The sequence below is a fragment of the Nomascus leucogenys genome, chromosome 5 (genome assembly GCF_006542625.1).
Source record: "Nomascus leucogenys isolate Asia chromosome 5, Asia_NLE_v1, whole genome shotgun sequence".
In the NCBI taxonomy this organism is placed as follows: Eukaryota; Metazoa; Chordata; class Mammalia; order Primates; family Hylobatidae; genus Nomascus; species Nomascus leucogenys.
Genome location: NC_044385.1, coordinates 103349311 through 103493489, shown reverse-complemented (window position 1 = coordinate 103493489; position 144179 = coordinate 103349311). Strand labels below are relative to the sequence as shown.

The following is a 144179-nucleotide window of genomic DNA, read 5'->3' as shown; positions in this document are numbered from 1 at the left end:
ATGTGTCCTAGGAGGATGCTGTCACAATACTGGCAGCACATCACTAACTTCATGTGAAGAACACTGGCACCAAATTGTTTCTAGATTTCAGATGTTGAGCTCTGTTTTTAAGTCTCACCCTCACCACACACATTTGGGTGCATAGCCAGCTGGTCAGCTGGTCAATTCCTATGGATCAAGATGAGAGCAAGTAGTTATTCTTCTGAGAGCTTCCGATGCCTAAAAAAGTAGGAAAATAAAGCCAAAATGAGGAAACCAATGTGTAATAAACCTAAAGAGATTGTCAAATTGCAGGAGCCAGAAGTAGATATTAAATGAAATCTGCAGCATAGCACCTGGGCCCCTGACTGATCTCCCCTTCACTCCAGGCACATCATATGCTTCTGTACCTAAAACCTCCAGGGCTGCAAATGTGGAACTCTACCCAGCCAGTGGATCTGAGCATGTGCCGTCATCCTCTCACTGGTACATCCTCTCCCACTTCCCTTCTTCTCATCACCTGCTGTGCCTAAATGATTTCAACAAATCCATCAGGTGCAAACTCAAGTGTCAGTTTCTCAGAGATTTTCCCAAACTTTACATGTGCTCATTGCACCCTCCGCATATCTCAGGGTGTGATTTCCACCTGCTTTTTCTCCGAGACTGTAAGTTCCATGTGGCCATGAACCACATCGGTTTACTCAATAGTATATGCCCATCCACTAACTCAGCATGTGGCACTTAGTAAATGTTAATAAATATTTACTGAATGAATGAAACGTGTAAGGACTCAGTGAAGTTATATATGTCGAGTACTTCATATAAAACTTGGCATGAAAGTTTCTCAGTTCCTTTTTGATATATTCAGTATTAACAATTATGAGCACTTGGCAGCAGGCCTGGAAAGAAACCAGTCCAGATTGCTTCAGAATCTTCAGGAAGAATTTATTCAGAAGAGAAGCAAAGCGACTCTTTGATAGTTTTGACTATGTGCAAAATTGAATTGAGAGGCATTGCACAGAGTTATCGGAGTATAGAAGGCTTAGGCTTAGATTAAAAAATTAAGAAAACAAATTTAAAAAGCAAACTTAGGCTACAGTAATAGTTGAAAAGACATAAAATGAAGGAAATATAATTTATATATATTACATGCCTTAAAAATGAACATGATCACTTTTAAAAAAAACTGCTAGGTAAAAAGTTAACCTAAGATTGTAATATAACTATATTTTGAGAAGTAAAAGAGGATTAGGAAAAAGAAACTGGGAGATTAAAATCCTAATTCATCATAATTGAAGTCAGTTGATCAATTAAGTCTAAAATTAAATAGTGGGCTGCGCGTTATGGCTCATGCCTATATCCCAACACTTTGGGAGGTCAAGGCAGGAGGATCACTTGAGGTCAGCAGTTCAAAACTAGCCTGGACAACATACAGAGACTCTGTCTCTACAAACAACAACAACAAAACAGATCAGCTGAATATTGTGATACAAACCTATAGTGTCAGCTACTTGGGTGGCTTATTTGAGGCCAGGAGATTGAGGTTACAGTGAACTGTGATCCCACCACTGCACTCCTGTCTGGGTGGTGGAATGAGACCTTGTCTCTAACAAAAAAAAAAAGCAAGTAAAAAATAAAGTAAAACAGAAGAATCAAATCAGTACATGCACATTATTTTGAAAATGGATACAAATAGCAGAATACATTGCTAAAAGGTGAGCACAGCAGTAGGTGGGGAGCATAAAGCTCCTTTGCACTGTCTTTTAGTACTAATACAATTAGTATGTTTTATTTTGACTAAAATAAAAATGAATTTAATATAGACTTTAAAATATTTAAAATTACTTTATTGGAACATTTAAGTAGAAAGTCATAACATCTATTTACCATGTTTTAAAATATTTCAATATGCATAAAGATTTAAAGAAATAGCACATAAAGTAGGATTTGTATTTCATTCACTAATCCCACTCTATTTCAATTATGGCTGAATTTAACCACAGTTCTGTATGACTGACAGAAATCCAGCTTTCATCAAACTAACATCAGTCTAGAAGCCATGGTGTTGTTAGTGATCATACATTTCTAATTAACTTTTCTTAAAATAAAAACTTCTGGAATAGACATTTGTGACATTTTGTGGTTATCCAGTGTTTTGAATACCTTCCTATGTTGGGGAACTTCCCACACTAGGAGGACTTTCTCCCCATGGGAGCAGCCACATATTCACTTTCCTGGCCTTCCTATAGCTGAGGTCGAGGAACGTGACTTGGGCTTTGCCAACCCTCTCAAGATGGAGACTTAGGAAAGAGCACCGTGAGGGTGCAGACACTGCAATGTACAGAGGCTGTTTCTGGACAGGCAGTAGCGAGCAAGGTGAGGTCTGAACTCTAATACTAGAACCAGGTACCATTGTCACCTTTACTCAGTGGTGGGAACAGTGAGGTCTTGCCAGGATCACCACAAAGGTATTTTCTTCTTTAAACAGGACCCAAATGTAGTTCATCCATTGTGATTGGTTCATGTATATCACGTATATCTCATCTAATCCACAGGGTCATTCTTTGTCCATTTTTATTTCTTTGCAACTTAAGTTGAAAAACAATGTTTACCACATAGAGTTTCTCAAAGTTTGGATTTTACTGAATGCATCCCCGTGGTGTAGTTTAAATGCGTCTCTATCTTCTTCAATAATTACAAATAAGTAGATGCTTTAAAGATTAAGTAGCTTCATGCTAAAAATTTTTAATGGCAAAACTGCTTCATGGATGCTATTGTATTCCTCCACCAGGAGGTTCATAATTTCTGATTGTCTTATTTTTGTTTTGTTAGCAGCTATTGATGACCAATGCATAGATCTGTTATTTCCTTAGTGCTTACAAAATAAGGATCTTCTAATTATCATTCCTTCTTTATGTATTAGTTGGAATTCTTCCATAAAGAGAAACTTCCTCTTACATACTATTTGGTTACAATTCACATGAGAAAGGCAGAATAAATGCCTGATTATTTCCCTTTATTTGCCAGTTTGCCAGTAATTAATTGGTTCTCTAGTATCCTTTAATACTAGATGGTGACCAATTAGGAATTTAAATTTTAAATGTAAGTGGTGACCAGTTAGGAATATTAAATTTTAGCATTATTGTGACCTCATGGATTTAAACACATTTCGTGGGTTTCAGTCAGTTATGCTCATTATTCTTACTGATATTTAAACTGTCCCATTTTTGGCCAGTGAGAGTCTATTCAACTGGCTCTTGAGAATGTTGAACATGGATTTTGTTTTTATTTATGATTGCTAGTATCTTCTGTAGTAGTTTTTCCTCCATGCCATGTCACCAACAAATATAAGTGGTTTTGTCTCTTTCTTTCACTTCTAATTACTTTAATTTTTCTAATTTTCTTGGCTGATACTATCAACACAATGTGAACTAATAGTGAAAATAATGGGCAATCTTATTCTATTCCCAACCTTAATGGGAAAGCCTCTAATGTTTCCCCATTAAGTAAGATGCTGGCTTTTGGTCTAAAGTGTATGTTTTATCATTGTAAAGAAATAGAGATACATTCCTATTTTACTGAGTGTTTTCAACACACACACACACACACACACACAAATGGATTTTGCCAATTTTGCTGCCTATTTTCAGTCACTGATAGCTCTGATGAGAATCCTGAATTGTCTATTCCAACTGTATCAGGGAAATGCCATTGGTTTGCCTTTTCTGCATGCTGAATTAATTCTGTGTATTAAAAAACTCTTTTCTCTACACTACCTAACACATTGTATAAAAAGACTACTTCTATGATGTCATTTCTTTATTCTAAAAACCCTATGATCATTTTTAACTGATCAACAATTCAGGGCCAGCTAGCTTCTATGATTCTAACCCTGCCATTCATCAAGTATCTAGTTGATCTTTTTTTTTTTTTTTTTTTAATACAGAGTCCCGCTTTTGTTGCCCAGGCTGGAGTGGAGTGCAATGGTGCGATCTCGGCTCACTGCAACCTCCGCCTCCAGGATTCCAGAGATTCTCCTGCCTCAGCCTGCCGAGTAGCTGGGATTACAGGCATGCGCCATCACACTCGGCTAATTTTTGTATTTTTAGTGGATACAGGGTTTCACCATGTTGGCCAGGCTGGCCTCAAACTCCTGACCTCAGATGATCCACTCGCCTCAGCCTCCCAAAGTGCTGGGATTACAAGCATGAGCCACTGTGCCCAGCCAAGCTGATCTTGACTGATTATTTTGTATCCATAAGCAATTATCACACAGAATCAAATACCTCTCTTCTTTGATAAAGACCGAGTTTTGAAGAAATATATTGGACTTGACCAGAAGTTATCTCTTAAAATTCCAAGTAAAATATTATAAAGGATTTAAAAATGTAATTCTTTATATACATACTGAAAGTTAGAAACTTACAGAAACAAACTACTTTGGTAAAAGGTCCTCTAAAGAAGAAATTAAGAAATAATGTCAAGGGAAAAATGTGTGAACAAAGAAAAGATACAGTAGTTTCAGTGAGATGTATTTGAATACAGAATAATCATTTCCTGTGTTTCAAATAGTCTCCTTTTACATTGCTGTGCACAGTAAAAGTTTATTATTCCTAAAGAAAATTATTATTTGTAAATTATGATCAGGAGTAAAGCGTCATAAAGTCACCACCAAATTCTCTATTCAGGTTAGTGTCATGTTAATGTAACTATACCTGGGCCTGTTGGCTACATACAGAAATGGCTAGTCCATTTTTTCTTAGAATTAACATTCAGCAAATATTGATAGATCAATCAGGCTCTCCAGATTTCACTTTCTTAATCCAACTCACAGAAAATGTCAATGCCATTCATTCTCAGAACTCAAACTTACAGTTAACAAGGCTAAAAAGAGCTGCTAAACAAATTCTCAATAAAATTGGGAGGTTTTAGGTAATTATACAAGAGTTGTTCTTTGCCTTGTACATCATAAACCATTGTTATACATTTCTAAAAACACTTTCTGCCTTTTGGCACATTTAATCAAAATATTGAGGTGTCTTTAGATACAGCTAGAGCCAGAGGCTTCTCTGATTTAGAAAATTGCCACTTGATTATGCATGTTCATTTAAATATTGGATTTATCTCTACTGATTCATTGGATTTATCTCTACTCACATTCCTGAAGCACTACATGTTGGGTAGGTGATTTTTAAAATTTTTAGTAAAATAAGAGAATAGGCTTGCCACACATCTCCTCTTGTTTTCATTTATGAGATGTGCTTGCTTAATAAAGTAGAAACGCTGGAGGAGATGGTAAGTGCAAATTGTGTGGCAATTTGGCCAAATCCGAACTGCAGGGGGAAGGTGTGAAAAGGTGGAGGAATGAATAAACTGGACAGGCAATTTGGGGTGAGTGCATTGGGGACACCACCTGCTAAACACTGAAGCTTATAGAAACATTGCTCGTGTGGAGAATGAAGAAGGGTAACCATGTTGCAGAATTAAGAATTGTAGATGAGTCCACTGGTTGGAGATAGTTAACACAGGGAATACACTGAAGTTACCAAAGTGAGGACAACTGTCTTGTTAGCACTTAATTAGGATGATAGGTATATCCCTGGTACCCTATCAGGCCTGTTTCTTACTTTTAAATTGTAAGAGTTGGGTTATTAGGCATGGTCTCTTTAATTACCTTTATATTCACTTGTCCAATAAAACTGATAACAGTCATAGCGTCCTTCAGACTCAAAACATTAACTCTACCAGCGGTGCAAATGAGTAGGAGGGAGAGGACCCTGTTCACCTCTAATAGGGCTTTTCAACCAGCCTCCTCATCAACTCCACAGCCTGCTTATTGCTATGAGCCCTGAAGATCGGTAACAATTACATGAATACTGGGAAGGAAGACTTTACTTTTTGCCTCTTGTGCCCATTGAAAAGACCAGTCTCACCCAAAACACATGTAAATGACTCAGGAGACATTTGAGAAAAGAATGCCTGTTCATACCATGAGGCACTATCCAACATAAGGTCTACTCCTTAGCATATACCTTAAGTCAAAGTAATCAATTCTTTTGCCAATCAGCATTATGAGGCTTCATTAATTGGCACTTAATTCTGGAATCCTAGAACCAGAATGAATCCTATTGAATAATCTAATTTAAACCTCATCTCAAAGCAAATACTCTCTTCTTCAATCACATGAAATGGAAGATGAGTTATGCTCAAAAAAATAAGAAAGGATTTCATTCATTTCTGTCAGCATTAGTGCTTGCAGGTTAACCTTGACTTGACTATAAGTCAATGATGAATAATATAGGCGCCAAGCTCCCTATGAGATGCTGTGGGGAATTAAAATGAAGACATAATTCCTGGCCTCCAGAAATTTACTACGGAATGACAGAGACAGGGCAAACATAGGACATTAGGCATAACTAGTTGTAAAAAGAACTTGCTACCCTCAGCACTGAACCCTCTGGCTCTAATGAGCTATTCCAGCACCTATCCTGTGGCCAGGTTGCTGGATGTAGCTTCTTTGCTCAGCCACTATTGATTGATGTCTTAGTTGAATAATCTGTCATGTTTATCCTTCAAGATGAGTTTTGTCACGCCATGTAGTTAAGCCTGGCCCAGAAGAATTGTTGAGACAAAGGTAAAAAAGACACCTCAGATATGAGAAATTCCAACCAAGGGATCAGAGAGGAGCTGAAAGAACAAGGGTTTTTAACCTTATGTTATTTCCCCAGTGGGGATGAATAAGCAGTACCCATCACTCCATAAAGTACTTATTAATTGATCCTTCAATCTTTTATTTTTATTTAACACTATCCTATTTTTAAGGGCCCCAGAAAGTTCTCCTACTTATTTTAGTCATTTTTGTATATTTCTTTAATACTTTTAAAAGTCCTCCTCACAACTCTAAATATGAAACAATACATTTTAATAGCAGGAAAATAAAGTCCCAGTTCTTGTGTGTGCAATAATTATGATTCTCATTGTAATTATGTAATTATGATTACTCATTGAGTTAGATAAGCCCAATGTAAGTACCTACCTGCAAATGAAGGAAATAGCACATTCATCAATGAGGCTCCTTCGTTGTAATTATGTGGGGGTGGAAGAGTATCATTTTGTCACATCAAATAAGATGAAAAACCTTGTTTCCAATAACTATTATGAAAAAAAAGGTTGGGTACGCCTATGCTTAGTTGAAAACCTGAAACTTTAGTTCAAACAAAGTGTTAGCACATCATTAAAAGTAAAATATATTAATAATTTGTTCCTGTTCAAGTCCCTAAACAGTATGTCACTGAAAAGATCTTTCAGATCCTTAACTATCCTTTCTGATATCTGTAGAGTGGCTGTTTTATCTACTAAACCTCATCTTGTTATAATCATGAGTGGTATAATTAACATTTATCTTGGAACACAAAGAATATTTAGGGATCCTTTTAGTCTACAAGTAGGAAATATAATAGGAGATCCTGGTATGCTAAATGACCTAAATTATCAAATTGTGGAACCCCTAGTGGCAGGGGGTGGCCTTGCTTTGAATTCCTGGTCTCCTCTAGGCTATAGGATCTCACTTGGAGCTAAGGATGTACTGGGACCTGTGTCCCTCTTCAGAACTCATAAATCAGGATCCCAAGAAGAAATAGAAGTCACCACACCTCCTCCAAAATTATTCAAACGAAGAGACTTTAATAAAGGGAACAATTACAGAGCGGGGGGAAAGGTTAAAGGAACCAACAAGGTATGTTGAGGCACTGACAAGCAACAGAAGGAAGTCATTACTATGTATTTGGTTAAAGAAGAAAAGGGAGGAAATAGTGTTATCAAGATACAATGAAAACTGGAGCCACAAAGAAGGGTCTGACAGGCAAGGGCTGTATTTCAGCAACTGCCAAAGATGTGGTACCAAAGAGGGAAGGAGGTGGAGATGAAATACCCTGATTATCTCTCCTTCTGTCCTTTGATCTCCTGCCAGTGTTTCTCATTGGCTGAACCCAATCAGAATCTAGAAAGGGAGCAGTTTTCAGGGATCAGTCTCCTGGGTAAAAAGCAGTAAAAGTATAGATTGGGAGAAAAACAAACACAGAAGAACCAGCATGACCACTGAAGAGCAGGAAAACCAAGAGAAGGCAAAAACTGCATGGTCTTCCAGGCTGCTTTCTCCAAACTCCTAGACACTTCTGAGTAAATTATTGAAAGAATTATATACTCATACAGTTTTCTCTAGAAAACTGATGAAGCCATTCCAAATAATTCTGGCCTACACACGCAGGGAGTACTTGGAGATTTTAATCAGGACTTACAGAAACAGAAAGAGCCTACAAATATAGTCCACTGGAGGCTGAATCAGGAGCCCAGAGTTTTGGGGAACACTGATCAACCAAGGACCTGGATGAAGGTGTATCTGACAGCACATTTCAGTGACCTACTGAAACTCAGAACAACTTTATATCTTTCCCTGGCTTCCAGACACCTCCATGGAATAAAGTACTAGCATTTCAAACTAAATATGTACCAAAAGCAAACTTACCATTTCTCTTTCTGCCTAGACCCTCCCATAACATCCCCAACCTGAGCCTTGCCCTAAACTGACACATACACACTCCCCAACAACCAAGAGTCTATTCTTCTTTCAGTCTTCCTTATTTGTAATAAAGGACATTACAATACTATCACCTATGGAATTTATTGTCATGTCATTATTTTTTATTCCTCCCTGTCTACTGACATCTGGAGTCTGATGCCCGGAAGAGCCAACCTCCCCCATAATGGCACCTGCCAAGAGTGACCACCAGTCACTGTGCTTAGCTCACCCCATTGTCTTGAAGCATTTTGGCCCTTCTCATTTTAAAATTTCCTTTTTCACTTCTGGATCCCAAGGACTGTGTTATATCTGTTAATTCAAGACCTGGCTTCAAGACACCTTGATTCAACTGAGGGCATCATTTACACCTGCCATCTGTACTATTCTTTGTTTTCAGTGTCTCCGTGGTAATAAATACCCTGTCTGGACTGACCCAGAAACTTCCCTCATATATCTGATTTTTCCTTCCAAGTTTGCTCCAGCCTAGATAAGCAGAACTGAACAATTGCCTCCCAAAACCAATCAGCTCCCAAATCCCATAGATTCTACATAAGCAAATTTCTAATTTAAAATAGTTTTTTAAAAAAATGTTGTGAGTTCTTTTTCCCTTCTATTATCATGCTAATGGTAGCATCTACACAAAGTTGCCATTTAAATCAAACTAACGAGTTTGCTCTCAAACTTCCCTGCGCGAGGCCACTATAGCCGGGATAAGAGACTTTCTTGGTCAGTAGTTCTCGACTTGGGCTGAACTTTGGCACCACAAGAGGATTATGGGAAAAAAATATCAAAGCTTGGATCACACCACCCTGGTTTCTAATTCCACTGTGCTGAGTATGGTCTAGGTAAAGGGATTTTTAAAAGCTCTTCCCACCATTTGATTCTAATGGAACAGTCAAGGTTAAGAACTACTACTATAGGCTCAGCAAGTGTCTCCATCCCTTCTGCAATGGGTGTGATTAATTACATAAACGCATGGGGTTATTATGACATCAAATAAATCACATGTATAAAACTGACTTTCACAGTGCCTGGCATATGGTAGGTGCTCAATGAATGTGTTTTCCTATTCTTCTGCATCCTTCCAGACTCCTCCCTAAAAATGCCTCTGCAGTTTTAAGCCTCTCTGGAAGAGCCCACATTCTTTTTAGGTGACAGCTATATTATCAAATAATGTTCAGGTGGAAACAAACCACTGAAAAGGAAAATTATTTACAGATTAGAGAAGAGTGACAGCAAGAATGAGAAAAGTGTTGTTCTCAGGAAAAATGGATGAATACCAAAAATTAGGTTTACCTTATTCAAACTCCTGATTGTCAATCTCATCAAAAAAAAAAGCCAAAACTGTTTGTGGTGCATGGAGATTTTTCCTTGGCAGTCAGTTTGTTTCTCAAAAGTTCTACCATCACGGACTCAGAATTGTCAATTAACAGAAGCATCTTTAAAGTGCCACTTCATGATGAGAACACATGGACATATAGAGGGGAACAACACACACTGGGGCCTGTCAGAGGGTGGGAAGAGGGAGAGAAACAGAAAAAAAAAATAGCTACAATAAAGTGCCATTTAAGATGCATCAGAAAACCCTTCTTTCTATCTCATTCCCTCATACCTACTAAAGGCACCTCTCATTCCTCAGTGTGCTGGTCAAACCCTATGTCTTCCAGGAAACTCTCCTAGATCCTCTGGGGTAGAATTATTCTCTCCTCCACCTTACCATTGTAACTCTTCATTTATGAGCACATTATAATTTATCATTAGAGATATTTATGTGTGTGACAATCTCTGACAAACTATGATGCTAGAAGGCAGGGACCAGAACTGTTCATCTTAGTATCCCCTGCCATGTACAGAATAGTGTCTGAAACATAACAAGTGCTAGATCATTGTGGAGTTTAGGAGTGTGATGATCTATATTACACATACAGTTTTCTATAATGTGGTATACACATTCCTAAAAATCACTGCCCTATGCAATATCTTGTAATATAAACCACAGGGCATCTGAGAAAATATGGGATTAGGTGCCACACATGTCAGTGACACATAAAAACAAGACAAGAACCTGGAAAAAAGAGTAGCACACATTAAGTGGTTAAGAAATACACAAATACTGCAATAACTATTGCACTTTACTTGAACAAAATCCGAAGTTTGCTTGCAGAAGTGGGTGTCTGGAAGGGTTGTAGCTTGTGAGTCATTGTAAAGTGTTGAAAGAGGATCTTCCGAAATCAGAAAAACAAAAATGTTGTTAACAGTAGATGTGAAGGGGAGTGAGGGCAGTGGATCATAATAGACCCAAAGACTTTAGTTAACCGGGAGACATTTGAGGTGCATGTGGTGGGCTTTGTGTATTCCTTTGCTGTAAGGGCCAGCTGCAAGGGCTGTAGTTTTCTGTGTTTACCTAGTGCTTCTGAGGATGAAATTGTACATTTATGAACATGAACTTCTTATAATGTTCAAATTCTTCCTTTATATATTAATCGTGTTGAAGCCAATTCACATTTTCAAAGTGTAGCAGAATCAACTTACCATATTTTATATACAGTGTGAAATGTTATTGATTTTGAATTGAAATCGTCAGAAAGCTTTACATCAAAACACATTCTCAAGGTTACAAATCAAAAATGAGGGCTATGATCTCTTTTCAGGATGTAATTAATGTAGGTAAGTCACTTAGACTCACCCAATTCTTCTTTTTCATTCTCTAAAATGGAGATAATATGTTGTCTTCTTACCAGACAGGCGCAGTGTGAAGACTGGGTAATATTCCACAGACCACTGAAGATGAAAGTCATTCAGATAAACTCTGAGGAATAAGCTTTTATAAGCTTCATAACAAAGTCATATTCTTTGCATATCAAAGACTGAGCTTTGTCAACAGATATGTTTGTAATGTCTATAAAAAGTTTAGTAGTTGAATGAAAGTCAACATTTTCATATAAAGTATACAGGTCCAGTGGTGCATTGCTTAAAGAGAAATCACTTCCAATTACTTCGTTCATGTCTAGCAATAGCCAGCTGTTCATGCAAAATAATCCCCAACTTGTTCCTATGGCCCTAATAAAACAAACGAGTGAGAAAGTTACATCATACTGCAGGTCCTCATTTACAAGTGAGAGCTAAATGATGTGTACACATGGACATAGAGTGTGAAATAATAGACATTGGATACTTGGAAGAGTGGGAGAATGGGAGGGGAGTAAGAAATCAGACAGTACTTAATGGGTACAGTGTATATTTTTTGTATGACAGTTGCACTAAAAGCCCAGACTTCACTGCTATGCGATGTATCCATGTAACAGAGCTAAACTTACACCCCTTACATTTATACAAATAAGAAGATGGGAAGAAAAGGAAATGGCATTATATGTTGCTGGCAATATGGTTATGCAACAGCTTCTTCTGCCTTAAGTTTCTACTCCATTTAACACTTTTTTTAAAGGATATTTTAAATGATCACGCTTGACAGAAAAAGACATAATAAAGGTGTTTTAAAGTGGAGATATCAAGTAGGTGATTTGAGGAGAAATATAAAACCTAACTCTGAAAACATCTATCTCTGAGAAAACTAATAAGCAAATGAACTGAAATGTACATCAGGTAAGACATCCACTCTCCACCTTCTTCTCTGAACTGAAATCTGGCTTACTGCCTGCAACTTCACTTTTCCTGCAGCCCCTGACCATGAGACTGATTTTTCTCCTGGTGCCCCATTCTGCACTATCTGTATGTCCAAGAGGCATTTCCACTCCCCACGCAGTAGAAGGTATTCCTTCCACCTCACGTAACTATCCCTCTTCTTTGACATTAATGAAACTTGGTTCCAGCCTCTTTTACTCCACATCCCTTGTCTTCCACTGAACCTTCTGACACTAATTCCACATTGAATTCAAGACTTTGGTGCCCAAGCCCAAAATATATCTCTGTACTCCTGCTTTTGTGTTGTCCCAGGGAACCTGAACAAGCAAGTGGACAATCCGTTTATACCTTTGCCTCAGAGCCCTAACCTCTGATTTCAATGAAATTGAGCTGAACTTCTATACTCAATTCCAAACCCGAATGGCATTTTCTAACCCAGAACCACACCACTTCCACAAGATTCAACTCCTCAGTAGTTTCCCGTGGCTGCTGTAACAAATTAATACACATGAACTTGGTGGCTTAAAACAGCAAAACTGTTTTTGTCTTGCAGTTCTGGAGGCTAGAAGTCAAAATCAGTTTCACTTGTCTTTTTCAGCATCTTGCTGCCTATGTAGATGTGTATATACATGTACATATCCATATACAGGCTTACTTCAGAGATATGGTGGGTTTTGTTCTAGATCACTGCAATAAGGCAAGTATTGCAATAAAGTGAGTCACTTGAATATTTTGGTTTCCTGGTACATATGAAAGTTATGTTTACACTATACTGTAGTCTATTAATTGTGCAATAGTATTATATCTGAAACACAATGTACATACCTTCATTTTAAAATACTTTATTGCTAAAAATTGCCAACGGTCATCCAGGCCTTCAGTGACTCATAATCTTTTTGCTGCTGGAGGGTCTTGTCTCAATGCTGATGGCTGCTGATTGATCAGGGTGGTGGTTGCTGAAGGTTGGGGTGACTGTGGCCATTTTTTTTTTTTTTTTGAGACGGAATCTCGCTCTGTCGCCCAGGCTGGAGTGCAGTGGCGCTATCTCGGCTCACTGCAAACTCCGCCTCCCAGGTTCACGCCATTCTCCCGCCTCAGCCTCCCGAGTAGCTGGGACTATAGGTGCCCACCACCACGCCTGGCTAATTTTTTGTATTTTTGGTAGAGATGGGGTTTCACCATGTTAGCCAGGATGGTCTCGATCTCCTGACCTCATGATCCACCTGCCTTGGCCTCCCAAAGTGCTGGGATTACAGGCGTGAGCCACCGTGCCTGACCAGTTTCTTAAGATAACACAACAATGAATAACACCCAATGCCTCTTCCTTTCATGAAAGATTTCTCTGTAGCATGAGATGTTGGTGGATAGCATTTACCCACCGTAGGGCTTCCTTCCAAATCGGAGTCAGTTCTCTCAAACCCTGTTGCTGCTTTATCAACTAAGCTTATGTAATCTTCTAATCCTTCGTTGTCATTTCAGCAATGTTCACAGCACCTTCACCAGGAGTAGATTTCTTCTCAAGAAACAATGTTCTTTCTTCACCCATAAGAAGCAACTCCTTATCCATTAGTTTTATCATGAGATTGCAGGAATTCAGTCACATCTTCAGGCTCCACTTCTAATTCTAGTTCTCTTGCTATTTCTACAATATCTGCAGGTACTTCCTCCACTGAAGTCTCAAACCCCTCAAAGTCATCCAGGAGAGTTGAAATAAACCTCTTCCAAATTCCTTTTAATGTTGACATTTTGACCTCCTCCAACGAATCATGAATTTTCGTAGTGACATCTAGAATGGTGAATACTTTCCAGAAGGTTTTCAATTTTCCTTTCCCAGACCCATCAAGGGAATCACTGTCTATGGCATTTAAGAAATGTGTTTCATATATATATGTATATGCGTGTGTGTGTATATGTATATATATGTGTGTGTATATATATATGTAATACATACATATAAGAAATGTATTTCTTATATTTCGTAAGGCTATAGTATTTCTTACCGTTTCATAATCCCTTGATCCGTGGACTGCAATATGAATGTTGTGTTAGCAGGCATGAAAACAATATTAATATCCTTGCAAATCTCCATCAGAGCTATTGGGTGACCAAGAGCCTAATCAGTGAGCATTGTCAGTGAGCACTAATATTTTAAAAGGAATCTTTTTTTTTGAGCAGTAAATCTCAACAGTGGGTTTATGATATTCAGTAATCCATGCTATAAACAGATGTGTTGTCATCCAGGCTTTGTTGCTCCATTTATAAAAGTACAGGCAGAGTAGATTAAGCATAATTCCTAAGGGCCCTATGATTTTTTAAGTGGTAAATGAGTATTGATTGGCTTCAACTTTAAAGTCACCAGGTACATTAACCCCTGGAAACGTTGTGGCTGGTTTCATCTTCTATCCAGGCCACTGAAACTTCTTCTCATCTGTCAAGTCTCCATATACTGCTTAATTTCTCCAGAAACCTCACCCCACCCGCAGAATGCACCTGCACACATACATCCATTTCTAGATCTTAGGCCAAGCTACATGGGGCATGTGTTTATCTTGGTTCTTGTTAACATTCATTGCCTTTTTTAGTTTTTAAAAAAATTTCGATACATGTTTCTGTTCAAGCAAATACAAAGAGAAAGAGAATAAATTTTTTAAAATCTCCCAAATTTTCATAAGTAGAAATTATCGTAGCAATCCAAATTATGGAAGGAGTAAGTGGAGGGTGACTGTGGGTGAGATTGGAGTATGCACTGACCAGACAACTTCTGAGGTCCTGCCCATAAAATATTCTGTAATTCTAAAATAAATACTACATTTTAGTCTACTTGATGGTTTATAATTCGGTTCTTTTGAAAACTATTTCCTTAAAAACAAAAGTCTTGGCACACACCAGAACCATTGTCTCACCTCCTTGTGAAATTTTTTCACAGTGATTGGAAAAGCCCAATCCTGTATGCTACATCTATGAGGATATTTGCTTTGAATATCTATCAAGCTATTCTGAGACATTGCTCAGGATAAGCTAAGACATGCTCAAGTATACACAAGCAGACCTTGAGATCTTGGTGAGTTAATATACAACCCAATGCAAGTCCAGAGGCTTTCTTGAGCAGCTCCCCTCAGAGCCATGACTCCAGGACTCTTAGATTGTTTTTTTTGTTTTTTTTTTTTCATGGATTCTCACTCTGTCGCCCAGGCTGGTTCCCAGGCTGGAGTACAGTGGCACGATCTCAGCTCACTGCAACCTCTACCTCCTGGGTTCAAGTGATTCTTCTGCCTCAGCCTCCCACGTAGCTGGGACTACAGGCGTGCAGCACCACAGCCAGCCAATTTTTGTATTTTTTATAGTAGAGACAGGGTTTCACCATGTTGGTCAGGCTGGTCTCCAACTCCTGACCTCGTAATGCGCCTGCCTCGGCCTCCCAAAGAGCTGGGATTACAGGCTTGAGCCACTGCGCCTGGCCGACTCTTACATTCTTAACACATGGTCTCCGTAGTCAGCACAAGAAGAGGAAATGAGAACACGGAGGATATGGAGGGAGGTTTATGAAAAGGCCCAGAGCGAAGACGTGTCACATGTGATCACCAAGTGACCATAATACAGTCACACGGTCCAGCCTAGCTACCACAGGGGCTGGGAAATGTAGTCTTCCTACCAGCCCAAGAAGAGGGAATGAGATTGGGAAACATCTAACCATCTGTCGTATATTTTTAGTCCATTTAATTTCCCCTATACATTGTAGCATCATCAAAATCAATTCCTGATTTCTCATTTTATAAGAAGCATTGGTGAAGTTCATGGGGCCACTGAGACCAAAATGACCCAAAGCTCAAGCTTAATAAACATCAGTTATTCATTGGTTCACTCTTTATTCAATGTATAATTTTGTAGGGCTTGGTAACAAGTACCAAAATAACTATAACAGCTTAGTAAAATAAGAAAGTATTCAAATTTTTAATTATAATTGTATTAATAGTCTCCTTCAATTAATTGTTTTAATGGCTACCTTGAAGTTATGTGTAAATAACAAAATGGAAAGCATTTTTTGAGATAATGACACTTCACACAATGTACCTCTTTGGTGTGTCTGTTATACATTTCCTCTTATTATAACTTTGTAACATCAATTACTTCATGCCAATAGCCAAGCATTTAGAAGTCAGTGTTGCTAGTGTTATCCATACGGGTCAATGAAGTGCACTAAAGCAACTTACTTCTTCAGCAAGAAAAAACTTAAAGATTTGGACTACAATTCAATATTAGGTTTGCCTTTTAAGATAAATGTCAAGGAGCCAACTTCATTTTCTTTTCCTATACTGAGGAAATGAACTTATTCTCCTCAAAAATGACTTGAGGCAAAAGACATTAATGGTTCTTCTATTCTCAGATTAGAAGAAAGTAGAAGACCACATGAGTACCACATGAGATCAGCTAGTCATTTCCTGAGACTCTGGTTTGGCTTCACGAATAATAAAATGGGAAATAACTGTATTTTTTCATTTATTGGTTATGATAAAGATATTTGCATAATAAGATATTTTATATGTATGTACCATCTACTAGGAAGTTATTTCTTAGGGGAAGATATGAAGGTTATCATTGTCCTGCATTTCACTCATTGAACATTGACTGTTTCATTTGCCATTATGTTCATTCATTCCATATTTCTGAGATACACATTCTGTGCTTCCTAAACAAAATTGAAAATTTTATATTAGTTCTTAAAGTGTTATATTGATATTCCTTCCAAAAGTTATTAATTCTGATACTTTACTATATAGAATCAATCTGTTTATACTCCATTTTTCAGGTGATCCCTTACTGATTTTATAGAGTACTACAATAACAATAATATATAATGTACATATAATTATATAATGCTTTCTAAGTGTTATATATCTACTCTTCTCAACAGCCCTATGGGTTATGTAATTATTCCTGTTTTACAGATGAGGAGATGGAGGAACAAAGCAGTGAAGTAATTTGTCCAAAGCCCAAAAGTTAAATTGTTGAAACTGGCATCTGAAAATAAGTAGCCTGGCTTCAGAGTATATGCTTTTAATCTCTGTGTTATATACTGCCTCTTTATATGTGATAATATAGTATATTTATTAAGTTATTAAAAGAAACATAAGTTTCTTTGTTGCCAATTCAAAGTCCCAAACATAGTTCCAAATGAGCTCGAATTGCTTTTGTGTCAAAACCTACCTACCCTCACCCTGTCTTGCAAACGCTCTAATTTTACAGCTCTTGTTTTCCCCACACTTTAGTTGATTTTGGTGATTAAAGAGAACTGTTCATCTGCAACAAAAGCAAAAACATTTCTGCTGATAGCAAGAAGTGACAGCTGAAACAGCATTTAAAGTACATCTTGAATAAATGTTCAAAAGCGTAGCCTTAGGGCAATTTCCTGTTTTACTGGAAAATCTACTTTGCTAGTGTCTGATAAAATTGTATGAACAGTAGAGGCTTAATTCTCCAAGGCATGTTCTACGAAGCATTTGACAGCTTATCTGATGAAATCTACTCTACTACCAGTTCAGAGAGATCATGTGCCCCTCACAGAGGAAGCCCCATTGGAATGGCTCTTGTAGCCTTGGGGCTGATGTTATTAGTTCCTAAATGAAGTGATTAGTGTTTCATTGACTTATTTTCCAGCAACTGTACATATGCTTGACAAGCCAAAGGTTTTCCATCTTGTACAATCAATCCACTGTTGAAAATGACTTGCTTGTGTGTGGAAATATTATTAGGGCCATTTAATACTTTAAGCCATCCAGGTGATTCAATAAATTTAGACAAAATTAAGTCATTACTTACATGAGATTGGATGAAGTGTTACAATTAAATGTCTCACTTTCTATAAACTATGGCAGGAATAAGCCACCATTCATAAATGGAAAGCCAAGAGGACAGCTCAGTGCCTCAAGTCTGCCACGAGGTGGTAGAAGAGAGTATGATTTTAAAAAAATGTGTCCTATCTAAAATATGATCTATACCAAGTATACTAGCTTATTCTGAGCTTCACTGTCAACGCTTATGGTGACATATATAACAACTATTGGAGTCTTTGCACTCCAGGTAGTTGCTCCAGGTTCTCTCTCTCTCTCTCTCTCTGTGTGTGTGTGTGTGTGTGTGTGTGTACTTTTTTACATCAAATGCTGATCACTACTGGTCAGCCTGGTTAAAGAAAATATTTTTGACCTGATATAAATGTGATCCTTCAAAAAATGATTTGAAATATAGCCTTTGGGATAAGGCATCCCGGCACCAAGCTAGACAACCAAACTGGGGTCCTTATAGAATTGTTCTTGGTGGTTCCCATGACATCATTTTCAGGGTCCCCGTAAGTTTACGTTTTACCCACTCTGGCTTATATGTGCTATAACATTATAAGGGAAAACATGAAAATTTTGATGATATTTACCATATAGATGCTGTAGAGGATATTATTCCTCACATCACACAGTGTCCTCCTTCTGAGAAAAGCCAAGAATACTTCTCTGGGGTCCCAACATTATTCTGCTTTTGAATCTCTGGTTAGTTCTTGCCTTGTGAATACTGTGATGGTTGTAATTATTCTTCCTCTTCTATACAATGGAATGCCAAAATTGCAGCTCATCCCTCGAAAATGCAACAAAGATTCTGATGGGCATTTTGTATAATCTGATCTCCTGCCTGGCTTCATACAACATTTTTAATCTGATCTACTCTTAGGATGTTTCTATTCTTCCACTTACTCGACCAAGAATAGTATCCGTGAAATTTCTATAGAGCATGTCAGGGTATAAATAAATGAATGGCTAAATGTCCTAGGGTTAAGCCTATCTGTCAGTCACACTCCAAGGTGATTCTCATGAAGGTATGACAAAGATGAGGATGAAAATGAAGATATAGATTCTGAGCCTTATGAAGACCTGATAAAGCCAATGACACAAAATTCCTTCATTTATTGGCTCTGCAATGACAAGGAAATTACTTAACTTTCCTGAGTTCTCCCATTTCCCCATTTTTAAGTGAGAAAAAATATATTTTTTGTAAATATTAGATGAGATAATTCATTCATTTATCCTACTAGTAGAGTAGCTACTACACTATGTATAACAAACTATTCAACATGCTGAACATAGGACAGAAGACAAGACAGGAAAGGTCCCTACTCCTCTCAATGTATATTCTTATGAGGGGAGACAGAAAATAAAGAAGTAACCAATAAACAAACAAGATAATTTCAAATAGTAGTAAATGCTATGAAGGTTGTGATAGATAAATTGGTTGCATGAGTCTTGTTGAGAAGGTAACATTGAGCTAAGACCGAAGTGATGAGTAGCATCAGTTATATGAAAGAGAGGGAAGAGTGGTTTAGGTAAAGGCATTAGCAAATAAATGGTTATGAGATGGAAACACACTTGTTACCAGCAAACAACAGAAAGAAGGCCACTGAAGCTGATTATGTTGAGTGAGGACAGAAGGCTTGAGAAAGAGAGAAGATATATATGTCACTTGCTCTGTATTCAGCATATAGTCAGTTGTCATATGTGGTAAATGTCAATCACTGTGTTGTACTATTTTTAAGTAAAGATTGGAAAAGAGATTGCATACAGTTACGTTTACCACTCTTACGAGGGAAAAAAAAAACCTTAAAATTCCTAAGTTCTGCCATGAACCAATATATAAAGCAGAAAGCAAGAAAGTGGGCAATGTTAACTCCCTAAAGAGGCAGCCAGGATTTGTTCTCTGAGCATGAGCGTAAAGCAGGGGCTGTGATCAAAGTACCTAAAGGTTCATCAATACACCTCCAGAGCCCACTCCAAAGCCCTGATATTCCAAAGAGCCAGACTCTTAATCGGGATACAAAACTAGGACTGAAGTGGGTTCATCCTCAGTCCACTCGTTCAGTAGAAGCTGCTTCATCAACATAGAGTCAACTGAACTCAATTTCCCCTTCTCGAAAAAGCAATAGAAAAGAACTATAATACAGCCTCTCCTTTTCAGGTATTTGATAACTACTAAGGAGACAAGAACATATGCACAAGAAAAAATGAAAAATTACTACTGTGCAATGGGAAAGCTCACCATCCTCTGCAAAGGCTGAACATATTATTATATATTGCATCATGCCATGGTATACTACCCCCTCACTAACTCTGTATATAATCATCCTTTAGAAAGGCAATAGCTATTTATTACATTAATTACCACAATCATAAGGGAACTTCTAGAGAATATGTAGTCTTTTGGTCATTTCTAACCATTTCAGCTATAGCCATCATCCTAAATAGCCTCAAATTCTCAAGCAGCATTTGTTTGCTCAATGAGAAAAGTACAGTGACCAAATCTATGTGGCTGAACTGTCAGCAACAACTAGAATTAGGTCAGATTCTTTCTTTCTGATATCTAGAGGGTGGGTTTTCCCAACGATGAATATGCTCTGTGCTGGAAGACTTCTGATCTCAACCCAGAAAAACAAAGCAACAATTAAAGTTTCACTGCTCACGTATGGTTACACTTCAGGCTACAGAAGCTTGTAGCTCTCAGGTAGCCCCAGGAACTTCAGAGCAGAGTGCTTTCCCAACATTCTTCCCTCAACAGTGTTTCAAGAGCCCCAAAAGCATGTCTTGCTGATGTTTAGTGGAATCTGATGCTCTGCAGCTGAGTTCTTTTTACCAGCCATTATGCTTCACAAGCTCATCAGAAAAGACAGCAGGATTCCCCTCAATTCCTCGAGTAGACACAAATGTGGAAAAAAGAATTTTATTTATTTTCCACTCTAAGGAAAATTTAGAGAAAAGATAAGTAGTAGAGACAGGACAAAAAAACAAAACCAACAGGCCTCTCTGCTTATGTGACTTCCTGATATCTATGTGACTTTTTATGTGATAAGAACCATCTGGCATTTGTCAGACAGTTGAGCTTGGCATTTGGGTCTTGTTTCTCTGTTGTTGTTATTGTTGTTTATTTTATGTAGAATAAATGCAGTTAGAGTGGCCCTTGATATCTTGCTTGTAACATTCTCCTCTAAAACCTTAGAACTTTCACATGGAGGACATAAAACTGATTTATTGTGAGGTTCTGAAAACAAACTTTTGTTGATTATCATTCTGTAGAGAGTTTGGTGAATTTGCTTTGGTCATTTAAAGCTGAAGAGCAAATGAAATGAAGACCAAAACTAGACTTTAAAAATTTCATATGATTCATTGATTCACCTACAACAACAAATACATTTAGTTGACTCTTATAAGAAATGTCAAGAAGCTAACACCAGCACATTAGTATTTGTAAAAGCCTGCAAATTTTTAGAAATTCCAAATATTTCCTTTAGTTATAATTTGCCATGGGAATAAAAAAAAGTTTTTCTTCCAAACACGCAATATGTGATTTTCTTCCAAACACACAATATGCTTTGTAAAGATGAGTCCTTTGAATAGGACTTGATTGATATCAAGACTTAGTATTTGCCACTGGATTTGCCCCTGCAACTCAGTGTGATCTGAGCTTCAGGATTTAGTAACATGATGGACTTGCATAGTTTATATGATGAATAACTTCTTTTCAAAGCACAGACAAAAAATGAAAAGTGGGTAGACAGGCTTTTTCAGAGTTCACAAGTTTTTTCCATCCCTCTCTGCTCCTTAGCCAAGAACGTCAATACAGGCTCTGAACATGTGTTTCTAGAACTTCATATTTTCTTCATGTAAAAACAACTTAGAGCAATCGCATATGAATTTACATGACTTGGTTTTCAAGTAGTCTTCTCATCATAAGCTCAAAATCTTCCCCACAGACTAAACCAAAACTTTGCTTCACAAACTTGGGCAAGATTCAAAATATAAATCACAGGTGCCTGTCAAGTTCATGTAAGCAGTTGAAGGCTCCCCCAGGAGGTCATGCACAGAAAACCTGCCTAATTCCAGGAGCAGAAAGAGAGCCCAGTGTGTAGGTCTGGTTTCCTTCTGCACAACTCAGACAATCCTAAGCAAAGCCTGCCTCCTCCCTCTTCACAGAGAGTCAGCTGAATGTAACAAACACAATTTAGGCAAAAATGGGTTGTAACCTTGTTCAAGGGATGCCTTGGAGCACATCTTGTGTCTACAGATTCATGTACCTCCATGAAACAATAAGCAAAAGAAGCAGCCCAACCAACAACTCTCTCAGGAGAGAAATTACTTCCACAAGAGCTCAGGGAAATAGCTTCCTAAAAGGTCATTGTTTGTCACTGGGCACAGAAGTCCTCCTGAGCAATGGCCCTGGAGGAACAGTGCTCCACAACAGGACAGGCTGCTGGAAAGAGTCTCAGAGCTGGTTGTGGAGAACAGCGAGGGCTCAATCACATCCTGGTCAATCAGGCAAAAGGGGTAGGAGCTCACCCACTCCAAAAGTTGTCGAGGACTTGAATTCCCCAGCTAAAAAGATACTATGCAGAAAGAAAAGAGCAATGGGGAAAACGGAGAAGCTCAAAAGAGATCTCAAAGTTAAGATCCATAGCAGTCTCCACAGAGGTCTCTCACTTTGTTTACACACTGGTAAATGAGAATAGGAATGAGTTCTCCCTTCCCTCAACCAGATGGAGGCTATAGCACCCAGAAGTGAGTCAAGAAGTTACCTAGTCGGAAATTCTCTTTGAGAATTAAAAGTGTCCTCCTTCTCCTTTCCCTCTAAAATAAAGAAGTATTATTTGTAAAATCAGAAAATAAAAGGAAACAGGAAGAAGAAAGAAGAAAATAGAGATCTACAGAAGGATTAAGAGAAAGATGAATATCATTCTTCACAGAACTAGGAAAAACAGTCCTAAAATTTATATGGAACCAAAAATGAGCCCACATAGCCAAAGCAAGACTAAGCAAAAAGAACAAACCTGGAGGCATCACATTATTAGACTTCAAACTATACTACAGGGTTATAGTTACCAAAATAGCATAGTACTGGTATAAAAATAGGCACATAGACTGATGGAATAGAATAAAGAACCCAGAAATAAAGCCAAATACTTATGGCCAACTGATCTTTGACAAAGCAAACAAAAACATAAAGTGAAGAAAGGACACCCTATTCAACAAATGGTGCTGGAATAATTGGCAAGCCACATGTAGGAGAATGCAACTAGATCCTGATTCTTCACCTTATACAAAAGTAACTCAAGATAGATCAAAGACTTAAATCTAAGATCTGAAACCACAAAAATTGTAGAAGATAACATTGAAAAAACTTTTCTAGACATTGGCTTAAGCAAGGAGTTCATGACCAAGAACCCGAAGGCAAATGTAACAAAAACGAAGATAAATAGATGGGACTTAAACTAAAAAATAGTCAGCAGAGTAAACAGACAACCCACAGCATGAGAGAAAATATTCGCAAACCATGCATCTGACATTAGGACTAATTTCCAGAATCTACAAGGAACTCACACAAATCAGCAAGAAAAAAAATCAAAGAATCCCATCAAAAAATAGGCAAAGAACATGAATAGACAATTCTCAAAAGAAGATATACAAATGGCCAACAGACATATGAAAAAAATGGTCAACATCACTAATCATTGGGAAAATGCAAATTAAAACCACAATGAGATACCACCTTACTCCTGCAAGAATGGCCATCATTTTAAAAAATAAAATGAATAAATAAATAAATGCTGGCATGGATATGGTAAAAAGGGAACACTTTTATACTGCTAGTAGGAATGTAAACTAGTATAACCACTATGGAAAACAATACAGAGATTCCTTAAAGAACTAAAAGCAGAACTACAATTTGATGCAGCAATCCCACTACTGGGTATCTACCCAAAGGAAAAGAAGTCTTTATATGAAAAAGACACTTGCACACATATGTTTGTAGCAGCACAATTCGTAATTGCAAAAAATGGAACCAGTCTGAATGCCCACCAACCAACGAGTGGATAAATAAAATGTGGTATATATACACCATGGAATACTACTCAGCCTGGAAAAGGAATGAAATAATGGCATTTGCAGCAACCTAGATGGAGTTGGATACTATTATTATAAGTGAAGTAACTCAGGAATAGAAAACCAAATATCATATGTCTCACTTGTAAGTGGGAGCTAAGCAATGAGGATGCAAAGGCATAAGAATGAGATAATGGACTTTGGGGACCCAAGAGTAGGGTGGGAGGGGGATGAGGGATAAAAGACTACACATTGGGTACTGTGTACATGCTTCAGTTTATGGGTACACCAAAATCTCAGAAATCACAACTAAGGAACTTATCCATGTAACCAAAACCACCTCTTCCTCAAAAACTATTAAAATAAAATTCAAAAATAGAAAGATGAACAGAGTAAAAGAGAGGGAGAGAGAGAGAAACACAGAAACAGAGAGAGAGAGAGAGAGAGAGAGCAACTCTTTAAAAAGAAAAGAATCAAATAATTTCTTCCAGGAAAAGAATTCTGAGCACAGTGGCTGTTAACCTCACTCAACTTGGATAAAGCAGAAGCCAACATTTTAAAATTGAGCTACTTTTTATTTCTCCAGGATAAAAGAAATCCAAGGAGATAGAAGTCCATCCCTTTGGCATGAGCTTCGGTGTTCAATGACATATGTGTCCACACAACTTTCTGATAACACTTTAGGGAAGGAAGACAAGTGACAATACCATTTATCAGTCCCTTTGCATATGCAATTTCAGTAAATTCTAGCAGTAATTTCTTGACACAGTCATTAATATTTCTACTTCATATACAAAGAAACCAAAATTCAAGAGGTTGATTTAGTGAAGGTAGCACAGCTGGAAGAGCAAGGATTTGGACTCAGACCATATAGACTTGGAAACTGGGTAATCTCTTTATCCCCTTCCTACCTGTGGGCCTGACCATCTTATTCAAGAACCATCTCCAGGATTCATTTATTTTATGAATTCAAGCTTCATGCAACCTAACCAAGACCTTAAATTCTGGCAACTCAGCTATTTTAATATTAACATTAGTACATTGTTAAGCTTAGGAAGAATATTATTGGGTTTTTGTTTTTGTGATTTTTTGAATCAATGCATTTTTTAACTTTTGTTTGAAGTTCAGCAGTACAAGTGCAGGTTTGTTACATAGGTAAACTTGTGTCATGGGGTTTGGCATCAGCGTATTTGTTAGCCAGCTGCTAAGCTGCTAAATAATATGTTTGCTCAATTCATCCCCACCACTATACTTCAGTCATCCTTGCCCAGGTGGCCAGTGGTTCCATCTTGCCAAATCCAGTTATGAAGGGAGTCCTTATCTCATTTAACATGCTTGATAACATTTGATAAACTGTTGGTTATTTCTTCCATTTTGAAAGTCTTTATTCACTTGGTTTCCAGAACACTATATGGCATGGTTTTCTTTCTGCCTTAGCAAATATTCCTCTACAGTCTCCTATGTGGGCAATTTCTCTTCCTGACCTCTAAACATTGTAGCACTCCAGGGCTCGGCTCCCTGCCTGTTTCTTTATCCATATCAACTCCCTAATTGATTTTATCTGCTGCCTCAGCATCAAATATCATCCATATGCACCAGTTGCTAGCTCTCCCATGAGCTCCAGATTTACATTTTGAACTTCCTAGACATCTTCCAATAGATATCTAATCGGCAGCTCAAAGTCCACATATCCAAAACAAAACCTTTGATCGCCCCTCAATTTCTAATCCTTCTTCAATCTTTACGATTTTTGTCAATGGGACCACAATTTATTCAGGTGCATCACCTAAAATTTCAGGAGTCATTTTTAAGTTCTTTTTTTTCTGACACACCATATTGAATTCAATTATATTACTTCAGCTCAACCTTAAAAAATATTTCTGGAATCCAAATGTATCTCCAGCCTCTACTGCCATTGTCTTAATCTCAGATACCATCATCTCTCACATATTTGACTGCAGCAATGCCCATGCTCACCTCCAGCTTCCTCTCTTACAGTTTTAGAGTCTATTCCAAGTACACGATGAATAAAATCCAACCCCTTGCCATGGCCTACAAGTTCCTACATGATCTTGCCTGGCCCATCTCTATAATCTCGTGAACCTCCTCCCATTCTTCCCTCCCTCAAATCCTTCCAGTAACAACCTCTTCCCGTTTTCTATCAAACTCACAAACTCATTTCTACCTCAGGGCCTTTGCACTTGCTATTCTCTCTGCCTTGACATCTCTTCCACGAAATTTCATAAATTTATTCTCTCTGTTTCTGTGTGTGAGAAATAGACTCTCGCTCTGTTGCCCAGGCTGGAGCACACTGGCACAATCTCTGCTCACCACAACCTCCACCTCCCAGGTTCAAGCAATTCTCCTGCCTCAGCCTCCCAAGTAGCTGGGATTACAGGCGTGAGCCACTACATGGCTAATTTTTGTATATTTTAAGTAGAGACAGAGTTTCACCATGTTGGCCAGACTGGTCTCAAACTCCTGACCTCAAGTGATCCACCCGCCTCTGTCTCCCAAAGTGCTGGGATTACAGGTGTGAGCCACCATGCCTGGTCAATCCTCTCATTTCATCCACACCTTTCAAAGATATTTCCCTTCATCTTTCCCCTGCACTGCATGCTATATGAGGGTTCACTGCATGTATCACTAATGTATTACATATTGTTTAGTTTATTACCTGTGCTCCAGTAGGATGTAAGCTCCACAAGGTCAAGGACTTTGCTGCCTTTGCTTCTAGTGGTATTTACAGTGTATAGAACAGTGTCTGACACATATTAAGTCCCCAAAAACTATTTGTCAAGGGAATAGATGAATCAATGAGTTAGTGTAGGAGAATATAGATAGCAAAAGGAAACTGGTGAGAGAGAACATCACAGAAGTGGCCCAGACCAAATGACATTGGCCCTTATATGTTATGATAAGTGGTTTGGATTCTACTCCTAAGCATAAGACAGCTACACAGAGTCTTAAGAAAAGATGACTATCTGCTTTGTGGAGAATGATATGTATGATTTCAGGTAATTTCTTGAAAGCCTATGTGCAAATCAGATTTTTGGTAAATCAAATAATATTCTTAAGGCATTATAGTGATCTTCAATTTTATAAAATTAAGAAATCATAGCTTTCTATTTTATGAAGACAGATTTTCCTCTTAAGGTGGAATAATAGCTGATAGCTATGAACTAAATAGATTTGTTTTTATTTTTAAGAAACATCCTTTAATAGCATGTTTCTAACACTTGTTTATAGAGTTCTCTCTTTGTTAAACAGTTCCATTCACTTAAAGAAAATAGCACATAATACATCTCTAAAGAAGTATACTTAGAATTAGCTCTTAAACATGTATATGTAAACCTGTTATAATAAGGTTTTGTGAAAAAAGACAAGAAACATCACTAAGTAGATTTAAAAGAAAAAAAATCTAAATGTAGAAGAATAAACGTTGCCCCTTATTTTCATCTCCTGTAAATTTCTAGAACTTGATCTTTTTTATTGTTGGTTTGAACAAGCAGAAAAACTTAACCTTACTGTCAGGCTTTTAAAAGTTACTTTCCCCTTTAGCAGATAGAAAATAATATACAGATATAGGAGCAAGGCATAGTGTGAAAAGGCCACAAAAGGGAGTTATAAGCCAAAGGAAGTTACCTTCACAAGTTGAATTCATTTAAGTCTTGTTATCTCATCAGAACAATATAACCTTCCCCTTTCCAGAGTAAAAATGAAATCGTGTAAATGACTAATAAATCCAAAACAGACAATGAAGTTCACTAAAGAAATATAAAACATTGCTTGTTTTTGTCAGTATCATGGCAATGGGAAGTCATATTTTGTGATATTCCACAATCTTAAAGTGTTTTAAGCAATAATGGTAACATTACATGCCCTTTTTATGTGGCTGTTTTCTTATTTACAACATCTATAAAATAAACAGAGCCAATGTTCTAGAGGAATTCCCAGGATTGGGAAACTGAGGCAAAAACATGCCTGAGTATCATGGGCTGTCCAGCCAATTAATAATCAAAAGAGGTCTCAAACCCAAGGTCTTTGCCTATGCTTGCACAATTCACATTTCCTTTAACAACATTCACATGTAGAAGATGGATTCAATTAAGGTAATAGAAGAAACCAACTCTAACTCCATGAATCATGTATATAGAAACACAAAACAGATGAGTTCATTTGCAGTCAGTCGTATTTCAAGGGAAAGGTTGTGTGGGTTTATGCAGACTTCCTAATTAAGGGCTAACAAACCCAAACTAAAGATGACACATCCCTCTGTGGGAAAAAAAACAAAAAAGGGAGTTTAGCAGTGTGGGTGGCATGTGAGTTATACAAAATGATGAATTTGGATGATGATAATGTTTCTGCTCAAAGACAAAGCAGACTAGACAATAGAGAATGAGATTTTAAATAAACAGGAAAATGAAAAATGAAAATTATGTTCTTTTTGAAATGTCCCTCCTCTTCTTAACTGAACAACAATCTCGATGTTAAAAGTTATTGCATTGACTATGAGTCTTGAAGATGAAGATGAGAACTGTCTTATCACCTTTAAAAGAAGTTCTAATACCAGAAATTCAATGGATATTACATAATACAGAGGAGAAGCATGGAAGGAGGCAGAAACAAAAAGAGAGGGAAGAAAAACCGCAAGTGTTATTACACAAGGCCTTATTTTTGATCTTGCAAAAGGAGTAAATGGGCAAAAATGAGGGTCCGCAGAACTTGGGGACTCTCTTTAAGTATTTGACTTTAATCCTAAGTCAAAATCACTTCCTCTGTAGTGAAGACAGCTGTCTAAATCAGAGCAGAAGTTTTAAAGTATACATTTTGAGTGCAGCTTTGCACATTGGCACAGAGTCACAGTTCCTACTCAAGATAATTTGCATTGTGTTTATAGCTTGCAGACCTAAGTAAAGGTAGGAGGTTGAAGTCCTATTCCCCTGGACCCTGCTAAACTTCCCAAAGTCCCTACCAATGCCCTGACTCCCACTTTTCCTGGCCTTCTCTGTCCACCAAATTTCTGTAAAGTGAACAGAAGGGCTGTGATCATCACCTCTGGAAGCCTTTCATTCTTCCAAATATGCTTTGCTCACTACTTACAAAACGATCCGAAGGAACTTTTGACCTCTGTAAGAAGAAGAAAATCCTCTTTCTCTGGATCCGCGAATGAACACAAGTGAAATCACTATTGCTGATCTGTTGTTTAAAGAGGATTTGGCATTGTAACCTTCCAGAAAGTAGGCACAGTTTGGGTTCTGTTTTTAAATACAGATAAGTGCACTCTTCCCCAGTGTGTTTGGGTGCTTTTGATGGTAATAATTATTCTGAGTGACTTGGTTAAGCTAGGATAATAATTATATTCAATAAAGCATTACCTGTGTCAGGAGACACAGGGCTGATCAAAAGATTCTAAAAGTAGGAATCTGTTTCAGCAGAAGAGCTTGACAGATCTTGCAAGTCCAGGGGGGCATGGATTGAGATATATTGCCAGTTAATATATGAGGAAGAAAGGAAACATCATAGATCCATGTAAGACACCTGAAATGAGTTCTAAGAAAACAAGGGGATAAATAAACTGGGTTGACACACTCAAGCAGGGATTTCAAGCTAAAGGGGCTGGATTAAGCAAATGCATTTATCTCTAGCACTCCTCAAGCTCTAAAATTTAGAATGAAGGATAAAAATGATACCAATTAATAAGAACAAAAAGAATTGTAGATGAGACTAAAGGAAACAGCATATGTCAGTAGCATTTTGGAAGATGGAAATTCCAATCAAAGAGGAGTTACAACTGATTTAATGGAGTCCATAAAACAGTGTCCTACCTGCCTGACATCAGTTCCTACCTCAGCTCAGATGTGGACTGGGGCTGATACAACAGAACTCATTCAAGTCTTTATAAGAAGCAGACTTCCAAAGCCACTCATCTGCATTTACAGCTGGGTGACTATCCCCTCCAACACAGACACAAAACAGGAGGTTTTTTCTCTGGTGAAGGTGGACCAGAAAGTATCTGCTGGGGGCAACAGTAAACTTCTCTAGAAACAGGGGGATTGAATTGTATTTTGCATATTGAATGTTTTGGTGTTTTAGTTTTATTAAACTCATGGACTCTATGGCTCAGGAATTCAGACAGAGCACATGGGGATGACATGTCTCCCCTCCACAATATCTGGTCTTCAGCTGGGTAGGCTGCAACAGCTGAGGTAACCCAATGACTGATTGGAATTGTTGAGTGGCATCTTCACTGACACATTTGGCACCTGGGCTTAGATAACCACAGGCTTTGTTCATCGGGATCATTGAAAAGAACATCTACACATGGCTTCTCCATGTAGCCAGAGATTTCTCATAGTACAGAGGCTTCAAGGTAGATAAACTTTTCCATGGTATCTCTGGGCTACAAACGTGAATGTCCCCTCTAAATACTGGTAAAGATGTGAACTGAATGAAGTTCATTGTTGATGGAACAACTGCTGTGTAAAACTGTCCAGTAGTTTCTAATAAAATACATATATAGAGCAATATGGATAAATTTCAAAAACATATTAAATGAAAGAAGACAAAGACATAATTTATATACACATAATTTCATTTATATGAGTAGACAAAAACTAATCTACAGTAATGGAAATCAAAACACCAGTACCTACGTTATGCCTCAAAGGGGGCACAAGAGAACTTTCAGTATTATTAAGTAAATAGAAATTATTGTAGGGGTGATGATAGTATTGTGCTTATGTTGTCAAATCTCTGATGGTAGAAATATGCATACAGCAAGTGTCATGATATCTGTACATTACTTTCCAATTGCTCAGCAAACAATCAAATCACTCTATATAAAGAGAGAAAGAGAGGCAGAGAGTGAGATCCAGCTAAAGAGAGAATGAAAGATAAGAGATGCATAGATAGATATAGAGAACAAGGGACAGCAAGCACAGCAAAACGTTAATAATTAGTCTTGCCAAAGTATATATGGTTTTTTTATAACTTAAACTTTCATTTTAGATTCAGAGGGGAAAGATGCAGGTTTGTTTACTGGGTATATTGGGTGATGCTGAGATTTGGGGTATGACTGATCCCATCACCCAGGTATGGGGCATAGTACCCAATAGTTAATTTTTCAGCCCTTATTCTCCTCCCTCCTTCCAACCTCTAGTAGTCCCCAGTATCTATTGTTGCCATATTTATGTTCATGATTACCCGATGTTTAGCTCCCACTTATATGTGAGAACATGCAGTATTTGGTTTCTGTTCTTGCATTAATTCACGTAGTATGATGGCCTTCATCTGCATTCATGTTGCTGCAAGAGACATGATTTTATTCATTTCAGTGGCTGTGTAGTATTCCATGGTTTATATGTACCAGATTTTCTTTATCCAGTCCATCATTGATGGGCACCTAGGATGATTGCATGTCTTTGCTATTGTGAATAGTGCTGCAATGAACACAATTCATGCATGTGTCTTTTTGGTAAGATGATTAATTTTCTTTTGGATATATACCCAGTAATGAGATTGCTACTATCGAATGGTAGTTCTAAGTTCTTTGAAATATCTCCAAACTGCTTTTCACAGTGGCTGAACTAATTTACATTCTCACCAACAATATATATGCATTCCTTTTTCTTCACAGCCTAGCCTGTATCTGTTATTTTTGACATTTTAATAATAGCCATTCTGACTGGTGTGAGATTGTATCTCATTGTAGTTTTGATTTGCATTTCTCTAATGATTAGTAATGTTGAGCATTTTTCTTGTTTGTTGGCTGTTTATATGTCTTCTTTTGAGAAGTGTCTGTTCATGTATTTGGCCCATTTTTTCATGGGGTTGTGTTTTCTTTGAGGAGTTGTTTAAGTTCGTTATAGATTCTGGATATCAGACCTTTCTCAAATATATAGGTGTTCAAGTATTTTCTCCCATTCTGTAGGTTGTCTATTTACTCTCTTGATATAATAGTTTCTTTCGCTATGCAGAAGCTCTTTAGTTTAATTAGGTCCCATCTGCCAATCTTTTTTGTTGTTGTTGCAATTTCATTTGAGGACCTAGTCATAAATTCTTTCCCAAGACTTATGTCCCAAATACTGTTTCTGAGGTTTTATTCTAGGATTTATATAATTTGAGGACTTACATTTAAGTCTTTAATTCATTTTGAGTTAATTTTTGTATATGGTGAAATGTAGGGGTCCAGTTTCATTCTTCTGCATACCCAGCTATCCCAGCACTATTTATTAAATAGAGAGTCCTTTCCCATTGCTTATTTTTGTCACCTCTGTCAAAGATCAGATGGGTAGATGTGTGACTTTATTTGTGGGTTCTCTAGTCTGTTTTATTTGTCTGTGTGCCTGTTTTTATACCAGTACCAAGCTGTTTTGGTTACTGCAGCCCTACAGTATAGTTTGAAGTTGTGTAATGTGATGCCTCTGGCTTTGTTCTTTTTGCTTAGAATTGCTTTGGCTATTCAGGCTCTCTTCACTCTCTCTCTCTGTCTCTCTCTTTATATATATATAATACAGATATATACATTATATATGTAAACTTTAGAAGAGTTTTTTTCGTTTTTTTTTTTTTTTAGTTTTTCATTGGTGAAAAATGAAGTTTGTAGCTTGATAGGAATAGCACTGAATCTGTAGATTGCTTTGGGAAGTATGGCCATTTTAACAATATTAATTCTTCCAATCCATGAGCATGGAATGTTTCTCCATTTGCTTGTGTCATCTATGATTTCTTTCAGCAGTGTTTTATAATTCTTGTAGAGATCTTTCACCTACTTGATTAGATATATTTCTAGGTTGTTTTTTCTTTTTGCAGCCATTGTAAATTGGATTATGTTCCTGATTTGCATCTCAGCTTGAACATTATTGGTGTACAGAAATGCTGCTAATTTTGTATCCTGAAACTTTACTGAAGTTATTTGTCAGTTCTAGGAGTCTTTCGGTGGAGTCTTTAGGGTTTTCTAGGTATAGAATCAAATTGCTAGTGAAGAAGAGACACTTTAACTTCTTCTTTTCCTATCTGGATGCTTTTTATTTCTTCCTCTTGCCCTGATTACTTTGGCTAGGACTTCCAATACTATATTGAATAGGAGTGGTGAGAGTGAACATCCTTGTCTTGTTCCAGTTCTCAAGGTGAATTCTTTCAGTTATTGCCCATTCAGTATGATGTTGGCTGTGGGTCTGTCATAGATAACTCTTACTACTTTGAACCATGTTCCTTCTATGCCTAGTTTCTTGAGGGTTTTTCTTAATCATGGAGACATGTTGGATTTTATCAAAAGCTTTTTTTCTGCATCTATTGAGATGATCATATGGCTTTTGTTGTTAACTTTGTTTATGTGGTGAATCACCTTTATTGATTTGCCTATATTGAGCCAACCTTGAATCCCAGGAATGAAGCCTGATTCATCATGGTGAATTAACTCGGTGATGCGCTGCTGGACTTGTTTTTCTAGTATTTTGTTGAGGATTTTTGCCTCTAAGTTCACCAGGGATATTGACCTGTAGTTTCCTTTTTTTGTTTTGTCTTTGCCAGGTTTTAGTATCAAGGCAATACTGGCTTCATAGAATGAGTTAGGGAGGAGTCCCTCCTCCTTGATATTTTGGAAAATCACAGTAGAATTTATACTAGTTCTTCTTTGTATGTCTGGTAGAACCTGACCATGAATCCATCTAGTCTGGGGTTTTATTGTTTGGGTTTTGGTTGGTAGGTTTTTTGTTACTAATTCAATTTCAGAACTCAGTACTGGTCTGTTCAGGGTTTCCATTTCTTCCTGATTCAATCTTAAGAGATTGTGTGCTTTCAGGAATTTATCCATTTCCTCGAGATTTTCTAGTTTGTGTGCATCAAAGTTCTTCATAAGGGTCTCTAAGGATCTTTTGTATTTCTGTGGGATTATTTGTAATATCATCTTTATCATTTCTGATTGTGCTTATTTGTATCTTCTATCTTTGTTAATCTAGTGAGTAGTCTATCAATTTTCTTTATCCTTTCAGTAAAAAAAAAACAACTTTTGGTTTGGTTGATTTCTTATATAGATATTTTGGTCTCAATTTCATTCAGTCCTTCTCTCATTTTAATGATTTCTTTTCTTCTGCTAGCTTTGGAGTCAGTTTGTTCATGTTTTCCAAGTTCCTCTAGGTGTGATGTTGATTATTGATTTGAGATCTTTCTAACATTTTGAGGTAAGTGTTAGCACCATAAACACCACTCTTAACACTGTTTTTGCCACTTTCCAGAGATTTGGGCATATTATTTCTCTGTTTTCATTTATTTCAAGTAATTTTTTGTTTCTCCCTCAATTTGTTGTTTACCCAAAAGTCATGCAGCAGCAAGTTGTTCAATTTTCCATGTAATCACGTGGTTTTGAGGGATCTTGGTATTGATTTCTATTTTTAGTCCACTGCAGTCAGAGTATAGTTGGTATGATTTCAATTATTTTGAATTTATTGAGACTTACTTTATGACCAAGTATGTGATTAATCTTGGAGTATGTTCCATGTACAGATGAGAAGAATGTATATTCTATAGTTGATAAGTGGAATATTCTGTAGATGTCTATTGGATCCAGTTGGTCAAGTGTTAAACTTAAGTCTATAATGTTTTTGTTTATTTTCTGCCTCAATGATCTGTCTAATGCCGGTGCGGGGCGGGGGTGTTGAAGTCCCCCACTATTACTGCTTGGCTATCTAAGTCTTTTCATAGGCCTAGAGTACCTGTTTATGAATCTGTGTGCTCAAATGTTGGAGACATATATATTTAGGATAGTTAAGTCTTCTTGTTGAATTAAATGCTTTATCATTACGTTATCCCCTTCTTTGTACTTTTTCACTGCTGTTGGTTTAAAGTCTATTTGATCCGATATAAGAATAGTAACCTCTGCTCTTTTTTGTTTTCTGTTTGCATGATCTTTCTCCAACCCTTTTCTTTAAGCCTATAGGTGTCATTATATGTGAGATAGGGTTTCTTGAAGACAACAGACAAATAGGTCTTGTTTTATTTTCTTAATTTTTTTAAATCAAACTTGCCACTCTGCCTTTTAAATCTAAATGGCATTTAGACCATTTGCTTTTAATATTAATATTGATATAATATGAGGTTTTGATCCTCTTATGAAGTTATTAGCTGGTTGCTTTGTAGTTACTATTGTGTGGTTGCTTTACGGAGTCTACAAGCTATGTATTTAAGTGGTTTTTTTGTTTGTTTGTCTTTTTTTGTAGCAGCAGGTATTGTTCTTTCATTTCCATGTTTAGAGTTCTCCTAAGGATCTCTTGAAAAGCCAGTCTAGTGGTAATGAATTCCCTTAGCATTTGTTTGTCTGGAAAAGATTTTATTTATTCTTAGCTCATTAAGCTTAGTTTAGCAGGATATAAAACTCTTGGGTGGAATTTCGTTTCTTTAAGAATACTAAAAATAAACCCCCACTCTATCCTGGATTATTACCTTTCTGCCAAGAAGTCTGCTGATAGCCTGATGGGGTTCTCTTTGTATGTGATCTGACCGCTTTCTTGATACTACCTTTAAGATTTTTTCTTTAGCATTGATCTTGGGCAGTCTGGTGATTGTATGCCATGGTGATGTTCATTTTGTATAGTATCTCGCAGTTGTTCTCTGGATTTCTTGTATCTAGGTGTCTATGTCTCCAGATCAGACATGGTGCTAGGTCTAACCTTGTCTAGCAGAATTAGGAAAATTTTCTGGAATTATTCTCTCAAATTTATTTTGCGGGTTGTTTACTTTTTCTCTTTCTTTCTCTTTCAGGACTGCCCATAATTCATAGTTTTGGTCACTTAACATAACCCTATATTTCTCATAGACTTTGTTCATTTTTTATAATTCTCTTTTCTTAATTTTTGTCTGACAGGGTTAATTTGAAAGACCAATCATCAAGCTCTAAAATTCTTTCTTCTGCTTACTCTGATCTATAGATAAAGCTTTCAATTGTATTTTGAAATTCTTTTTTGTTTTTCTTCAGTCAGAGTTTCACTCTGTCGCTCAGGCTAGAGTGCAGTGGCACAATCTCAGCTCACTGCAACCTCCGCAGGTTCAAATGATTCTCCTGCCTCAGCCTGCCAAGTAGCTGGGACTACAGGCATATGCCACCATGCTCAGCTAATTTTTGTATTTTTAGTAGAGACAGGGTTGCACCATGTTGGCCAGGCTGGTCTTGAACTCCTGACCTCAAGTGATCCACCCACCTCGGCCTCCCAAAGTGCTGTGACTATAGGCGTGAGCCACCACACCTGGCCTTGAAATTCGTTAAGTGAGTTTTTCAGTTCAAGAAGCTCTGATTTACTCATTTTTAAAATGCTTCTCTCTTCCTCTTTTCCTGGATTGCTTTAGAAGTTTCTTTGTGTTAATTTTCAACCTTCTCTTGAATCTCATTGAGCTTCTTTTCAATCCATGTTTTGAATTCTTTATCTGTCATTTCTGAGTTTCCAATTTGGTTAGGGACCATTGCTGAAGAGCTAGTATGATCCTTTGGTGGTGTCACTACATTCAGATTTTTCATGGTGCCAGAATTCTTGCACTGGTTCCTTCTCATCTGAAGGTGCTGGCACTTATAATTTTTGTAATTATTTTCATGTAAGTGGATTGTTTTTCTTTTTATTTGTTTCCCTATAATATTATTAGGGTTTTTTATTTCCCTTTCCGTGTCTCCCCCATCTAGGAAAAATGACAGTAGAGAATCCTGGGTAGGGTCTTTTGGCTTTGCTTCTATAGCCCTATGCACTTTTGTCAGCAGGCTTTCATATTGGGCTGTCCAGTTCAACCTACAAGCCAATTGATGGTGCTTATGGGTAAGAAAGAGCCAGCTGCAGCCAGTGTGGCTGGGTATATTACTTGATCTTTGTTTACTGGCAGAAGCTCTCTGTTGCCTCAGGCAATGGGCTGATTCACGGAGTGCACAGTGCTCTGAGCTCCCTGCTCAGCCCCAGACTGGCAGTGAATCAGATGGTCAGGGTCACACTGGGCAGGTCTGCCTACAGGTCCTCCAATGGCAGGCACAAGCACCAGTGCCAAAGGAGAATCCAGTGGGCAGCCACCAAGCACTAGCGGTTTGTCTAGGTGTGGAGATGGGAAACTTATTTGGCCCCAGTGCCCCCCATCTAGACTGGGATGGAGGGCAGCCTAAATTCTTAATCCAAGAGATTGAGTGTTCCAGATGCCTGGAGATCTGCCTGGGTTTGGAGTAAAGAGGGCCCCCTTGCTGCAAGATGTCTGCACAGAAAGGGTGTGACAGCTCAGGCTGTTGTTTCAAGCAAGCTGGAACTCAGAATGCCTGGACATCTGCCTGGTCATGTAGCAGAGAGTTCTTCCTTGCACCACAGTCTCTGCCCAGGGAAGGTGTGATGGCTCAGAGTGCCACAGGAGAGTGAATGCTTGAGATGTCTGGAGATCTGCCAGAGCATACAACAGAGAGGTCACACCTGTACCAGGATCTCTGTACAGGAAGGACACGGTGTCTCAGGCTGCTGATCCAGGTAAAGGAGTGCTTGAATACCTTTAGATCTGCCTGGGCATGGAGTGGAGAGGGCCCTACTGCACCATGATCTATATCCATGAAGGGTGAAGTGGCTCAGGCTGCTGATTCAGGCAAGTTGTTGCTCGAAATACCTGAATTTCTGCTTGGGGGTGGTGCAGAGAGGGCCCTACTGCACCATGATCTCAGGATAGCAGGCTGGGGCACCCAGCAATGACACACATAGATCAGTTCCAGGTCATCAAGCTGGCCCCAGCTGTAAGTCTCATCATCCAGGAGAAACTGCAGCTGTGGCAGCTCTCCTCCCACCCCAAGCTTGCAACAAGGGAAAGCACAACTCTAGCACCTACTGCTAAGGAGCTTTCCACAGTTCTGGCTGTGGAGGCTCCTACTACACTCCAGAGAAAGCGCTCCAACCCCTGAACTGAGACTAAAATGCCCACATGGCTACCCTGCTGGGTTGCCAAAGAATGGCTGACTTTGTATGCACCCGGTTTAAAAGTGGCATCCTACTCTTGGTCCCAGGGCTGGAAAAATGCCTGCAGCTTTTTCCTGTGTCTTTCCCCTACAGCAGCTCCAAGCCTCTCCCCAAGCTAGATCCAGGGATTGGGAGAAACAAAGTGCTCTCCCTCAGCCTGAGTTCCTTAAATCTCCAGTGGAAAGGCGAGTTACAGAGGGAGGCTCTCTGCCTCTCTCATGTACTGAGGCTTCACTCACTTTTATCAACCAGGCACTGTCACAGAGGCTGTTTTCCTGCATTCTCCTCCCTGAGATCTGGGGTGTCCTTCACAATTTCAGTAGATTCTCATTTTCCTTCTTGAATTAAAGCTCACAGAATTGATCTTTATGCACTATCTTGTTGTTTCCAAGTGGCTGAGTCATGCTAAAAGCCTTGAATCCACTATCTTGGGGGTGGGGGGAATTTTTATTTTGAAGCAAACCTCCACACATTGCATCATTTTATCTACAGAGTTCAGTGTATATCTCTAAAATAAGTATTTCCAAACTGAGATTTAGGACCAACGTATAGATTTATGTATTTATCAAAGATCATGCTAATAGGTTGAGTTTGAGTTTTCTTTACACTTTTTGTTTAAATATTTTTAAAAATGAGAGGATAAATATTGCAGCCAGGACCTGATGGCATTGAAAAGCCACTTAAAGATACCATCTAAATGCCTTTAGTTAATCAATGTAATGTCTTAAAGTCAGGGTATTTAAGAGACTTTCTAAAGGTAGAGTTCTGGTTGGAGATAGTTTAGACTAGTACTCAGGTCTACTGACTCCTAGAATCAATTAGTTTCAAAGAAATTTATATATTTATGGCTGTATAAACTGTAAACTGTAGTAGTATACGCCATCTACTTTGATGACTTAGTATTGTGTAAAGTCAGCCAAAGTGGAACTATACTTCCGAAAATATCCTTCCCTGCATGGTTTAAGTTAGAATTAACCACAAGAGGAACTTGTGTGAGATTTATATGGTAGAAGAAAAGCAGCAGTCATGCTCACACTGGGAAGATCAGTTGAGAGTCAGGTACTGTTGTAGTTCACATCATGCAGATTGTCCCAGATCAGCTGAGTCACCTTGTTGGCATGGGGCAGTATCCAGGCCTCAGTGTCCAGCTCCTCCTAGATCTTCTTTAGCTTCTCAGAGGCGCAGGTACCAGCTCTTTTGCAGTCACTCACATCATCCAAGCAGGAAACTTAGAAGCAGTCAGAGATCACCATGAGTCCCAGTGAGAGATAAACACAGGCTCTAGTTTATCCTTATGGGTTGCAGTTTGTTCTTGATCTCCTGTGCTTCATGCCCTTCTTCGCTTTACAACTTCTCACCCAGCTGACTTAGACCAGCACTAGGAGTAACAAATTTACATAATAACCTATCCAGTTCCTGGAATTGCAGAAAGTAAGTCCCTATAATAAATCCCCTTTATTACTCAATGTGGTTCTGCTTCTATGATTGAATCCTTGCTGATAAACCTGCATGACAAATTGTACTGAAATCAGTTACAAACATGGCTTAGAAACATTTCAAAATATTGGCTGCCATTTTCTATCGAAATAGTTTCTGTTAAGAGCATGAATTTCTGAAAATCCATAAGTGATGTCACTGAAATGCACATGTAACCTCAATTTGTACATTTTAAGCTTTTCATAGCCTGCTCATCTCCATTATTTAATTTGATAAACTTGTAGAAATATATAAGCATTTAGCAGAGAATGTTGTCAGGAACAAATTTTTTAGCATTCTACAATAGTAGAGATGTTCAATTGAGTTTCCTATTTGTCCATCAAGACATGGCAGGCCCTTTTCAATATTAATTTAGGGGTTTTCTGGAAAGTACATATGAAATATGAGTCCTGATGGACCGTGTGTGCAAGATCTAATAGAGATGAGACACTTTCTGAAAGATGAATGAGCGATGAAAGCAGAAGTAGAGAAAACTAGGCACCGCTTCATTAATTCATTCAATCTTTTGTCCAAAAATATTTATAGAGAGCATACTACTATTCTCTGAAAATGAAGTGGTGAACAAGACAAACGAAATTCTGCCTCCACTGGAAGTATTCTCATTGGGATGTAGACATAAATAAATGAATAAATGGATGAACAGATAAAATAAAATAAATAATATAAACACACGTAAATCTATGGAGTCATAAGTACTAATGAAGAAAATAAACAGAGTAATGGAGTAGAGAGTGAGTGGGCCTTGGGGTGCCTAGTTTAGCTAGAATGGTCAGAAAGATTTCTCTGAGGAGGTAACATTTGTGCTAAGACATGGATGATAAGATTGAGCTTGGCCACACAAAGATCTTGGGGAAGAGAATTCCAGGCAGAGGGACGAGCAAATGCAAAATGCACACCAATGTGGCAAAAACATGGGGAGAGTGAAGAGTGTGGAGAGGCAGGCACAGGCCAGATTGTATGGGGCCTCATGAGCCTTAATAATTGCTATGGTTACAAGACATTTTAATCAGGGAAGAGGCCAGGCACAGTGGCTCAAGGCTGTGATCCAGCAAGTTGGGAGGTCAAGGCAGGAGATTGCCTGAGGCCAGGAGTTGGAGACCAGCCTGGGTAACATAGTAAGACTCCATCTGTACACCCCCCAGCCCCCAAAAACAGAAAGAAAGAAAATTAGCCAGGCATGGTGATAAGTGCCTATAGTCCAGCTGCTAGGGAGGCTGAGGCATGAGGATTACTTGAGCCCAGGAGTTAGAGGCTACAGTGAGCTGTAGCAGTGTCACTGTACTCCAGCCTGGGTGACAAAGCAAGATCCTCTTTAAAAAAAAAAAAAAAAGGAAAATTTAAAAATTAATTAATCAGGGAAGAAATATAATCTGACTTATGTGTTGAAGGATCAGTCTGGGTTAGAGGGTCAAGACTGGGAAGAGTAAGACCAGCCACAAAATTAGCCTTCTTGAAGGCATCTTCCTTGAAGGATGAATCTTTACAGGCATTATAAATTACTAGGTCTCGGAGGACTTTGGGGAATGGTTACCTTTCTCTTGGGGTTGTCTAAACAAAAAGGTAACTATATGCAGACATCTGACTAAGTAGTGGCTGATAGGTTGGCCCTACCCTCATATAATGCTGGGTAATAATGGGGCATCAATGCTGGTTTTTGATAAATGAATTGGGCAGTGTAAGTGGGCATTCCCTGTGACAGGTGCTTACCTGAGTCAAAGACAGTGTCACAGGACTCTGGTGAGCACCTGTGAGGTCTGGAATGGTATTGCAAGGCCACAGGCTCCAGTGAATACAGGAGTCACTGCTGGAGGGAATTATTAGTCCCCCCATTACTCCATGATAGTAGGATTCAGACCTCTTACCAATTCCTGTTCCCTGAAGGGAGCTGAGAAAGCTGTCTGAAACGCACATGAGGAACTGAGCTCACAGGCAAGATGCTTAATCATTAGATAAATATCTTAGTTTGACTGGTTTATCTCTTAACAGACTTGTTCAGTTACACTGTTTATTTCAAATATTTGAAGCTCATATTTCATAGCTTAGGAAGACTGTGGACAAAATCCTTATGTTTTTATTTGAAAGGCTTCCCCGGCCTTCAACAATAAGCTGTCAGAGAAAGAGAAGCAAGCATGGAATTTTAGAGAATGAGCCAGAGAGGCTAACTCGGCTGCAAGGTAGGGTTTTGCTGGAATGGCCAGCAGCTTAAAGCACAGTATCTGACAACAGATCCAGGATGGTTTAACTGCTGATGAGTTTGTCTGAGAGCAAGTGTAAATCCAGCTATGATCCAGGCTGCTCTAACTGCTAAGAGGTCTGAGTTGTCTCAAATCCTTACATGGTAGAATCATGGTCCTGGAGAGCTTTCACTAAGGAAGGGAGGAAAAGTATACAATTGGGACAGGGTATTAGCAGGTATAAGAGCAGGTAGGGAATAAAAAGTGGTCACAGTCCTAGGTATGTAGATTGTGCTTGAGGCTTTACCCCCATAGGGGGAGTAGAGAACAATCTGGACCTCAGGCCAACCAAATTCTAGCATCACTTCAGGAACCACCTGTTAAAGGGAATGAAGCCGAGTTGGTCAGGATTGACTAAGGAGCCAAGTAAGACTCAGCTGACAGCTGAAATTCTGAAATCCCTGAAGCTGAATAACATATGCCCAAGAGCAACATCTCCAGCAGGTAGATCGACACTGGTTTTTATAGAAAGTATCTGTTTATTCATTATTGCATATTTCCCTTTAGCTTTTCTATGCAAACTCTTGCCTGCTCATCATGACCTATTTGACAGAATAGGCTGACAAGATGCAAGACTTTAGGTAATGAGATATCAAGTACTGACTAAAAAGTTGACATGACCATTGAGATGAGTCTTTGGGTTCTATCCATTTCTATTAGGCTCCACTTAGCTTCCAGACAGAATAGCGATTAAATATCAATTTATGTTTATAGTCAAAGCATTTGTTTCAAAACTTATATTGTGTACTTCAGGGTTTGGCAAACTTTTTCTATAAAAAGCTACATGGAAAATATTTTAGGCTTTGTGGTCCATATGGTCTCTGTTGCAACTACTCTTCTCAACTGTAGACAACATGTGAATGGATGAGTGTGGCTATGTTGCCTTAAAACTTTATTTACAAAGTCAGGTAATGGGCTGGATTTGGTCCATGGGCTGTAATTTGCTGATAATTCCTCACATCATAATTTACTACCTACAATCAACAAAGAGGTCGATTGATGTCTTTAATTTCTCTGCATTCTTTTTTTTCTACTTACAATGTTATTTTGTATTTTTCCTAATTATAAGATCCATTTTCTGTTATCTAAATTTTTAATTGATATATAATAGATATACATATTTGGGGGAATGTGATAATTCGATACATTCATATAATGTGGAATTGAGGTAATTAGATCAAATTGAGGTAATTAGGCTATTCATCCCCTTAAATATTTATATTTTCTTTATGCTAAGAACATTTGAATTATTCTCTTCTAGCTTTTTTGAAATGTACAAAAGATTATTTTTAACTATAGCCACCCTACTGATCTGTCCAACACTAGTTCTTACTTTTTCTAACTGTATATTTGTATCCATTATTCAACCTCTCTTCTCTGCATTCTTTAGAATTGTTTTTTTTTTGTTAAGATAGCTAGGCCTAGCATGAAACATCCACTTGACCACCACTCAGCAACCTGAGAAAGCTGTAAAATTTGTTATATCCGGGGCTTTTTCTTTATGTTTTGGAAACAATCAAACTATTTGCTGTGAATCAAAAGATGATAGTTATTTACTATCTTATCCTAATTTACTAATAGAAGGTGAATGGCAGAAAGATCTCTGCAGAGTGAAAAAACAAACAGCACATTCAAGTGCTCTCTGGCTCTCTACTTTAGGAGCTAACCTGTGGTATGAATGATCAACCCTTTTGGAACAGAGCTTAGCATGTGTACTTGTCTTCTCTCGCCTAGAGAGGATGACTAACTTGGACCCACGAGCACAGATATAGAAGAATGAAAGCAAAACTTCCAGTGTTCCTGAATCACCTTGGCACAACTCTTACTACATCTTTCCCACAGAGAACCCTCAAAACACTAGTTTATAGACAGAAACTGTGTAAACCCTCAGAAATGTTATGGGAGGCACTGAGAGAAAATGTGCTCAGGCTCTTGTCACAGTCGGGAGTATTGAATGCAAGTTCCTTTCAATAAAATCCCGCAGATAACACATTGTCATTGTTCTCGACATTTATCAATCCAGTAATGAGCCTGACGCAATCCAGACTCATCTATCTCAGCAGGATTTCCCAGCCATCTTTCTTAGAACAAAGCACTTCTGCTTCCACACTGAAAAAGATGAGACCATTGCGATTAGGCAGAGTGGCGCTGGTAACATGATCTGAATGGGATTCCCAGGACCCCAGTGAGGCAACAGGAGGGAATCCATGTGAGCCTGCTTTGAGCTGTTCATAAGAACAGCTCAACGTTTTGTTATTGATATTTTTAGCTATCTTTGTGTTCCTAGGACTTGGCTGGATTCACTAGATTGGTACAAGAAGATCAAACACAATCCTTTCCTTCAAAGAGCTCCCATTTGGGAGAAAATAAAAACCTCCTGGTAGCCAAAGACTTGTATTTGTTTGCGTTTCTTCTCCGTCCCGCAGCCTCTCCTTTCCTCTAATGATTTCACAGAGGAATGGCTTTGGTTGGCACAATTTAATAAAATAGGGTTTCTGTTTGAAAAGGCTAAGAATGGATGAGCTGAGTCTTTTGACAACCACTCTTATGTGACACATAATTTTTAGATGCTTACATTTATGTCTCCTTCATTTTATTTTTATGTTTCAAAACCATCAAAAACACAAAATATAATAAAACAGACATCTGTGTAGTATTGCAAAATTCAATACACTCTAATAACATCTTTCCCTATTGACTTCAGAATTTTTTTAAAAAAAGATAATATTATAGTTGCAACTACAAGCCCAATCCCTCATCTTCCCCCCCCCCACTCTCTGAAAAATCATTATTCGAAATTTGAGGTTTAGTTTTCTTGGACTTTTCAGTTGTATTATAATTGCATACAGTTTATATGATTTTTTATTTTGTTTCAATATTAACATTTGCATAAGTGCTATCATTTTGAACATATCCTTTTTCACTTGTTTTCTTCATTTAGAACTATGTTTTCAAGATTTTTCTATGCTGTTCCACATAATTTAGCTCATTCAGTTTAATTACCACATGGTCTTCCACTAGGTACCATGGTTTCTTTACCCGTATTCCTTTTGATTCTCATTTGATTTATTTTGATAATTTTGAGAATCATTTTGATTCTCATCTGGTTTATTTCCTACTTTTTGCTATTATGAAAAATATCTCTTGTATCTTTTCATATATCATACATATGTTTTGTGTTTTAGGTACTTATTTTGATACTCTCTTCTTTTGGGGAATATTAGTGAAAAACAAATTTTTAAAATTATTTTTATTGTTTTATTTTTCAACTTTTGTTTTAGGATCAGGGAGTATATGTGCAGGTTTATAACATGGGCATATTGAATGAAGGTAAGTTTTGGGGTATGAATGAACCCATCACCCTGGTAATGAGCACAGTATGCAAGAGGTAGATTTTTCAGCCCTTGCCCTCCTCCCTCCTTCCCGTCTAATACTCCTCAGTGTCCTTTGCTGCCATCTTTATGTCCATGAGTACCCATTGTTAAACTCCCACTTTTAAGCAAGACCATGCGATATTTTATTTTCTGTTTCTGCATTAGTTCACTTAGAATAATGGCATCTAGCTGCAACCACGTTTCACAAAAGATATGATTTTATTGTTTTTTATGGCTGAATAGTATTCTACGGTGTATATGTTTTCTTTCGTCAGTCCCCCATTGATGGGCACTTGGGTTGATTCCATGTTTTCACTATTGTGAATAGCACTGTGATGAACATACGGGTGTATGTGTCCTTTTGGTAGAGCAATCTATTTTCCTTTGGATATATAACCAGTAATGGGATTGCTGAGTCAAATGGTAGTTCAACTTTTATTTGAGAAATCCCTAGATCACTGTCCACAGCAGCTAAACTAATTTACATTCCCACCAGCAGTGTTATAAGCATTCCCTTTTCTCTGCAGTCTCATCAGCCAGCGTCTATTATTTTGTGACTTTTAAATAACAGCTATTCTTATTGGTATGAGATGTATCTCGTGGTTTCGATTTGCCTTTCTCTGAGGGCTAGTGATGATGAGCACTTTTTCATGTTTGTTGAACACTTACACATCTTTTTTTGAGAAGTGTCTGTTCATGTTCTTCGCCCACTTTTTAATGGGATTACTTGATTTTTGCTTCCTGATTTGTTTAAGTTCCTTATAGATTCTGGATATTAGACCTTAGTTGGATGCATAGTTTGTGAATATTTTCTCCCAATCTTTAGGTTGTCTGTTTACAACTTTGATAGCTCTCTTTCTCTGTAGAAGCTCTTTAGCTTGATTAGGGTCCACTTATCAATTTAAAAAAAATGTTTAAAGGAGAAACGCTCAACTCACCCCTTGTGCTCATGTGTACCTATGCACCCAAAATGAACAACCTTCCTCAAACACTTGTTCTAAATTACAAAAACTTTGTATTTTCATCAACTGCAGTATCCTCTATAACATCAGGAAAGCAACTCAGCTTTCATCTGTTAGCTATCTGAGGTTTCTTATTCTCTAAGGCTTTGCTATTCCATAACCAAAGGGAGAATGTCTGCATTCACGGGAGAGAAGCTATCCAAGTTCTAAAATGTGCTCATTTCTGGTATTTAGAAATATGAGAGGTTTTGAAGTTATCTCCAAACTGTGATTTAAAATGGTTGATTCTGGGATTTTAAAATATAGAAACTTGCCATGCTATGTTTCTGGTCTGTGAAATCCTAAACTGCTTTTCTCTACACATAGGCCTATTTCCTTTTCAAGCACTGAAATGACAGTCTTGCTTCTGGAGTTGCTCAGGCACTCAAGCACAGCAACCCTGTCAGCAGGGGTCACTTCCAGGAAAGAAGTGATAATGAGCTTGGTCCAGCTGGGCTGCTGGAAGCCAGTCCCTGAGCAGCGGGGGAGATGAGTGTTTGGGGTTGCCTCTTAAGGCTAAGGGACCTGAGAGCATGTGTGAGAAGGGAGGGATGTGGTGCTGAATAGTTATAACTTTCTAAGAGGATTTGGGGTTTTTATAATGAGTTTTTTTTTTTTTTTTTTTTTTTTTTTTTAAAGAAGAAGGAAAAAAGGAGCATGCATTTTGGAGTAAAGCTCAAACCAGGAGTAAAGAGCTCTAGCAAACTCATATATGGGGCTTAACACACCAGGCAGGGTGTTAATCCTCCTTTCCCTCAGAATATGAGGCTCCTTCTCTTCAAATTTCACTCAGGGTTCAAGTCAAGCCCATGCTACAGAGTGCATGTTCTCTCTTGTTTTCAAATGCCATTCTACTGAGCCCACACTTCCTCCCATACTTAAGTAGCCAACAGGCCTATTATCCCTTCCTGGTAGTCCCAGAAACCAGAAAAAAATCATGCCAAGCTGAAGGCCTGTCACCTGTCCCTCCCGGAACCAAAGCATTGGGCTGTATTTGCAACCCACACCCCTCTAGACCTCTTCAGATTCTGCATGTGTCTATCATCACCACCATACTGGCCTCTTTCTACCTATATTGGTCCTATATTAGACCTATATTGTTGACTGACAGCTTATCTATTATATCAAGTACCTTGTCGATCAACTCAAGGTCAAAAACAGCCTCAGCAGTTACTTGTGATTTAATTCATACTCAAAGTTTTGTTGCATGTCAGCTAGGGGTCAGTTACCATGACAGATTCTAGAAAGAGGACATAGCCCTGGTCTTGAAGGGGCACAGTCTGTTGAGGGAGACAGACAAATCTATAGGCATCTTCTATGTCAAGGTGCTATAAGACATAGCAGTCACAGCCAAGACATCCCAGAAGAGGTATCAGATGACTCTGGAAGTAGGGAATGGGGACAAGAAAAGGGATGTGGGAAGAGCATTTTGAGCAGAGCAAGCAACAAATGCAAAGGACCAAAGGCAAGAGGAGGCAGATCAAGTGTCAACACTCTGTAAGTAGCACATGGGTAAAAAGAAAAAATATGAAATTCACATAGGCAGCTCTACTCAACAGACTTCAGGCCCTTAAAAAATGGAGAAACATGGCTGGGCGCAATGGCTCATGCCTGTAACCCTAGCATTTTGGGAGGCCAAGGCAGGTGGATCACCTGAGGTCAGGAGTTTGAGACCAGCCTGGCCAACATGATGAAACCCTGTCTCTACTAAAAATACAAAAATTGGCCAGGCGTGATGGTGGGCGCCTATAATCCCAGCTACTCGGGAGGCTGAGGCATGAGAATCGCCTGAATCTTGGGGGGCAGAGGTTGCAGTGAGCTGAGATAGTGGCACTGCACTCCAGCCTGGGCAAAAGAGTGAAACTCCATTTCAAAAAAAAAAAAAAAATGTGTAGAAACATGATACAGTCAACCCAATGTTTCCCAAAATATAATTATTTGAAGCAAATACACACTTAGGGCCAGTATTATAACCTGTGACAATAGGGACGTAAGTAAAACAAAGGGCAGGAAATTTGCTCTATGTCTAACTAGAGTATGTAGGACCCTCCTGACTATTTTCTGTTGATTAGTGACAGAGTGGTGTCAACCCAGACCATGATTTTAGGGTGAGACTATGGTGGGTCCAGAACAGAGGTGGGAAGAACAGATTCAATATACTCTATTTCCCTCTATAGTCACACTTAGAGTTAAGCCTAGAAAGGCTTAACTGTCTAAGAACATCAGGTTAGACAGCTTGATTTTGTTGTGTTTGTGGGTCAGCAAAAGCCTCTCTCAAGCACCTGAGAGTTTGAAGATAAGAGAACATGCTGAGTCATCTGCAGGGCAGCACTTCCTCTTGCGCACTGGTTAAGAGAGTCCTGTCTGTTCACAAAAGAGGCACTGAGGGAGCCACCAGTTGGCATATGCAGCAGGAGGTCAGGAAGTCAACACAGTGCGGAAATTAGGAGAGGGACTTTACAACAACGCTGAATTAGCAGAAAATATTTATGATTGCCATGTCCTCAGCCGCCATGGTTATTGGGCCTTACTTGGACCACCTATGCAAGACTATAAGCCAGAGAGGGACAGACAGGACAAAGGAAAAATGCAAGCAAAAAGAAGCAAAGGATAAAAGAATTCAACTAATCCTCTTGGGTCAGACAAAAAAAATTAATCATAGCACTTATGGTTTTGACAGGACTGATTCTCAATTGCCAAGCATAAACCAATGTTTGCTTAGATTAATACACTCTAAGTAATTTACTTACCGGAATTCCTAGTCACTAGAAAACTTCTGAGCACACTTAAGTTTCAAACATACCTAGAGCAGATGCTGCCCTCCTGAGGACTGTAGTGATATTGCTGATTGTCTTGTAATAATTTTAAATAAACTGAAGATTACCCAGGTGTGTACCCATTTGTATCTATAAGTTAGTCCATATTGATTTATTCAGAAAAAACTTTTTTGCATAAATATATTTTAGTGTTTTTTCTGTAAAGAAAAATATTTCCAGATTACTAATTGAAACATGTGTCCATTAAGACTGTTTTTCCTGTCATGAATCATAAAATCCATTTTGTGAAATCTTATTTCATGAGTCATAATCAGATTTTTTTAAAAAAAAGATATAAAATAAAACAGAAAAGAATAAGTAGAAAACATTAGAAGGGGTCCCACAGACCGTTAACATGACCTGTGTGCACCAGGATATGGTCATCATGAAGTATAAGGAATGTAAGACTTGACTGATGGGATCACGTGAATGCATGCCTTAGCTAAGAAGTGGCATGTGATCCTTTCCTCACTAGTATCTCGTTTGATTTGCTGGCCTGTGATAGTTAATTCAACCATCAACATAATGGAACAGTGTGGTAGGCAGGATTCTAAGGTGGCTCCCAGGATCACTGCCTCTTAGTGTGCACGCTTTGTAACTCCCTCCTAAGTGCAGGCTGAACGGGGGCATATGATAGAATTTGACTCCCTTGATTGGGTTACTAATCTGTTGATTTTTTGATCAACCAAAATGGAGAGTATCCCTGTGGGCCAAATCTAAACAAGTCAGATTTATTTTATTTTATTATTATTATTATTATTATTATTATTATTATTTTGAGACGGCGTCTCACTCTGTCGCCCAGGCTGGAGTGCAGTGGGACGATCTCACTCACTGCACCCTCCACCTCCTGGGTTCAAGCGATTCTCCTGCCTCAGCCTCCTGAGTAGATGGGACTACAGGTGCACGCCACTACGCCCGGCTAATTTTTGTATTTTTTGGTAGAGACGGAGTTTCACCACGTAGGCCAGGATGGTCTCAGTCTCTTGATCTCGTGATCCATCCGCCTCAGCCTCCCAAAGTGCTGAGATTACAGGCGTGAGCCACCGAGCCTGGCCACAAGTCAGATTTTAAAAGGGCCTGGGTCTCTCCAGAAAGTTGTGAAGCATAAGAGGGCATTAGGGCCCAGCACGGTGGCTCACGCCTGTAATCCCAGCACTTTGGGAGGCCGAGGAAGGCGGATCACGAGGTCAGGAGATCGAGACCACGGTGAAACCCCGTCTCTACTAAAAATACAAAAAATTAGCCGGGCGTGGTGGCGGGAGCCTGTAGTCCCAGCTACTCGGGAGGCTGAGGCAGGAGAATGGCGTGAACCTGGGAGGCGGAGCTTGCAGTGAGCCGAGATTGTGCCACTACACTCCAGCCTGGGGGATAGAGTGAGACTCCATCTCAAAAAAAAAAAAAAAAAAAAAAAAAAAAAAGAAGGCATTAGGAGAGGCCACGGGAAAAAGTACTGTTGGAGATTGTTAGGACCTGAACTGACCCCCCACAGAACAAGGGCCTCAGTCCTACAGCTCAAGGAACTGAATTCTGCCAACAATAGGAATGAACTTGGAAGACGACCCCCAGCTTCAAAAACGAAGGCAGTTCATCTGACATTTTGATTTCAGCCTTGTGACCCAAAGTAGAAAACCCTGTCCAGCCAAAACTGGACTTTTGGCCCACAGACACTATGAAATCATAAATTTGTTGTTCTAAGCCCCTAAATTTGTGGTAACTTGTTATGCAGCCATAGAAAACTAATGCAATTAATGTTCCACAACGTAATTTTGTATTTCACAATTAACCGTGAAACAAAATGCAGCATAACTTTATCCTCTGCAAAAACGTTGAGACTTTCCACTAGTTTGAATGATGAACTTTCAATATTACTGCAGGATGCCTCTTTCAACATTTCCTAAGTTCTTGACAATTGTTACTTTTTCATTATAACAGTTCAATTATCTTTCAAAATGACTTTGTTATTAGAAGGAAAAAGAAAAATGACATGCAAAATACAAAGGCATGATCAAGTTCAAGTTTAACTGCTGGATCTAAAAGTGCAAATAGTGTATTAAGAAAAGTGTTGACTCTACTTATGAAACTTTTAATTTATTTGAGCACCATCCTTAAAAAGGGCAAGATTTTATAATATTATATAATATTTGTTTTACTGATTATGCAATGTAATGACAGACCTAGGCATATACTTTTTAAACTGTTCTTCAAATTAAAGCTTACACGCTTCAAAATTGAGATATCTGAAAGTACAAAATATTGAATTTATTAATAAGTCCCTTGAATATTATTTAAAAAGAAAAATAGTGAAGCTTGGCACTATTTCGTAGCTATTCTACAACTATTAGAAAGCCTCATATTAAAATAGGACTGACAGATTGATTATCTGATAAGCTTGACTACGTGGAAAAGAAGTGTTTTACAGAGTCAGACGGAATGTAAAAACCATACCTGCAAGCTCAAAGAAATCTAAGACTCTTTTGTTAAATGAAGCAGTTATTAACTCCAGGAAAATATATGAAATCAATGAATGATGTTTTGAACAAAATCTTGTTTATATTGGGAAAGCAAAGGGAACTTCATACAAGAGAGCTATAGTAGACATGAGTACTGGCCACCAGTATTTCCAGGTCTCTCCTCCTTGCTGGACATAGGAGATTATGTTTCCCTGCTTCCTTTGCAGTCATGTGACTGGTGGTGGTAATAGACAGTTATAGGAGATGACACGTGTCCCTTTTAGTCTGAAGCACGAGGGACCTAGTTGGTGCTCTATTTTACATATTCTCTCTCCCTGCTGTTATAAACCCTGGCACCTTATGTTGCTACCAGAAGGATTTACTATAGGGAAGAGTTATAAGGTAGAGTGACTACATAAAGCAAGCCCACTTCTGCCCTCTATCAGACGTAGACCACAATGGAGAAATAGTTGTTTTTAACCTGAGATTTGGGGATTATTTCTTACTGCAAGACCATGTACACCAGGAATTGGCAAACTCTTTCTGAAAACCATAAGTGAGTATTTTAGGCTTTGCAGGCCACAGTCTCTGTTAAATATGATTTTTTTTCAACAACTCTATAAAAATATAAAAATCACCCTTAGTTTGTAACAAAAGAGTAGGCTGTGGGTGGAATCTGGCCCATGGACCATAGTTTGTGACCAAGTTCTAGATAACTGTGGGGAGGATTATCAGGGGACTGCCAGCTTTCTCAAAAGCTGAGATGGCAGCTTCAACACAGGAGGACTGGGAATTCACACCCCTCAGGAACATCCTCAACCTTGACTGATGGGAGGAGGTGTATACATACCTCAGCTCCTGAGCAGGCTAGCCCTGAGGTGTGCATTTATGTCTCAGAATTTTCTTGTAGAATTTTCCAGTTGCCCACAGTGCTAACTTGCTTAATAAGTCTTCTTTATTGCCAGTTTTCCCAGTTCTTCCTCAATTCCCCACCCACCTATGATATTTCCTGCACCTTCCAATTAAGCTACTTACCCTTGTCTCAGGATCCACTTTGGAGCAAACCAAACTAACATACCTATACTTAGGAATATAATCATTAATGCAGGAAATTGAACGTTTCTATGACTAAAATGTAAAATGTGTGCTACTTAACAGTTGAGCAGGGGGGCATTAGGAAAATGGTATCAGAAGCAGAAAGCAGTGACTCACGTTCTGCCACGGTAAGCATCTGGTAAAGTCGTTGCCTGTAACATCTTAGTCTGTGAGACTGTGGGAGAGCAGACCACAGCCCTCACTCACACTAACCCTTGGATGTGATGTGCACTAAAAAGAATCTGCCAAGCACAAACCACCAAATTGGCTTAGCTCTGTTAAAACCAAGTCTTTCATCTATACTCCTGTCTTCATGCCCCTCCTGTATTTTCCTTTCAGTCTATCCACTGTTTACAGGGTAAATACAATCATCTCCATGGTGGATATGGTGCTTCTCTGAGCATGTCTCTCTGCATAGCACAGGGAAAAAAAAAAAGCTAAAAATCACATCTATCAAACTTCCTTTCTGCAAGGATTCCAGATGTGACTTAGGGCGCACCCATCACTATTGCAGGAAAGGTGGCATTTCCTCAGTTTATGATGTTTCTGTTGGCAAGCACAGCCATGAAGACATTGCCTTTACTGTGTGGCAGCCTTGGCAGAGGTCCCCACATATGGTCCATGACTTTCCTGGGTGGGACAGGTGGGACATGTGACCTATCCACTTTCTGTTGGTGCAAATGTGGCAGACATGATGATGCAGCCATGATGCTGCTTCCTGATCCCTGGACCACAGTTAGTGCAGTGTGTTAGTGGAGCCAATGGTTCCCATGGCAGCTTCAGATTCCCCACGTCCCTGTCTCTGGCCACGTTAGCAGATCCCCTGGCAGGCCAGATCTGTGCTGCTATGCTACCAGCTGTTCTCAGAGGCCACCCTAATTGGGCCCGCCAGTCCTCCCAGTGATCTTGTAGACACTGAATTCCTCTACCAAATTCTACTTATGTTAAAGGATACAAAATTATAGCTAGATAGAAGGAATCAGTTCTGGTGTTCTGTAACACTGTAGGATAACTATAGTTAACAATAATATATTTTTATATAGTTTCAAATAGTTAGCAGGAGGATAGTGAATGTTTTGCAACATAAAGAAATGATAAATGTTTGAGATTATGGATATGCTAATTACCCTGATCTGATAGGTACTGAAACACCACCAGGTACCCCCTGAATACGTACATTTATTTATCACTTATAAAAATAAAAATAGAGCAGGCAAGGTCACTTATGCCTGTAATCTCAGCACTTTGGGAGGTGGAGGTGGTAGGATCACTTGAGGTCAGGAGTTCAAGACCAACCTGGATAACACAGCCAGACATTGTCTCTACAAAAAAAAAGGTTAAAATTAAATGGGTATGGTGGAGTGTGCCTTTAGTCCCAGCCACTCAAAAGGCTGAGGTGGGAGGATCACTTGAGCCCAGGAGGTTGAGGTTGCAGTGAGCCACAGTTGTATCACTGCACTCCAGCCTGGGGTGACAGAGCAAGATCCTCTCTCTCAAAAATAATAATATAAATGAAAAAAAATTAATTAAAAAAATTCTGCCTTAAAAAAGCTAATTAGTGCTACCTGCACTGAGCCTGGCTAACATAGAATTAGGTATCACTCTTGCCTTCACATCTTCCCTCAGAGAGATCTAGCTCCCCACTCCTACTTTGCATGAGCTACAAGGCCCTCCCCACATTGGCTCCTGCTCAGCCTTCGGCTTTGTTTCTTACAGCACTTCCTTATACCCTACAATGCAGCTAAATTAAACCAATCCTTGATTGACCTAGAATGGCAACAAAAGCCAAAATTGACAAATGGGATCTAATTAAACTAAAGAGCTTCTGCACAGCAAAAGAAACTACCAGCAGAGTGAACAGGCAACCTACAGAATGCGAGAAAATTTTTGCAACTTACTCATCTGACAAAGGGCTAATATCCAGAATCTACAATGAACTCAAACAAATTTACAAGAAAAAAACAAACAACCCCATCAAAAAGTGGGCGAAGGACATGAACAGACACTTCTCTAAAGAAGACATTTATGCAGCCAAAAAACACATGAAAAAATGCTCATCATCACTGGCCATCAGAGAAATGCAAATCAAAACCACAGTGAGATACCATCTCACACCAGTTAGAATGGCCATCATTAAAAAGTCAGGAAACAACAGGTGCTGGAGAGGATGTGGAGAAAAAGGAACACTTTTATACTGTTGGTGGGACTGTAAACTAGTTCAACCATTGTGGAAGTCAGTGTGGCGATTCCTCAGGGATCTAGAACTAGAAATACCATTTGACCCAGCCATCCCATTACTGGGTATATGCCCAAAGGACTATAAATCATGCTGTTATAAAGACACATGCACACGTATGTTTGCTGTGGCACGCTTCACAATAGCAAAGACTTGGAACCAACCCAAATGTCCAACAATGATAGACTGGATTAAGAAAATGTGGCACATATACACCATGGAATACTATGCAGCCATAAAGAATGATGAGTTCATGTCCTTTGTAGGGACATGGATGAAACTGGAAAACATCATTCTCAGTAAACTATCGCAAGGACAAAAAACCAAACACCGCATGTTGTCACTCACAGGTGGGAATCGAACAATGAGAACTCATGGACACAGGAAGGGGAACATCACACTCCGGGGACTGTTGTGGGTTGGGGGGAGGGGGGAGGGACAGCATTAGGAGATATACCTAATGCTAAATGACGAGTTAATGGGTGCAGCAAACCAACACGGCACATGGATACATATGTAACAAACCTGCACATTGTGCACATGTACCCTAAAACCTAAAGTATAATAATACAAAAAAAAAAAAAAAGAAATGTAACTTCAATTCCTTGCACACACCATTCCTTTGTACATACTGCTCTCTCCGCAAGGAGTGTCCACTGGCCTTGTGCCTGCTTCCACTCTTGGCTCTCTTTAATTTATTCTCATATAAAGGTAGAGTAAGTTTTTAATTTGCTGGACTCATTCCTTTTGAACTGCGTTCAAATCCAACTTCTGCCACTTAAGAGCTCTGCGTCCTGGCATAAGTTAACCTTTCTGCACCTGGGTCTCCCCATCTTTGAAATGGAGATAATAATAGTATTTATTTCCATAAGGCTGTGTGAGGATCACATAAGTAAAATATTCTAAAGGGCTACACAGAGTATCTGGCACACAGGAAAAGCATTATGAGTGCTGGTATTATTAAGAAATCATTTCCCATTGAATTTGAAATAAAGCTCAAAGTGCTTCATGTAGCCTTTAGGTTCCACAGGATTTTCCCTCTGCTTCTTCCTCCAACTCAGCTCTTACCTTTTTCCCCTTAGCCAGGGCTGGCTTCACTGGTGTGCCACCTACACAGTATGCAGGGACCCATGCTTAGGAGAGTCCCAGGCTTGGTTTAATACTCCACTGTCACCATCCTGAAATTCTTCATATGTTTTCAACAAGGGGCCCTGCCTTTTCATTTTGTGCTAGGTCCCACAAACGATGTAGCCAGTCCTGACACCAGCACACTGAGGTCCCGCCATCCCAGTCTTCCGTTGATCCTTCAAACACCCCAAAATATTCCCCTCCTATGCCTGGAAAAATCTTTCTCCTTCTCTTCACTTGATTAACTCCTGTACATTTTCAGTTTAAATATCCGTTTCTCAGAAGAGGAGGTCCCAAGGATGATTATTTGAATGGGGTACCTTCAGAGAACCCCAAATGAAATAATCCTTTTTCTCTTCCTCTCATTCCCTACCATTCTATATCTCAGCTCCTACTTTTTCCTTTGTAGAAAGGAAATAGTATTTTGCTTATTTGACTTGAACCTTTCTCACTAGAATCAGGAATGTAATTTCCATGATAGGAATCATGCCTGACTAATTGGCTATTACATCCTCTGCGTCTAGCACAAAACCTAACAAATAGTAGACCCTCAATAAATATTTGTTGAATGGATAAACTCAGAGCCTAGTTTAAAATAAAATAATAACACTTAAGTTACCTGGAAAACCTTCTGATCCCATCAAAGTTGATCATTCCCTCTGTCCCAAAACTACTCTGTGTATCTTTTTCTATCTTTTGTCGACACAGTGCTGCATTGTTTATATGACTGTTTTCTCTGAATTTCAGAGAGCCTAAAAGTCTGTATATGATCTCTTCTCCCCAGTCTCAGGCTGCCACTTCAATTGCACATACATAGATTAGGTATACCACTAAGGGTCCTTATACTGCCTAGAAGAATGGTAAAGATAAAGATAAATGCAGATGCAAATTGTAATTTCTTGGGTGACTACTAAAAGAATAGCAAAAGACAATCAAGGCATAATTTTCAAACTAGTAGGAAATTAAAACAGAATGATAAAGCAAACTAAAGTAAGACTAAAATGGAAACCAAAGGAACAGACACAACAAACAGAAAGCTCATAAAAAGGTGATAGATTGAAATCTAAATATGTCAGTGATTATTTTAAATACTAATGGTTTAAATGCTGAAGTTGAGTCAACAATGTTCATACTAGATTTTAAAAAAAATCAACAAACTATATGATGCTTAACATAAGAATTCTAAAAGTTTGAAAGTAAAAGATTTAAAAATATACATTATACATTATATAAGCACTAAAAGAAAGCTGATGTGTTTAAAATTGAAAGTATTAACATAGCCTTGATATCAGAAAAGTAGATTTCAAGACATTAAAAAAAGATAAAGAATAGTTCCACTGATAATAGGTCTACTTTGCCAGGAAGATAAAACATGTTAAATATGTATACAACAAAGTTATATGGTGTATGTCAAAAAACATAAAGCAAATTTGACAGAACTGTAAGGGGGAACAGTTACATTCACCATTATAGAGGGAGGTTTTATCACAACTCTTGGAAATAGAGTAAGTATATACAACATCAGATTGTAAAGCATGACTTGATCTGAACTCTAATTCCTGAAGGCTTCACCAGAGATTTATCACATATTTAAGGGAAAAATAATTACAATATTACACAAATTCTTCCAGATAGAAAAAGACAAAATATCCCCAACTCACTCTGTGAGATTAACGCTATTATCATTCCAAAGCTTAATAGAGACAGTTTTTTAAAAAATTATGGGCTAATTTTATTCATAAAATTGGACAAAAATCCTAAGCATTAGAAAGTCAAATACATCTGTCTTTAAAAGAAAAACACGATCATGACTAAACTGGATTTATCTCAATAATTCAAAGTTGATTCAACATTCAAAAAATCTGTGTTAAAGTCAGCATATTACCAGATTAAATGAGATAATCATTTTAATCTATTAATAATAATAGATTATTAATAGGATCATATTTTATAGATGCAGAAAAAATCTGTTAAAATTCACATTCTTTCACAATAAAATAATACTATTAGCAAATTTAAAACTAAGGGTAAAATAGAAAGCCTTTTTTCTGAAAATAGCAAAGAGAGAAAGATACCTATTATTTTATATTTAATATTGCATCAAAGACCATAGGCAAGAAAGAAAAAAATATACAAATAGGAAAGGAAGAAATAATCTAATATCCATATGTTTGACTGTATGTACAGATACAGTTTCTATGTATTCTAAAGATAAGTTAATATAAACCAACATACATTTAAGGTTGTTGAATAAAACATTAAAAAGAAACCACTAGAGATAAAATTTTTTAAAATATCATTTACAATAGCATAAAAAATCAAATACTTAGAAATTAATCTGGCAAGATTTATCCATAGAAAACCTATACAATTTTAATAAGAGATTTAAGGATATTTGAATTAGTAAGAGGTAGACCATATTCACGAATTATAAGACTTGAAATTGTAAAGATTCAATTTCCCCCAAATTGAATGCAATCCCAATCAAAATTCCAATAGGATATTTTTCTTGAACTTGACCCGCTTGCTCAAAAATGTATACGGAAATGCAAAGAGACAAGAATAGTCAAAACACTCTTAAGAGAAAACAAGGGAGTAGGATTGCTCTGCTATTTAGAAAATCTTATATAAGGCTACAGTGATTAAAACAATATGGCTCTGGTGCAAAAATAGACAATTCCAAAACAGACAAATATAAAGCTATGACAAAGAGCAGTGGGGGTAAGGATGAAGTTTTCAGTGTTACTAGGCCAATTAAATATGCACATGGAAAATATAAAATAAATTGTAACCCTACCTTGTACAATATACAAAGATCAAATCCAGGTAGATTATGAATTTATAGGAGAAAAGTAAAATAACAAAACTTCTAGAATAAAGGAGAATGTATTCACGATCCTAGGGTAAGGAAATACTCCTTAAACACAACACAAAAGAGTAACCTTAAAAAATGGCAAATTGTACTATATTAAAACAATTCTATTCATCAAAACACTCTATTAAGGGAATTAAAAGTCATGCTACATAGTGGGAAGATATTTTTATAACACATATAACTGAAAAAAGGACTATAGCAGAATATATGAAGAACTACTGCAATTAGCAATAAAACCCCAAAAGAAAAATAAGCAAAAGATCTGAACAGGAATCCATCTAATAAATGAATGAAAAGGAAAAGGTATTGGTCTTACTGGCAACCAGGGAAATGCAAATTAAAACCACAAGGAGACATTGCTATACACCTACAGATTAAAAAGTTAAAGACTAACAATATCAAGGATGTACAGCAAGGATATACTGGAATTCTCATACGCTGCTGGCAAAAACGTAATATTATACAGTTATTTTGGAAATTGGTTGGGATTATCTGGTAAAGTTAATGGCAATGTTTTACAGGCAGCTTCTATAATTAAGATGGTCCCAATAATCCTTACCTCCAGCATTCACATTTTTATGTCATTCTCTCCCCACGAATAAGGGCTGGACCCAGTGGCTGGCTTCTAATGAAGAGAGTACGGCAGAAGTGATGAGACCTCACTTTCAGGATTACGTTTAAAAGGCCTTAATTTCCATCTTGTTGGATCATTCTGATGAAGCAAGATGCTACTTTTTGACCTGCCCAAGGAGAGGTCCACACAACAAGAGACCGTGAGCGCAGTTTCTGTTGACAGCACACAAGGAAATGGGTTCCGCCAACAACCACAAAAGTGAACTTGAAGCAGATTCTTCCACAAGCAAGCTTGAGATGACTGTATCCTTGTAAGAAACACTAAGCCAGAGAACCCAGCTAAGCCATAGCCAGATGCCAGACCCACAGAAACTGAGATAATATTGTTTTAAACCACTAAGTCTTGTGCTAACTTGTTACACAGCATTAGCTTACTATGCTAGATTGTCTGTATTAACCCAACACTACAACTCCCTTCCACATCGGAGAACAGAGCATCCTCTTTCCTGTATGAGTTCCAGATTGTTATCTGTGCTATCTCCTTTGAGCAACTCACATGAGATAAAGGGCCTAAGTGCCCTAGATCTCAGTCCTGAGTCCTCTCCTATCTACCTGAACTCATTTTGGTGATCTCCGCAAGAACCATGGCTTTTTGAACCTTCTCCCAGCCATAGCCTTCCCCATATCTGTTGTAGGAGCTCTGTCCTCCTAGTTGATCAGCCCCAAACCCTTGGAGTTTTTCCTCAATTGCTAACACAGCTCATCTAATCCAATGGTTCATCCAAACCAAATAAATCTTACGGTTTTATTTCTAGAATATATCTAAAAATCTGACCGCTTTACCATCTCAAATGCTACCACACTGGTTACCACACTGGTTCAATTCTTCATCATCTCATTTGAAAGACCGAAATACTTGAATTCATCCTGGTGGCATCTACACTTGACCTCCTACAATCCATCCTCACCAAGTGCCAGGTTAATGCTTTTTAAAATAAGTCAAATCCCATACTCTGCTGCCCAAACTCATGCAACAGCTTCCTGTTTCAAAGTAAAGTCAAAGTCCATTTGTAGCCCACCATATCCTACCCGGCCTTGCCCCATCACCTTTCTGAACTCATCTCTACGGCTTTCCTCTTTGTTCCCTGTTTGCAGACACACTGGCCTCCTTGCTCTTCCTCAAACACACAGGCATGCTCCCCCTTACAGCCTTCACACAGGCTATTCCCTCTTTTTTTAGCAGCTTTTCTCAAAGGGAATTCTGCAAATCATCCAGAGGGCTCATTCAATAGATCTGGGATGATGCTTGAGAATATGAGCTTCTAACGAATTCTCAAAAGATGCTGCTGGTGTTAGAACTACACTTTGAAACCACTGCCCTGGGACATCCGCTATCTATAATGTATTAAATTCTTTCCTGTGCATTTAGAATAGTAATAGTTATAAAGCCTCCTGGGAAGAACTGTGAAAATAGTCACTACAACTATTTCATGTTCTGTAGAACTCCAGATGAAAAAGGTTGTGAAACATCCTCAGGACTAACTCTCCATCGTCAAGCCTTTGCTCGCACTAGCTCCTTAATGATATTGAAACGGCATCGTTTGTCTGGGGAAACACCCTAGGTTCGTTGTCTCCCACTAAGAAAAATGAAGACCACAAGGTGTGGGTTTAAGAGCGGAAAGTTTAATAGGTGAAAGAAACAAAAGAAAAGCTCCCCCATGTAGAGGCAGCGGGATTCCGAATGGATCTCCCTGTTAGCAGCGGGATGCAGTTGGTTTTATAGAGGGGCTCGAGGAGGCGGTATCTGATTTACATAAGGCCCAGGGGATTGGTTGGACCAGGTGTGACATTTACATAGCCCTCGAAGACGCTGGCCATCCCACTCTAATCTTTTATTATACAGATGGGGTTTCTACCTGGCCAGCACCATGACACCTGCACGTATGGTGACAAGGAAAAGGGAAAAGAAAACCTCTATGTTGGATGCTTCTGGCATGGCTGCCGGCATTCACGTATGCAAACTTCCAGTTTGCTTATCTATGCTTGCAGCTTGATTTTTCAGGCTGCTTTTTTTTGTTAGAAAAGAAATGATTTGGGGGCTGCCTTTTCATTAAAGGAAAACCTTACCAAAGACTCCTGTACCCTAACTGCCTAAATAATTTAACTCCTATATTAATATCTCCTGAGGTGATCCTTTTAATAGTATGATCTCTCCCCACCCCTATTTTCTCTTAACTCCTCTTGCCTTGATCTCCTCTTTTCCCCCACAGAACTTATGACCTAACCTGCAGTGATTTTCTTACCTGTTTATGGTTTATGTTCTCTCCCCAACAAGAATGTAAAAGCCAAGATGAAGGGATCTTTGTTATTTTATTGCAAGGGCTAAGCAGACTTTTTTGAATATAAATCAAACATTTGAATGGAGAATGAACAAATCCTTTAATTTTCTCTGCAGAATAAAAAGTGATTTTTTTTAAAAAATACCAGCTACATGTGTTCATTGGAAGAGAGCATAGTTGTGGGGAAAAATACGACTTTTGAGCCAGATAAACCTGGATTCAAAGGTTAGCTTCACTATTTACTAGCTAAATGTTTACCCAAGACTAATGTCACTAATATGGTTTGGATATTTTGTCCCTTCCAAATCTCATGTTGAAATGTAATCCCCAGAGTTGAAAGTGGGCTAGTGGGAGGTTTTTGGCTCATGGGGCAGATTCCCTCTTGAATGGCTTGGTGTCCTCCCCAGGGTAATATGTTCACACAAGAGCTCTAAAGAGCCTGGCACCTCTGCCCTCTCTCTCTTGTTTCCTCCCACCATCAGATACACTGACTTCCCCATTTGCCTTCTGCCATTATTGTAAACTTCCTGACACTTCTTGGGAAGCTGTGCAAATGTTGGCACCATGCTTCCTGTACACTCTGCAGAACAGTGGGCCAGTTAAACCTCTTTTCTTTATAAATCACCCAGCCTCAGGTATTTCTTTATAGCAATGCAAAAAATAAATACAGAAAATTAGCACTGAGGAGTAGGGCATTGCTATAAATATACTTGAAGATGTGGAAGTGGCTTTAGAACAGGGTAACAGAGGTTAGAAGAGTTTGGAAGGCTAAAGACAGGAAGATGAGAAAAAGTTTGGGACTTCTTAGAAACTGATTGGAATGGTTATGACCAAAATGCCGATAGAGATAGGAAAGTGAAGGCCAGGCTGAAGAGGCCTTAAATGCAAATGAGGAACTTATTCGGAATTGGAGTAAAGGTTCCCCCTTGTTGCTCCTTAGCAAAGAGCTTGCTGCATTGTGCCAATGTCCTAGGAATCTGTGGAAGGTTGAACTTAAGATGACTTAGGGTATCTGGCAGAAGTTTCTAAGCAGCACAACATTCAAGAAGTGCTGTGGCTGCTTCTAACAGCCTATAATCAGATACAGAAGCAAAGAGATGACTTAAAAGTCAGAATATATATTTAAAAGGGAAGCAGAGTATAAAATTTGGAAGAGTCAGCCAGATGCAGCGGCTCACGCCTTGTAATCCCAGCACTTTGGGAGGCTGAGGCGGGCAGATCAACCTGAGGTCAGGAGTTCAAGAATAGCCTGGCCAACATGGCAAAACCCTGTCTCTGCTAAAAATACAAAAATTACCCAGTGTGGTGGTGCATGTGTATAGTCCCAGCTACTCTACTCTGGAGGCTAAGGCAGGAGAATCACTTGAACCCAGGAGGTGGAGGTTGCAGTGAGCTGAGATCATGCCACTGCACTCTAGCCTGGACAACAGAGCAAGACTCTGTATAAAACAAAACAAAACAAAAAAATTGGAAAAGTCACAACCTGGCCCTGTGGTAGAGAAAGAATCCAAGTGGCCTGTGGAGTAACCACTGGAGAGATTAGCATGACTGAAAAAGAGCCAAGAGAATGGGGAAAAGGCCTCAAAGGTATTTCAGAAATCTCTGAGGCAGCCCAATGCATCACATGCTCAGGAGGCCTATGGGGGAAGAATGGTTTAAAGGGCCAGGCCCAGGGCCCCACTGCACTGTTCAGTCTCAGGGTATTGTTCCCTGCATCCCGGCCACTCTGGCCCCAGCCTCGGCTCAAAGTGCCACAGGCACACCTTGGGCTGCCTCTTTAGAGGGCAAGTCATAAGCCTTGGTGGCTTCCACATGGTGTTAAGTCTGAAAGTACACAGAATGCAAGAGTGGAGGTGGCTTGGCAGCTTTCACCTAGATTTCAGTGGATGCATCAGAAAGCCTGGGTGGCCAGGCAGAAACCTGCCACAGAGGTAGAGCCCTCACAGCAGCCTCTACCAGGGCAGTGCTAAGAGGAAATGTAGAGTTGGAGGTCCCCCTGCAGAGTTGCCCCTGGGGATGGCCTAGTGGAGCTGTGGGAAGGGGGTTGCCATCCTTCAGACCCCAGAATGGTAAAGCCACTGGCAGTTTACATCCTGGGCCTGCAAAAGCTGCAAGCACTCAACTCCAGCCCATGAGGACAGCCACATGAGCTGCACCTAGGAAAACCACAGAGGCAGAGCTGCCCAAGGCCTTGGGAGCCCACCCCTTTCACCAGTGTGTCCTAAATGGAGGACATGGAATCAAAGGAAATTATTTTGGATCTTTAAGATGTAATGACTACCATGCTGGGTTTCAGACTTGTGTGTGGCCTGTTGCCCCTTTCTTTTGGCCAATTTCTCCCTTTTGGAATGGAAATGTTTGCCCAATGCCTGTACCACCATTGTATCTTGGAAGTAAATAACTTGTTTTCGTAATACAGGCTCATAGGTGGAAGGAGATGAGTTTCAGGTCAGACTTAGGACTTTGGACTTGATGTTGGAATGAATTAAAACTTTGGGGGACTGTTGGGAAGAGAAGATTACATTTTGCAATCCAAGGAGGGCATGAGACTTGGGGGTCGGGGCAGAACGATATGGTTTGTATATCTGTCCGCTCCAAATCTCATGTTGAAATGTGATCCCCAGTGTTGGAGGTGGGGCCTGGTGGAAGGTGATTGGATCACGGGGGCAGATCCCTCATGAATGGCTTAGTGCCATCCCCTGGGTGATAAGTGGGCTCTTGCTCTGAGTTCACACAAGATCTCGTTTTTAAAAAGTGTGGAAGCCCCGCCCCATCCCTTGCTCTCACTCTCGCCATGTGATGCACTAGCTCCCCCTTTGCCTTCCGCCATGACTGTGAGCTTTCTGAGGCCTCACCAGAAGCCAAGCAGATGCTGGCACCATGCTTCCTGTACACCCTGTAGAACTATGAGCCAATTAAACCTCTTTTCTTCATAAATTACCCAGTCTCAGGTATTCCATTATAGTGATGCAAAAACTGACAAATAATCACCTCTGTGGGACTTAGTGTCTTCCTGTTTAAAATGGTGATAATAGTAGGTGAAAGTTAGTCCTAGACAAATGTATATAAAATATCTTGCACAGTTCTTTTGACTGAAGGGGTGCTTAATAAATGTTACTTCTCTTTTCAAATCTCACCTCCTCTAGCTCACATTCCACTTAAAGTGCAAGTTATTTAAACAAACATTCCTTTTAGTTCTAGACAGAATTACATACAAAGGTACACTTTAAAAAAACTAAAAACCTCTAATGACTACAGGTAGAACTCCATTTCAAAACCTAACATAAAAATCTTTGCCTAAACTTCCCACAGTACCTTCAAGTAAAGTTTTCCAACATATATCAAATATAATGTAGAATAAGGATACTACTTTGCTATTTTACTGATACTGAGAAAGTATTTCAAATTCAACTCCTATAAAATATTAAAATCCCCACTGACAATGTTCATCTGTAAATGTGTTTCTCAGCAACATGCTGCATGAGTTTTAGTGGCCTCTTTAAATGGACCTAAATCTCACTGTAAAACTACTTAACTAAAACTAATGTAAGAAAAATCACACATTTCTTATCAGGAATATTTGGGAAAAGAAAAATAATGTTATGAATGTGAATATTCTAAGTCTACCTGCTTGAGATATAAATGCCCTGCACAAGAACAGAGTAACAATAACCATTCACAATTGTAGTGAAACACATGTGTAGTTATACTGTTTATGCTGCACATTCATGCATGACCTGATATTGCTGAAATAGAGTCTTTATTTCTGAACATTCCAAAACAGCAGTGTACACAGTAACAAATATTAAGTTATATGCCATAAGAAAGCATTCATTAGTGCAAATGGATTTTGTAAAAGGTCTATCAAAAAGATTTATTTGCTTTAAAATGCATTCATTTCCAGAAGCATTGTTAATAAAACATTACAGTTTCATCCTTTGTAATAAAGTATTGAAAATCAATTGTGGTACAGTAGCAAACATTGCAGGTATTAAGTGCAATGAGCTCATGATGCCGTTATAAATATGAAACCCATGTATGACAACAAATTAAAAATGAAAAAGACAGGACCATTTAATTCTGCTGTCTGGCTATCTCCTTGCAATGCTTCAAATTATATTGTGCTCATTCAACACAAAATTATGTCTCTCAAATTGCATGATGTGTTTTTGCTGATATATCCCTAGAGCTAAAAAAATAGTACCTTACCACAAAAATATTTTTATGGCACAAAATTTAAGTTGTTCCATAGTGGTTCACATAGGTGTAAAAAGAAATAGGCACAAAAAATAAAATTCCTGTAAACTATAAAAAAGTAAATTTCAAAGCATACGTTATAGAACCTAGTTGTCAATATGCAATGTATTAAAATACAGAACATGTAATGGAAAGATGTTTAGAACACGTAAGTAAATTGAACAAGTTACTTTAAAAAACTCATATGGCAAAGCATTATTGATACATCTTAATTCTCTCAAAAAGTATTCAGGTACAGAGCAGTTCTACAAAAACTTCCTAGATCTAAGTGTCACAATACTGCAACCATGGGTTTGAGAATGTTGCAGTATCTCAGGCAAATATTTAAGTGCAATAATTAGTCTCTAGTGACTGGTCCATTGAGAAACAATGCAGTAAATATATTAAAACACAAAAGGGAAAGAATATCCCAACATCCACTGCTACCCAGCCAGCTAGGTAACACAACCCTCATTTTTACTTCTTTCCCATTTTTCAAGGGTACATAAAACTGCATCAGTAGCAACCATCTCTCCAATTTCCATCCCTCAGAGTGCTGAGTGAAGACAGAGGCTTTGGAGGCTGAAGAAAACTAAAAAGAGACAAGAAAAACAGAGAGAGAGATAGAGATTGTTAATAATCCTGTGAGTCACGTGACTTACTTTGACCTACTCTCCCATCTATGTTCCTCCACTGCAGCAATGAGAAGCCACTGGCACTATCTCAAGTGTACCTTGTGGTTCACACTTACGGGTCTTCACTGCATGCTTATCTCCCAGAGCCCCAGTTCATGGCAAAGTGTCATGCATGTTGTATTTGCACAAGTAAATTTGCAACATAAATAAAGGGGCCAATACCCTTAACGTATAAAACATATTTTAAAGTAAGAAAAATAAAGGCTCCTGGCTAGAAAAAATGACCTAAAAACATAAATGGTTACTCTGTTGAATATAAACAGCAAATGAATATGAAGACATTTTCAAAACCTTATTAGCAATTGAAGATTTGCCTATCATATTGGCAAAACATTTAAAAAGAATCTTTGGCTGAGTGCAGTGGCTCACATCTATAATCCCAACACTTTAGGAGGCCGAGGCAGGAGGAAAACTTGAGGCCAGGAATTCAAGACCAGCTTGGACAACATAGCAAGACCTTGCCTCTACAATTTTTTTTTTTCAAATTATCTGGGAGTGGTGGTATGCACTGTAGTCCTAGCAAGGCAGGAGGATCACTTGAGCCCAGGAGTTTGAGGTTACAACAAGCTATGACCATACCACTGCACTCCAGCCTGGGCAACAGAGCAAGACCCTGTCTCTAAAAACATAAATAAAATAAAAAATTTAAATTTAAAAAAGTTAAAAATAATAATACCTAGCATTTGCTTAAGTTTGGGGAAACAGACCATCTCATATTGTCTAGTAGTGACCTTTCCAAGAGTTTAGTTTGGAGACACATAGTCAAGGATAAATGTATGGTCTACAATAACCATATACATCAAATAATGTGATTCTAGTCAGCCATCAGCATGATGACACAGCTCTGCATTTACAAAGCAGAATAAGCCAAAACTTACTGCATAAATAAACATGTACCAAAATTATTTCTATCTGACAGTAGGATTATGGGTCAGTCTTTACTTTTCTTTTTTATTATTATTATACTTTAAGTTTTAGGGTACACGTGCACAATGTGCAGGTTTGTTACATATGTATACATGTGCCATGTTGGTGTACTGCACCCATTAACTCGTCATTTAGCATTAGGTATATCTCCTAATGCTATGCCTCCCCCCTTCCCCCACCCCACAATTCAAGATGGATTAAAGACTTACTTGTTAGACCTAAAACCATAAAACCCTAGAAGAAAACCTAGGCAATACCATTCAGGACACAGGCATGGGCAAGGACTTCATGTCTAAAACACCAAAAGCAATGGCAACAAAAGCCAAAATTGACAAATGGGATCTAATTAAACTAAAGAGCTTCTGCACAGCAAAAGAAACTACCAGCAGAATGAACAGGCAACCTACAAAACAGGGGAAAATTTTTCGCAACCTACTCATCTGACAAAGGGCTAATATCCAGAATCTACAGTGAACTCAAACAAATTTACAAGAAGAAAACCAACAACCCCATCAAAAAGTGGGCGAAGGACATGAACAGGCACTTCTCAAAAGAAGACATTTATGCAGCCAGAAAACACATGAAAAAATGCTCATCATCACTGGCCATCAGAGAAATGCAAATCAAAACCACAATGAGATACCATCTCACACCAGTTAGAATGGCCATCATTAAAAAGTCAGGAAACAACAGGTGCTGGAGAGGATGTGGAGAAATAGGAACACTTTTACACTGTTGGTGGAACTGTAAACTAGTTCAACCATTGTGGAAGTCGATGTGGTGATTTCTCAGGGATCTAGAACTAGAAATACCATTTGACCCAGCCATCCCATTACTGGGTATATACCCAAAGGACTATAAATCATGCTGCTATAAAGACACATGCACACGTATGTTTATTGCGGCACTATTCACAATAGCAAAGAGTTGGAACCAACCCAAATGTCCAACAACGATAGACTGGATTAAGAAAATGTGGCACATATACACCATGGAATACTATGCAGCCATAAAAAATGATGAGTTCATGTCCTTTGTAGGTACATGGATGAAACTGGAAATCATCATTCTCAGAAAACTATCACAAGGACGAAAAACCAAACAACGCATGTTCTCACTCATAGGTGGGAATTGAACAACGAGAACAGTCTTTACTTTTCTATTTTTCAATAGTTTATATTTTTCGAAATTTGTTGTTGATCTGAGCATCTATTACTTCTAAACAAAAAAAAACAAGACTATTTATATATCCATAAATGCATAAAAACAGAAAAAAATTGCTTGTTCCACCTCTTTCAAACTTTTTACTATGATTTCCTCCTTCTCCTCCTTCATATCCTAACTTCTTGAAAGAGCTATCTGTATTTATTGTCTTTATTTCCTCATCTACCAATCTCTCCTCAAACCACTCTTATGGATTTTTAATATAAGATACTCCATGAAATCCAGTTCAAGAAGGGAACATCATGACCAAGAGCTAGACTAAAATGTCCTTTGAAGTACTCTGAAACTTTGAAGGGAAAAAAAAAATTTCTACTTGGACCATACTGAACTTACCAACATAAGCTGATAAAGTCCCAGGTGAATGTCATTAAGACGCTTTTCAAACCATAAATGTGTGGGAGGAGGGTGTGCACGTGCACATATGCCTGACACATTTTTCCATATTTTGATTAAAAATGGCTGATTCAACAAATATTTGAGATCCTACCTGTATTGGGCATAGTTCTTGGCATCGGGGATACACAGCAATGAACCAAAGAGTCAACGTCCCCCCGCCCTACAATTTTTGGATAGAGCTGCCATCTGAGCAAAGACCTGAAGGAGGCACGGAGCAAGCCATGCAAATAACTTGGGAGCAGAAAGCTACAAAAGCTCTGGAGACAGAGCTTATCTGGTAAAAGCAAAAGCAAAGGGTGTCTTAAGAGTGATAGTGATGAGGGAGTAAGGGAAGAAAATGACATCCGAGAGAAGGGGACCTGACCCACACAGGGATGTCCATCACTTTTCAAAGTGAGGAGAACACAAGTCAGGCCATAAAGGGTAGTGTCTTACTAAGGTTAAAGTGAGCCAAAGGAAAAGTCAGCATGTGTCTGGAGCAGTTTCTAGTTCCAAACTGCAAATGAAGTTATGCAAATAAAGATTCTTACCTTCTAACAGGTTGTGCAATTTTGCTTCGAGGCAGGTTACTCCCATTTATTGCCAACGAAGGTCTTGGGAGTGCACTGCGACCCATTATCCCAGAAGCTGCGGCTTTGTTCGGTGTGGGGATTCCTGTGTTGGAATACAGCTGTAAGCCGTTCGATAAAGGCATGTTACTGCTGCCTTGAACGGTTGGACTCACATAGGCTGTGGCTTTAAGAGGTTGTCGGATAGACACTGGGAAATGCCCCACACTGTGGACTCTGTGTTGAAGCTGTCCCGGTGATGGAACTAGAAGAGAAAATGATATTCACGTAAGCAAGCTTCTACCACTATCCAACTTAGGAAATGTGTGTTATTTTCAGAAGAGCCCATTATGCCTGGGAGTACAATATACACAGGAGGAGATAAATGGAATATAGGTTCCAGACAACACTGAGTCATGGAAAATTGTAGTCCTTGACAAAGATCTCCTGGTCTGTCCATCAGCCACATTTTGGAGTGCCTGGCTATATGCAGAAGCCAATTCTAAGCACAGCCTCCTTTCCTTTACAAATGTGATGATCTCTGAGTTCTTTTTTTTTTTTTTTTTTTTTTTGAGACGGAGTCTCGCTCTGTCGCCCAGGCTGGAGTGCAGTGGCGCAATCTCGGCTCACTGCAAGCTCCGCCTCCCGGGTTCACGCCATTCTCCTGCCTCAGCCTCTCCGAGTAGCTGGGACTACAGGCGCCCGCCACCACACCCGGCTAATTTTTTTGTATTTTTTTTAGTAGAGACGGGGTTTCACCATGGTCTCGATCTGTCGACCTCGTGATCCGCCTGCCTCGGCCTCCCAAAGTGCTGGGATTACAAGCGTGAGCCACCGCGCCCGGCCGATCTCTGAGTTCTTACAAGATAAAGTCTTCCCGCTTGCTTGCTAGACATTAGCTTGCTTTGGTGGTGGTTCCATGAAAATAATGAGGAGATACTTTAATAGATGTAATTATAGAAAAGAAGACAGAGGGCCGGGCGCGGTGGCTCACGCCTGTAATCCCAGCACTTTGGGAGGCCCAGGCAGGCGGATCACGAGGTCAGGAGATCAAGACCATCCTGGCTAACATGGTGAAACCCCGTCTCTACTAAAACTACAAAAAAAATTAGCCGGGCGCAGTGGCAGGCGCCTGTAGTCCCAGCTACTCGGGAGGCTGAGGCAGGAGAATGGCGTGAACCCAGGAGGCAGAGCTTGCAGTGAGCCGAGATGGCGCCACTGCACTCTGGCCTGGGAGAAAGAGCAAGACTCCGTCTCAAAAAAAAAAAAAAGAAGACAGAGGTGATATCTGTAGGTACAAACAGTTTATTACTGATATATTCCTTAAATAATATTCACTATGTCATTTATCTCTTTGAGTTGCTGGACATTATTACATTTATAATAGTAGCAAAACCTATAAAATGAAGGGAACTGGTAACTCTCTGGGTAAGAACCCTTAAAAATTTTATCAATATACTGACCCAACTTTGTGTATCATTTCACATTACAAGGTAACAAACTGGTAGGCAAAAGTTTTTAAATTTTTTAATCCCTTTCTCCAAGGAAAACAATCAAATTTAATAGAAACTTATGCACAGAATTCTGCTTACATACTAACTACCCAAGCCTTTGCTTCCTAGTACTTGTAACATGGTTAAACATGGACATACCCTGTTTTCTAAAACAGTTGAATTTACCTAACCATGGAATATATAAATACTTTTTTGAAATAAAGATAAGGGGGAAAAAGACTCAAAAAAGTCTCTATGGTTTTATTTATCATCTCTTGAAAATATTTCCTTAAAAATAGTTTTTCCTTAAATTTTTTTTCCTTAAAAAATTTTTTCCTTAAAAAAATTTGCTCAAGTATACAAGGCAAAATCTATACACAGAAATACTGATACATGTGTTATCAAAAAGATAACACATCATGATCAAGCAGGTTTCATCCCAGGGATATAGAAATGGTTTAACATACATACATACTGTTTAACATACATACAAATGGTTTAACATACATCACATAAACAGAATTAAAAACTAAAACTATATGATCATCTCAATAGATACAAAAAAGCATTTGATAAAATCCAGCATCCCTTTATGATAAAACCCCTCAACAAAATAGGCATAGAAGGGACGTACTTCAAAGTAATAAAAGCGATATATGACAAACCCATAGTCAACATCATATTGAATGGGGAAAAGTTGAAAGCATGCCCCCTGAGAACTGGAACAAAACATCCTTCATAAGAATGTCCACTTTCACTATTTCTACATAACACATAACATTTCTACATAACATAACACAGGAAGTCCTAGCCAGAGTACTTACAGAAGAGAAAGAAATAAAGGGCAGCCAAATTGCAAAAGAGGATGTCAAACTGTCACTGTTTGCCGATAATATGATTGTATACCTAGAAAACCCTGAAGACTCATCCAAAAAGCTCCTAGATCTGATAAATGGATTCAGTAAAGTCTCGGGATACAAAATAAATGTACACTGCTGTATACCAACAACAATCAAGCTGAAAATTAAATCAGGAACTCAACCGCTTTTACAACATCTGTACAAAATAAAATAAAATACTTAGAAATATACTTAACAAAGGAGGTGAAAAATCTCTACAAGGAAAACTACAAAACACTGTTGAAAGAAATCACAAATGACACAACAAAGCACATCCCATGCTCATGAATTGGAAGAACCAATATTGTAAAAATGACCAAACTGCCAAAAGCAATCTACAGATTCAATGCAATTCTATCAAAATACCATCATCATTCTTCACAGAACTAGAAAAAACAATCCTAAAATTCATATGGAACCAAAAAACAGCCCACATAGCCAAAGCAAGACTAAGCAAAAAGAACAAGTCTAGAAGCATCACATTAACTGACTTCAAATTATACTACAAGGCTATAGTTACCAAAACAGCATGGTACTGCTATAAAAATAGGCATAGCAACCAATTGAACAGAATAGAGAACCCAGAAATAAACCCTAATACTTACAGCCAACTGATCTTCAATAAAGCATACAAAAACATAAACTGGGGAAAGGACACCCTATTCAGTAAATAGTGCTGGGAAAACTGGCAAGCCACATGTAGAAGAATGAAACTGAATCTCCACCTCTCACCTTATACAAAAATCAACCAAAATGGATCAAAGACTTAAATATAGGACCTGAAACCATAAAAATTCTAGAAGATAATATTGGAAAAATTCTTCTGGACATTGGCTTAGACAAAGAAATCATGACTAAAATTCCAAAAGCAAAGGCAACTCAAACAAAAATAAATAAATGGGACCTAATTAAACTAAAAACCTTCTGCACACCAAAATAAATAATCAGTGAGTAAACAGACAACTCACAGAGTAGAAAAATATATCTGCAAACTATGCATCTGACAAAGGACCGATAGCCAGAATCTACAAGGAACTCAAATAAATCAGCAAGAAAAAAAAAAAAAAACAAGTAATCCCATCAAACAGTGGGCAAAGAACATGAACTGACATTTCTCAAAAAAAGATACACAGCCAACAGACAAATGAAAAAATGCTCAACATCACTAATCATTAGGGAAATGCAAATTAAAACCACAATGAGATACCACCTTACCCTGCAAGAATGGCCATAATTAAAAAGTCAAAAACAATAGATGTTGATGTGGATGTGGCAAAAAGGGAACACTTTTACACTGCTGGTGGGAGTGTAAATTAGTAGACCCACTAGGGAAAACAGTATGAAGAAGATTCCTTAAAGAACTAAAAGTAGAATTACCATTTGATCCAGCAATCCCACTACTGGGTATCTACCTAAAGGAAAAGATGTCATTATTTGAAAAAAAGACACATTCATAAGCATGTTTATAGCAGCAGCATTTACAGTGGCTTAGATATAGAACCAACCTAAGTGCCCATCAACCAACAGGTGGATAAAGAAAATGTGGTATGTATACACCAAGGAATACTACTCATCCATAAAAAGAAACAAATTCATATTTTGCAGCAACTTTGATGGAGCTAGAGGCCATTATTCTAAGTGAAATAACTCAGGAGTGGAAAAGTAAATATCGTATGTTCTCTCGTGTAAGTGGGAGCTTAGCTATGAGGATGCAAAGGCATAAGAATGAGATAATGGACTCTGGGGACTTGTGGGGAAGTCTGGGAGGGTGGTGAGGGATAAAAACTACATATTGAGTACAGTGTACACTGCTTCAGTAACAGGTGCACCAAAATCTCAGAAATCTCCACTAAAGAACTCATCCATGTAACCAAAAACCAGCTATACCCCAAAAACTATTGAAATAAGAAAAAAAAAAAGAAATGCTGATACATGTGTATAGTAGTCAAAAAACTTTATAAAAATAAAGTCTATATAAGATCCTCCCTTAGGTGTGTTCCCATTTACCTTTGTGACACAGCAAAGTTCTCTTGGTTGACAAATCATCTCTAAGATTCTTTCTAATCAATTCTGTAATGCCTTAATTTGCTAGTTTTTAACCATGCAAAATTTTAATATACTAGTTCAGCAACTGTAATAAGTCTACTGCACTAACACAAGATGTTAATAATAGGGGAAACTAGGAGGATACAGAGGGTGAGGGATTACATGGGAATTCTCTGTACTTCCTGTTCAATTTTTCTATAAACTGAAAACTGCTCAAAAAAAGTTAATTTTTTAAAAACCTTCAACACATAAATTTGGCTCAATTTCTTCTGAAGCATAATATACATAAAATACACACATCTTAAGTCTATAGCTCAGTGAATTTTCAAAGTGAACATGTTCATGTAACCACTACTTATATCAAGATAAAAAGCATCACCAGCACCTTACAAGGCTCTCTCATGCCTCTTCCTAGTCAAAACTCCCCCAAAGGTAAGTGTTATTCCCACTTTTATCACAACAGACTGTTTTTTTCCTATTTTGAGCTTCCTAGGAATAGACTTATTAGTATGTTAACCTTTTAATTTGGCTTCTTTCACTCGACACTTTGTCTGTGAGATTCACCTGTGTTGCTGTATTACTAAGCAGTATTCCATTGTACAAATGTGATTATTCCTCTGATAACAGAAAGCTAGGTTATTTCTAATTTGGGGTTTTATGAACCTCCTTGAACATGTTTTGGTGATCATATGCACTCATTATGTTGGGTAACTATTAGGAGATATTAATTTAGCAAAGTTGCTGGATTCAATATCAAAACATAAAAATCAATTCTATTCAAAATACCAGCAAACTAGTAGAAACTGAAAGAAACCTGAGGAAATACTATTTATAAAAACACTACTTATTAAAAATCACAATACCTAGACATTAACTTAACTATAGAAACATAAAACCTCTATATAGAAAGCTACAAAACTTCACTGATATTAAAGACCTGAGTCAATTAAGGACTATTACATATTAATGGATGCAAAGACTTAATATTGTTAAGATCTTCCAAAAATTGATCTACAGAGTCAATGAAATGCCAACCAATTTCATTTGAAATGAAATTACAGAACAGTTTATTCAGGAATAGAGTCCTACTATCTCTCCTACATATAACATATATAATCACCCTTGATTTAAAAAAAACACATAAGAGAAACTACTTAAAATTAATAGGCATAATCCTAATTTTACAAATGAGAAAACAAGACTGAGAAAGAATACTTAACTTTCCAAAGAGTTTATGATTAAGAAAAGACCCCAAACCAGGTCTTTGACTACAACTGTGTTCCTCCTTCTATACTTGCAGCCTTTCCAACCCTCTATCCTACCTCTGTTCTTTTCAGAAAGCAAAATAGCCCAGAACCAGAAATTGTCATGATAAGAACTTAGAATGCATAAAGAACAGTGGCTTAGAATGCTCAGAAATGAAAGTAAATGAGAGCATAATCTTAAGATTTGAAACAAAAGTTATGAGAGTCCTCCTCCTCCCACACATTAATATTCTTCTTGAGGGCTTTCTCTCAGTATTATGCTTGACTTAGAAATGATGATTTTTATATTTTCCTCATTTCTTTTACATGCATGAATTGGAATCTACTACAAAGAAGATGTTCCCCTCTATTTATCCAATTAAGTATGAACCCATGCATATTTATTTTATTCCATCAGTTATAATCCATTACTATAATTATTTACTCTGTGGCTCAAACTGCCCCAAATTTGGCCATTAGGAGGTTCCTTCAACTTGGTTCCTGTGTCCTTTTGACATTTTCCCGTCACTGTGGGGGCACTTCAATCAAAGCTGAACATTCTTTGCAGTGTACACTCTATTTTGGGTTACATACATTTTTCTGGCACTCAAATCTGCTACCAATACTCACTGAGTTGGAGTCAACAAAAATTCCTAATTGTTACCATATTTGCTATTCTCTAAACTGTATTTCTCCCATCCTACACTTAAACACTATTGATTTTTTTTTTCTTTTTTCAAGACAGGGTCTCATTCTATCTATTGCCCAGGTTAGAGTGCAGTGGTGCAATCTTGGCTCACTGCAGACTCAACCTCCCGGGCTCAAGTGATCCTCCTATCTTGGCCTTCCAAGTAGCTAGGACTACTGACATGTGCCACCATGCCTGGCTAATTTTTGTATTTTTTGTAGAGACGGGGTTTCGTCATATTGTCTAGGCTGGTACGCTACTGATTTTTGTAGTTCAGATATAGAATTGTATATTTCTATCAGCTAAATTTCTTCATGACACATTTGGCCCATTCTCCTAACTTTCTGACATAAAATGAGCTGTTAGTCCTCTCGGTTTCTACCATTGGCAAATTTCATAGGTTGTTTATGTGTTCTTATACAAGCCATTCATTTCAAATATTTAACAGATCAAGCTTTAACATAGAATCCTGTGGCATTCATTCAAGCATTCACTGAGAGCTCCTTATGTTCTGGCAACACGTCAGGCACTGGGAACAGAAAATCAAATAAATGATGGCCCAAGCCCAGAGGGAGCTTACAATCTAGTAAGGAAGACAAACATATTAATGGTAAAACATGGTACATTGAATAACAGAGGTAAGCATCGAAAATCTAATCCACTCTAGCATTTTTTGGGGGGTATTTGAGAAAGTGTGTTAGGGTGATCAAGTAAGCAATGAAGACTTCCAAGGGCATGGTATTTGGACTGTATTATAAAAGTAAATAGGAGTAAACCGAACGAAGAAAGAAAAGGAAGAATGCTAGGCAGAGAAGAACAGCATGAGGAGCTAGAATATGATAGCAGTGAAAAGCTCTGGGAATAACCAGACCTAGGTCTGCCTCTCTGCTCTTCCACCTGCATGGCCTTGGACAAACTGTTCCTTAATCTATCAGAACTGTTTCCTCTTCCACAAAGTAAGAATGGCAGTAGAAACTAATTCATAGAGTTGTTGGTGGAACTAAATAAGATAATGAATATAAACTAGTTAGCACAGTTCCTTGTACAGAGTAAATGATGTCACTTGGTTGTTAGGAACTAAAACATAAAGAAATGAAAGATCACTGCATGTTAGGAAGATACAACTTGACTCCCAAAACTAAGTTTGAGGGAGAAGAGCTACAAACCATTTTGGATGCAGACTTAAGACATCCGGTTGATGACTCTTGGCCAGTACACTCAGAACATGCTCAGCCTCCCAAGTTTGGGCATTTTTATGAATACTGATAATATGTCCTTGTGCCTTCCTCCTAGAGGTCAGCGTAAGACTTAACTGCAACAACCCATATAGACAGCATGAGTAGGAATGGGGGGATGCCGATGCAACACATCCCCACAGAAAGTGAAGATATACAGCACTAGGCCTAATGCTCACTCTGTCGCTCACTGCTGGGAAAAACATAGAAAGTAAGTAACAGAACGTGGGGTAAGCTAAAATAGCGTGGATAAAAACTACTTTAGACACACTAAAATATAACTTCATTTAGGGGGAAAAAGACAAAAGTATGCACAGGTGAAAAACAAGACAAAAGGAACGGCTAATCAGAATGAAGTGTGCTTACTGAGGCAGACAGCTAGAAAGAGGAGGATCTGCAAGGAAAAAAATGTTTGTATGATGAGTGGATAAATCAATCACCATGTAGTACTTCTACTATCCTAGGATATAAAGGACTACAAATAATTTACTATTATTATACAAATAACAATTTACTATTATTAATTGATACCACGGGCACTGGTGAAAATACTATTCAACTCTAATGGTGAAATAAAAAAAATAAGTTACAGGGGAAGGAGAAAAGTTTAGTGTTCTTGCAAGTAAATATAAAGAAATGAAACATTAAGATATTTTCCTTACAATTAAAAATTATAAAAAATAATTATACAATTATACAATATATAACTATATCAAATAATTATACTCACTACAAGACTGTATTCTTGAAATTCCATTTCCAGCTCCATGCAAGCTTGAGTCAAAACTCTGACTATTTCGCACGGTGACTGGAGAACTAACGTTGCTACTAATGGCAGTTGTACTTGGCATCCGGGCTAGGTTAGGCATACTTCTTCGGAGCTTATCTGGAAAAAAATTTTACTAAGTGAAAAATGACAGATGTTATGCAACCAAAATACTAGCTTTCAAAAGCAAATAACAAAAGTCATATTGTGCTCAATAATAAATAAAAATTATTACATGCTGATGATCAAGCTTTCTAACCTATTGTACAGGAAAACACAAGCCCCAACCAGAAGGGTTCCACCAAATAAACATGTGTGATGCTTAATATTGAGTGCCAACTTGATTGGATTGAAGGATGTAAAGCAGCTCCTGGGTGTGTCTGTGAAGGTGTTTCCAAAGGAGATTAACATTTGAGTCAGTGGACTGGGAAGGGTAGACCCACCCTCCATCTGGATAGGCACCATCTAATCAGCTGCCAGCATGGCTAGGATAAAAGCTCAGAAGAACTTGGAAGGAGCAGACTTCACCTTTCTCCTGTGCTGGATGCTTCCTACCCTCGAGCATCAGACTCCAAGTTCTTCAGCTTGTGGACCCTCGGACTTACATCAGTGGTTTGCCAGGAGCTCTCAGGCCTTTGGCCACAGACTGAAGGCTGCACTGGCAGCTTCCCTACTTTTTGAGGATTTGGGACTCCGACTGTCTTCCTTGCTCCTCAGCTTGCAGACAGCCTATCATGGGACCTCACCTTGTGATTGTGTGAGTCAATACTCCTTAATAAACACCTCTTCATATATACATTTATCCTATTAGTTCTGTCCCTCTAGAGAACCCTGACTAATACAATGTGTTAAAGGAGAACAAGACTTCTATAAAAAGACATAGGGACTAGCTAAGCAGTTAGCTATCTGTTCCTATTCAATAAGTGGCTAAAACTATATTTAAAAAGTTAGAAAATAATCTTATAGCCATTAAATTTATCAAAACAATCCTAGAAATTAAGTTACATGCTTCTTAAAAAAAAACCTAGAAAAATCAAAACCAACACTTACTGAATCTTTTGCTACCATATCAAAATGGAACAAATTAATAAAATTCAAACTTCAGATGTCTTGAAATATCCACTCATCACATTAACATGACCACATTAATCTCTGGAAAGTTTTAACTTTCATGAGTACGCCACCAAATGTTTGCAGATGAAAAAGACCAAGAGAATGCTTCAATTTTTTTGCCTTGCTAAGTTCATCTTCTGCCACCAAGAGGCAGCAGAGAGTCACATACAGATCTCAATGTTGAGATGCGTGAAATAACACATGTGAAATAAGCCAGCCACAAGACCACAACTCTATGAGACACTTTTTCCTTGATCAATACACATCCCCCCAAAACTAAAGTACCTATGTCTGGTCATTTAAACTGAAAAAAAAAAAAAAAGCATATATACGAGTACTAAGCCATAACTAATTCATGGACAAAACTAATTCAAGTACTGAATTCATTTCTTTCTCCCCTTCACACACTACTCCTTCTGCATTACTTAGATCCATAAATTGTAGCCCTGTCCAGCACATCACCTAATCCAAAAGTCTGGGAGTCTCCCCTTCTCTTTGCACCATACTTTCCAAGTCCTGTTAATTCTGCCTCATAAATATGTAGTGAGTCTTCCACTACCTAGTTCTTAGCTCATTATTGATCACCTACATTTTCACAAAATTCTCTTAATTGGTCTCCATGTACCCTTGTGTCTTGTTTCTCCCATCCATCTCCCATACAGCCGATTCCACTCTTCCTAGAGCACAGCACGCATCTAGTCACCCACTTGCTGAAATCCCTCCAACTCCTCAATTGCTCCCCTGCTCCTTCTTCTGAAAGGCCAAGCTCCTGAGCACAGCCTAGATGAGGCCTTCAAGGCCCAGGCTCTTCATACTTCTTCAGCCTGGCCTCTCAGCCTGCTCCCCGACCACAGGAGAGAACTCTCTCATACCTGTGAGCAGGCTGGTCCCTCCATGTGGACACCCATCCTCACTTTGGAGAAGGAACAAATGAACAAGGGAACATTTACTGTGTTTACACTAAATACCAGGCACTCTGTGAGCTGTTGGGGATACCACAGTGTATTAGGCAGATACAGTCGCGAGTCTCATTGAATTTATAGTCAAGATTTATGGTCTAGGTTTATAGTCTAGACCAGTGCTTCTCAATCCTTCCCCACCCATTGTTGATCCTAAAGAGAAAATCTAAAATGAATTTAATTAAATTTAAAATTAAATTTTCTCCCAAATAAAATAAATATTAAAGATTAACATTTTGATAGGGGTAAACCATGCAAGATCATAAATCATTATAATATCTAAAATTTTTTTCACCCCTCCAACTTACAAGATATTTTTATCTTTATTGATATATACCCCAAAACACTAAAGTGCACATATCAGAGCATTCAATCTTGTGGTCATTTTCTTTCAAGCAAAACCAGAAAATAATGACATACTTGAATACTAATCCAAAAAGCATGCAAGGCAAAATCAAACTCAGCTCTTCTTATTCCCCTTTCATACACTACTCCTTTGACATTAGTAATACCTATTAAATTGCCATGTCCAGCAATTTTTGCTCCCTTGGGATGGAAAAGACAGAAGATTAAACAAGCACAATAAGTATACTTAGATAATATGTATAATAAGAAAGCATAAGAAATTGTAGAGAGTGCTATGGTAGAAAGCACAAAAGAATATTTTACTCATGTGGCTCTTACTAATACTTTAAGAATTGGCACAATTATCCCCACCATAGAGAAGCTTTTCTATGGACTTCCCGGCTGGAAGTATCTACCTCTCACACATTTCTTTACTTTCTGTGTGTAGTTCTAGAGTAAGGATGCTCAAATATTGCCATTGACTGTTAGATTCCTTGGCAATTTTCCTCATTATCATCTTGATGCCTATTTTTAACAATCATATGTCTCATATTCCCAAATTCCTATTAAAGTTCCCAGCCTCACAGAGCAGGTACTTCACATATCAGCAAATATTATGTGTATGATTTGGCAGACAGTGTGTAGTAAGAAGGGAGGAATTAGAAGGACTCTTCTCTACATAATCTTAGTGGCTATATCTAGATCTTTTGACTATCACAAAAACTGGTGTAAAAAAGTCAGCCTCTATCAGTACTAGACTATTTTCACTATATATATTTCCAATATATATATTTTTAAGCAGCAGGGAGGCACAGGAACATAATTTCTCAATAATGCTATTGAGAAAATTAATTGACCTTCTATATTTCTTTTTAAAATCTCTCTCCAACTATTTACTATAATAGTTTTCATACATATAGAAATGTTAAAAAATAGTATCATAAACACCTATTTTTCCACCTGGCTATACTGGTTGTTTCCATTTTGCCATATTTAATTCATCTCCACATATACATTTGTTTGCTTTGCTAAACAAGATAAAACTTCAGACATCTTGACGCTTTAAATGCATACTGATCTCCTGAGAAAATTCTATAGAATCACAATATTGTAATCACATGTAAACAAATTAACAATATCATATGATAATCTGCACACAAAACTTTTCAGACATCCCAAGAATATCTTTCATAAGCTTTTTCCTCTAAACCACGATCCAATCAAGGTCCATACCTTACATTTGGCTATGTCTCTAATCTGTGTTAGTCTCTAAAACCAATCTTTACGCATATTTAAGCAACAAGTCTGTTTCACAAAGCTTTAATCTTGAAATATGCTCTTAAAAATAAGGTCTTCCAAGTGTAAATATTTAGGACACTATTCCCCTTGGAACAAAGCTGTGATCTCCAACTTGTGTCAGACCATCTGGAAATGAGGTACATTTCCTGTCAAACAATGTGGAACGTTTTAATAACCACATATTCTTTAAAGTTCAGGGAACCAAAAGTAATGTTCTATTTCTATCTTCACAAGAAATCAGCAGTTTAATCTTCAAGGGCTGAGATGCAGCAGGAAACTGGAAAAATAGACCAAGTAAAGAATTCAAATGAGTTTGCTCACATTAAAGAGGCAGCAAGACTCACCACTCTATGAACAAAGACTCAGGAATCTTTAGGACTAAAGGAGACACTCATTATCCACCAAACAGCTAGATCTAGGCATCGAGGCAACACAGGCTCCAGGGGAGGTCCTCATGATAATAAGGACTACATCATGCCACCAGTAACCCCTGCCATACTGTAGAATTATAAAAAAGTTGGTAAAGATTCTACAAGTTTAGTCATTTTGATATTTAGCAAGTTATTCCAGTTACGCTTCTTTTAATTCTATGAATCCCAGAAATATCCCAGAAAGTTTCATGACCCGTCTCTTTAAATCTAGGCAGTGTAGGAACTACAAAAGCAGTAAATATTAATATACATTTCTAGTTTATTCTCAATTATTTTAAAATGAATCAACAGTTTAACAATTATTTTCTCCTATCTATATTATTTTGATAATTTAGAAAAATATTTAATAGATTAGTTTCAAAGTTACCATTCTTATTTCACAGTTTTATGCTCAATATTCTATAGTAACAAATGCAGGCTAGGACATCTGAATCATATGTTAATAAAAGTTTAAAAACAAAAGGGGAGAAGACAACCTTTATTCAGCACATCCACTCCCGGCTACAGGCAATGTAACATTCATTTATTTCATTTACTCCTTATAATATATTTAGGTGGAGAAAATGTGTACCAGATGGTTTGGTGTGAAATTATACCTAAGTTTCCTAAGAGATAGATATTATCTTGTCCACATTTTAGTTAGGGAAACCAAACCTTAGAGAGTTGAGAAACACAGGATCTACTGGACTTCAGAGCCTCTGCTCTCAACCATTAAGCTAATTAGTCAGAAGTCATATCCAGAAAATTGCCTTTGTATTCCATTTTTCTTGTATTGTGAAAACTAGACATTTTAGGCAAAATAAAACGACCATAAAGGGACCTAAACTGTGGTATGTCTCCACTTTCCTGTGAAGAATATCCCAGCATAGGATTCACAGAAACCTAATCCTTTTCAAACGGTGTTTGATGGAAGTGAATACCACTTTTCTGAGGTGCAACAAACAGCTAAGTGGAGAAAAATGATCCTATTGACAATATCAATCAAGATGCAGAGCTAGCATCTGCTTAGCAACTTGACTACGATGTTCTAAAACACTTAAGTAAAAAAAAAAAAAAGCTTTAGAGAAATGATTCCAGGTGGCCTCTCAATTTTAATAAGATGTTATGACTTCCACTAAGCACATGGAGTACATTGTCTTTCTGATGCTATGAGCTTTAATATGTTAGTCATGATGACATTTTTTAGCCACCACTCCTTTAAACTTGAAATCTCAAGGTAGTAAGAGAAATTACAAATATAAAATTTTAAATATTTCCAAATGATCTCTTAATTAGCATGAGCATGAATGATACAAGTACAGAGGAAGAAAGGGTAAAAACTAAATACAGGGTTATGGCTGATCACTAATACAAAATTTATATTTGGCCTATAAATATTTTTAAAGACCATTTGATCACTTCTGGACCCAGCTTTGAGAAACAGTGCCATATAATAATTAAGAACTGTAATTGTATAATTATAAATTATTTTTGATTGGTTTGTTTCTCCATAATATATAGAATTTGTGTGTGAGGGTTCAAGTGATCATTAGTATAAAAACACAACATGCTTAGAATATTACATGATTGCTTCTCCCATAGTTCTTAGAAGTCAGAGTCCAACTCCTGCAAGTGTGGAAGAAAGATAAATGATGAGGAGATAGAAAAAGTATGAAAGAATGACACAGACAGCAACCCACCATGTTGACAGGACAGATCAATTTCCCATTACCCTGCCAGATGCTAACGGAAAGCAGCCTCCATGTTCCTGCTGCTACACAGATCTTAATTCTAGATGTCAGGAGATCAGAGGGAAAGACACATCCCAAACTTGCCTAGATCTGGCTGTGTAAGAGCAGCATCCTCTGCAAGCATCATCATTCATGCTTACAACCTCACTCTGTGCTAGGAACAGACAGTAAGAGACTGAAGGTTGTGGACAAGGTAAGGAATGACAACTCACAGCCTTTGCCTCCATGGGCTTGACCACAAACTTCTCAGCTTGTACAACCCTGCCTGTGCCACAGGCACCAGCAACAGTGCAGAGATGCCGCACATTTATAACTCATTCCGAGCCAGCTATGTCATGGAGGTTTTCTTGAAGCTATGAGTTTATAAATCTGGGACACGTAATCAGAAGCCAGTCAATTGGAGATGCAAATTTAGACCAAACTGAGAAGGTCTGGAGGATGATTTTTAATCTGAGAAACATTGACCAATTATCTATATTTCTCTTAAAACCATTTCTTGGCCAGGTATGGTGGCTGTCATCCCAGCACTTTGGGAGGCCAAGGCAGGCAGATTACCTGAGGTTAGTGGTTCAAGACCAGCCTGGTCAACATGGTGAAACCCCATCTCTACTAAAAATAAAAAATAAAAAATAAATTAGCCAGGCATAATGACACATGCCTGTACCCCGGCTACTTGGAAGGCTGAGGCAGGAGAATCGTTTGAACCTGGGAGGTGGAGGTTGCAGTGAGCTGAGATCGTGCCACTGCACTCCAGCCTAGGGGACAGAGACAGACTCTGTCTCAAAAACAAAAACAAAAACACAAAAACCATTTCTTGACCACATATAAAAAAATCAAAGCATATCAAATACCAAAAAAGCATACAACCTACCTCCATTGGTCCTATTTGGTTGCTGATCTGGAGTTTGGGCTTGAGGTGAATAATACTGTTGCTGCTGGTAATTATTTGAAGGAAAATACTGGGAACTGGGACTCCTCCTACACTCCCTAATGCTGGAGAAAGTCTGTGAATGGGGAATTCCTCTTTGGAAAGGGGAACATCTTGGAAGACGAGGCTGAGGTGGTGGCAAATGATCAAATTCCTCTTCATCCTCCAGACTGTATCGGTCATATTCTTGATCACTACATGTCCCTTTTTTTCCTGAACTCAATGACACACTGGAACTATGTCTTGATACAGATGCTGAAGTAGAAGCATAATCTTGCCTGAGACCTACAAAATAACAAATAGTACTCTAATGTATTTTGATCTAGCTAACATTTAGTTATAATTAACCAAGTATTAGATGAAAAATTGTGCCAAACAAATTACTCACAGAGACTTATTATCTTGTTCTCAAGTTTATTAAATTGACAAGTTTACCAAGACAATAATCACATTTACCTATGATACAGATACCTAATATTGGACAATTCTGTTTTGCAAAAAGATTGCCCCAATTCCAGTGAAGATTATATATACCTGCCACAGCTCATTCATTAATATCTATCAATTTCCCCTTTTCAAATCAAGAGATATTTTAGAAGGGGAACTTAGGAAGAAATATTCATCTCATTATGAATAGTTTGCTATGAGTTAAACCAACTAAAATCTTCAAATCTCTGCCCAAGTAGGAAGTCATTCTGCTCCCCACCCCCAACTTTTAAAGTCAAAGGGAAAGTTTAAAAGCCAAGGTACAAATATTTTCCCACAAGGTCATCTCTCTATTATTCTTTTATGTTACTAATATTATCTCTTTCAAAGCACAGACACCTCAATACTTCTAATAGTTTTAGGTCATCCTATAAGGTAATCATCTAAAAATAGTCAAACTACAAAGTTCTCATTATTTAACCCATTGCCAGTACTACAATTTTTTTAAAAAGTGGTCTATCCCTGACTACTTAACTTCTGAAACTGACATACAATCATTTAGCCATATATATTTTTAGAAAGAGTATTTAAATTTGCTTTTACTAAATAATGATATAAAATAACCACTTTTCCCCTTAAAAATGTATCTTACTAAATCCTGCATAAGCATTACCATGTTTCTCATAGAAGCCTTGACTAATTCTGAAAGCAGGAAATTATTATGCTTAAATGATACTTGATTATTTCTACTTATGTTGGCGGAAAAGATAAATCCAAAACAAACACTCCAGTTCTGTGCCTTTTGATACCATTAATGCCCTTCAGCTAGTTCACTCCCAGATAATTTTTTGTAACTTTATCGCAGAACCAGTGAAAAACTATCCTATTTCTACTTATCTACTCTTTCACAATTATTTACCTGGAGAAGTATGTCAATGCATTTTAACTGAAATTTTAAGATAACTGTAGACTCACATGCAGTGCTTAAAAAACAACAAAACTGCGCACTTTGCCCAGTTTCCCCCAGTGGTAACACTGTGCAAAATTATAGAATAATATGACAGCCAGGGTATTGGCAGTGATATAATCCACTCATTTTATTCAGATTTTCACAGGTGTGTGTGTGTGTGTGTGTGTGTGTGTGTGTGTGTGTCAGAGAGATAGAGAGAGTATTAAGCTGTATGCAATTTTATTACCTACAGGTTCAAAGATCCACCAATGAATAGTACCAACACTGCAAAACTCCCGTGTTACCCTTTTATAACTACATCCAGCTTCGAGACCCTCTTGAGACCCTAAGCCCTATCCCTAACTCCACCAACCACTAGTCTGTCCTCCGTTCCTAACATTTTGTCATCTCAAAATGTTATATGTGTGGAATTATACAGTATGCACTCTCTTATGATCAATTTTTTTATTCACCATGATTCCCTGGAGCTTCAAGCAAGATGTTGTGTATATCAGTAGTTTGTTCCTCTTTATTGCTGAGTTGTACTCCATGGTATAGATGTAGCATGATTGGTTTAATCATTTACCTACCGAAGGCCATCTAAGCTAATTCCAGTTTTGGGCTATAAAGGTGCTCAGAACATTCATGTACAAGTTTTTGTGTGAACACAAATTTCCACTATTCTGGGATAAATATCCAAGAGTGCAGTTTGCTGGGCCACATGGAAGTTGCACCTCTAGTTTTTTAGGAAACTGTCCATCTGTTTCCACAGTGGCAATACCAGCAATGTCCATGTATCAATGTGTTTTCATCAGACTAAGTCCTACCACCTCGTGATAGTGTGAGAAGCATATAATTGGCTCCACCTAAAAAGTAGGACAGTATGAGAGAAAGAATCTAATTATTTGCCCATTACCTGGAGAGAAATGCCTGAACCTCCCCCTCTGCCTGTATATTCCAAGTGGAAGCCTCATTTTGCTAGTTTAGAAAGAATACATACTTTCTTCTTGCAGACGAGCCATGATCTGAACATCAGTGAGGTCCTGTAATTTATATCCCATGGAGATAGAATCATCCTCCAATTCTGAAGTACTCAGCTCACTGTCGATAGATGACTGGGGACTGAGAGGGGAGCCCCTGGAAGTGTAACCTGAAACACAAAGGAAATGTGTGTTCGTTCATCTGCAGGACTGATAGCTATACATGCTTTACAATTCATATATAAACAGTCAGCAATTTGTCTCATGTTTTCGTGTTACAAAAATCACCAACATGTCACCATTTAATGGTCAACGTGCACATCATGTGTACACAATTCATATATACAAAACCACTTGTTCATTGTTTTCAAATTGAATTTTCACAATTTAAAAAGTCACCGTGTACTATATACTTAAATTGTTAAGAGGGTAGATTTCACATTATATTTTTTATCACAATAAAAAATTCACTACTGCTAAAATCTATCCTATTAGATATGTATATATCTAAAGGCATGGTATAAGAATATATATTCATGTATACTTTAATAATAAGACACACTTGTCTGACAGTAACTGATTATATATTTTTAAATTAAATTTTAATCTGGTCCATTTCTTAATGAGTACAAACAGCAGTGCTACAAATGGGTAAGAATATCACATCAAAAAGGCACACATACATATGCAGAAATATATACAACACCCACATAATACAGACCAGAGAGTAGTCACGGGAGACTTATAGCCACCCATGAGAATAAAAAAACCAATGGCTTCAGATAAAAGAACCAAAGAACAAATAGAAGAAGGCTATAGGAATGGAATCACACCAATGCTGAGAAAAATAAGAAAATGGTGAGATCCTCATCTCATAAAAAGCCACTATGACTATTTTCTTCTACACAGCCTTAGCTAAATTTAAAAGCTACCAGAAAAAAATTAAAAAAAATACAGACTTACAATCTTGAATAATAAAAACTACCTAAATTGTGTTTGACATTTAATTTTAAAAGCACATAAGCATTTGGAAATACAGAACTGCATGCATATCCTTTTGTTAAGGAGGGAAGACTGTCTGTTACACACAATTGAGAGCAGTAGATCAATGGTGTTAAGGGTACAAATTAGTGCTAGGCCTTTTGTACCCAAAGTAAGTGTGCAGCACAAACTCTCCATTCTAAGATTATTCTCAAGCTTTTCAAATGAAAGATGAATATTTAAGCTGTGTTTAGTAACTGAATTACAAAGCAAGCAGCTAGTCAAGAAGTTAAAATATTACCTGTTTTTTCAGGTGTTAGTATTGCTTTATTTGAGGTTTTAGAGAAGCTGGGAGTATTAATGCCATTGCTATAAGGGCTGAGTCTTGCAACAGGACTATAAGGAAAAGCCAGTGAGGCAGTTGAAGAGAAGAGACTCCGCCATCGGCTAGCTGTCACAGAAGCAGAAAATAGCAGCAGTTAGCTATATGGAAGCAGATGTTGACTTGTCAGAAGGAGAAAGGGAAGAGAGTAAAAAAAAAAAAAAGACAAAGCAACTTTTCATAGGACTATCTTAACTGACTTCCACTTATCTAAATAAAAAATATATAAAAATAAACAATTTGTGAATTAGGGTCCTATTTATACATCCATTTTAAAAAAGTAAATCAATCTTACTTTGATTAAAGCCAACATGCCTGCATAATAATGAAAATTTATTTTGAGTTTCTACGTTAGAAATGTTTTCAATTTTCTATTTCCATATAAGGATTTAGTGTTTTGCAACATAAAAAAGGATTAGTGTCAAAAGAAAAATTCAAGTTTATAATCTTCCTAATCTTTAGGAATTAAGGGAAATGTTCTTAATATTAACTATATGTAATTCTATATTTTTTCTGCTCAGTTAATATCAGAAAATGTTGACAAAAAATATTTTATGTAAATTCATTATCGGATTATGGGAGGACTTAGAATGACTATTGTGTTTCCAAATGGCCTTAAGACCAAAACAAGGTTTAAAGGAAAAACAGTGTACAAAGTAACAGAGGGGTATTTATACCAGAATTTAACAATGACTATCTTAGGTGGCCGGTACAGAGACTATTGGTGATCACTTGGATTTTTTCTTTAAAAAAAAATCTTCCAAATTATCTGCATTAAAGATACATATTATTTATATAACTAGCTTTTCAAGGTAGGAATATACATGTTATTACTTTAATATTATTTTTAAAATTAATATAATGAACAAAAAGGAATTACACCAGCCATGGGCAGATGATCTCATTCTTACATTACCTCACTTGTCTAATTAATGTACTTCTCCCCTCCAAAATTACCACCCCTTGTATCTCCATGTTCTTGGGGTCACACACACACAAATCTCAAATCATAAAAGCTTAAGTCACACCAAACATGGTTTACTCTCTTCTCATGAGATACAAACCAATGTGCTAAGCAAAATTCACTTTTCTGAAAAGTAATCATTTAGACATGTACTAAGCAGAAGGAATAATATAAAAAATATAAACAAGGCTAAACTTCAAGAAATAACTTGGTTTGTATTCACTGGGAATTTGACAAAACTTGAAAAACCAAGTATTAAAGGACTGCTTTGAAATGCATGCCCCCAGACCACTTTTAATGAGCAATGCTAATGAGCAATCAGACAGCTGAAAAGTGCTTTAAAATGGGCAGTGGGATGGAGAGAAAAAAAAAAAAAAAAAAAACTGTGGGATGTGGACAGTCAAGAAAATAATCAGCTCCAAACTGGGATTCTTCAGATCCTTGCAAAACACCAAGTTTACTTAAAAAAAAAACAAAATATTTCCTTTTACTTCAGAATCATTATGTACAACACATTCTAACAATTACATTAAAAATATATTTTCCTTAAGTATGTGAAAGAACTAGGCAAGGAAACTACATTTGCAATGACAACACTTTCAGAATCCACACATTTCATGAAACTGTGAAGCCTGGTTGCCAATTGACACCAGTCATATATGTCACTTATCCAACCTGTAACTTACAATGGTTAAGCAGCTTTTCCCAATCGGAGCCAGAACACAGACATGCACTTCCAGTTCCTTCTCTTCTATGTAGGTCAACTTGACTCCAGAATACACTACAAACTAGGGGTTAATAATGCAACACACACTAGGTAGCTGTTCTCACACGTTCAATCTCTATTATTCAAAGTTTCTCATTAAAAATTCCATATTTTAAAAGGCCAATAGTTCTTTGTGACTGCTATCTTGCCTAACAGATGATGTTATTTTATACCAGTCTGATCACTTGCCAGGCAAATTACAGCAACTGCGTGTTCTCACCCACAGATGCAGGCGGCAGCAGATCACAAGTAAGCAGCATTCATCACTCTGCACAATAACCACTGTGACCCAGCCTCCCCGCACAATTGACACAGTTATTGTGGCTATGACAGCAAGATCCCAACTAAGAACACAATTAGCGTCTATTGCAAGAAAGAATGCTCTACATTGTTGTTTAGCATTGAAGCCTTTCAGAAAGGGGAGGAAAATTATTGTAGAGGCAAGCTAACAAAACAATAATGCTCCACTAGTGCCCAAGGTTACAGTGCAGGAGGAGGAGGACAGGAGTGGAGGCTATCACATCCTAGTTGTTCTTCAGTACATAGCTAAAGAATTGTAACAGGAAGCACTTTTATAAAGAATAAAACAAACAAAAAGAACTTGTAAAAAAGAGCAATTTTATCTTTTTCAATCAATCATCTCAATGGATTTTTGGTATATAAAATGATGTTAAATGATTCAAGAGGCTCAGTGATGACCAAAATAGCTCTAAAGAAAGGAGTGAGGCAATTTTGCCAAAAGAGAAAAAATGGGTGATACATTTTTGAACAACAGTTAAATTTCCCTATACTCCTACTCCAGAGTTCTATTTATAAAAAAAAGGGGGGCGGGGGTCGCAAACTTGGAAACGGCATAGACTATGCATTTTTTCATTTTATTCCAATCCCTAGAATAGCAACGAACTGGCCCCAAACAGGAGTACACACTGAATCAATGTACGATACTTGGCACAGTTTTCTTTCCCAAATGCCTTAAGCTAAACTGCCTCCCAGGACACTTCTTTCTGCATACTCTCTGTAGTTCTACCGCAACTTCCTTAACCACTCACCACCTCTCACCAGATTACTGCAACCCGCTCTTCAACAAACTTCCAGCCACCAACACTGCCCTGAGCAAACCTGTTCTGAATGTCGTGTATTTTAACTGTGTTACTCTCATCAATTAAAGTACAGCAGGGGCTTTTCATCAAATGCAAGACCTTAAAGGTACTTCAGCTCATTTCACTACCACCCTTACAGACTGCCATTTATCTGATGCCCACCTCTACAGTGTCTCTGAAGCTACCCTAAGGATGCACCCTTATTGGTTTAACTTTCTACTTCACCTCCCTTGTCTGATAATCATCTTCTACTGGATGAATGTGATAACGTACTACATTGTAGACTGATACCTCATTTAAAAAAAATAAATAAATAAGTTGAGGGTGACTAACAGTCTATTATTTTTTGTATATTTTCAAAGTTGCCTGACTGAAAAGATAAATTATAACACATCTGTGTAGTTATTTTTGTATACCATTAAGCAAAGTATGGCCAAAAAAACTAGACTTGATAAATGCTCCTGTGATAAAATCAAGAAAATCATAAAAAGGCAGATGACAGAATGGGTATAAGAAACAACCTAAGTTTCTTTAATTTGTCACACTGAAAATTATTCTGTGACCAACAAAAAGTTCCCAGAAACAATGACATTCCTACCATTGCTTGATCATCTTTGCTTAGACTCAGAGTATTCAAATTGTTGGTAAATAGATATGTCTCTACACATAATCAAAATCAAATTTAAGAAAGCAATTACTTAATTCACATAAAAGAAAAAACTGATTTAATATCTTAGAAGACTCAAAAGGTCAGTACTGCATTAAACTAAAGAGTTCAAAAATAAAGCAACACTATAATATATTCTGGCAACAATCCTTTTCATTCTTCTCACTACAGTCATTTCAGTACCTAATACAAGACTTGGAACACAGTATGCACTCAATAAATGCTAAATGTGGTCAAAATTTTGGCAAGTTGGCTAATATTTCCTTATCTCAAACCATTCTACCACTCCTATCCTGACATATAAATTACTTTGCCCAATTTTTTAAACTTAAGTATAATTCTGTTAACTCTGAAGACAAATAATAATCTAATTAGATGTTTCAAACCAGCTAAAATCTCGGTGAAAAATATACCCGGAGGAGCACTTCATTAATACTTCCTAGTAACTACTAAGTTGCTGAATTTTATATCAATCTTCCAGTTTCTAACTAAATGATGTTATATTACTAAGGCTTAGGATCTGGGACTGGGGTGACAAACACAGAAAAGTGGTTAAACAGGTGACACTAAGATGAGTTAGTTCCTATAGTACTGCATTGCACAGTTAAAAGGAAGGATTATGCCAAGCACACTAACTGGTGGAAAACCATGCAAGAAGGCAACAAAGCTGCCATTCAATTCTGGAAATGCTGCCATTTCTTGCAATCTAAGAAAGAGTTACAAAATGGCTGCAATTCTGTTTGGGCTGTTTGGTAGCATTTCGATACATTCTACTGTCAATAGCATGGCATCTGGGTTGGTTTCAGTTAGGTGAGGAAGCCCTGGAGGTCAGGACCCTCACTCCTTCTAGTGAGTTCTAACAGGAGAGCCACATTTCTCATCGGGCAGAAGTTATTCTAGAAAACAAGCCCTCCCTGTGTCCTTGTCTTCTCACTGTTCAGCTCCCACTTATAAGTGAGAACATGCAGTGTTTGGTTTTCTGTTCTGCGTTAGTTTGCTGAGGATAATGGCTTCTAGCTCCATCCATGGTAGGAGGAGGGACAGCATTAGGAAAAATAGTTAATGCATTCTGGGCTTAATAGCTAGGCTTAATACCTAGAAAACCCAATAAAAACTCATTAGCAGCAAACTTTAGGTCTGTTTTACTAAAATTCACAGCCTATTTTCTAAATAAGTCATGGTTTTGTATCCATGCTCATGGCTATCTTCCCAGCTAGCCAAATTTATATTCTCCCTCATTCCCTAATCCAGGTTCTGCCTTGTGGAACTGGCCAACTTTTTATTTAAATCTTCATACGTAATGCCGTGTACCTGGGAAAAGAAATATATATGTATATGTATATACATGTATATACGTGTATATATGTATATGCATATGTATATACATGTATATATGTATATGTATATACATGTATATATGTATATATGTATATGTATATACATGTATATATGTATATATGTATATGCATATGTATATACATGTATATATGTATATATGTATATGCATATGTATATACATGTATATATGTATATATGTATATGCATATGTATATACATGTATATATGTATATACATGTATATATGTATATATGTATATGCATATGTATATACATGTATATATGTATATACATGTATATATGTATATATGTATATGCATATGTATATACATGTATATATGTATATATGTATATGCATATGTATATACATGTATATATGTATATATATGTGTGTATATGTATGTGTGTGTGTGTGTGTGTGTGAGTGTAGTGCTCCAGAATGATTCAGATGCCCAACGTTTACAACATCTAGAGTCATTCCTTTATTCAACATTTGGCAACAGATACTAGAAAACTTCAAAGGTCAGTCTCCAAGCAGTTACCTAAATATCTTCCACAGATACACACAGTATGTGGCATTTCCCTGCTCCACAATCATTCCGAGAAGTCTGCCTGGCCCGTATACTCCCACCCACTTTTTAAAATTCATTTCTCTATTCATTTGAATAGGCACTAACTATTGTGGCTATAGCATACCAGATGCCCCAGGTGCTGACATGAATAAGATATGGTGACTGTTCTCTCCTTCCCACTCTAATTTCTAAAGACCAGCTACTACAGAAGACAGGCAAGTAAGGTGGAATATGATGTCATATTGTAAGTGCAGTAAAAGCACCATGAGGAGCACACTCAAAGCAAAGTAAAGGCAATTATTAACTTTCTGGGGGAATCCAAATACTTCAGGAGACATTATGTTTAATGTGGCCCTTGAAGGTTGAGGAGCTTATCTCACAGGATATGATACTATTCTAAATAGAAGTAATGCATATGAAACCATGAACACATGAAAGAGCAGTGTACGTTCAGGGAATGGCAAACATTTGGACTAAAGCATAGGGTATAAGAGAAGAGTTGGGGCTGGAGAGGTTGGTAGGTTTGGGTTTTGCACTGTCTTATATCTATATACTTTAATGAACAGTTTACACTTTAATGAACAGTTAGTGTTTTGACTGTGAGAAGGTGAAAGACATAACCAGATTACATTTTATGAAGATGACATAAGTAGCCATAGAAATGATGAACTAAATGGGCATGGAGACTGATGTCTGGGACACCAATTAAGATGCTTGTAAATAGACCTGGTGAGACATGATGAGGTCCTGAACAAAAGCACAAGCAGAACATTTGGTGAGAATAGGTTCAATGAGCCACATTTGAGCTAAAGTGCAGCCATCTGGTGACTCAATGAATATAGGGATTGGGAAAAAAGGAGACCGAAGCTAATGCAATAGTTCTTGAGACACCGATGCCATCACACATGGAGAGCATGAGATACTCATCTTTAGATTTAAAAAAATTAGTTGAACTCAAGATGGTTATTGGAAATGCCAATGTGCTTGTGTCCAGTATGGAGTTGGAGTTCAGGGAAGAGGGCTAGAGAGAAAAACAGATTCAGGGTACATCAACAAATAGGTGTTGGATGAAGCATGATTGAAGTCACCCAAGGAGAACATACACAAGGAAAAGAGAAGCGACCGGAAGGAATAATTTAGAGTAGACAGATGGAGAATGAGTAAAGGAAACTGAGAAAGGTCATTTGGGGAGAAGAATTCTGGAGGCTCAAAGATGCATCCAGTCCCAACCAAAAAAAAAAAGACTAATGCAGAAGAGTTTCAACATGGGAGCTAATAGTTAATAGTGGCAACTACTCAGGGAGGGCCTGTAGGATGAGGACTAAAAAGAGGCTACTGGCTAGAACAACCAGGCCACTGATGAGAGCAGATTCAGCAGAAGACATAATGAAAAATCAGTGTTAGCAGGTCAGGCAGATACAAGGTGAGGAAAAAGTCTTTGAAGAGAGATTTGGCTATAAATGTTTTTTTTTTTTTTTTTTAAAGAGGGGGGCTGTAGCTTGAGGAGTATAAGGCTCAAGGGAGTATGGCTTTTAGGATCAAGGAAACTTGGAGATTAGAAATAATAGAGAAGAGAAGAGTCTAAGGAAAAAGAAAAGCATGGAAAAAAGTTCCTGGAGATCAGAGGAATGGGACAGAGATTAGCTGTCTTGAACAGCCTTGGAAAGGGAAAGTTCTCACTTCCTCTGAAACAGGGAGGTAAAGACAGAATACAGAGAATGAGGGAGAGGAAGGTGAGTTTAAGGCTTTTTAATCTGTAAGTTATAGGCAATAAATATGCTGAGAATATTTATTCCAGAGGCTGGAATAAAGAACCTCATGTAGTAAAACGCTAGGATGGCCGCCACTGGAAACAAGGAAAATGGTTAACCATGAAAGTGACTGCCTGGGTGAGTCTGAAAAGCATATCTCTGGAACAATTCTAATCTCAACACAAGAGCTGAGATTGAAAACGTTAGTATGTGCCTGCTTTATCATTCTGTAAAGGGTATTTATGTCTTACAGGTTCAGGTTGAGAGTGGCTGTGTGAGAGTCATATCGTTGTCAAAATAAACAAATTTACCATAATTAAGAGGAATTTACCATAATTAAGAGGAAATAAAACCACCCCAGTGACTGAAGATAATTTTTCACTGGAAATTTTAGAAACCACAGGGAAGGTCCTGAGAAGAGTAAGATGGGGTCTGGAAGACTGTATCCAAAATGAGAGCACAGCCACAGACTAACAGTGGTCAAACATTTTCTGTAAAGGGCCAGCTGATACTTTGCTGGCCATAGGGTTTCTGTCACACCAGCTCAATGCTGACATTATGGTATGAAAGCAGCTATTGAAAAAATTGAAATGAAAATGTTTTATAGGAGCATAGCTACACTTAATTTAAATACACTGAGAATTGAATTTAATATTCATGGGTTATGAAATATTCTTGTTTTTTTTTTCAACCATTAAAAAACATAAAAGGCATTTAACATTTTACATTTTAAATGCTCTTAGGCCATACAGGAACAGGCAAAAAAACAGATATGGCCATAGGGTGTCAACCCCTGGGCTAACATATATTACCAGTTTTATAATAGTCACTCAGAAAAACGTGCAGGGCTGGAACCATAGCATCAGGTGTTGAGACACAGCAGTGATGGCCAACAGGATACTTCTTCACTACAGTTTTCCACACTTGATCTTAGCCAAAAGGCCGAGAAGCGATCACTACAGTTTTCCATAACATACTGTAATAAAGATCAAGAAAAGACTGAAAGGACACTTGAGTAAGAATAATGGTGCTGGGAAAACTGGCTAGCCATATGTAGAAAGCTGAAACTGGATCCCTTCCTTACACCTTATACAAAAATTAATTCAAGATGGATTAAAGACTTATATGTTAGACCTAAAACCATAAAAACCCTAGAAGAAAACCTAGGCAATACCATTCAGGACATAGGCGTGGGCAAGGACTTCATGTCTAAAACACCAAAAGCAATGGCAACAAAAGCCAAAACTGACAAATGGGATCTAATTAAACTAAAGAGCTTCTGCACAGCAAAAGAAACTACCATCAGAGTGAACAGGCAACCTATAGAATGGGAGAAAATGTTTGCAACCTACTCATCTGACAAAGGGCTAATATCCAGAATCTACAATGAACTCAAACAAATTTACGAGAAAAAAACAAACAACCCCATCAAAAAGTGGGCGAAGGACATGAACAGACACTTCTCTAAAGAAGACATTTATGCAGCCAAAAAACACATGAAAAAATGCTCATCATCACTGGCCATCAGAGAAATGCAAATCAAAACCACAATGAGATACCATCTCACACCAGTTAGAATGGCCATCATTAAAAAGTCAGGAAACAACAGGTGCTGGAGAGGATGTGGAGAAATAGAAACACTTTTACACTGTTGGTGGGACTGTAAACTAGTTCAACCATTGTGGAAGTCAGTGTGGCGATTCCTCAGGGATCTAGAACTAGAAATACCATTTGACCCAGCCATCCCATTACTGGGTATATACCCAAAGGACTATAAACCATGCTGCTATAAAGACACATACACACGTATGTTTATTGCAGCACTATTCACAATAGCAAAGACTTGGAACCAACCCAAATGTCCAACAACGATAGACTGGATTAAGAAAATGTGGCACATATACACCATGGAATACTATGCAGCCATAAAAAATGATGAGTTCATGTCCTTTGTAGGGACATGGATGAAACTGGAAAACATCATTCTCAGTAAACTATTGCAAGGACAAAAAACCAAACAACGCATGTTCTCACTCATAGGTGGGAATTGAACAATGAGAACTCATGGACACAGGAAGGGGAACATCACATTCTGGGGACTGTTGTGGGGTGGGGGGAGGGGGGAGGGACAGCATTAGGAGATATACCTAATGCTAAATGACGAGTTAATGGGTGCAGCAAACCAACACGGCACATGGATACATATGTAACAAACCTGCACATTGTGCACATGTACCCTAAAACCTAAAGTATAATAATAAAATAAAATAAAAAGAATTCAGATGCCCGAGTTCCAATCTTCATCTTGCCACATGCTAGTTTTGAAATTTGGAGCAAATCATAACATCTTAAATGTTGCAGTGTTCTCATATGAAAAAAAGTTATGTTTGTAGGAAGAAATAAACAGGCTTTTCATGGGTACAGGATGAAAGCCTGCAGCAAGCATTCACAAATTGTAATACTTTTTTTAATGAAATGTTATAGCAAGTTGTAGCAAAAACATTCTACATTCTTTTTTATTTATTGATTTTTATTTTATTTTGAGATGGAGTCTCACTCTGTCACCCAGGCTGGAGTGCAGTGGCACGATCTCAGCTCACTGAAACCTCCACCTCCCAGGTTCAAGCAATTCTCCTGTCTCAGCCTCCTGAGTAGCTGGGACTACAGACATGTGCCACCACACCTGGCTGTTTTATGTATGTTTAGTAGACAGGGGGTTTCATCATATTGGTCAGGCTGGTCTCAAACTCCTGACCTCAGGTGATCCATCCGCCTCAGCCTCCAAAAGTGCTGGGCTGGAATCATAGCATCAGGTGTTGAGACACAGCAGTGATGGCCAACAGGATACTTCTTCACTACAGTTTTCCACACTTGATCTTAGCCAAAAGGCCGAGAAGCGATCACTACAGTTTTCCATAACATACTGTAATAAAGATCAAGAAAAGACTGAAAGGACACTTGAGTAAGAATAATGGTGCTGAGTTCATGTCATGAGTTCATGAGCCACCACCCGGCCAACATTCTACATTATGAAAGAAAATGTTCTAGAAGCTAGGTAGGAGAAAAGAGTCTGTAGGAGTTTTCTACTTTTCACTTTTCCTAATTCTAAAGAAGTTTAACCTAGTCCTCTCAAAACAATGGGCTGGTTTCTTACGCTGTATCTACCTAGAGAACTATGGAGACTTAGTCTTTCCTCAGTTGTTACCAACTCAGAAGCAAAACTGAACTGTCTGACCTTCAAAAGCTTGGTCAGGATAGGTCAACAGTTCTTACTTATTTATCTTGACTCTTAATGATGTTCATTACCAGAGTTCTGGAAAATAAGGAAAAAGTAAGTGAAGCAAGGTTAAGAGACTTTCAATCCTTCTGCTTTTTTCTTTCTTTATACAACAGGTATGCAAGCCTCAGTTCCAAGCCAAACAGAGGAATCCAACTTCTAGTCCTTTATAAATACCAGTTACCAAATGGCCTAAGATCAGTGAAGGTACAGGAAACATCAGCTCCTTTAAGTATTTTTTATTCTCCCTTAAATTGGCAGGAACTTTTACCCAGAACACAGCATTCTGACCCAAACCCATAAACCACCAGGGCAGGAAAATCTCCATTTCCATAAACCGTTCTCTCAGGTAAAAACTTCTTAGGTAATATTATATCTTTACATATCTAGAGCCTATAGAAATTCTTGGCACACAGATGTGCTCAAATGTTTGCATTAAACTTTAACAAAAGAATTCAAAAACCAAGGTGAAGACAGCAATTTACTGGTTCACTCTTATAAACTCTGCACAGACTGAGATACAAGCTTTCTGGAAAGGCTGTAAGTTCACAGTAGGTAAGTGCTGCTGACTTGGCTCTAACCTGAGCAACCCTTCTGGAGCAGTAACATATGGCTTGCAGCTTATCTGATCCAATATTTTTTATTGGGTAAACTTGAGTAGCATTAGTTTCTCCACAGTGCTTGACGACCTGATAAACAAGCATATGGGGTCTAGGAAGTCCTACTACTTTGAAGCAGATGTTCACAGTACTCTTTCCCAGACATGCGTGAAATGCAGAGAATTCAACTGTAATGTATTTGTCAGTGTATTTACATAAGAAGGGTTGAAGAACTACTAAATGCACCTAATTGGTAGTCTTAGGGACTATTCAATCAAAGTAAGTTAGTCATTACACCCAAGTCTCACAGTCTTCAAATTTAGCTATGAAAAACTTATCAGAAAGTTAGTTTGTATCTTTTCCTGTTCCCATTCATTCAAACTATGACAATGAATGTAATAACTTAAAAATCATTAACCATCATATATATGTATGAGTACCTATGATCCCAGGATACTATAGATACTCAATCTTTAAATTTCCAATTGTACTCAAAATGTAATATTTTTAAAACATGATTTATATACCATCTTTAAGAAATACCCAATGCAAGAGTTCATTAGTTCATATGTAATTAATATCTAGAGTTAATGAAGAAAATCACTTTTGATATTAGGATTAAGCTTTAAAATATATTTAGTTCAAAAGTAACAAAGCAGTTGTACACTCCTGACAATTGGCAGGTAAATGTTTCATAAATATTTGTTGAATGAGAGTTACAAATTCCACCATGTTGCATAAGGAGTACTACTGAATAACATTTATTCCACAGAAATCAGAGTTTTATAATTATTCTTGACACTAAGTTTAAAAGGTCAAATGTTTCTTAGGTTTTAACAGGAAACATAATCTTAATGGATAAGGCATCTAATCATAATTAAAGGATTAGACCTTATCTGCTTCTCAGATCTTAACCCACTGCACGATCGCACATTTAATGCTCTTCCCTCATGACTATTATTGGATCCTTCTGCGGGACTTCTTTAACCAGGACAACAGTCTCAAAGTAGAGCTGAAAAATAAAGGTCAGAAAGGGGAAGTTATCTCGACTATCAAATTGTTTCCACTTAATCGTTGGTCAAAACTGAAGATAAGACAACAGCTTTAAGCATACCAGATCAAATCCAGTATTATCCAGGACCAGAGTGACCACTACAGCTTCACAAGTCATCCTCTGAGTTCCCATCTGCAATTAATAGGGGAGATTAAAAAAAAAATTCCCTTTTATAGAAGCCATTCTCCCTTTAGGTCTGTGTGTCTGCTATAGTTTAAATCAAACTTAAGGACAATAAAAATGGACACGGACTGTGAGAAGAGGGCTTGTGGAAAAGTAATAATTTAATCTGAAAAGAACAAGGAAGAAGAATGATCTAATAATTTGTCAACAATGAGATGCTGTCAAGCAGATTACAGATGGCTGCTTCCAATTTAGACTACAGCCACAATGCAAGCTGACAACCAGCTAGAATAACTTACAGGTTCTACACTGGAATCATGAGGTAAGGTAAGCAATATGTTACAGAATCTAATTACATGAAGAAATAGGCTAAAAAATCTCATGTCTGAAAATAGAGGGCCCTCCCTCTGAAAGGACAGACTAGATTTTTACTAAGAGTCTTCATGCCTATGACTGGGTAAAGTGTGGTGGCAAATCCAAGCTTTTAGAAAGTGCTGTCAGTTATTGAATGGAAGAGTGATGAGAAGAGAATTTGTATAATACTTCCTCCCCAATGTCTCTGAGACTAAAAGACTCTTCTTCGAGTTATGGCTTATCCCAGTAACAGAAAAGGCCTCTGACCCACTAATCTTAAGAGACGATAGAAAGTAAATACAGGAATTCAAAGTTCTGACCAAGGGAAAACTATCTTTGGCCCTAAAACTAACCCATTCATGATTTTATTAAAATACCTGCACACAAAACAACACTAAAATATACATTAAAGGCCTAAAACAGGAGTCTTTTCCTTCCCCACCCAGGCCCACTTTCCACTTTGTTTTTCATAATTTCAATACAATTACATACTCAGTATATAACTTTAAATAGACAATAGACAATCCAATCATCACCTTGTTGGTATCTGATTTCCCAACAGGAAAGGTTATTTAGTACATGTGCACCTTCTCCGTATCCATCTCCAGATTTGACAGTTCTATTTTTACATTGTCAAGGTTTATTGGATTTTCATTCTGTTTTACAGCTGTGATTGGGATAGCTATAAGGTGATCACTAGATATGACAGGACCAAGGTAAAGAAAGTATTTTGCTCTAGAACACAACCACCAGGTGAAGAACATCACAAGCCTGAGAGTCAACCACTGTCTTATTTCACCTTCATCTTTCTCAGCTTCTCCTAGGTCATCTCTGAGGCTACTGTTTTCTAGATCTCATGCGATCTTTTTTCCTTGTACTTTTCCCACTGTTAAAATAGGGTGCACAAAGGGTAAAACTTTCAACCATTTTAAGATAAAATCCACACTTTGCATAACCAAAAGTTTCTTTTGCTTCTACACTTATTTGCTTCGGTACAGGATTATAGTTTGAAAATAACTTTCTTCCTTAAAACTTTAAAGACAATATTAATTTTTTATCTAGCATCCAATATTACTTATAAAATGTCTGAAGTTTGTTATACTATAGATAAACTCCTAATAACGTTCAAATGAAGGAATAGTTTATCTTTAATTCTGGAAAATCTGAAATTCAATAACCAGGAGATCTAGGTGCATGGCTTTTTTTCATCTATCTCAGTTCATCCTGAGGATCTGTCAAAGAAATTTTCTTCCATTATTTACTGATTATTTCCTTTGTTCAGTACGTTCCTGCTTCTAGAACTCCTGTTAGAGGTTCTGGGTCTGTCTTCTTCTGTCCCCTCACTTCTCTCATATTTTCCATCCCATTTTGGTAGATTCCTTTGGCCAACTTTCAGAGAAGCAGCTTTGTTCTTAGCCCTGTCCATTCTTCCTTCAGTATGTCTAAGAAATTAAAAATGATCAAAAAACTTATGATTTAATTGCTTGTTTTCCCAGCAGCTATTCTTTTACTGATCCAACTTCATTTATCTGAAAATACTATAAAAATGGAGGACCAGACTGAGCATGCATATGCAAATACATATATACAAGTACAGGACACACCAGATGACAGCAAATCCGCATTTCAAAAGACTAGTATATTTAAATACACTGTTCCTTGAAATACAACCTTACAACTATGACAGTAGAAAAAAATTAAACTCACAAATTGACAAGAGCTCCAAAACTCAAATATATGAAACTTATTACCATATAGAAGTTTAAAGCTCCCAAATATTATAAATAATTGAGAACATCAACAAATCAAACCCTTATGTTTCCAAAGTAAATTAAGTGCCACGAGAACTTGGCCACATTTTCATCTACCATTTCTCACGTGTAGTCACACAAGAAATTTGGGATATTAATGAAAAAGAAGAAAACATTCCCAAGTTTATCTAAGACTCTCCCTTAAAAAAATGCTAAAGCCTAACCTTACCCAAAGAATTTCTAAAACCACTATTTCAATCTCCACAGTTCACCAGATTTCCAAAAAAGGCTCTGCCTTCTAAGACAATTCAGGTAATATCCTGTAGCTTACCTGTTCAGTTATGTCACTCCTTTACTAAAAATTATTCAAAGGTTTTTCAACCATTTTAAGATAAATCCAGAAACTTTAACTGCCCTGAAGATGCTGCACACATCTAGTTTCTAGTTTCATTCTGAGTCATTTCCCTCCATTACACCCCCACCACAACAGTCTGCCGTTTCCTCACATCACGTCCCACTGCAAGGCCTTTCCACATGCTATTGCTATCCTTCCTCTCCAATGTCTTCGAGACTGAAAGACTCTTCTTTGAGTTATGGCTTATCCCAGTGACAGAAAAGGCCTGGGACACTCTTCCTCACCCCCTCCTTCCGTTGGATGGACGAACAGCTGGACACACGGACACACATACGGACGGGGACACACACACACACACACACACACACAGAGTTATTGGCTTAATTCCCACTGACTCTCAGGTCCCAGCTGATGCCTCCCATCTTTGGGAAATCATTTTCTGACCATACCCCTGGGTTAGGCTGCCATTTGCATCATTATGCTTCTTTTATGGGACAGGAAGAACAAAGAGCTGCTGTCTGTGTCATCTGTTTTTCACACCAGAATGCATGTTCCCAAGGCTGGGCACCAAGCTCATCTTGCTTGCCACTGCACCCTGTATTTAGCACTATGACTGTACCTAATAAGTACTCAACACATTTCATGCATTGTAATCATCTGATCAAGGCCCAGTGTTTCAGAAAAGAGAGTCTAGAAAGTCTTACTTTAAATCTGACTATTCTGTAGAGGTCCCAAGGAACAGGTACCAACATCTACCAAAAAAAAAACGAATTTCACTACTATAGAGTCAAATTTAATCAACCGTCACAGTAGTATGAAAGCAGTAGACAACTACTTTGGGAGAATCTCTGTTGTTTTATTTTTTCCTTGGTGGAGATAGGTAACAAAATAGCATGTCAATAATAAATTCACCAGAACAACCATTATTGTTTATTTTGAAAAAACGCTTTTCGAATCATGGTAGAAATGCAAAGTGAAACCAAAGGAAAAAAACCACATGGAAACACAAGTACAAATTAGCAAAAGAAAAAAGGATTATTTAAGGAAATCTGGCAAACACACATCAGGTTGTAGGGTATAATGGACAGAACCTGCAAATTTCATAGAAGCACAATCCCTTATTATCTGTTACTGTACTAAATCATTGCCAATACTGAAGTAAATGCATTGGGGCTATTCTGAACATAAGAGCAAAGCAACATAAAGATGTGATGAAATCCCACAGCTATGACAACGCATTTTCCATTTTTAGCATACAGCAATGATAGCATATATCAGGAGACCCTGTCTCTGCACAAAAATTCCAATATGATTCCAGATTGTTTTTCCAGTGAGAAAAGAAATTCTTTACAAAGCTTACCCAAAATGAACCCCACAGACTAAGTTTTAATTTTGTGTTCCAAGTTTGACAGAGCATCTCGAGACTAGAAATACGAGCTGGTGGAGATAACATCTTGGGCCAAGCAAGGAGAGACTGGACAGGTTCCAGAAGACAGACATTTGATAAGCTTAATGTCTCAGTTCAATCTGTGTGGATTTTAACAAAAGAAAGGGTCACTTGCAGAATTGTGGATTAGTCTACAACTTTTTTCTTCATCGGCTAAATTTGGACATTAACACTCTTTTATAACAACTAAAATAAGACTGGGAACTGGTACCATACGAAGATAAAAGAAAAACTCAATGAATGGGGTAATTTCTATTCACATTTCCTTAGTATATAATCCCAGAGGAAATGACAGATGGTCATAGCGAAACATGAGCCAAGGATATAATTGTGTAGGCCTCCACTATTTGTGAAAAGTACACCTACTCTGCTCAAATGTGACCTGTCCTGATTCAATAGTTATAGACATTCAAGTAGCTTAAGCCAAGATAAGCTTTTATTAACTGGCCCCAAATTAACTGAGCCACATATTGGGCGTTTCAAATTACTTAGATAAGCTTTTGATCATTATTTGGTTATTTAACATCCCAGCCTCATGCATGAAATTTACCAAAGACCCTAGATTAGCCTTATTTCAATTTAGGATATCAAGTGAGTTAATCCTACCCATGAAAGTTCTATGCAGTTTTGTTATTTTTATTCTAAAGGGGTGGAGGGGGGTAGAAAGCTGGGCAAGTTAGAAATGGAATACATATAGATCTAATAAAAAATAAAATAAAAACAACCAAGTAAAGAGATTGTCATGGATTTTCTATGATTGTTCAATAAACTACACTTACAAAATTGTTCAGTGTAAGATCCCTAACAAATATCTTAATTTGTAGGTAAACAGATACCCACCCTCTGCCAAAAACACACTTAGTTTTCTATGAAGTATAGGTAGCCAGGCAAAGAGGATTCTCTGTATTTTAGGTTCAATTTCTAAATGAAAATCTGTACATTAGGAATGTTTCTGTATATCTATGTAGTACTCCACATTTCTGAAGTAATTTCACATCCAAAATTTCCAGAAATCTTTCTAAAATAGCCCTGTGAAATCTGCTAAATGTCCCCACTTACTAGGCAAGGCCCTAGAAATAAGGACAACCCTCTCAATCACAGTGGAGCAGGGATGAGGCATAACTATTAAGGTGAAAACTTCTGCCATATTCACTCCTTCAGCAACTAGCATGCAACACCTACAGTGTGATGGGAGTTATTCCAGGTAGAGAAAGAGTCACAGCAATGAACAAAACAGACTGAAACCCCCAAGCTCAGAACTAACACTTTAATGAACACCACTCTGTTTTGTTTTTTTGAGGTTTTTTTTTTTTTTTTTTGGCTTGGCTAGTAGGATGCCATTTACAACACCAAATGTTCAATGAAAATTGTTTTTTTTTTTTTTTGCCCAACTTAAAAAATTTAAACATACTCAAATTTGTCAATTACAAAAAAAAAAAAAATCAGTACTTAAAACATGCTGAAAAATGTATTAAGCACTGGCGATTCAAAAAACAATTTTAGGTACAGACCTCCATCTTCAGATGCTTAATCTATTTGGAAAAAGGCACATACATTAACAACTAAATAAAAAGAAGTTCACAAAACAAGGTGCCTTGAAATGGAAAGCAAACATCATTAGGACCATCTTCAAAAGAGGAAAATCAACCAAGATACTGAGCTTTGTCAAAGACTGCACACTCAAATAAGTGGCCAGTGCTTTGGGGGGAACAAAAAGAAATTATTCTATTCTAGGCTTTATTAGTTAACTTTATACTAACAGACTGCAGATTTAGAGATGCCAGGAGATTTAATTTCCAGCAACGTTATTTCACTTTTAACATTACTTTCTGGAGATTATTCAAAAAAGCCACTTACACTATTCAAATAAGGGGGAGAGACCTAATATTTGAGCCATTATCTCATCTAATTTACAAATATCTATTTCCTTTTAACAACACTACAAAATAAATACAAATGTAAAAGAGGCTGAGAAAACTTAAGTAACTTGACTGTGCTGACTACATGATACATAAGGCTTTATAAATTGTAAAATTTGAATATGAAAAGATCAGCTTGGAAAAGAAGATAATAAGTTTTACAATTTATAACAAAAAGTTTCTTAGGGCCAAGCACAGTGGCTCATGCTTATAATCCCAGCACGGGGAGGCCAAGGTGGGCAGATTGCTGGAGCCCAGGAGTTCAATATCAGCCTGGGTAACATGGCAAAATCCCGCCCCTACAAAAAATTTGCCAGGTATGGTAGCATACGTCTGCAGTCCTGGCTACTTGGGAAGCTAAGGTGGGAGGGTCACCTGAGCCCAGGGAGGTCAAGACTGCAGTGAGCCGTGATTGCGTCACTGCACTCCAGCCTAGGCAAGAGTAAAACACTGTCTTTAAAAAAAAAAAAAAAAAAAGGTTTCTTAGATCCAAGTCAATTAATATTCCCTATAAGAATTAGGGGTATTACATACATATTAGTCATCTGTAGGAATATGCTATATGCACTAAAAATAACTATCTTATTGTATCTTTTAAAAAATATTTAACCATTTGCAAAATTGTGGTTGTGAAGACGACATATTTTTTAGCAATATTTTAAAAAAAGTGATAATGCAGGTGCTGTCTGCCTACAAAATTAAATCTTATGAAAATCCCTTTCCTTCATTTTCTTCAGAAAAAAAAACTTTCTGCAGAAGGGCAGAATTCTAATAAGCTTGTTCTCACAACCTCAAGACAAAGTTTAACTATGTCCCACACATTCTCTCATAACTTAGCAAGTTTTGTTATCTAGGTCCAGGGTCAAAAGTTGTCAGATACATCATGAAAGCTTTTTGAGGAATCTATGAAATCACAAATGTAGACAGCAAGAAAAGAAATAGGCCTGGGCCCTGCAATAAGTTACAGTACAAACGAGCTCATTAGCAATTGTGCAGTTAGAGACAATCTTGGGAGAAATGCAGCCAGATGGACCTACAGAAACCAACCTTGACAAACCCTTACTCAGATGGTTTCCTGGGGATGCTTACTCCATAAACAAGGAGGGATGGCTAACTTACCACCGTGGCTAACTTGCAGCCAAGAAAACAGCCTGGACTAACAGCCTAAGGTAAAGAGGAAATAAGGTAGAAGAGGGTTTAAGACCAGCTCTGCCCACCAGAAGCATTCTGGCTCCTCACAACTATGCCCCTCTCTACATTTCCTACAAAGGAACTAATCTTTACTTTTTGAAGAATTTTCTTTTCAAAACATTAAGGTCAAAAAAGAGGAACGAAGTTTCAAAAATATTTGCTCAAATATTACATAAGCAGCATCTCATCTGAAACTCCAGCCTCACATTAAGGAACTTTTACCTATCTGTCAATGAAAGAGTTAAGAGTATGAGAGACAAAAGCATAATGCAGAGAGGAAGAGGGTGAAAACGAGAGGGTAGCTTTACCCTTTGTTTACCTCTCATCACTCCTACTCATGGCTGTGAATTTCTTAGTGAAGTGTCTTTAATTTCTGTGTATATAGAGGGAGATGTATAACTCCTAAGGACTTCAATTAATCACTTTGCAACATAATATGTAAGATAAGTAGAAACTGATTGTTTTAAAGGAAACATGCTTGTGAATGGGAAAGCAATACTGCAAGCTGATACTTCAACTGATGCTAGTATATGCCCTGAATATAGGAGGTGGCTAATAAGGAAAATGTTGCAAGGACCCCGACCCATCTTAAATTATTCAAAACCGAAACTGAAACAGTACTAATAGTTACACTGGGCTCAAAAAAAAAAAATTAAAACATTAGTTTACTTTAGCAACAGCATCTATTTTGTGTCAGGTGCCCTTCTAGGAGTTAGAGAACTGGTGCTCAACAAAACAAAGTCCAGTCCCTTGGGCAATTTATATTCAAATGAAAAGAAACAACCCTAGTCTCAAAGAAAACACTCAGTGATATCTGTTACTCAAAAATGCTGACTGCCCAAGGGAGAAATTAAGTCTAAGCAAAAAGAAAAATGCTTTATTAGAGAATTATTGAAACCAAAAATATGGAAAGCTCACATTATTCCAATTAAATCTTTATGTTATGAATAAAGTGTGGGTCAAAACCATAATTTTTGATATCTGTCAATTAACCATCATTGACAAAGGACCCCCTTAATTGGAGGCCAGTAAGTATTCTTCAATATGGGGGATTAACTATGAATTCCTCCCTATTCTCTTATAAAACCACACTACAGTAAGAGTTAAACTCAAACTTTTATAAACCCATAGGAAGACTGAATGGGACAGGAGACAATTATCACACTGGGGATGGTCACAACATCTTAGAAATGAAAAGCGGAAACAGACTTGGGTTTTGACATCCTCTGCTCTATGGCCTTACAGCAAAAAGAAACCAATAAGGACCTGGCAAGGTTCTGGAATCGTAGGTGTGAAGTACCACAGAGGGTAGGGAGCTCTGTGGTGAAGTGAAAAAAACCGGATGACTGAAAATCTATAGGAAAGCACTTAAACCCTCCAGCTCCCCACCCTGCCTGCTCAGGCAACTGCTCCTCTCCTACTTTTATCAAAGACAGGCTTCATTACCTGAATAAACTGAAATAGAAAGCCACTAGATTTAAGGATATAAACACAAATAAAAATACCTTACAGATCTGGAGGACTAAGTGAAAATCTGAATACCAGAAGGTGAGCTCAATGAGGACAGAGACTTAATATCTGTGCTGTTCACTGATGCATCTCCATCACCTACAATGGTACCTGGTATATAGAAGTCACTCAATATGCAGCAGAAGAGTTTAGAAGATGTGTGTGTGTGTGTGTGTTTTTAATCTCCAAGAAAGTAGAACAACAACAGCAACGAAATCAAGATTAGAAAGCGAGAGAGAAAAATATAAAATCTGAACATCAATCCAGGTGATTCTGACCCACAGGAGTATCTAGAAAGAATAGAGAGAACAAGGGCGGAGGGGTACGAATACAAAGAAATAATGCAAGAAATTTTGCAGAACTAAAGTTTCTAGCACACACAAAATAAACGAAATTTCAGAATACCAAGAATAAAAGACAATATTCTAAAATATTCATGTTATTTTAGGTAGAAAGGTCACAAATAAGAATCAGAAATGAGAACGGTGCTGGATTTCAACAGCAACCCCGAAGCTAAAATATAATGGAATAATGCCTTCTAAACTCTGTGGGAAATGGTTTTTAACCTAGAATTCTATACCTAACCCAAATAACAATCCTGCACAAGGGTGAAAGTAGGAATAAAGACGTTTTCAAACACAGGAGGTTCTCAAAATTTACCTCTCACATATCCTTTTTCCCTCTACTCTCCCAAAAAAAGCAAATGCAGAAATATTCCTTTCTTTTAATGGAATAGAAAGGAAAGTACTTGTATCTCAGAAGCAGGAAATATAGCACTGAAGAGGGGCCAGAGGAATTCCCAGGATAAGCAAAAGAAAGTCCCACCATGATGGCTCTTCAGAGGCTAAAGATGACTAGTTCCAATTAGAGTAAGAGAACAGGGCGCTGCCTGAAGGACAGTAACAAAACAAAATTCTTGGATTTATGTGTCTTATGCTGCGGATGGTTCATCAAGAGAGTTTGGGGATAAATTAATGACAAGGACCTTGTCTTATAAATTATAACAGCAACAACAACAACAACAAAAGTAAGCGTCTTTTTCCAATTAATTCTAAAAAAAATGTTAGATGGGCTGGGCACAGTGGCTCACGCCTGTAATCTTAGCACTTTGGGAGGCGAGGTGGGTGGATTACCTGAGATCAGGCATTCAAGACCGGCCTGGCCAACATGGTGAAACCATATCTCTATTAAAAATACAAAAATTAGCCAGGCATGGTTGCGTGTACCTGTAATCCCGGCTACTCAGGAGGCTAAGGCCAGAGAATCCCTTGAACCCAGGAGGCAGATGTTGCAGTGTGCTGAGATTGCACCACTGCACTCCAGCCTGGGCACAGAGCAAGAATCTGTATCAAAAACAAAAAAGTTAGATGGAAAAAGAAATGATAAAATATTGCATGGCTTGAATATAACTTTCTATCATAATAAATACTGATGTCCCCTACAGTTGATAAAAGGTTACATAGAAAGGACATGCAGAGGAAAAACATAGGAGTGAGGTGTAAAAGAATTAAATCTTCATCATCCAAAGTCAAAAGCCAATGGATAATGTTTAAAATGAAAAATTCAAAGCAATGGCCATATAAACATGGAATTTAAAGGGAGAGGTAAACAGTAAAACCAAAACAAATAGCTTTTCTTAAGTACATCTGGGAAATAAAAAGGGCATGAGAGATTGGGGCAGCAATTTCGTATTTGTCTTAAAACAATTGTAAGACTATTTTTTAAACTATAGACATATTTTATTAAATATAAGTTGAATTTTTTAAAAAAGAGAATTTTATCCAGTAAACAACCTAATTGGTCACTTCTTATCTCAACAGGATTATGGATTATGGATCTCTGGAATAAAAACATTTAGTCTCACAGCAAAAGAAGTTTTGAGCTTATACACAAATTAAGTAAAAGACTAATTTTGGTTTTGAAAAACTTGCTCTCTAAACTTTTACAGGAAGTTTAAATAAATTACATCGTGAACAAAACTGCAGTATGCCAGTTCATATCCTCATGACCTCACGATTCTGCCTGAGCTCCACATCAATGAAAGGAAAATCAGATAATGAAGCACTTAGTCTAATATCTCAATAGCAACCACCAATTATGCTTACTTATACTTTTTAAAAGTTTCTCTTCTATTTTTAGAAAACTTAACCTTACATGTAAATCTATCTCGTGTGCAAATGACATAATGCTGGGGTAGTTAAACTGTGGCCGAGGGTACCCCAAATCCAGCCCATTCCTGCTTTTGTAATAATTCACCAGCTAAGAAAGGTTTTCGTATTTTTTTAATAATTGGGAAAAATATATACATTTTGTGACATGTGAAAAACCACACACAATTCAAATGTCAGTGCTTGTAAATAAAGTTATATTGGAACGCATCCTCATTCATTAATTTCTGCATTGATCATTGTTTTCTGGGCATGGCTAAGTTGAAAAGTCATGACAGAGGTTATGCAGCCCACAAAATCTAAAATATTGACTATCTATCTCCTTTCAAAAAAAGTTTGTTGACCCCTGAGATAAAGGACTGTAATTCTGAATTCAATTTGAATTTTACTTCAAATTATTGAGCCAAATTCATATGTTAAAATGGAGATATAAGCCACTGAGTCAAGGATTAAGTAAGGAGGCTTAGGAATGGTCTATACGACCCTTCAAAGAGTTAATCCAAAGGGATTTAATGGTTTGTTTATTAATCTGTTCTCACACTGCTATAAAGATACTACCTGAGACTGGGTAATTTATAAAGAAAGGAGGATTAATTGATTCACAGTCCCACATGGCAGGGGAGGCCTCAGGAAACTTGCAATCATAGTGGAAGGTAAAGGGGAAGCAAGGCACATCCTTACATGGTGGCAGAAGAGAGAGAAAGTGAAAGAGCGAGGAAGTGCCACACTTAACATCGTCAACTCTCATGAGAACTCCCTATCACAGAACAGCATGGGGGAAACCGCCCCCATGATCCTGTCACCTCCCACCAGGTGCCTCCCTCTACATGTGAGAATTACAAATGGAGATGAGATTTGGCTGGGAACACAGAGCCAAACCGTGTCAGTTTTCTTAGAGTCACTCAGGTAAATGGGAACAGAATGAATACTCCAGCCTCCGACTCTGAGATGGCTGCTCTGTTAGATGAGCATCGATCACCAAAGTTTTAACCCTAACATCCCTTTGTCCCTACACTGCTCTTCAACTTTCCATTATTAAGTCACCTGTTTCATTTCAGTTAAAATGCTAATAAAATACATTCTTTCATCCAACCTTCCAAGTATTTAAAACAGATTTCTGTTGATATTTACTTATGACCATGAAAATACGGCAGTACAGAATACTAATTAAGTATGGAGTCTCTGGTTTCAGAGAGACCCTGGCTCTGACTCTGTCCCTGAGTATCATTCTGCCTTGTAACCCTGGGAACTTCTCTAAACTTCGTATTTCTCACCTCTAAAGGTGAGTTCAGTTAGATTGAATAAGATGAAGGATGTCAAGAATGTAAAGGTAATTAATGTCACAGAATTAAGAGCTCTAGAAGCATTATCTATTATACTTTGTCTTATGTCCAAATATGTTATTCATTATCCTCGAAGAGCTTCATGGGCAGCGTTCTCAAATGTCAGTGTACATGAGAATCACACTGGTGAACTTGTCAATGCAGATTCCCCTGACCCTACCCTCAGACAGTATGATTCTTTAATCTGGAGGCTCCAGAATCTGTACTTTCAAGCTCATGTATGATTTGGATGCAGGTGGTCCATGGAATAGAAACAGTGTTCCCAGAGGATGAAACAGATGCCCAGAGGTTGAGAGACAAGCCAAAAGCCTACATAATTACAGCTTCAAGTAGTTCCCTGCATCAAATAGCAAGGAACTGAGTACCATTCATTCATTTTTGCTGTTTTTCCAACTGCCCTTTTTTTAAATTTAAACTTTTGTTAGACTCCATAAGTTAATTAATGTTACAGACAATATGAAGATTTCTTAGTTTTAAAGGTTAGCACTTCCAGTTATATATCCAAATAAATGTTAAAGACACTCAATAAGGTCAGTACTCAGATCCCCATGAAACCCTGTTTTCTGCCTTAGAAGTCAGCCCACACAACCTTGTTACCGACCCCAGAGCACTGATAACTGACCATTTTACTGACTGGTATATTTGCAAACAGAAAAAAAAAAAGAAATAAAATGTGTGTTCCTACATTGCAATATATACTAAAGCAAACTAAAAATATGGCTAAAATCAAGCACAAAACTAAACACATCCTACATTGAGAAAGCTTGATGTGTAATACATGTGAAGCAAATTGCATGCAACAGCTGCACCTCAGGGTAAGAATTTTCAATTGAAATGTTTATTCCAAAACCAGCAACAAAAGCAGCACTGAGAGTGACAAGAGTTGGAGAATGTAAATGCACACACTCACAATTACCTTGCTCCAGTCTAAAGCACAGGGAACGTCTCGCTGCTTCCATCTCAGGAGTTGGGTTATCTAGGACATGTCTACACCACTGCAAAGGAGTCAGGGATTTCTCTGACGAGGTGAACGTCTTTGAAGAGCCAATGTATAACCTTAAAAAAAGAAATCTACATTATAGGTATGATATAGGTATACAGAGAGTACCTCTCTCTGGGGAAAGCAACATGTATTTAACAATTTCCATAGAAACAGAACTCATATTTGATCACTTCAAAGTATAAGAAATAGTTTTTAACAGGCAAATATCCCCAAATAGAATATGACACTTCCTGTAGCCTGGTGAGAACTTCCAAAAAAAGTCTAACAATTTTCCCCCTAACTGTATGTTTCAGCATCAGAGATCAAAGGCTTTTTTTTTTTTAACTAAACTAGCCCTAAAAAGGCACTATCATGATCTTACTATCTCTATTGACATGTCAAGAAATGAAAATTTTCATCTTTCTCTTTGGCAACAGAATCTTTTGAAAACTTGGGCTAATGAAGGTAAACACGAGGTGGCAAACAAAGCAAATCTCATGTGTATTTTTTAAAAATAAGTCTAAACACCCATAAAAGCCAGTCAGTTGATTCTTTGAACCCTTACATAATCACATATTTCTCCTGTCTCAAATCTATACTAACCTTGGTATATGCTTCTTTTTCATTAAAGCCAAACAAGGAGCTTTAAAAAATATGTTTTAGGAAGATTTCACTTTTAGCACCTACACCATTACACAATAATGGGTAGTATTCAAAATAACTACCCGGAGGCACTGCAAGTTATAAAAACGCTTCTCTCATTAATACGCCATGTTAAGGTAGATTTTAGAATATTTTCAGTGATAGGGCTATACAGAAAGGTTTATCTTGAGGAATAAGCAGCAGTTAACTAAAAAAGGAGGGAGGGTGAGTTACCTCCCCAAAACTGCTGGCTCTAATACATGACACTTTACTACTATAAGCTTACATTAATTACAAATCTAAAGTAATCTTCCTTCCAACAAAGCTACCACAATTCTAATGAGCACATATTCTTGAAATAACATACTTCATTATTCACACTTTTACTGTTCTAGACAAAATGTTCACCTATTAGAGTAATTTATCAGTTATCCAAGATGGTTGGGGAATGTACTATTCTTTGGTAAATTATTCTTATAGATCAGGGATTGCCAAATGTTTTCTGTAAAGGGCCAGCAAGTAAATATTTCAGGCTTTGTAAGCCACATGATCTCTGTCACAACTACTCAGCCCTGCCATTCCAGTCCAAAAACATCCTAGACAATATGTAAGCAAATAAACATGGCTGTGTTCCTTTAAAATTGATTTATAGACATTGAAAGTTGAATTTCCCACAGTTTTCACATTCTTTGTATTTTTTTTCATCATTTAAAAATGTAAAATCGTATCTTACCCACCATACAAAACATGCAACAACTCTGATTTGCCCTTAGGACAGTTTGCTCACTCCAGTCACAGATGAGGACTCTAAAATATAGATCTCAATGGATTTAATTGTAAGTCCAATATATTATTTTTTTTCCTTAGAGTGTGTTACACAGTTGTGACTCCATCAAGAGTATATATAGTAAAAAATTCATATTCTTGGGCCCCACCTCCGTCCTACTATGGCAAGATTATCACCTACCTATGTAGGTAATAATCCCTTCCATTCCTTGCAATATACCCTAAACTGTCCGGTACAGGGTACTTCTCCCTACTCACAAGTATGGGTTAGTCCAGGCCAGTTATTCTCAATGACTCATGCCTCAAAATTACTTGAACATCTTGTTAAGACAAACTGTTAAACCACATCCCTTAAGTTTGATGCATAGGGTCAAAGAATCTGGAGTTCTAAGAAGTTTCCAGATGATGCTAATATTACTGGTCTGGAGCCCACACCTTGAGAGGCACTCCACTAACTCAATCATGATATTTTCCTTGTTCCCCTTTGCCTATGACTGGTTTAGGCCCAAGCCCCAAATACAATCCTAGCCAACAGAAACTGAGGGAAAATCATCTGATAAGCTTGCGGACAAGTTTTTCCTTAAAAGGAGGTGGAAGTGTCACAAAAGACTCAATTATATGCTTCCTACAGGAAATGCACCTTAAACATGGGCATACAAATAAGTTAAAAGTAAACAGCCGGAAAAGTAATTGAAAAAAAAATTAAAAACTACCCACAAAGAAAAGCCTGGGCCCAGAAGACTTTACTGCTAAACTCTACCAAGTATTTAAAGAAAACATCAGTTTTTCACAAACTCTTCCAAAAAACAGAAGAGGAGGGAATACATCCTAATACATCCTATTAGGGCAGTATTACCTTGATACCAAAATCAGACATTACAAATTAAGAAACTAACGGCCAATATCACACATGAACACAGAACACAGATGTAAAAAGTCTAAATATTTCAGTAAATTGAGTCTAACTTTACCATTAGCATACTTCACCATTAATAAGAGGGGTTTATATCAGAAATAAAAAGTTGGTACAAATTCAAACATCAATATAACTTACCAGATTAACTAAAATAGAAAAAGTATATAATATCGATAGAAAAAAAAAGCATTTGACATCCACTCCTGATAAAAATTCTCATCAAATCGGAAACAGAAAGAAACATCCTCAACCTGATTGAAGGCATCTACAAAAACAGCATAGTTAATGGTAAAAGGCTGCTTTGCCTGTGATATCAAACAGACACAGACATTGGCTCTCATCGCTTCTATTTAACACTCTGCTGAAGATCCTAGCCAATGCAATCAGACATTACATTAAAAACATTTACATTGGAAAGAAACAAGTAAATCTGTCTTTATTCACAGATGACATGATCATCTATGTAAAAAAATCTGAAGAATCTACAAAAATGATAATAGCATAAGTGAGTTTAGTAGCAAGATTGTAAGATACCATATTGATGTAGGAAAGTCAATTGTATACTTACATATGTTAATAACAAATGAATTCATATTTTTAAAATTTCACTTTTCATTTACGATAGCATTTTTTAAAAAACCATAAGATGCTTAAGGATAAATCTGACAAAAGATGTGTAGGACCTGAACACTGAAGACTACTAAACATTCTGAGAATTAAAGAGGACATAACTGGAGAGATATGCCATTTTCGTAAGAAAACTAAATATTAAGATGTCAATTCTCCTTAAATTGGTCCACATAATTTGCAAAATCCCAATAGAAATTCCAGCAGGCTTTTTTGTAGAAATGTAGATGATCTAAAATTCATATAGAAATGCAAAGATATTAGAATAGCCAAACAAATGTTAAAAAAAAAAATGGAGAGTTATACCACTGACTGAAGCTCATGACAGTAATGAAAACAGTTTAGTGTAGCATAAAAATAAATGGATCAGTGGAAAAAAATAGCCCAGAAATAAAACCACACATATATGGAGGATTTTTAGTAAAATACAATTTAAAGCATAGTCTTTTAAATAAATGGTGCTGGAACAAAATGGGTATCTATATGTAAGGGAACAAAAAAAAAATTTTGATCCACAATACAAACAATATCCAAAACTAACTCAAAATAGAGCACAGACAAAAATGTAAAACTTGAAACTGTAACACTTTTATAAGAAACCAAAGGTAAAAGTATTTGTGTCCTTGAGTTGGCAAATGCTTCTTAGATACAATTTATAAGACTGAAAATATGATCCATAAAAGAAAAAAATATCAATTGGACTTTATCAAAATTAAAAACTTCTCTTTTGAAAGACATTGCTAAAAGGATGAGTGATAAACCACAGATTGGGAAAGACGTATTTGCAAATCATGTATCTACCAAAGAACTTTTATGCAGAAAACAAGAAACTACAAACAGCAAACAATTCAATTTTAAAAATAGACAAAAGCTTCGATTACACATTTCACCAAAGAAGACCTATTATGGCAAACAGCTATATGAAAAGATGTTCATCATCAGTCATTAGAAAAATAGCTAAGACCACAATGCAATTCTACTACATACCTATTAGAATGGCTAAAACGAAAAATACTAGCCATAGCAAATGTTAAGAAAGATTTGGTGCCACTGCAAACTTCACACCCTGGTGATGGAAATGAAAAATGGTGAAACCACTTTGGAAAAGAGTTTGGCAGCTTCTTAAAAAGTTAACCTACACTTACGCTCTGTTCCAGACACTGAAGTCGGAAGTATTTACCCAAGAGAAATGAAAGCATGTTCATACGAAGACAAACATAAATGTCCCCAGTTTTATTTGTCATAACCCAAAACTAAAAACAACCCAAGTGCCCATCAAAAGATGGGTGGATAAACAAGCCATGGTTACAATGATGAAATCTAACAGCTCCCACAATAAAAATGAACTACTGATTCATGTAATAACACAAATTTCAAAATATCTAGCTTGAAAGAAGCTAGACCAAAACAAACAAATGGAAGAGTACATATTCTGTGACTTTATTGATATAAAACTATAAAAAATGCAAACTGCCTGTAATCCTAGCACTTTTAGAGACCAAGGCGGGCAGATCACAAGGTCAGGAGATCGAGACCATCCTGGCCAACATGGTGAAACCCTGTCTCTACTAAAAATACAAAAATTAGCTGCATGTGGTGGCATGCACCTGTAATCCCAGCTCCTCAGGAGGCTGAGGCAAGAGAATCATTTGAACCCGAGAGGCAGAGGTTGCAGTGAGCCAAGATCGTGTCACTGAACTCCAGTCTGGGTGACTAATCTAAACTGACAGAAAACAGATCAGGGGTTGCCTGGGTTGGAGGTAGCAAGGATCAGGACAGAAAGAATAAGGAAAACAAGGGACCACAGGAAACTTCAAGTGTTGAAATCTGTTCACCACACATTAACTGTGGTCATGATTTCCTGGGTATATATACATGTTAACGTCTATCAAATTGTACATTACAAGAATGTGCAGTTTACATATTAATTGTATTCCAATAAAGCAGTTTTTAAAAAGTCGCAAGATAAGGAATCACCGCTTTGTTGTTTTGTTTGTTTTGAGACATGGTCTTGCTCTGTCACCCAGGCTGGAGTGCAGTGGGACAAACACACCTCACTGCAGCTTTGACCTTCTGAGCTCAAGTAATCCTCCCACCTCAGCCTCCTGAGTTGCTAGGACCATAGGCATGCACCACCACATCCAGCTGTTTTATTTTTTAAGTTTTTTTGTAGAGATGGGGTCTGCCTATGTTGTCGAGGCTGGTCCCAAAATCCTGGGCCCAAGCGATCTTCCTGCCTCAGCCTCTCAAGGTGCTGGGATTACAGGTGTGACCCACCATGACCAGTCCTCAGTGTTCTTAAGATGAGAAACTCATAGTTGCCATCTACCACGTACGTAAAAAGCCATGAATACCACAGCCCTGACAGAAATGAGCCACCAGTTAGTCAACTGTGGAGTTTCCTTATCTCAATACTTTTTTCACCAATTTTCCTTATTTTTTTTTATTACTATAAGTTCTGGGATATATGTGCAGAACTTGCAGGATTTGTTACATGGGTATACACATGCCACAGTGGTTTGCTGCACCCATCAACTGTCATCTACGTTAGGTATTTCTCCTAACGCTATCCCTCCCCTAGTCCCCCACCCCTCGACAGGCCCTGGTGTGTGATGTTCCCCTGTGTCCATGTGTTCTCATTGTTCAACTCCCACTTATGAGTGAGAACGTGCAGTGTTTGGTTTTCTGTTCCTGTGTTAGTTTTCTGAGAATGATGGTTTCCAGCTTCATCCATGTCCCTACAAAGGACATGAACTCATCCCTTTTTTATGGCTGCACAGTATTCCATGGTGTGTATGTGCCACATTTTCTTTATCCAGTCTACTATTGATGGGCATTTGGGTTGGTTCCAAGTCTTTACTATTGTGAACAGTGCCACATAAACATACGCACGTATGTCTTTATAGTAGAATGATTTACAATCCTTTGGGTATATACCCAGTAATGGGATGGCTGGGTCAAATGGTATTTCTGGTTCTAGATCCTTGAGGAATTGCCACACTGTCTTCTACAATGGTTGAACTAACTTACACTCCCACCAACAGTGTAAAAGTGTTCCTATTTCTCCACATCCTCTCCAGCATCTGTTGTTTCCTGACATTTTAATGATCGCCATTCTAACTGGTGTGATTGTGGTTTTGATTTACATTTCTCTAATAAATAACCAGTGATGATGAGCTTTTTTTCATGTTTCTTGGCCACATAAATGTCTTCTGTTGACACATCCTTTGCCCACTTTTTGATGGGGTTGTTTTTTTCTTGTAAATTTGTTTAAGTTCCTTGTAGATTCTGGATATTAGCCCTTTGTCAGGTGGATAGATTGCAAAAATTTTCTCCCATTCAGTAGGCTGCGTAAGCTCTTTAGTTTAATTAGATCCCATTTGTCAATTTTGGCTTTTGTTGCCATTGCTCTTGGTGTTTTACTCATGAAGTCTTTGCCCATGCCTATGTCCTGAATGGTATTGCCCAGGTTTTCTTCTAGGGTTTTTATGGTTTTAGGTCTTATGTTTAAATCTTTAATCCATCTTAATTTTTGTATAAGGTGTAAGGAAGGGGTCTAGTTTCAGTTTTCTGCATATGGCTAGCCAGTTTTCCCAGCACCATTTATTAAATAGGGAATCTTTTCCCCATTACTTGTTTTTGTCAGGTTTGTCAAAGATCAGATGGTTGTAAATGTGTGGCATTATTTCTGAGGCCTCTGTTCTGTTCTATTGGTCTATATATCTGTTTTGGTACCAGTACCATGCTGTTTTGGTTACTGTAGCTTTGTAGTATAGTTTGAAATCAGGTAGCATGATACCTCCAGCTTTGTTCTTTTTGCTTAGGATTGTCTTGGCTACATGGGCTCTTTTTTGGTTCCATATGAAATTTGAAATAGTTTTCTTTTAATTCTGTGAAGAAAGTCAATGGTAGATTGATGGGGATGGCACTGAATCTATAAATTACCTTGGGCAGTATGGCCATTTTGACTATATTGATTCTTCCTATCCATGAGCATGGAATGTTTTTCCATTTGTTTGTGTCCACTCTGATTTCCTTGAGCGGTGGTTTGTAGTTCTCCTTGAAAAGGTCCTTCACATCTCTTGTGAGTTGTATTTCTAGATATTTTATTCTCTTTGTAGCAATTGTGAATGGGAGTTCACTCATGATTTGGCTGTTTGTCTGTTATTAGTGTATAGAAATACTTGTGATTTTTGCAAATTGATTTTGTATCCTGAGATTTCACTGAAATTGCTTATCAGCTTAAGGAGATTTTGGGCTGAAACGATGGGGTTTTCTCAATATACAATCATGTCATCTGTGAACAGAGACAATTTGACTTCCTCTCTTCCTATCTGAATACCATTTCTTTCTTTCTCTTGTCTGATTGCCCTGGCCAGAACTTCCAATACTATGTTGAATAGGAGTGGTGAGAGAGGGCATCTTTGTCTTGTGCCAGTTTTCAAAAGGAATGCTTCCAGCTTTTGCCAATTCAGTATGATACTGGCTGTGGGTTTGTCATAAATAGCTCTTATTATTTTGAGATACATTCCATCAACACCTAGTTTATTGAGTTTTTAAGTATGACGGGGCAATAAATTTTATCGAAGGGTTTTTCTGCATCTATTGAGATAATTATGTGGTTTTGTGATTGGTTCTGTTTATGTGATTATTATGTTTATCAATTTGCATATGTTGAACCAGCCTTGCATCCCAGGGATGAAGCTGACTTGATCATAGTGGATAAGCTTTTTATGTGCTGTCAGATTCGATTTGCCAGTATTTTACTGAGGATTTTCACATCGATGTTCATCAGGGATATTGGGCTGAAATTTTCTTTTTTAGATGTGTCTCTGCTAGGTTTTGGTATCAGGATGATGCTGGTCTCATAAAATGAGTTAGGGAGGAGCCCCTCTCTTTCTATTGTTTGGAATAGTTTCAGAAGGAATGGTACCAGCTCCTCTTTGTACCTCTGGTAGAATTCGGCTCTGAACCCATCTGGTCCTGGGCTTTTTTTGGTTGTTAGGCTATTAATTACTGCCTCAATTTCAGAACTTTTTACTGATCCATTCAGGGATTCGACTTCTTCCTGTTTAGTCTTGGGAGGGTGTTTGTGTCCAGAAATTTATCCATTTCTTCTAGATTTTCTAGTTTATTTTCACAGAGGTATTTATAGTATTCTCTGATGGTAGTTTGTATTTCTGTGGGATCAGTGGTGATATCCCCTTTATCATTTTTTATGGTGTCTATTTGATTCTTCTCTCTTTTCTTCTTTAATAGTCTGGCTAGTGGTCTATCTATTTTGTTAATCTTTTCAAAAAACCAGCTCCTGGATTCATTGATATTTTTGAAGGGTTTTTCATGTCTCTATCTCCTTCAGTTCTGCTCTGATCTTAGTTATTTCTTGTCATCTGCGAGCTTTGGAATTTGTTTGCTCTTGCTTCTCTAGTTGTTAATTGTGATATTAGGGTGTTGATTTTAGATCTTTCCTGCTTTCTCTGGTGGGCATTTAGTGCTATAAATTTCCCTCTGAACACTGCTTTAGCTGTGCCCCATAGATTCTGGTACATTGTGTCTTTGTTCTCATTGGTTTTAAAGAAGTTATTTCTGCCTTAATTTCGTTATTTACCCAGTAGTCATTCAGAAGCAGGTTGTTCAGTTTCCATGTAATTGTGCGGTTTTCAGTCAGTTTCTTAATCCTGCGTTCTAATTTGATTGCACTGTGGTCTGAGAGACTGTTATGATTTCCATTCTTTTGCCTTTGCTGAGGAGTGTTTCACTTCCAATTACATGGTCAATTTTAGAATAAGTGCGACATTGTGCTGAAAAGAATGTATATTCTGTTGATTTGGGGTGGAGAGTTCTATAGATGTCTATTAGGCCCACTTGGTCCAGAGCTGAGCTCAAGTCCTGAATATCCTTGCTAATTTTCTGTCTCATTGATCTAATATTGACAGTGGGGTATTAGAGTCTCCCACTATTATTGTGTGGGAGTCTAAGTCTCCTTGCAGGTCTCTAAGAACTTGTTTTATGAATCTGGGTGCTCCTATATTGGGTGGATATATATTTAGGTTAGCTCTTCTTGTTGCATTGATTCCTTTACCATTATGTGATGCCCTTCTTTGTCTCTTTTGATCTTTGTTGGTTTAAAGTCTGTTTTATCAGAGACTAGGATTGCAACCCATGCTTTTTTTTTTTTTTTTTTTTTTTTTGGCTTTCCATTTGCTTGGTAAATATTCCTCCATCCCTTTATTTTGAGCCTATGTGTGTCTTTGCATGTGAGATGGGTCTCCTGAATACAGCACACCAATGGGTCTTGACTCTTTATACAATTTGCCAGTCTGTGTCTTTTAATTGGGGCATTTATCCCATTTACGTTTAAGGTTAATATTGTTACGTGTGAATTTGATCCTGTCATTATGATGCCAGCTGGTTATTTTGCCCATTAGCTGATGCAGTTTCTTCATAGTGTCAACGGTCTTTACAATTTGGTATGTTTTTGCAGCGGCTGGTACTGGTTTTTCCTTTCCATATTTAGTTCTTCCGAGGCCAGATGCGGTGGCTCACACCTGTAATCCCAGCACTTTGGGAGGCCGAGCCTGGCGGATCATCTGAGGTCAGGAGTTCAAGACCAGCCTGACCAGTGTGGCAAAACCCCACCTCTACTAAAAATACAAAAAATTACCCAGGCGTGGTAATGGGCGCCTGTGATCCCAACTACTCAGGAGGCAGAGGCAGGGGAATCGCTTGAACCTGGGAGGCACAGGTTGCAGTTAGCCAAGATCGCACCATTGCACTCCCGCCTGGGCAACAGAGTGAGTCTCTGTCTCAAAAACAACAACAACAACAACATATTTAGTGCTTCCCTCAGGAGCTCTTGTAAGGCAGGCCTGGAGGTGACAAAATCTCTCAGCATTAGCTTGTCTGTAAAGGATTTTATTTCTCCTTCGCTTTTGAAGCTTCGTTTGGCTAGATATGAAATTCTGGATTGAAAATTCTTTTCTTTAAGAATGTTGAGGCCAGGCGTGGTGGCTCATGCTTGTAATCCCAGCACTTTGGGAGGCCGAGGCAGGCGGATCACGAGGTCAGGAGATCGAGACCACGGTGAAACCCCATCTCTACTAAAAATACAAAAAAATTAGCCGGGCATGGTGGCGGGCACCTGTAGTCCCAGCTGCTCGGAGAGGCTGAGGCAGGAGAATGGCGTGTACCCGGGAGGCGGAGCTTGCAGTGAATATTGAAGAATGTTGAATATTGGCCCCCACTCTCTTCTGGCTTGTAGGGTTTCTGCAGAGAGATCCGCTGTTAGTCTGATGGGCTTCCCTTTGTGGGTAATCCCTCTTTAGCTGCCCTTAACTTTTTTTCCTTCATTTCCACCTTGGTGAATCTGACAATTATGTGTCTTGGAGTTGTTCTTCTCTAGGAATATCTTTGTGGTGTTCTGTGTATTTCCTGCATTTGAATGTTGGCCTGTCTTGCTAGGTTGGGAAAGGTCTCCTGGATAACATCCTGAAGAGTGGTTTCCAACTTGGTTCCATTCTCCCAGTCACTTTCAGGTACACCAAATGTACGTTTGGTCTTTTCACATAGTCCCATATTTCTTGGAGGCTTTGTTAATTCCTTTTCATTCGTTTTTCTCTAATCTTGTCTTCATGCTTTATTTCATTAAGGTGATCTTCAATCTCTGATATACTTTCTTCCGCTTGATTGATTTGGCTATTGATACTTGTGTATGCTTCACGAAGTTCTCGTGCTGTTTTTCAGCTCCATCAGGTCATTGATGTTCTTCCCTGAACTGGTTGTTCTAGTTAGTAATTTCTCCAACCTTTTTTCAAGGTTCTTAGCTTCCTTGCATTGTGTTAGAACATGCTCCTTTAGCTCGGAGGAGTTTGTTATTACCCACCTTCTGAAGTCTATTTCTGTCAATTCATCAAACTCATTCTCTGTCCAGTTTTGTTCCCTTGCTGGCGAGGACTTGTGATCCTTTGGAGGAGAAGAGGTGTTCTGGTTTTTGGAATTTTCAGCCTTTTTGCACTGTCTTTTCCTCATCTTCGTGGATTTATCTACCTTTGGTCTTTGATGTTGGTGACCTTTGGATGGGGTTTCTGTGTGGACGTCCTTTTTATTGATGTTGATGCTATTCCTTTCTGTTTGTTAGTTTTCCTTCTAACAGTCAGGCTCCTCTGCTGCAAGTCCGCTGGGGTTTTCCTGAGGTCCACTCCAGACCCTGTATGTCTGGGTATCACCAGCAGCTGCTGCAGAACAGCAAAGATTTCTGCCTGTTCCTTCCTCTGGAAGCTTTGTTCCAGAGGGGCACCTGCCAGATGTGAGCCAGAGCTCTCTCGTATGAGGTGTCTGCCAACCCCTGCTGGGAGAATTCATGTTTCTGTCTGAGCTTGTGCCTGTTGTTTTCAAATCCTTCTCAGCTACCATCAGCACTGCTATCTAAAGCACTGCTCTGCCTGTTACCTCCAGTATCCAATGGGAGAACTGCTGATCTCTTCTGCTGCTAGGAAGCTTCCTCCAACCAGCTTGACTCTGGATTCCAGATACTTCCATTCACTTTTTTTGATAGAGTCCTTTTTTTGGTTGTAGGGGAACACCACAGTAAGGTGTCTTCAATTACTTAGGGCCTATGTGATACAAATATTTCATTTGTCCACACAGCCTCACAGCATATTCAAAAGCAGTGCACATTTCTGTAGGCACATTCAGTTTCTAAGTGACCCACTATGCCATGTTCACTTATGGAGATTTCTCTTTCATACTCCATAGTCCAATTCCTATTGTCTGGTACTATATCTCATTCCCACTATGCATTTCATAGAAGGTAGGGATGATCATGGCACTAAAAGCAGTGAATCCAGTTGAAAGTCTACCTAAGGGACAACTGGAATCCCAAATCTCCTCCCATACAGCCAGTCCTACCACCCCTCTTCATCTCAACCTGGGACCAGAGACTTTGCTATGTGAATAAGCTGATCCAGAGAAGCCCTGACTTCAGGCACACCAAACTTAGCTGAAGGAGAAATGAGGTAACTTACTTAACCAAACATTAAATGGAAGTCCACATGCTGACTCGTTAGATTCTGGTCCCATTTCTCTCTTTATATTCCTGGAAATGACTGCCTTGCTTACATCTCCTAGGAGTATAGAAGGTTTATGCCTAGAGAAGAAGACGAATCCAAAAGAAGACCTAGAGATACTTGAATGTGGGCTGGCTACCCATCCAATCACTAGTAAACTGCACCAAGGAGCTCCATCCATGGAGAGCTTTAGATCGGCTTCAATACCTCCTTTGGGTATGAACAGACAACCAGTGACACCAAATATGTGAAATATTCCTTTTACATGAAACAGTGACACTAAAAGTAGAGGAGGTAAAGAGAACCAAAGAGAAAAACAATTGCAGGGAACAGATGAAAATTTCAAGACGAATATAATTTATATCATCTAAAAGAAAATGTTACATTCACACACACACACAAGCACACACATACACATGGATATTGAAAAAAACAGTTTATTCATGCTTGGGAAATGAGACTATCATAGCAAAAACAAAAGAGTCAATAAATGAGTTTGGAATATCAAGTTGAAGAAGTCTCCTGAAAACAAAATAAAGACAGATTAGCAATGGGATAAGACAGATAAGAAAATCAAGTGATTAAGCCAGATGGAATGACCTACATCTGTCTGTTCCAAGTTCTTAAAAAAAAAAAAGAAAGAAAGAAAGAAAAGAAACTGGGAAGTTATTTTGAAGAAGAAGAAAAAAAAAGCAAGAAAATTTCCAGAGTGGAAGTCAGGCCATGCAATTCTAGAGTGAAAGTGAGCACGAATGTCCAGTATACAAAATAAAATAACCCATACTAAGGTACAACATGACATTTTAGAATACTAGGAATAAAGGAAGCAAAAGAATAAGTCAAAAAGGATTAGATACCCAAACACAGTGCACTCAATAGCTAGAACATAACAGAAGCTAGAACTAAATGGAACAGTGCCATCAAACATGAGGGAAAGGTTAACTTAGACTTTTATAGCCAGTCCAACTATGAATCTTATGTAAGGGCAGAACAATGACATTTTCAAATATGCAGGATCTCAAAGTGTGCCTCTCATGCAGGTATCCTTTCTCAGAAAGCCAATGAAGGCTGTGCCCCACCTAAGAGAATAAATAAAATACAAAGGAAAAGGATTTAAGAAGAAGGGAATCCACATTAGCCAAGAAACTGAAAGAGTTCCCATGGCAATAGCAGTATGCATCCAGCTTAGGGGGCAAACAGTAAAAACTAGAGCAATGAGATTAAGAGTTTCAGAGGGGATAGCACTACAATATAAATTTTAAAAAAGCAGATTTAACAGATTGCCAAATGTGTATGACCTTAATGAGGGATTTTATGGCTCCTTTAGCATGTTTGGGGAAATAATTTCTGGTAGATAATTAAAGAAAGTGAAGAGGAGAGAAGAAAGGCCATTACTAACTCTTGGAGGAACAAAGGGGTCAGAGAAAATACATGTTTAACATGCAATTAACAGGACTCAGCTAGTAAATTATAATCATAATGCAGACATTAAATATAAAAGAAAAACCATAAAAACTATTATGAGAAGGGAAAAGAGATATGGTAGTCAAGGGTGAGTGGAAGAGAGCTAAGTTTTCATCTTTCATAATAAGTGTAGATGTCTGAGATCATAACAGTATAAAGACTGTTAAGGAAAAAGAAACAGCTAGTAGAGTATAAAGAGATGCCTGTGTGAAGGACTCAGTAGGAGGAGGGAGTAGAGGACTGCTTCCTGTAATAAGCCTAACAAGAGGAGTTTTGAAAACCACTTACATGTTACGTATTATATTATTTTGATAAAACTACTGAGGTGCTATACAAATATATGGCATTAAGACAGAAGTGATCATTTTCAGAGTTAGTCTCCTGACAGTGGGCAGGATAGCTTTGAGCCTAGTGTTTCTATGACTTGGCCTAGAGCTGGATTTAAAGAAAGAAAAAGCCACAATAACCCTGAATGTTTCCAATGAAGTATGACAATTGTCTAGAAAAAAAAGTCTCAGTTATTCTCAAAATATTTGGTTCTAAAGTCATCTTTTTGCAGATAATACAAAAAACTAGTTATAGAGATCATGTGGCTAAAAACTCCTTGAGTACAACACAGCTCCAAAATTAGATACGCAAGGTTTAAAAAAAAAATCTGTATTTCTCCTATATAGTTCTAACCGTCTAAAGAGTCATTTTAAAAATCACTTTATTCATTATCATTAGAATGCAAGTAACATTTACAATATCCTATCTGGCCATCATTAGTGCATCATACATTCTAGTGACTTATAAACATTTTTTTCAACTTCAGTAGTTTCATTAATGGTATATTGGATTCTGGCAAGAGTATCTGAAAAGTCTTAATCTAAATTTTCAGAATTCTTCAAATTATATTTGAAATAGACATTTCAAACTACTATTTGGAATGTCACTCTAATTTTCTTTAACTTTTCTTCAATTGCTTCCAAACCACACACACCAGAAACTACTATCCTTCTCATAGAACCCCTTCTTTTCCATACACATCACATTCTATGCTGGGAGACCAAAAATAATACAAAGCCCATGATAACTCTGAATGTTTCCAATGAAGTATGACAATTGTCTGGAAAACAAAGTCTCATTATTCTCAAAATATTTGGTTCTAAAGTCATCTTTTTGTAGATAATACAAAAAACAAATGCTACAGTCATATATATATATATACAAGTATATATTTTATATATTTGTGTGTATATATACACGTATATATTTTATATACGTGTACACGTATATATTTTATATATATTAAATATATATATAAATATATATATTTTATATATATTAAATATATATATAAATATATATTTTATATATATTAATATATATATTATATATATAAATATATATATTTTATATATTTATATATATTATATATATAAATATATATATTTTATATATTTATATATATTTTATATCTATATATTTTATATACGTGTGTGTATATATATATTTTATATACGTGTGTATATATATATATATATATATACATATTTTTTTTTTAGACCTGCCACTGAAAAGTAATATGTGGTAATTTTCAGACAAACAATTTTAAGAGCCTTCAGTCACCGCAAGTTTTATTTTAAGGAAAGCTGAAATCCCAACACTAATAAGCATGATCAACAAATCTTTAGTTCTCTGTAACAGTGTTTGAGTCACTGGCACCTGCTAGGATCAAACTAGATAGCCGCTACAATACTTAGTTCCAACAGGCTCTTAAAAGGATACATGAAGTTCAAGCTTTACTTACTAAGCTGTCCTATAACAAACTTTCCCTCCACCCCCAACCCTGCCTCACCCAGTTAGAGCTAAACTACTTCAGCACCTCACTTCAACATTTAAAAGTTACTTATTTCAAACACATGTCGTACACTTCAGTCAACTCCATTTGCTCCTAGAAAACACTGTACATTTTCAATTAGCACTGTCAGAAAGGGAAGCACCCTCTGGTCTTTTCACTGAAAATCAATTATGCAAAAAACAGTTTAGGTGGTCTAATTTAGCTGTGCCATATGTATAGTACAAGGTGTTCAACAGCTTTGATGAAAAATTGGCAATGATGTTAGCCAGCTGTCTGGGGTCTTGGTATTACATGTGGAAGATGAATATCTCATTCATTAAATTTTCCTTAATTTGTACAAATCACCATTTTTCCTTGTATAATTAACAACTTTTCTATTGTCTTTCCCAGTTGGGAAAGTTTAAAATCCTTGCCACATCCTGTTTATATAGTCTCAATGTTCTGTTAATTGTCATTCTACTAAAATAAAGCCTCCTTATATGGCTGTATTTTATATTGGCTGACTTATTTTTATCGTGGCATTTTCTCATATAGAACCATCTTCCTGGTTGAGGTGTGCAAGACCTAACTTCCCTTCAGAGTACTATACTATCTTCAGTGCTTTTCCACCTGCTTTCTCCGTTTTGCTTTCAAACAGTATAGAGTTTTGCTAACTTTGATCATAATGCAAAAATACTTTTAATATTTCCACATCTATAAAACTGAAACACATTTAATCAAAGCAAGTATTGTATTATAAGATGTTATAAACTCTGATTTTCTATTCTACTGCACTTCACTTTTTAAAAATGCTGGTCAATCCACTAAATTGACTTTATAAACTTACTAATGAGTTACACAGCTAGCTCTGGAGAAAAAAAAATATCAGTGATGTAAACACTTCTGAATCTGGACAAATAATCTGATTTTTAGTCTGAACTCTATCAGTAACTAGAAGAGCTTACATAACCCATTTTGCCTCAGAGCTCCTGTCCCTCAACACTGAAATAAGAGAGCTGAAACAGGTCATAGGAAGGTCTAGTATGCAGTTAGCTAATGGCTCCCATTGCCACTTCGGACCAATCTGACTTACTCTGTTTGTACTCTGGTGCTTCACAGCCTGGTGACATTGGGACAAATAAAAATCTTAAAAACATTTCTTCCATAAAGATAGAAAAAGCATCCAATCACACTGTGTCCCATGTATGCATGGATATTTTAGTCCCTTTGAGCTTTCTATTTGCTCCTGATACTCAGACTTTTCCCTTTTCCTTTGTAGCCAATGGCCTTTCGGAGAGCTAAGCCTATCAAATTAGTAAAATAACTGAGGAATCAGTATACCAGGATGAGAGTTTTACTATAGGGGCATAAGAGGACTTAAGAATTCAGGTTCTGGAATTGCCATCAACTTTAACTTTCTGAGACACTTAATTCCAGCAGTACTGTGCTAAGATAATCAGGTAGTATTAAGGCAACATTCAAGACTTCAAATTCAATTAAGATAAATATTCAAAGAAATAAGAAAATTGTTCCATCAAAGTTTTTTGTCAAAAGGGAGAGCATAACACTCCATTCTCTTTAAAGCTTTTTTTTTTTTTAAGATACTACTTATAGGTTAAATAATTACTCAGAAAAAAGATCTCAAAGACCTGGTTAATCATCAACTAATGAATGAAAGAAAATATTGGTTCTGTTAGTCACGATTTTCCTTATACACATAACTCTTAACCCAAATTTTGTCCAAGTTGTTAATTAAAGGAAAATAATGTATTCTAAGGTTTTATTAGAAAAGATATACGTACACAAAAGAATAGCTAAAATATCCAGTGATTAATCTACATTTGTAAACTTTCCTGAACTTACGACATTTTAGCAGGAAGTGCTATTCTAAATAAATAAGCAAATAAATTTTGTTCAACCCATTGGGATGAAATCATAATAAAAAATGCATGAAAAATCGTAGGTGATAAAGTTAACAGTAACTTATTCCTTAATATTGTTACTCTAATAATGATGCCTTTGTTACTGAGAGATGTGATGTCACATGAATACACAAATATCCAATGTATGTTCAATGAAAGGCAAGTGTTAAAAAAAAAAACTGACGTGTATATGTTTGTATATTGATTTTTGTAACTATATTTTTTTATCTTGAAGGATCTACAGAGTATTAACAGGGTAAATTCTGAGTCACGGTAATAAATTGGGGACAGGAAGATAATTTTTGTGACCTTATACCTACGTCTATGTTTCAGTTTTTTTACAATGAGCATGTAAAACTTGTAGTTTTAAATATTTTTAAAATGAGGTACTATATACCCACTCCAGTTGTTTCTTAATAAACACAGGAAATAAAAATAAGTTGCCATCCTGCAAACATATCAGGGAATCCAAATGAACAGCACTCTTATTTCTGAGGCCACACGACAGGGACACTATAGTCTGCAGTGATAAAGGAACTTTAGAGTGCTTTGCAAGCATTAACAAGTGGGTTAAACTTTAAAAATTAAACCCTGTTGATATTTTCATCAAAAAGATTTGCAATGCAAAAAAAATCTTCATGCATAAAATGTAATAATAAAATTATGTAAATCAGGTAACTTTAAAATTTTTAAGTCCATCCCACTAAGATTAATGAACCCTCCTTGTTTTTCCACCTGGAATTCTAATCCCAGGCTTGTTTTCAGGAATATTCTCTGCCATTTGTCTCCAGAACATTTGTAAAGCATCAAGGCTTTAATTTATTCACATATATACTTGTTGAATGAAATAGAACCTGCTTCAACTTTGATTTGCTTCAAAACATCTGAAAAGCTAATATACTAATACCACTAAGTGGGTGATTTCTGTTAAAGTTGGTTATTTCAATGCTATTCAGACAAAATTAAACTATAAAAATAAAGCCTAGGTACCAAAATACTAGTAATAGTAGGATGCTAACTAAATATGACAGAAATCCATTCAAAAGAAAGAAAGTTATTGATTACTAATCTCATATTTACAAACAATATCACAATAAATTTTAAAATGCAAATATTTTAAGCATAAAACTGATCCCACATATCTCCCCATCAAAAATGTAAACAAGTTTCCTTCCACTGTTTACATACATACCATCAGAAAAGGCTAAGTAGGGACTAAATCAACCTAAAATAATTTGAAAGTGGCATAAGGGCTGAGAGTTATCAGTGAAATCCAAGGACCATCATGAGAGCATTTTCTAGTACCACATTCAGGCTGAAACTGAGATTACAATACACCCTGGGCTTTATAGAAATAAGGGTGCAGCTTTGAAAGAATGGCTTAAAGTTCCCGAAAGTGATGAGTTGTTTGATTTTTTTACACCTTGAGCTACCTGCACAGCTGCCAAAAAGTATTAAGGTGGATGATGAATACACCTCTGAAAGGCTTACTGTAACTCCATGTATTTTGATTCTTGAATCAAACCAATTAACTAATGTACTTTACAGTTAGAGCTCTCACATGATAGAGCGTAAGGGAAAAGGAACACTGCAGTTCCCAATAGGAAACCAGTAAGGATCTCCATTTCCCAATCCCTTCGATGCAATCATGCAACAGAGACACAAAGAAAGTAATGAAAACCCAGCTTGGAAAAACAGAAAGGGTCCTACATAAAAAGGACCTAAAGTAAAGAAGGACTACAGCAAGCCTCCCCCTAAAGTTACTCATTCATGGAAAGTAGACAGTGCTAACCCGACGTCAACTGAATAAATGCTGTCAGCCTCAAGTTTTCTGATGACCAAGCTAAAAAGTTTCCAAGAAATAAGAAAATAAGGCTTCTCTAATCTCACTTTTCTTCTACAGTTTAATTTAAAAAATTAAAGACAGCTCGTTGGTTCCTAGGTAAAAATAAATGAATAAATAAATAAAAAAGTCCCTCCCACCTGTTCATTCCACTCCAAGAAAAGTCCTCTTTATTGACACTATTTATGGGAAAGCCAGTGAGGTCACCCCATTTTTAAAAAAGCAAGTCAGTCTCTGAAAATAAGATTTCAACGAAAATGCAACGCAAAAGGGCACACGACTGCAAAATTCAAACAGCAAGAACGAACCTCTCTATAAAGAGAGATCCATCACTGCGCGGCTTCCGATGCCACCCGAGGAGGAAGAGCACGCAAATCCTGTCCAGCGTTCGTTTAAAACGAAAGAACAGTAACAGTCGCAGACAGAGGCCAACCCCTACCATCCCCCGTCATCCCTCCGAAAACACGGGGGAAAAGAGCAGCACTGAGCAAAAAGACAAGATGACATGGATTTTGCACTTAATGCTAACGAGGAGCTTGGGACCCAACAATCAGCAAATAGCAGAACCCCTGGCAGATGGGGGCGGGGGGGCGGTTCATCCGCAGTCGGAGCGATTAGAAGACACGTTTCTGCCTTCGTGAGAAGCCTCATCGTGGGACGTGTCACCGCCTGGCTCAACACCTGCTGGGTCGGCCCCTCCGGGAGCCGCGGGGAGTCACACCGGCTGCCGGGAGGGGACCCCCGACCGCCCCCCGCCCCCGCTCCCCGGTGCCCACAGCCCCCGAGGCCAGGGTCTCGGGAAGGGAGCGGAGCCGGGCAGTACCAGGTGTAGTCGTCCTCGTCCCGCCAGGCGGCTACGCTCTCCAGATCCAGCAGTTCCACCTCGTCCAGCAGCGTGGGGGGCGGCGAGGGCGGCGCTGCAGCTGCCCCCGGCGGCGTCCCCGCGCCCCCCGGCTCCGGCCCGCCACCGCCCGCACCGAAGAAGCCTGCTGCCGGCTTGAAGTAGACGAAGGGCGCCTCCGGTGGCTGCGCCAGGCTGCAAAGCAGGGAGGGCGCGGGGCTAGGCAGGCAGAAGGTGCCCGGGAACGCGGGGCTGGAGCCACCGCCGCTGCCACTACCGCTGCCTCCACCGCCCCCCGCGCCCAGCGCCAGCCCGAGCCCCCGGCCCCCTGAGGCCGCGGCGGTGGCCGTGGCGGCCGGGGGGCTCCGAGGACCCAACGGGCTGCAGGCCCCAGCGGGGGGCGGCGCGGCGGGCGGCGGCGGCGGCAGCAGCAGCAGGTGCGGGGCGGCGGCCGCGCTGGCCGCTCGACTCCGCAGCTGCTCGTTCTGCTTCTCCAGCTTGCGCACCAGCTCCTGCAGCTTCTTCACCTCCAGCTCCGCGTTCACCACCGGCCCGGAGCCCGCTCCAGAGCTGACCCCCGCCGAGGCGCATTTCACCTGCTCCGCCATCATCGTGGGCCCCGAGGGCGCCGCGGCCGCCGGGGAGTGCGCGCCGCCGCGCCGGCTCCTCGGGCCACGCGGAGGCTACGGCTCCTTCCCTGTCGCCCCGGCCTGGGGGGCCGACCACGCGCTGGCTGAGGCCGAGCTGGCGGTTCGCATCAGCAGCGGGCCCTCGCCTCCGGCCGCGGCAGCCACCACCGAGCAGATCTGCACATGCTCAGTGCGTCCCTCCAGTCCCCTGGGCGTCGCAGCGGCTCCGGGTTTTAGCCGCGGCCCCGGGGCGGGGCGGGGCGAGAGCGCCGAGGGGGCGGGTCGGGGGGGGGGGCGGAGAACCGCGGGGAAGCCCACCCAGGGGGCGGGGCCGGCAGCCCGGGTAGGGGCCGGGGAGCCGCACCCACCCTCGCTGCCTAATCCCAGGTGCCTGATTGGACCTGGCCTGAACTTTCCCGCCATAGGCACCTCCTCCTGCCGCTGCCGGGACAGCGAACTGCGCGGGTCTCTAAGCCAGTTGTGGGAGCCAGGGGGTTCCCCAAGAAGCAGCTGCAGGTGCTGGCCCTCGAGTAGTGCACCTCCGGCCCGGTGGTTTGCTCCCTTCCCAGCTCTCTGTTAGGCTCCATGACAGCACTTAATAGCCACTGGCTAACGAATCCTATAGAAAACTTAAAGGCTGGGGATCGTTATTCTAAAAACTGAAAAGTGGAGATAGGGGGAACAGAAAGGCTTTGGGACGATGCCACTCATGTACTCATTGGTAATAGAGAAACAAAATGGTGGTAGACAGGAGACCGAAAAGAAAGAGAAGAAAGCCCTCTCTCTAAGAGGTAGAGTGGCCAGCTGCTAAGGAGACAAGTGTTTATTTATTCTAAAATAGTCAAATTTGAACTGTTACCACCATTGTTTGCCACAATAAAAGAAGAACTGCTTTTTTTTTTTCATACTATGTATATTCAAGCATTCCCCAAACAAAAGATCTTTGAGCACCTACTCTGTGCCAGGAACCATTCTAAGAGCTCGTGATGCGGGCAATGAGTACAATAGGCAAAAATGGTTATGGGGAGAAATATGAGTAAAATTGTTTAGTGCTCCTTCTATTAAATAATGTATAAGTTATTAAAGTCAGGCTTGCTGGGGGGAAAGCAGAACACAGAAAACCTCAGAATTCTACCCAATACACTTTAATCTCACCTGCAAACCTGCTATTTCTTACCACTTGGAAAACATAATCAAATCTGCTTTTTTTAAAGAGGCTTTTAAGCAGAAGAATTTAATCGAGTGGTGGTGAATGAATACTGACTTAGCATTTCGAGTGTTTAACACAGAGGAAAACCTGAGATTATATTATGAGAAAAATCTACACTACTGGTTCTCATCCTCAGATGATATACTATCTAGTGAAAGTCCTTGCTAGGGACTTTACATACCAATCTTTGTGACAATGTACCTCATTTCTCTGGAACTGCTAACACATTGTATCTATTGGTTTTAGATATGGTTTTGTGTCTTCCTGCTCAGAAACACTTGTATCTTCTCAGTTGTTAATCTACATCTCTAGCTTCTGTGTGCAGGGTGGATGTTCTGCATTTAACATGCTTGGTGAGAGCTTCCATTAATTAGATAAATGCGTGTGATGACTCCCTTAATCTTCCCTGTGTCCCAGCTTGCTAGCCCACCACCTAACCACCTGTATCACCCATCACCTTTCCAAGTTTCAGTCTATCTTTACGATTTTTTTTGGTTATTACCAAAACCTGGAGAAGTGGAGTAATACTACTGAAAGTCCTAAGTAAAGAATCTATTGAAGGATTTTTCCCGCATGCTCAGTGGCAGATGCGGGTAGCAGTATCTCCCTGCAACACAAAGAAAGGGAGACGACAGACACAATGAGAACAAAGAGCTGCTGGGTCCCACACTAGAGAAAGAAATTGGGAATAGGCACATAATAGTGAAGACAACAAGAATTAAGATGTAAAGAAAAGCAGTCATTTTACTGCACAATTTATATACACTCTAAAGAAGGAGAGAAACAGACAGCCCTCTCCTCCTTCATTTACCCAATATGGTCTATATACAGCCAACAAGCAGTAGCCAAGCTTTTGAACCCTGTTTTCTAAGTAATAATTATCATAAAAATCTTTGTTCTTTAAAAAGAAAGCATGCATTAAAATTTAGACATAGAAAAGAGATGAAACATTGTTTTACAATTCTAGTCTGCATTATTCTTCCGAAAAGACAAATTTGCCCTTTCCCTACCTGTTTTAAAAGTGTGAAATTATTAACGTCCAAAGAAAATTTAAATCATGTTTTTGCTTTCTCTTAATGCCCCTCCTTTTTTCCCTTCTGTGAACTGCACATGTACACGCACCAGAGACCCTCAAAATGCACACTGATTTCAAGTTGGTGTCCCCAGGATGCCAGTCTCTTTAACGTATAATTAAAGAGGTTGATGGTGTCAAGGCTTTAATTAAGCAGTCTTGATTTTTTTATTTTGATGCAAATTAGCTTTGTGTTTTGAAAGAAATTGCATGCTGTAGTTGTGTTTTGGTTTTAAATAAAACATGTAGGTGATTTCAGAGGTTTACAAAGAGGATATGAAAAATGAAAGTGCATGTCTCATTTAAAAGTTTATGCTTTAAGCATACATTTGATAAACCATAAGGTAATGTGAAACATCCACATATCACACATTCAAAACTGGATAAAGAAATGCATATTTCTCTCTATTCATTACACTTCAGAACTATCATCACTCTAGTGAATTTTAAGAGAGCACATGAACTTATTTTAATTTATGTTTTTCACATGTATTTCTAATAGTGTCTATGAACATTAAATAGATCCACCAACAGAATCGCAAAAGCACCCATAGGTTCTTGAGTATACAAAAATAATTCTCAAAGGAAATCTAGAAACAGCCTGTTATTATCCCAGTTTTACAGATGAGCTTACAAGATTATGTTACTTGCCCAAGTTCACTCATGAAAATGATGGTTCTTAGTAGTTGCTAGTGGGCCAGAGTAAAATTTCTCCTAGAATAAGATTCGTATGTTTAAATTTTGCGATCAGCGCAGCTGACATACCCTAATATGAGCACTACATTAATTCAAGTTTATAGATCCAATTACTGCAAGAAAAGAAAATAACCTAATGTGTTAAACTAAGATCAAAGATCCCCAACTGTGTTTTCAAGTTGATTTGAACCACAATGTTTGAGTGATTCTTATGCCTTTTCATGGAGATTCCTGTTTATACACACAGAATAGACTCGAACACTGCAGGTCCCATTGCCTATGTGCAGTGCCTAGCACAGTGTCTAGCACATGGCAAAGAAATACTCAAAAATTTTTAAAGGATAAATGAATCAATAAATAAATCCCCAAGTTCTAGCTGGAATTTAGACAAACACATAATTAGCTATTTCCATAAACCTCATTTATCATATGGTAACAACATGGGAAGATTAGAGGTTTTTTGCAGATCCCATAATAATCAATTATTTTACATCTGATGCAGTTAATAGCCAGGAAAATACTTGCTGCACCTAATATGTTGTATTTTAATGTAGGGAGATTATGGAAAGAGAAAACAGAAATACAAGAAGTCAGAACTTATTAAAAAAAAATCCCTGAGTGAGTTACTCCATTCTAACCCTACCCAACTCTACTACTCATGTTCATGCCCAAAACCCACATAATTATGCCCTATAAGGTCACATGTGGGGGTACTTATAATAACAATAATAGTAATAATAATCATTCTGTTGATTTGTCAAGCTATACCTGTAAGAGCCCTTTAGAATAAACACTCTTTACATGTCTATTATTTTCAAGTTCTAGATGAGTTTTAAGAAGTGAGTAAGAAACCAGTGTCTCCACCATCAAGACCTTATCTAGTTGGAGAAAGAAGCATATAAACAACTAACTATAACACAAAAATTAGTGTTATGTATCATGATGAAAATATAAATAAACAGCATAGGAAGTGATCAAGAAGGGGCAATTTTGGCTAAAAGTTTTGGGAAGGCTTCAAGTAGAAAGCAAACATTATTTCAACCAGGCATGGAGGCATGTGTCTGTAGTCCCAGCTACTCAGGAGGCTGAAAAAGGAGGATTGCTAGAGCCCAGGAATTCAAGGCCAGCTTGGGGAACATAGTGACATTTCATCTCTAAAAGAAAGAGATAGAGAGGAAGAAAGGCAGGCAGGCAGGCGATGGAGGAAGAGAAGGCAAGAAGAAAGAAAGAGAAAGAAAAGAAGGAAGGAAGGAAGGAAGGAAGGAAGGAAGGAAGGAAGGAAGGAAGGAAGGAAGGAAGGAAAGAAGGAAGGAGAAAGAGAGAGGGAGGGAGGGAGGAAGGAAGGAAGGAAGGAAGGAAGGAAGGAAGGAAGGAAGGAAGAAAGGAAGGAAGGAAGGAAAGAAGGAAAGAAGGAGTCCATTATCTCATTTGGATCTCCTTATTTAAGAGAATTCATTATCTCATTTGGTTCTCCTCATCAAGCTGTTAGGTAAGGCATCAGGGCAAGTATTGTGATACTCATTTATCAGTCCTCATGGGATGAAAACTAGGAAATAGTACCCAGCTCTAATTCTTAATCAATATCCTTTCCTCTGTGGTCGATTTGTTTTGTTTTTATGAATAGCTCACATATGTATTACTGCCATTAGAAAGAAACTTTCTACAATTTATCTTAGAAGCTATCTAGTGCTTACCAAATGCCAAGAATTGCTCTAAACCCTTTACATTTATTAAGTTATTGTCAAACAACTCCTTGAGATAATTATTCTTATTTTATAAATGAGAAAACTGAGGCACAGAGAGGTCAATTTGCCCACAGTTACCCAGCCATAAGTGGCAGAGCCAGGATTTGAAGCTAAGCAGTCTGATTTCAGAGACCAAGCTCCTAAACTGCAGTATCTCTTTTTAGGTCTTAAGCAGCACCAAGCAGAGTACTCTGCCCTGGTCTTTGTGGCTTTTAAGTAAAAACTATTGATTAATGCAAAATCAGTCAATGGAATGCCTTGAACAAAGTCTGATTCATTAACAGGCAAATATTACTGGAACTTTAAAGGTCACCAAGCGCAGATTAGAAAACAGTAAGCTTCCAAGATCAACAAAGTTCCCAGTGCTGGTACAACATTTTTGACAGTACAATGGCTATTCATTCAGTGTGCATTTCTGTGCAGATGACTAAAACAGCATAAATTATCACTGTCCTATTTTGCATTTCTAGCCATTTGGATTCTTCCAATGTCAATACTACTCTTAAGAATACTCAAAAGAAACAATGTCACGACCTGTATCAAACCCAAACAGATCCAATACTGGTTTTGGAAATGTTTTAAAGTTCAAAAATGTAAAGTAAAAAAAAAATAAACCCATCAGAGACTTTCTTTCAAAATCTGAAACTTTTTTACCCAAAGCAATAGACATTTTTGAACAAGATTTTCTCTTCTTAAAAATAAGTGCCCAAGATTACTTAAACTTTGAAAAATAATATCTTATGTAAAAGCACCTTTATTTTTCAAAATTTAACTTTACAGAGAAGAATGAATTCAGTATAATTTGAATCTAGCTGGAAAAACGTGGTAATTTATCCTACTATCACGTTGGCTATCTACTTTAAAGCTTTTAAAAATATTGGGATTTAGAATTATTTATTTTCTCATTTTCCTCAAATGTTTCTCTTATCATAAAAGTCAATGTGATCTATTTTTTTCTTTAATTGAAAATGGTTAGTTTTCTTTGATAATTTACAGAGCTTTTATAAAACTCCTCTGAAAAAAAAAATTGCCATCACACCTAAGTGTTACAAACAAAAGCTAGAAATCATTTGAAAGTCTGTGTGACATGGCAGGGCAACGAGCCCTCCTGATAGTGGATCTTTTCGTTCTCATAACAGAATCTGACACAGGTGCAAGGACATGACTCTTGGAATCTAGGTAAATTGCAATGGAAGGCAGCCCACAGAAAATAGTGCACCATTCTCTTTGCCAAATCCTCACATTCTGGAAGTTATAAGTCAGTTTCAGAAAAATTGCTGCAAGTTTATTCAAAACAAACCTTCAATTAGTGCCTCTTCATAGTCCACGCAATAATTAATTTTCAGAAAAGAGTAACAATGATATTATAGAGGGGTGATGTGTGTTTCAACTACCATGTCTCATCCTGGATCCTTTACAAAAACAATGATTATAATCCTGTCGGAAAAGGATTCGGTCATTGTGATTACAGACATGTTATTGTCTTTTTGAATCATCAAGAATATTTTTTGTTTATTTTCAGAAAAAAATATATATGTCAATTGTCATAGAATATGAAAGCTGTGGTTGTCTTCAAATCAAAATGCAAAATGTTCAAAGATGAAAGGTTCTGGTAACTAAGGGCTGGTCAAACTGGTAGGATAAGGGAGAATTAAGACACAGGACAGTTTTCCAGTTTTATAATCAGCTGAAAGCCTCTGTTTTCAGACTCTGGGCTTTACTTGATGGCATTTATAAGCAATTTGTGTTAGTACATGGAGCACTGTGTCTGAAAGCTCTCAGATATTACTAGAAGACTGGAGACAGAAAAAATAACAAGCAATAAAATAATCAGTAAATAGTTAAATTACCAGCTTAAAAAATCAATTTATACTTGCATTTTTTCTTATATCTATCTTACCTCTGGGTCTGTTTCCTTATAAAAATTATTTTTACATGTTTGTTTGGTGATTAGGCCAACAAACAGCAAATGCATATTGAAAGAAGAAAATCTAAAGTAATTCAGCTTTTAGAAGACAGAAATCCAGAGAATTACTGTGGAAGCCTAACTTGAAAATGAGGTGGTGACATCAGTTCCTTTGATGCTGCTACACTGCACATGTGGACAAGCAGAAGGATGATACAGACTCAGGGTTCATCTTCGGTCCGGTGCATAGGCTAAGAGAGGCTCAATCGCCATGCTTCTGACATTGCCAAGGGAAAAAACATGATCTGGCCAACTGAATTGTAACTCATAAACCTCCTGCCTAAAAGTGGCAAAAGTTCCCTCCATTCACATTTCATTTACCAAAACAAGTGACATGGTTACAACTAACCTCAGGGGAACAGAGATATGCTATGGTACCATATGGCCAGCAGAACTGGAAATATTTCGTGTATAGCACTGTCTACTACAATAGTTCTTTTACGCAAGTATGTCTTGTTACGGAATAAACTGAAGGCTAAGATTTAGCAAAAATATTTTGGGTGATTCTCATCAATTTTGTAATTTTTTTATGTGGTTATTTGGCTATAAGTTCTTTGTTATTGTGTCTTTGGCTCAGTGTAATATGTGTGTACATATTTAAAAAATCAATCTTGGCCGGGCATGGTGGCTCACGCCTGTAATTCCAGCAGTTTGGGAGGCCGAGGCAGGAGGATCACAAGGTCAGGAGATCGAGACTATCCTGGCTAACATAGTGAAACCCCATCTCTACTAAAAATACAAAAAAAGTTAGCCAGGCATGGTGGCGGGCGCCTGTACTCCCAGGGGAGGCTGAGGCAGGAGAATGGCGTGAACCCAGGAGGCGGAGCTTACAGAGAGCCGAGATCGCGCCACTGCACTCCAGCCTGGGCGACAGAGCGAGACTCTGTCTCCAAAAAAAAAAAAAAATAAAATCAATCTTTTACTATTGTTTCCTAATTAATTGCATTGTAATTAGATATTATGGTCTGTATAAATTTGATTCCTTGAAATTGATGGGACTTCCTTTGTGGCTTAGTACATTATGAATATATAGAAATGTTCCATTTGTACTGGAGCAGCAGTATGTCTATATTCTATTTGTTAGGTGCAGGGTACCTACACACATATAATAATTCATATAAATATAAATATATTTATCTAAATGTATAATATTTATATAGATACATAACTTATGTATATTTGTTTGAAATCAAATTGCCTACTTCTGTTATTCAAATCTTCTGTAGTCCTACTCATTATCTATCAATTACTGAAAGAAAAGTATTTAAATGTGCTATTATGGTAATGTATATGTAAAAATATTTTTGTTTTACATATTTTATGCATACATGTTCATGATTTAGATATTCTTTGAAGCATCCCAATTGTTATTATGTAATGTTTCTTGTTTAATTACTTTTACCTTAAAATATATTCCATCTAACATTAATAATATTAATGTTGCTACTTCAACTTTCTTTTAGGTAGTAATTTTAATCTTCGGATCTTTCTAAGTTGCTTTGTTTTAGAAGTGATTTGCATAAGGTGCATATAATTGGATTTTATCATTCAATCTTATGTCTCTGTTATTTATTAGGTATTTATGTTTATTATAATAATTGCTATTTCTGAACTTATTTTTATCAGAATATTTTGTTTTCTCTTCACTACACTTCATCCCCCTTTCTAACTTTCCTTGGATTTTTAAATTTATATATTTCATTTTTTCCCCTGCTCATCCAAATGCTATGAATTTTATTTCTGTTACTTGCAGTTACTCTTCATTTTTTAAGAATCATGTTCAAGAATAAATTTTTCTAACAAATTTTCAATTTATTTCCTTGTATGAATAGAACAGGGATTTTTAGAATTTATTGATACTTTTTCTGTATACTTATTATTGCCTAGATTTTTACTTTCACCTCTTTTGAGGTGACACTCATACACACACAAATAATTATTTTAACAGTAAATAAATTACTAGTTTAAAAATCAATGTATACAGGCATTTTTTCTTTTATCTCTTTCTTACTTCTGGGTGTGTCTCCTTTTCCTTATTATAAAAATTATTTTTATGTTTATTTGTTTGTTTTTAGTAAAGCTCTGTGGGAAAATATATATGTATTCTATCTTCATCCTTGAATGTGCTTTAGCTAGAAATAAAATTCTGGGTAGACAGATATTTCCCCAAGAATTTTAAAGACATAATTTTATGTCTTCTGGCATCTACTGGTAATAATTAGTTTAATTGTAAGTCTCTATTCTCCCTGGTAGATTTTAAGAACATGTCTGTGTTTTGCTATTTCCTCATTATGTGTCTAGTTATGCATTTACTTTTATTTATCTGGAATACATTTTCTTTTTTATGTGTGTAAATTTAATGAGCACAAGTGCAGTTTTGTTACATGCATATATTTGTTTAGTAGTGATGTCTTGGCTTTTAGTGTATCCATCACACCAATAATGTACATTGTACCCATTAAGCAATTTTTCATCATCCTACCCCTTTTGGCCTCCTGCTTTTCTGAGTCTCTACTTTGTATCATTCCACACTCTATGTCCATGTGTACACATTATTTAGCTCCCACTTATAAGTGAGAACATGCAGTATCTGACTTTCTGTTTCTGAGTTGCTCCACTTAAGATAATGGCTTCCAGTTCCATCCATGTTGCAACAGAAGATATGATTTCATTCTTTTTTATGACTAAATACTATTTCTTTGTATATATGTATACCACATTTTAATCCAATCATCTGTTGATGATGGACACTCAGGTTGATTCCATATATTTACTAGTGTGAATAGTACTGCAATAAACATGTGAGTGTTGGTATTTTTTTCATATAATGATTTATTTCCTTTGGGTAGATACCTAGTAGGATTGCTGGACTGAATGGTAGTTCTATTTTTAATTCTTTAAGAAATCTCCATAATGTTTTCTGTACAGATTTTACTAATTTACATTTCCACCGACTTTGTATAAGCATTCTTTTTTCTCTGCATCCTTGCCGACATCTTTTATTTTTGACTTTTTAATGATAACCATTCTGACCGATGTAAGATAGTATCTTATTGTGATTTTAATTAGCATTTTTTTATGATTAGTGATGTTAAGC

The 144179-nt window shown here is 37.9% G+C and overlaps 1 protein-coding gene across 7 annotated transcripts; it reads right to left on the bottom strand.

Moving 5' to 3' along the window:
* Nucleotides 1-65428: 65428 nt before the first annotated feature.
* SLAIN1 (SLAIN motif family member 1) lies at nt 65429-134600 on the bottom strand. Of its 7 annotated transcripts, none has more exons than XM_030813524.1 (8): nt 134361-134600; nt 113771-113910; nt 88527-88676; nt 87265-87414; nt 84833-85174; nt 78049-78204; nt 69696-69978; nt 65429-66515 (listed from the first exon to the last, which is right to left on the bottom strand). In XM_030813524.1, exons 2-8 carry the CDS (start codon nt 113811-113813, stop codon nt 66440-66442), a joined length of 1200 nt encoding a protein of 399 aa, XP_030669384.1. In that variant the 5' UTR covers nt 113814-113910; nt 134361-134600; the 3' UTR covers nt 65429-66439. The 7 variants fall into 7 exon arrangements, with proteins under 7 accessions (XP_030669384.1, XP_012362439.1, XP_030669383.1 ...); XM_012506985.2 differs by lacking the exon at nt 134361-134600 and adding an exon at nt 133747-134354; XM_030813523.1 differs by lacking the exon at nt 134361-134600 and adding an exon at nt 133232-133691.
* Nucleotides 134601-144179: the final 9579 nt, after the last annotated feature.

Coding starts and splice junctions, on each gene's coding strand:
- SLAIN1 (XM_030813522.1), bottom strand. CDS start 134,375: ATGATGGCGGAGCAGGTGAAATGCGCCTCGGCGGGGGTCAGCTCTGGA. Junction 87,415..113,770: donor GTGCTTTAGACTGGAGCAAG/GTAATTGTGAGT, acceptor TTTGTGTTTCAG/GTTACACTTCCAGGGGCTCC. Junction 78,205..84,832: donor ACCAAATAGGACCAATGGAG/GTAGGTTGTATG, acceptor ATTTTTTTCCAG/ATAAGCTCCGAAGAAGTATG.